Genomic DNA, 144179 nt, shown 5'->3' on the forward strand with positions numbered 1-144179 from the left:
CGAGCGCAGGTGCATCTGGGACCAAATAAGGAGGCGTTCCGTCAGACTGCAGAGATTTCTGGATCTGACACCGCCCTGACGGTTTACATAGGACACCACAGACATGTTGTCCGAGCGGACAAGAACATGTTGGCCCTGTATGAACGGGAGGAAGCACTTCAGCGCGTTCTCGACCGCTATCATTTCCAGACAGTTTATGCGAAAACACTTCTCTTGGTCCGACCACTGGCCGAAGACCGGTCTGCCCTCGAACAGCGCGCCCCAACCCGAGTTGAACGCGTCTGTCGAAATGACTTTCCGATAAGAGATGGTTCCCATCATCACTCCCTGCTGGTACCAGTCGGCTACTAACCAAGGCTGCAGAGCCGCTATGCAGGTCTGATTCACTCTGATTTTCTGTGTGTGCGCTTGTGCGCGGGCACGAGACTTACATATGAATGTGACGCCCTGATCGCTTTGGATGGGGAGCGTTTTATGATCGCCTTGAGACGCGAACGTGGCGCTTTGGGGAGAGTGTTTATTAGTAAGCGTGAGCGCTTCTAAACGGGCACAGGACTTACAATTATAAGTGACGCCCCGATTATTTGGGATGGGCGGTGTTTTATAGTCACTCTTAGATGCGTGGGCAGCGCTCGGGGTGAGGTATGTGTTAGAAAGCGTGAACGCTCGTGGGCGGCACGTGACTTACATTCATAACCTGACTGATATGAGTCTTTAATGGCCGTGTGAGCGTTGCCAGTAAGCGTGCGCGCTCGTGAGTGGGCACGTGACTTACATTCACAGCCCGACCAGTTATGAGCACTCAAATACGGCGGCTCGCTGACAGCCGAGCGGGTTGCATTACCGGCTTGTTGGCTGCCAAATACACCGCTGCAGTAGCCTTATCTAAGGGGACTGGCAGGGCGAGATATTTCGACGGCGGTGCGCAAGCTGTCCGGGTCATGCAGGGAGCTCGAGAGGGCTCTGCATGACGCGCAAACGGGGACGCGAGGGCTGGGTAGCTCTCTTGTAATGTAAAGAGAGCTAGCCGCGTGCTCGTTGGTCGAGCAGGACTGGGAACAGTGTTTGTATGAGGGCGCGCGCACAAGTAGTGGGCACGGGACCTACATGTGACACAGATGATTCCCGTCCGGGCGAGCTCTTACCACGCATCCAGTACGTTGCGTATATTGATGCCCGTCCGGGTCATGCAGAGAGCTCGAGAGGGCTCTGCATGACGCGCGAACGGCGACGCGAGGGCGGGGTAGCTCTCTTGAAACGTAAAGAGAGCTAGCCGCGTGCTCGTTGGTCGAGCAGAACTGGGAACAGTGTTTGTATGAGGGCGTGCGCACTGGTAGTGGGCACGGGACCTACATGTGACACAGATGATGCCCGTCCGGGTCATGCAGAGAGCTCGAGAGGGCTCTGCATGACGCGCGAAACGGGGGCGCGAGGGCTGGAAAACTCTCTTGTAACATAAGGAGAGCTAGCCGCGCGGCGCTGTGGTTAAAGACTTCGATTCGAGCCCGCAGGGTCGACATCGGAAGTTCCTCGCAGTGCTCGCATCCTCCATCGAGAGGGCGAGGCTGCGTGTTCCTGGCCCCGGCAGAGAGCGCAGATGGGCGGCCTCCAACGCTGAGCGGCTCTGCACGAGCCATAGGAAGTGCGAGACATCTTGAAAAAGACGTCTCGCTGCTCTTTTAGGGAGTGTAGAACACAGAATACAGAGATAAAAGGATAAATAAAAGGAGATAAAAGTGCGATTCAGCTCGCACGGATGGCTGAAGGTGGCGAAGACAGCCGGCTTCCTCAGCGCTGTCCTAAGCTGGCTGTTTCGCTTGTTCGACGGCGGCTTCTCTCAGATCCAGCGATGCGAAGAGCTCGCTGAAGAGACGAAAAATCAGGGATGTCAGCCTACAGCCCCTATTTAATACGCTAAGCCACGCCCATTCTGGCGGGCTGTGATGCTATGAAGGCGCGGGCGCCCTTCATTGGGCGTGACGTGACGCCGGGCTCACTGGTAGGCTGCAGCAGTTGCCCACAGGGCAGCCAATGAGCAAGCAATAGCCAATGAGCACTGCTCTAGGTCTGCTAGCTGCTGCACTGCGTTGACGATGAATACAAAATTAAGGATAATTTTTTGACTTCAATATCTCGAGAAGATGAATCTTTCCCGTAGCGTAAGCTAAACTTACACAATACGAGAGAACCTCTCGTAAGAGAACAGTCATTTCCAGATTATGAAAGCTTTTAATTACGCTTTTAATTAAGCTTCATCTGTCAACAAAAGTTTCTTTGTGAACTCCCTGTGCCTCTTGTACAAAACTATCTGTAGTCAAATGCTCTGAACAAACATATAATCCCCCAACGCGATTCAGGACACCATTAAGATAAACCATCCACTTGTTCCCGACGCTGGGATCCTTCTGAAGTCTGTACAGAGACTAAAGGATCATTCACTGTCAAATCAACCAAATTTCAGCAGCTCACGCATTTTTCTATTATTATTGACATCTCAATATCTCTGGGATGGATATAGGGCCTTAAAAATTAAGATTCCAAAAGAAAAGTTTATGAAGAATTAGAATCTAGAAGGATGTAAAGATATATTTAATACTGTTAGAGTTGCACACAAACTTTGGAAAAATAATATGTATTGCAGGCACTCAGACAGGTCAATTGTGTTGATAGAAAAAAACGAGATACATTGCTAGTTTAAACATAATTTGTTGTTCAGATATTCCTCAGATATTAAAAAAAATGATCAGCTGTATGCAAAGTGACCCACATTTGGTTTTCAACCACTAAACATGTATACAATTGACCAATTTATTCATGGAACCGCATTAAGATCTACATATCTCTGGGATTGAAACATATAGGGCCTTTAAAACATGAAACTAAAAGGATATTAAGATATCTTTAATACTTCTTGAGCATGTAAACCGGAAGAGCTTTTTGCCATTTTTTAACTGTCGCATATAATAGAACAAAGATTGCCAATCTCTGTGTAAAAATAAAATAATGTCATCTTTCTAAAGTCATTTTTACCACTCTGTAATTTGAACAAATCTCTGGTGAAAATAGTCATTTTGACCTCCTGGACAAAACAGTGAATTACTCAGTAAATTCATGACATTTAATACTTTCTTCTTTATTTATGTATTTCTTTCACACACAAAAAAAAGAAAAGAAAAAAAGAAAAGATTTTTAGCCATGGACCTCAGGTTGAGTCGACACAGAATAACGCTAGATTTTTGATCAGGCCGCACAAACAGCTGAGCTTTGGGGTCTAGAGGAGGTGTGAGTTTCTGTAGACACTGGGAGAGCTGAGAAAGGCAGCGTGCGATCTTGCCCACCTCTGTGGCGTAAAGAGAGCATGCATCATGTACATAACTTCTGAGAAAGAGGAAGTGCCTGGCTGTTGACACAGCAGCTGATGTGTGAGAACCATGGCTTGTTACCTGGAACTTGCATTTCAGCACAGCAATCGTGTTGCTTAATTCTTTAATTGAGAAAGCAACAAGAAATGACATCAAACTGCTCATCTTCTGCTGATTGGGAAACATTGTTAAACCCAGCATCTGATTTACAGGTAATTTACATGCAACAATTTCTTTCGTAAATTCTTTTTGTTGTTGTTGATGTTATTTTATTACAAATGTATTAATGACTTTAATTTGGATTATTTATTCTTCTATTTGTGCAAATGTGCAAACCCAGAATATGTTGCCCGTCCCGCCCTCTGCTGTGACACAATATCTTCACATGCAATGCAAGCCAGCGTCTTACCCATTTTTTTAATATTGGCCAACGTTCAGAGTATTCCACTGTTACGAGAGAACATCTTGGCACAATGCCTTTACTGTGCTGTGTGAGTCTTTCCGGCAGTGTGACAAATCTTTTTTAAGAACACAGTGTTTATGTGTAAACCAACTGGCATCCTCCACTGTTTTGTGACGTAATGGTCCAATGACAGGCTGAAGAGGTGCTTCACCGCTGGCAAAATGGGCTTTAAATAAAACTCGGTTGATTATACAGTAGAAAACGGGCTAACCGATTAGAGAAAACAGAGGAAAAAAGGCTGTTGTCTTCCCTTTTGCCAAATAGCCATGGGCTCTGGCTTTTAAACACCATTTTCCTGGTGAGCAAGTTCAACTGATGGGGCCTGTTACATTTTTTTTTTTTTTTTTGCATATGGGCTGTCTTGTTAAACGCCACAGCGTTTAACAGAGTCAAATATCGCCTTACTTTAGTAGGAAATACTTCTTAGTAAACTTTTAGTCATAATGGTGTTGACTTGTATTGTTCCCGTTTCAAGAATTCCAAGAGTAAACGTTTAGCGGTGGTGAGTTACTTTGGGTTTCCAGTGTAAGATCCTGTGCATTGTAATGGATGCAAATAATTGTAAATATACGGAGAGAACGGCACAACGGAAGATCTGAAACTTGATTTCAAATGATCATGGAGAGTCAAACGGCCAAACGGAGGGGGAAAACGGAAAGAAACGACGATTCTGTCAGTTCCCACCAAAATAGATCTTGGAAATGACTTGGAATATGTAACACATGTTATATGGGCTATTTTGTCAAATGTGGTACTATAAACTATTGTGATTTGGAAAGATTGGGGTTTGTGACGACTTGAGGGCGAGTAAATAATCCCGTGCTTTGTCCGTGTCATGTCAGGGACTTCAGGTTGAGTTTCAACTGGCATGGCTTTTGAACACAATTTCTTTGGAAACGTATTTCTTTAAAGTTTCCTCTTTTCTATGTGGGCTCTATGGCAACAGCAACGGTACAATAATATCATATTTATTTCAGGTGGGCAGCTTGTTTCCATGGATGCACCAAGGGCTGTGTTTGTGCTGGGCTTTGTGCTGCGAGGTTTCCATTGACGTCAGAGTCTCTGGCTGTAATCTGGAGTGGTCACCATGGTTGCAGTGGTTCTCTCTCTCTCTCTCTCTCTCTCTCTCTCTCTCTCTCTCTCTCTCTCTCTCTCTCTCTCTCTCTCTCTCTCTCTCTCTCTCTCTCTCTCTCTCTGGGAGTAGTTCCAAGCAACCGCTTGTCTTTTCCAGTTGAAACGAGCATGCACATTGCTGTCTCTCTCTTTCTCTCGCCCTTTTTTTTGTGTGATCAGTGATATAATTACTGTAGGTACTTGTTTAGAGAAAACTTGAACAAGAAAAGTAAAAAATACTTTGATTTAGGCTTTGGCACTGGAGACAATCTTGAATGCAAATATGAATGTATCTCCTCTTTTGTTTTATTGTGTACCAGCAAACCATGCCGTAGGAAAAACAGAGCAGAGCGGTGAATGGCGGAGATCCGGTGTGATTCATGCTGTGACCTGTTATAATAAGTGTCACTGAAGATCACGGAGAGACGGCGTTCTCCATCACTGTCTGGGAGCTTAATCTTAGACAGACCTTTTTCTCACACTGCAAAAAGGCAGGAGGCATTATAATGTTGTCATTTCTTCAGTGTTTGGACTGTGCTGAGAGATTGGTTATGTTTCATCAGATTTATTATGGAAAAAAGTTTTTGGTTCCACTTGATTTCGATAGTCCACTTTAGACATTTTACTAACTGTAAGTAACTTTGCAACTAAACGTCAATTAACTCTCATTAGAGTATTAGTAGAGTGTAGTAGACTGTTAGGTTATGGTTAGGTGTTAGGGGTTTGGGTTAGGAGAAGAGGTTGACTTGTAGTTGCCAAGTTACTTATAGTCAGTAGAATATCTGTTGGGGGACCAACAAAATAAAGTGTTAGCAGATATTAAGAAGACAGTCTACTAATAATCTAATGACAGTTAGTTGACATGTAGTTGCAAAGTTACTTATAACTTATAACAGTAAAATCGAGGAAGCCATATAAACTTCCCTCGTCCACTTAAGTGGAACGCACTTCAAAATGGCGGCAGGGATTCCCCCGAGGGGAAGTGCTTAGGGAAGTTCGCAAGTGCGTGTCTAAAAGCGGACTGGAGCGCAGCGCTGCTCGCCACAGTGGACTATCGAAATAAAGTGTTACCAAGTTTTTACACTTTGGGAAAATGTTGGTTATTTTTTAAATGTCTGTATATTGCATATGATTACAACATTCTTATAATATTTGAATAAAGGGAGAAGATAGATTAACATTTGGGTACTAGAGGGGAATTGCACAAAGAAGTTATTTTGTGTGAAAGTCACAAGACTGCTATACTCTTTTTATATGTCTTTACATGTTCAGCTGTTTTGTTTTACTTTATTAAGGTCGGATTTGAAGCACAACCTTACCGTGGTGCCAAATCAAATATTAATGCTTATTTCGAGGAAAAGCTAAAAGGCTGTTTAATTATTCCATGTTTTTAATGAGCTGTGTTGATAGAGTCACCAGAAATGACATAATAGTTATCATACTATACATCCTTTACATGAGAAACATCACCGCTGAATTATCATACAAAGGAAGGATATTCAATAAAGCTTTAATCTTTGAGAATCCCTATGAATTACCTTTTTACTCTTTCTCTTCTTCCCTTTTCACTTTCTACTTCATCCTATTTGCTTTGCCTTAAGCACTTTTACAGTAATAAGAAACTGTCCAGCCTGACTGTGTTGAAAATGAAACAAAGGACATGAAATATTTTGACCTTTTCTTTGTTTCGTTTGGTTTTGGCATTCATTGTGGAGTCACATGCACACATGTTTTCTGTGTAACTACAGGGCATGGAAACTCCATTCAAACTAAATCATCTATTTATTCATAGTGACATTTCTAATTGGTTCCCTTTCTACTAAATGAAACTCATAACTAATCATATGACAATACATGTTATGCCAACAGAGATGTAGGAGGACCAAAGGGCATTTGGAAAAATGAAAAATGTCATCGTTGTAAATGCCAAAATAATGAAGCAACTGGTATTTTAAAGAAATATAGTACAATCACACACATTTCAAGCAAACATTTCAAAGATCACTAGGTTAGAAATACAAAAAAAAAAAAAATAAGTGAAGAAAGTATTGAGACAGCACTTTATTTCAATAGTCACTTTAGACATTCTACTAACTATAAGTAACTTTACAACTACACGTCAACTTATCCTATTAACCCCAACCTGACAGTCTAGTCTACTAACAGTCTACTAAGTTTTCAACTAAAAACGTTTTGGTGGCCTAAAAACGGGTTTCAAAGTGCACAACATGACATCATGACTTTGCGTAAACATACACGCCACTTTCAATTCAAGTGGCGTGTTATCTATACGCATTTTGAAATATCCGCGTGTATGTCCACGCCGAAATCTTTTGCGTGTATGTCTACGCCATTAAATGTCCGAGTGATTCCGCGTGTATGTCTACGCCGTTAAATGTCCGAGCGAAACGAAGCAAAATCTATATCTACATCTGTGGAGCGATATTTCTTTTCCTAGGATGGTAGGAGAAGACTCATAAATGGTATTAACCCCAGTGACGGGTAGGTTTAGGGACGGGGTTGGGGTAGGTCATATATTTATATATGCATAATACAGTAATATAACGTTAAGTCAAAGGCGTTGATAAACACGCTGAAAAGCGATTATGCGTGTTGATAGCACGCCAAAAATGGAAATACGAATTGGCGTGTCATACATACGCCATTTCATGAGATCAGTCTGAAGTGCAAGTTTTTGAAAACGACACCTTTATTATCTCCATCTAAACTACAAAAACGTGAATTTGTAAAAAAAAAAAATTGTGATGTCATGCGCACACGTGTTACGTGTTCAGTCTATAGGCACGTAGTGTTTCTTTACAAAGTGGCATCGCCACCTACTGGCCTGGCAACAGAATACAGAGTTTTTGTGGCCTTGAGACATTTGTGGTTGTGTAAGTTAGTGAATCATGTTGATAGTTTTTATTCTCTACATCTGTGGTTATTCACCTGTGTGAACTTGAAGAGAACAGACTTCAAACATCCACTAAATTCACCAAAACGTCAGCTGATTAAACAGCACTGATGATAACGGTCACGGTGAAGGCAGTGAAGAGGTGAGTAGGATATAATAAGAGCCATTTTACTTTATTAGTAAACAAAAAAAGTAATCCAAACATGAGTCAAAAATATCACCATATCAACTTCACAAACAAAAAGACAATTCTGGACATGCGAGTAGAGCTAAACCGAGGGTTTATACACACAGGAGATAAACTGAACAAGAAACAGGTGCACAAAGCAATCAGTAACCATGACAACAAACTACGGCATAATCGGTAACCTCTAGGAAACAGAAAGGAAGCACAAGAGCCGAACGGAAGCAGAAAAGCAAATACACAGTCCACAGGACAGAATGTAAAACTGACCATAACACAGTCACTACGTTTACATGGACAGCAGTAATCTAATTTATTGACCGCATTCTGAATAAGAAAATATTCTGATCAAGGTGTTTATATGAGTTACTGTTCCTGTTTTACATGTATAGAACATTGATCGATTATGGCACATGCAATTAAAGGTACAATATGTAGGATTTTTGCAGTAAAATATCCAAAAACCACTGGGCCAATGTTATATATTTTGTTTAGTTGATTACTTACAATATCCCAAATGTTTCCAACTATTTGTAAATCGTGAGAAAATGCCGATTTTAACCAAGGAAACGGGACGTGTGAGCAGGGGTGAGGAGTCACCAGTCAATGGCGTCATATCCGCGTTACCCTCGGTTCCCGCTCGCACTGCCATAGTAACCATGGCGACAGACGTGGACAACTGGGTTATGCTTAGCAGGACGCTCACGCTGTTGTCGTTTTGTTCAAACATTATGGACCATGGCAAGCAGACTTTGAGACAAAAAGAGGACTAAAACAAAGATCAACATCTTTGGAGATGCCGAGAGCTCCACGTCCGCGACTAACTTCGACTTGACACGCGAGTGTTGCATGTACATTATTAGACAGGTGAGCAAATGTACATAAAACTAATCAATGTTATATAGCTTTACATGATGAAATGTTGGATGATGAATATGATCTGTATGTTTTTCTAATGTTGATCCAGCTCACTGCTAGTCTCATACAGCCAACAAACAACCTAACTAACAACATTCAACACATTCAAATGCCGTTTAGTGTGATAGTGTAACTGTTAGAGCGACCAACAGCGCTGCGTTACCTCAAGTTTAATTCGTCTAATAAACTGACCTGTGTGAGTATTATTCAGCACTTGCATGTAGTTCGGTAAAATGAAATCTCCTTATTCTTTAATATCTGCGGGACTCGCGTTGTGTGTGGCGCTGGTATACGTCTCTCATTAGCAATCGCACCCTTCTATACCACAGTCATGTTAAAAACATCAAAGTATTCACTCATCCATAAAAGATCCATCAGCTTGACGACAAGATCCATAATTCCGCTTAATGCTTTGCGTCATCGATATACGTCTTTGTTATTGTAAGAGGTTAGCGACCCCTGGTGGTGAAAAATCCTACATATTGTACCTTTAAGTCACCATGCCACGCCGTCAGACGTTCCTTCCTTATCAACATACAGTTCTTCGTTATGGTACCATATGCAGTTTTGGGTGTTTCATTTTAAATTTTACAAAAGCTTCAAGTGCAGTAAATTATTTGTTATGCTATACGTGCAAACAGACGAGGGCGGATACAAATTCTGAACCCATGTTCTCTTGTTTGCTGTCAAACAAAACAGTTGACCACAGCTGTGTGTGTATAGCCCTTTTCACACAGCGTGTTGATCCCGAGAACGCCTTCTGTGTCAACGCAAACACGACCCGGGATTGATGCCGGGATCGATGCCGGGTTGGGGACCTAGTAACATTGCCGTGTTCAGTCCCGGAACGCGCGCTGTGTGAACAAAATGCCGGCGTAATCAATGCCATGTCGTAATGATGACGCTGAAGCCGAGATCGTTCGTCAGCTAGTGAAACGGTACGTAATGCGCTAGTTTATGATCGAATCAGAGAAAAAAATGCACAAGCGTGGTTTGTAAGAGAGAAACAAGCGTAGAGAGAGAAATCGCAGCTTAGAAGCAAACTTAAGTCGCTGCTGAGACATTTTGTCACATCGATGTCACGTGTATTTTTCGGGATTTTTACGGGTTGTGTGTGAACGCACTCTCCGATTCCGGAAAATCACAAGCAGTGTGAATGAACCAAAATCAAACGAACCCGGGTCAAATCCCAGGTCTCTTTATCCGTGTATTTTCCGTAATATCTGTGTGAAAGGGGCTTATGTGTCCTGTCACAAAACGCGGCGAAAACTCCAACACGACATTAGTGTGATTAAGGTGTGTACATGTTTTACACGTCTTAATTCAATTTGTGTTTACTTCGAGTATGACTTCAGCCGGATTAAGATAATCGGAAATCACTGTTTACATAGTAGTTTCTTAATCAGAGTATTGTTTTAATCGGCTTTATATCGGAATATTGTTGTCCATGTAAACATACTGACTGTTTTATCGCTGAATCCGGAAACGCATACTAGCATACTTACTATTTCTGTCATGGAAAGACATTGTAAACATAGTAAGAGTCAGCCCGTTCTCATCTTTGGCGTCATACATGTGACGCTTTGGACATTTCGTTGAAATCTTACGCACATGGCATCCTTTAGCATCAATATGAGACGCAGAACCCAAGGCATCATAACCGTAACCCTACCCCAGACCTAAACCTATAACAGTGCGTGTTATATTGACGCTAAAGGATGCCATGTGCGTAAGATTTCGACGAAATGTCATATGGCGTCACCTATATGACGCCAAAGGATGAGAATGCGTTGTAAGAGTAGTTATACTACTATGCGGTTCCCAATTCAGCAACAGTTTATATTTTCATCTTTCAAACAGCTCAATTAAACATTGTGTTGTCTTAAATGACATAACAATGTGAAATTACGATATAATTACCAAAATGTGTTGTGTAATTAGATAATACATTTGTTTTCATGGTTAAAACTCAAATGCCGTGTAAATGCTCAGCTCAGCAGTCGTGAGGTGTGGTCCACTCATTACGTAATAGCAACGCATGACTTACTTCTAATAAGACACTGCATGTCCTCACTGCTAATTCTGTATTTCTCTGAAACACCGATCCAAACCAGCTGATGCGGTTGTCTGCCCGAAGCTATCATTACCGTTTCTGGTATTTAAAATAGAAATATTCATGAGTAAGAAATCTATTGTCACAGTTCCACTGGAGTGGCGGGGATTCCTGCGAGCTCTTTATCTCTGTTTCAAATCAAAACAGCAGAACTCCAAAGAAGAACTAAATCACCTAAGGGCTTCTGACTGGTCTGTCTGGTATTTTTACCCTCGTTCCCCCTGAATTCGTCTGAATCAGGGAACACTTTGCTGGGCCTTTAGAGCGAAAACACCTTTTAAATGTTTTAGATACAAAGTGGTAACATTTGCCGTTTTAAGCGTACAAAGTCTCAAACCAAAATTGCATCCAAAGTTGTATGGAAACTTGAAACACGTCCCACCTATAGAAATGTAACATGCTTATCTACTTGTTCTGAAGTGTTTTTCCATAGTTTTACAAGTTATGCAAATTGTTCCTCATTTAGGATGACGTCGTCCGCGTTTCGCTGTTTCCATGAACTCTGTTGCGCTGCTATTTTAGCATGCTGTTGTGAGCAGGATGTCGCAGTGCTCGTTTTGGCTTTATATTGAGCAATGCTGACAGATATGCACAGGGCTGTAATGCCATTTAAGATGGTTAGTAATCAAGATTAGTAACATCCTGTATGAGAGCATTTCAGCCATTTCAGAGAAGTGCTCTTTGAGAGAGATTAGCTTACTTACTAAAGAATGCAATACTCATGCTTAACTGCTCGTGCTTATAAGGTGAGCGAAAGAAAATCTTTGGCATGTAACTTGTCCCAAATAGTGCTGAGGATTGTGATTCTTACGATTTTGCCCATTGCTTGGAAAATACATTGCTTGGAAAATCTCACAGACTGGAGGAGCGACCCAAGTCATATCTAGAGACATGAAGATCATGGACTCTTTTGAAATGTGACAGTATAAGTCAGAGGTCTTAAACCCTGCTCCTGGAGACCCACTGTCCTGCAAAGTTTATATCCAACCTGCTTCAGCACAAATATAGGGGCCGTATACACCACACAGTTTTCAATTAAAAACTGGAAACTTTTTATGTGTCAACACAACGTTGTCAATACAAGATCTTGACCAATAATGTATGCGCCTCTTGATAGAAATCAGTGTTGATTTCCATCAAGAGGTGCATACATTTTTTGTCAAGATCTTGTATTGTTAATGCAAGAGTCCAGCACTCTGTAAAGTCTCCTCCAGCACATCCCAAAGACTTTCAATGAGTTTAAGATCTGGACTCAGAGGAGCCGAATCATGTGTGAAAATGATTCTTCATGCTCCTCACAACCATTCTTTCACAATCTGAGCCTGATGAATCTTGACATTGTCATCCTGGAATATGATCATGATGTTCTTCCTACATGGTTGTTTAAGAAATGAAACGCTACACGCTCCATCAATTAGGCTTAGAAGAACTGTTTCCAAACATATAACATAGAAACATAATAATCACTACAAAAAGCATCCAGTCATAGACTCTTAAGCATTTGCCTATTTAAATCCAAACAGGGACTTTTTTTTTGTCTGGGAAGTGTGTAAGAATAGGTCACCCAAAAATTAACATTTCCTGATGCTATATGTATATGAATTTGTTTCCTCAGCGGAAGGGAAATTAAGGTTTTGGAGGAAAACCTTCCAGGATTTTTCTCCATCTAATGCAAATTAATGGTGCTCAACGTAGAACATTTTTAACAGTCCAAAATCCAAATTTTGGTATCTTCAAAGGGCTCCACACAACCACAGCTGACATATTATTTTTAGCGAAACGATCAGACACTTTCAGAAAAAAATAGTTATTTTTTTTACTTTTAATCAACAGATGCTCGCCTTTGTCCAGCTCTGCGAATCGCGTTTACAAGACGGTTGGGTTTACGACCTCTCGCGTGACTTTTGCGCCAAGAACGGTTTACAAATGAGGAGAAGGAGTGCTGCCGAAAACAAATATTCATTGCTGGATATAAGTATTTGTTTCAGTTTATGGTCCGTTCGTGTGTGTATCCTGGATGTACAATCCTCTAGTAAACAATGGGATGATTCTTGCTGCCAACGTCATGTGTGACCTTCCCAACCATAGATATATATAAATAGATTAGCAGCTGTTTCTATGGACCGCTATAAGTTAGCCGTCAGCCATATTGGAACAGTCAAAGCTGGTACGTCAACCCTCAAGAGCATCTGCAACCGTAGTTGTGCACATGTATGAACATCTATATTTGCAATAGACTTCAGCAGATGATTTTCACGGGATTTAGTTTATCATGAACACAAAACCAGATGGAGTTAGCTAACAAAATATCAAAAAGTTACCTTAGTTTAAAACCTGCAATATTGAGTTAATACATAATAAAAACACAAACCAACATATTCTCACCTGTGGAAGGTTATCCCACTTCTTCAGGAATTTAAATCTTTACAGTGTTTAAAACCAGCAATGCTGTGGCATCTTGGAAAAAGCATAGCATTTTACTGGGAGTGATGACAGCGTCTGAAATGTTGACTGTTCCAAGATGGCGGACGTGTCTGGAACGATTGAATGCGGCATCTATACGTCACGTGAGAGTTTGTGAACTCAACCGCCTTGAGTCATTTTCTTTATTAAGCAAAGTATATGTTGATTTGAGAATGTTTAGATATGTCCCGCCCTCTTTCAGTGGAAGTTACATCAACACATTGAATAATGCTGCGCTTTTCAAGGCCCTCCAGTGAGCCTTTAAGAATTTGGATGCACCTCTAGTTTTATTATTCTGTACCTTTATTTTAATTAAAAGTTTGAATTGTTTGTTACCCTGTAAACGCATTAAAAAGAAAGTCTTGAGATGTCATTGCGTCACTGAGAGTGTATACCCTGGGTGGGTGTTGTTTAATTCTGCAACATGTCCTCACATGGCTAAAGCAGTCATAGTCCTAGGCCACAATGAGCGTGATTATGTATATGAAGGTGTGTTTACATACTGCACTTGTGTGAGTAGGAGTGAGACGTGGCGTGCCTGACTCACTCGTATCCACTGGCTACGCTGTATCAGAAACATGCCAAACAAGCATTTGTGAGATTTCTTGGATTATGAGTCTGTCTGGAACAGTTTGTTTTAAACTCTACACGTACAGACAGAGCACAAGCCTTTCGAAATATTGACGCCAACCCTCTCACAGCGTGATTACATCATTTCCCTTTCGTCATACGGAAAAGCGCAGCGCCACAGCTGCAAATGAAAAAAAAAAAAAAAAGACAATGAGGTGCTTGTAAGGGGACGTCCCTCTGATCGTAATCGGTGTCTTCTCATTTTACTACAGCCCTTCATGTCGTCAGCATCGCTTATCACAGGTGTCCATAAAGGTGCCGCTTTATTTTCATAGAGTTCTGAGATAAGTTTTCTGGGAAGTTGTAAAGCTGGGTTGGAAGTTGATAACAAAAAAATAATAATTCATGTGAATATGAAAAGAGGGTTACACTTTATTTCACTTATACTCAAATAAGCACTGAGTAATATTAATGCACTACATGTACTTACTATAGAGTTACAGTCAGAGTTTGGTTTAGGGATAGTTACTTATTATAGTTATTATTACAGTAACTGCATGTAAAAATAAAAATAACCTTAAAAGGAAGTGTTACCGAAAGTGCTGCACTACTACAACAACAAGCCGCTATTTCTTTTCAGTAGTTTTTGGTAAATTCCTTACTATTTGACTTCAGTGTTGTCGATGAATCATTTTAGCCTCATACTTCCACTTAGCTGGGGAGAATTCAACTCTGATATTTTAGTCTTACTTACATTTGATTTAGTGACATATATACTTCCTTGAATGGGTTCTCTTTAAATCCACAACTTCCTAATTCTTAAGAAAAGAGCCCTGTCAAGGTAGCATACGTTGAGCTCAGGAAAGACAATAGCAGGGTGGCACACGGCTTGTGAAAGAGAAAAAAAAGGAAAAAGCAAGAGACGTCGTGAAGGGTTTACGACAGCTCGCTGTGTTGTGTAATTACAAAATAAGTTCTGTGGAATCACATGATCACTCGACCGGGCTACTAGAGAATTTCACATTTGATTACGGGTACACTGGAAAAGTCTGGCAGCTGGCACAGAACTGAAAAATAACAACCTCATGAAAGGATCTTTTGTGTTTTTTTATCACAGCAACTGAAAATAAAACAGTTTGTAGTACTTGCTATCTGGTTAGATTTGAACACACCCTTGATCCTCGGTGTTAAACTTCTGTTCCAAACTCATTTTGCTCTTTTAGAGAGAGGCGTGCTCTAATTTTCCTAAGTGGACAGTAAAATGGGCAAAATTATATTATAGACTTCCACTGAAAGAGGGAACTGATCCACATCTAGAGACGAGAATATCATAGAGACCGACCTAGCAACTCAATGAGAACATCGTAGCAACATTTTGCCAAATTAGTGATTTTAGAGACTATTCACACCCCGTAAGAGACTTTTTATAATAATAAAAAAAAGCAACTAGTGACAAATCTAGTGAGTAGTGCTGGTCATTATTTCATACTCGTTCGGTTGTCTGACAGAAAATATGTAAATGAGAGCAGCTGTATTGGCTATATATTGTATTAAAATACAGTATATGAGCACGGAATAAGAGAGAAAACAGATGTAAAGATCCAAAAGGTGGCGCATTACTTCATCTAGCGACATTTAGGCCCCATTTACACTGCAGGTCTTGATGCCCAATTCCAATTTGTTGACCATATCCGATTATATTTTTGTGTACAATCCAGCTTACATCTTCGGTAACGCTTTAGATTACAGCCCGGAAAGTACTGCGTAATTAGAGCAATTTTACAGCGTAACCTTCGGTAATTATAGTGTACCTATATTGTACTTACAATATAAGTATAAGAGAACAATATTTTAAGTTTGGGGAATAAAGGGGTAACAACCAGGAGAATTAAAAAATTGTTTATACTGTAAGTATTAAGGGTAACTTATTCTATTATTATGATATAACAATCTTACATTTGGGATCAATTTAGCAAGAACATATACTGCGTACCTTTTTGAAATAATGGTGAACCAGTACATACTGTATACTTTATAAATGCATAGATGTACCCTGTAATTTTTAAAATGTAATCTTTTTAACAAAAGTGCACTGAAAACGAAAACTATTGCAACTTTTGCTTAAATATTGTGGAAAGATACTCTTGTTTCATGTAGCTTGTTACCCTCTTGTTCCATGTAGTTACAGGGTAACAATAAAAATGTATACACACAATCTTATATCACTGACTCGGAAACCTTTATTTATTATACAAGCACCGCTTACCCTGTAACCACATGAAACAAGATATATTTCCCAGTATTTAAAAAAATTGCAATAGTCTTAGCTTTTCTTGCCTTGAAACATGTTAGCCCAACTTAAACATCTGCACTTTTACTATCATAAAATAAATAAATAAAAGTATAAATGCATAGATATGTACCCTGTAATTTAAAAAAAGCCTATACAGTATGTATTGGTATACAATTATTACAAAAAGGTAAGCAATGTGTATTTTCTCGCTAAATTGCTCCCAAATGTAAGATTGTTGTATCATAATAGTAGAATAAGTTCCCCTTAGTTCTATAATACTTACAGTATAAATATTTTTTTTATTCTCCTGGTTGTTACCCCTTTATTCCCCAAACTTTACATATTGTTCCCTTATACTTACATGCAAGTACTTTATAGGTACACTATAATTACTGAAAGTTACTCTGTAAATTCCTCTTAATTACACAGTACTTTCCGGGCTGTAATCTAAAGCGTTACCACATCTTCTTTTAAAATTGACCCATATCCCATATCTGCATTAACACTGTGCACTTGCCCAAACAACCCAAGGTAGACGTACTGACCCGGAAAAGCTTAGGCCAAAAAGGAAGTAAAAACAGCGTATGGTAATTTGTATTGGACGCAGACGAAGTGAGCTTTTGCTTCCCTAAAATTTAGAGATTAAGGTCAGCAAAACATTGGTGTCTTAAGGTGGAGAAAAAACAGGTGAGCCCTTGCTGCCGCCTGGGCATTGAAAAGAGTCATGTGATCGCGGTTGGTGTTGACGTCATTCGCCACCTTCGCTTTTTCAATGACGAACGACTCGCATTGACATGGGAATATCCGATCTGTCCGCTTACATGGCAGGTGCAAATGCACGTATCTGATTCATATCAGATTTATTTCCACGAATGAATGAGGCCTTAAACTGATCTGAGAATATCGCGCATACCATACCATGTGCTTTTTTTCTGCTTACAAGTTCATGGGTCCGATCTGTGCCACATGGGAGGAAAACAATCAAAATTGGGTCACTTGAACCATGTATTGTAAATGCAGCCTTAGAGACTTTCTGAGCAGGCTTTAGCTACTTTCCATTGAAAATAACTGCTTAGAAACCGCATAGCTGTTCCCTGGAAACCACCCATAACCCCTTGACATCAGTTGTGCAAGTACTTGCAACGCTTTCTTCAAATAACGTAAAACTTTCAGTTTCAAATCTGAAATCAGAGGTCAATGGGAGGATGGACTATGACTTGGCAAGTACACATTCAGATGAATTTTGTAGTTTGTGTTCATTCTTGTCTTTCATGGTATTTCTTTTCTATTTTATTATCAATGAGGGTGCAGTAAACACACTGTCGACAGCACATATAAACAGTGTTGGGAGTAACACATTACAAGTAACGCGAGTTACGTAATCAGATTACTTTTTTCAAGTAACTGGTAAAGTAACGCATTACTTTTAAACAGAGCTGGGTAGATTACTTACAAACTGTAATCGGTTACAAATTACATGACAAATATTGTAGTTAGTAACGTAATCCATTACAATACACATTTAAGGTAATATAATCTGACTACTTTTGGATTACTTTTAGATTACTTTTGACCTAATTTGTTTATTACATTGATTTGAGTATAATAATCTTTTACCATATTGATATAAAAATACAAAGAGAAAGAAAATATATTCCATTCTTTGTCATCAACAATTTGAAGTGCATTCAATATTAAATTACGTCAAGGTTTCCAGACCGGGGTTCGTGATGCACTGCAGGGGGCTTGTGAGTTTAATGAAAAGCTATCAAGTAATTAAATAATATTTTTTTTTATTAAAATAAATAATTTAAAAATTAAAACAATAAAAATAAAACAAATCAAAAAAATATAATTTTCTTTATTTGTTTGGCTGCATGTCATGTGACCATTAAATGACAACTTAATTTTATTATTCATGATGTTATTTTTATTAACTGAATATTATGATTGACCTAACTTACAAATTAAAATCTCAGAGGGTATTTCAAGTAAATATATGACGACAAAGAAATTTCAGCTGACAAAAAAAGTTGGGGAATCCCTGCATTGCATGTAAATATGAAATGACGTAAATTTGTACATTTTAATATGTGTAGCCTTCCAAAGACATTAATGCATGCTTAAATATCTCACTGAAACTGAGTGATAATTCAAATAATAATGAATGTGTGAATCAGGAGTTGATAAGATATGCAATGTTGAGAAAACACTTGTTAAAAGTGAAATTATTTCTTTAAATTCATTGTTCAATTGCTGCGTAGTTCTCAGTTTTCAGCGATGGGCTGAATATTTGCGATTCCACAAACCCGGGAGACCTTCTGAACGTATACAAGCAGTGGGTGCTTTTAGAAAGGAACATTTAAAAGATAAAAGATAAGTAGCAGAATGAATCAATGAATTATGAATATTTGACTGCTATTGTGAGAATAACATGTAATCGAGCCCGTTCTCATCCCAAGGCGTCATGTACTGACGCTTTTGCCAAAGCGTCTACATCCAACGCACATGGCACCCTTTAGCGTCAATTTAACATGCTTCGTTTATGGGTAGGTTTAGGGCTGGGGTAGGGTTAGACCACTAGGAGGCGCCTTCTGGCCCATATATATCTGCGTCTCATATTGACGCTAAGGCCGTGTGTCCACCAAAGCGTTTTTAGCCAGCTGAAAACGCTAGACGCTCTGCTGAAGACGCCTAGCTGTGGGCGTGTGAGAGCGTTTTGGCAGAGCAGCGTTTTTGCCGTTGAGACGTTTCGTTGCTATGATACAGAATATCCGCACCACAGTTGTAACTGATTTCGCAGATAATTTGTTTCATACTAAAAAATAATTTTTCATCCATTTTGTTCGGTTAGCTCTGCTGGTTGATGTTGTTGTACAGAAAGAATGTTGTGACAGTTGGTCGGTGTGGTATTAGTCCCGCCCCTCCTCCACTGTGATTGGACGGCTGGGTAAAAAGTGACAGTGATGAGCGCTGCGTGAAAAAACCGCTCAGCGCCTCGTTACGCTCATGGCGTTAAAAAAACGCGGCGCTCCCATTGAAAACAATTGAAAACATACGCCAGGCGCGTGGAAAAACGCTTTGGTGGACACACGGCCTAAAGGGTGCCATGTGCGTTGGATGTAGACGCTTTGGCAAAAGCGTCAGTATATGACGCCTTGGGATGAGAATGCGTTGTGTAATCATCTAATCAATAAAAAAGTAAGTGTATTCCGATTATTTTAAAATGTAATATAATCTATTTACAGTTACTTAATTTTTGGAATCTGATTACGTAATCCAGACTACATGTAATCAGTTGCTACCCAGCTCTGCTTTAAAGTTACTTTTTCAAATGAATAACGCAAGTTAAGAAATAGAACTTTTAATCGTGTTATTAAAAATCAAACAAAGACGCCCAAGCAAGGTGAGAAAAAGTAACGCAAAAGTAATCTATCACATTACATTCTATAAGAAGTAACAGAATTAGTTACTTTTTAAGGGAGTATAAGTTACTTTTTAAAAGTAACTTTCCCCAACACTGCAGCTGAGAGAATGTGCACACAAACAGCTGGCTATCAGTGAGTTCTGGTAAAGGTCTGATCTGCACATGCGTGTCTGGTTCTGGTTGCATGCCTTTGTGTGGCTGCTATGAAACTGTTTCCTGGGTACAGCTCTCATGTGTTGTGAAGACAGGCGTGCATTTTTCTCGTTTTACTGTAAACGTCAGTATAGCAGGAAGAAGAAAAAGGCAAAGGGTACTGAGTACAAAATGTACGAAACTGTTTGTCAGAAGCACCTCACTCCTCTGTGGTGAAATGTTTTTTTCTCTCTGAACCAATACTCAAGATTTAAAATTGTGTCTGATAATTCCATGGTCGTGACCTTAAAGCATTTGGTTTGTGTTTTACTGCAAAACTCTGTAATAGTTCTGGAAAGGGATAATTTTGCACAGCATGAAACCAAAACACAAGTTTGTGTTTGAACATGAATGAATCACCGTAGTGCAGTTTTCAATGAAAAGGTGTGTACCGTAAAACGCTTCATCAAGGTCTGAACTCTTTTTTTCCTCATTATGACATATTTATTCTGCTAATGTATTGATTGTCACATGCGCATTGTCTTACTTACACAAATACAATGAGTCTCTATCACACTCTATATGCACATGGCGTGACTTTACAAATCTGACTGGTTTCCCAGCAGACTTCAAGTTCAAAAGACTTCGAAACAGTCACACCTCTTCCCTTTCGTCACAATCTGTACCGAGTAAAGCTAGACTCAGAGATAAAGAGATCAGCTGTTACTACACACACACACACACACACACACACACACACACTAGTCAAAGATGTGGACACTTGACTGAATTAATGATTCTTATTATAAAAGTTTTGATCTAAAGGCTTCTGCTTAATTAAATGCTTGAAATGAGTTTTCTAGACAAATATAAATGGGCTGTAAGCTAGATTTTAATTCAAGTTTTATTCACTACATAATTCAATTTGTGTTATTTCATAGTTGATGACTTACTTTTGCTATAGAATAGTAACAATAAAGGAACGAGTAGGTGTGTTCAAGCTATTGACTGTTCAATGTTTTGTAACCTTTTTGGGCTTAAAATGTGGATAGAATCTGATTATGTACTTTATACAAAAAGAAAATAAGGTTGAATAAGTTGACATAGTTGCAAAGTTACTTATAGTCAGTAGAATGTCTGAAGTGGACAATCGAACTTAAGTGTAACTCGAAAATAAAATGGGTAACACTTTAATTTTAGTATCTTTGTTACATGTACTTACTATAGTAATAACTTTAAATTAAGCATAATTGCATGCAACTGTCACTAAACCAAACCAAACCCTAACCATATACTATGTAGTTGCTTAATATTACTCAGTACTTAAATGTTTGGTTCCAGTGTAACAAAGGTACCTTAAAATAAAGTGTAACCATAAAATGTTATCATTTGTAATTACATTTTAATGGCAACATAACCGCTTATCTCTCCTCACATATTATATCTATGAGTTGTCCAAGGTTGTTCCTTTAAATACTGAGTAAAGCATTGACTGTAATCCCGAGCTTCCTCATATCAGTCAAAGTTTTACTGGAACGGCCTTGTTGGAGAGAGCGAGGGGAGGATCATTCCCGCTTGCTTAAGTGAATATCTCTGAATCAACTTTAACCCTTCCAGGAGAAGAGCTGCGGGAATCTGAATCATAGGCGCCGGCAGCTCTGATTCACCAACTATTTTAAGCGTTTGAGAAATGAAAAACCCAAGACATGGAATTCATTTGTACAAAAATAGTGCTTTTTAATAAATTATTGAAATGTTCTTTTTTATATATATAAATATAAATACGTAACATCATAAGATGTCTTTACAAAAGATAACCGATCTTCATATATGTAAACAGTGTCTTGTATGACAAGGTGAAACATGGGCGATCTTTAAGACACAGACCACTCATGTAATGTTAATACATTCAATAACAAGCAGTGTGGTTTAAACTGCTCCCGACACAGACACAAGCCACACACGTCGACTCTACAAAACACACAGACATTTTGTTTCAAAGTCTCGCTCTTTCAAGTACAAGTCATGTTTTTATACATTGTTCAGTCCTGGTGTGTTTTATCCGAACGGCTTTGACTCTTTTGTTCCCGGCCTCAACAGCTTGTGCCTCAGTAGTCTGCTGTTACTCACTTCTTCCCTTTTCCCCTTGAAATGCACAAATATTTACTTGGAAGAAGGCGGTGGCGGCTGGTTTGGGTTAAATGGCTTGCTGTCTCCCTGCAGATTCGGGGCAGTGCAGAGGCAGTGATTGGTGCCCACAGATACTGGCACTTGTACAAGCGAAGGGACAGTACAAATGTCCATTCACTGGCAAGAACGAGGCTTGGAGATTAGTCACGTGAGAATCCATCAGTGATAGTACCCGCCAACTCCATGTACTCATGGACAGTTCAATACTTCTTTGGCCCATCAAGCCTCCGAGGACCTTTGGGGCCTTGACTAGCTTCATCGCTCCCCGTTTCTTCCTTCGACGTAGCTCACAGATCAGTGCATCTCCATTGGCTAGCAGTTGTTTAAATGGGAGCATCGTACTCTTGTAGGAAGTCTTTGAGCTGTTGCGGCAGCTGCTCTTTCTTGTCAGAAACGTCTATATGTCCATTCACAGTCTTCCTGCATAGGTGTTGCAGGGAGGACATTATGCAAGGTAGGGGTCTTAAAAGCTCCAGAGGGATTTTCTCGCCCCCGGTGTAGATGTAGTACGCGCTTCTTGAGTTCCCAATGGACAGGGCGCTTCTGGGCGAGGGCATGTAGTGATGGACGAGCTTCAGCACGCAGTCGAAGCGTGGCACGGACTGCGTGCTCTTGGAGTCCGTCTGCAGGAAAAAGGACTTGCTGTCGCACTGAACCCGCAAGTTCTTGGTGCCCGACTCGGTCTTTACGCTAAGCGTGAAGAAGTGCCGGTTGTCCGAACTGTCCCTGACCAGAAAGGTCCCGCTAGTCTCCGAGTTCAACAGGTGGTTGGCCTCTTTTCCGCTGATGGACCCCCAGTAGAAGCCGCTCTCCTGGAGCATTCGGATGGCGTGTTGCACCATCTGGTATTGCAGCCTGGAGCTGAAGGTTTTGTAACGGTGAGTCGGCAGCCGCATGCTTGCGTCAAAAAGGCTGCTGCTCATTGCGTTGTCAAACTTGCTGTGGGTTACCATGGCCTCTCGAAGCTGGTAGCAGGAGCCTGTGGAGAAAGACTTCGATGAGTACCACAGGAAACACGCGTTCAATGAGTCAATGCGCTAGGGGTTTGAAGCCAGTTTTCAAACCAAGACATTTTAACTGTTCTATCATTGCAGATTGAAGTACATGTAGTAAAGATACCCAACTTATTCAAGTACAAAAATTATTTGATTTTGCTATAATTATTATTGGTTGACAACATTTTAAAATAATGATCTAATAGGCTAATAGCTCTTACTCCTTATATTGGCTGAACATAAGTGTCGGTAACACTTTATTAAACAGTGTACTTGTTACACATGTAGAACTAGTAGTAACTATAAATTATGTATAATTACGTGCAACTAACTCTAAACCTAACCCTATAGTAAGTACATGCAGTTAATTATTATTACTCATGTATTTTACACTGTATCACGAACACCTTAAAATAAAGGGTTGCACTTTATTTTAAGGTGTCTTTGTTAACACTGTAACAAAGTAATATTAACAAACTACATGTAGCCTACTTACTATAGGGTTAGGATTAGGGTTTGGTTTAGTTGAATGTAATAATGCACAATTTATAGTTATTACAACTAATGTTACATGCAACATAACAATGACATGATAAAATGAAGTGTTACCAATAAAGTGTAATTGTGTATATTATGTAGGAGTAAGAATTATTAAGTTAAGCCAATACAAATATGTCAGAGCTGGCACTCTGATTAGTTTAACGTTACCACGAATATATTCTGAAAACCTCTCTTACCTTTGAGTCTCTTTAGATAGATGAGAACTGTTTGTAATATCCACAGTAGTAAATGTCTCCTCAACTCGTGTCTCGTTAAGAGAAGTTAGTGTTTCTCTTCGCTGGCCGTGCTGAACTTCTGTGTTATTTGTAGTGCCTCCCCGTCGTCATGTTCTAGTTTGGCTCCGCCCAGGGTTCTTCCAGTAAGGGTAGGTTGTCAGTAATACTATTCCTGGTACTTCACATGCTCTTCCCCTCCCCCTCTCCCTCTCTCTCTCTCTCTACTCTTCCAGATCTGCCGTCTTACTGTAAACGTATTCCCTGACACAACACCTCCCCATTGTTGATGAACAGATACCGTTTCCTAGTAACAGTGATATTTGGAATTTCGAATTCTACACGAGTCTACGGGCACAAATTCCCGCCATGTGTGCATTCGCGCGTGTTAAAGCTCTGTTTAGATGATATACTAGTGTACAAAGTGTATGGCATTTAACATATTTGAGGCTAACAACATACTAACACGACTAGTGAGCTCTCTCTCTGACACACGAACACGATAATCTGAATGAACACGGATATCTATCCACAAGAGGACGCTAATGTTGTCGGCTTAATTTACTATTAGCCTATAAAATACTGTATAGCACAAAGCACACGTTTTATTTTAGCTAGAAACGTTAATTACTTATAATGAGAATTGCGCAAAGCATGTATTTTAAACAATGCAGGCATAGCCTAATAGGCTAATCATGTTTATGTCGCATACATATAAACATGTATTTACATGATATGCATCTATATCATATATAGGCTATCTGAAAGACTATAAAATACATTTTAAAAATACAATAAATATATAACCCTAATAGGTAATGACACAAAATGCTATTAAAAAAATCAGGAAATTCCAGTTTCTGAGGGGAAAAATTCATTGTAGCCTACTTTTCATTCAAATTTATGGCAACACTTTAAAATAAGGTTCATTAGTTAACATTAATTAATGTGTTAACTAACATGAACTAACAATGGGCAGTACATTTGTTACTGTATTTATTAATATTTGTTAATGTTAGTTAATACAAATAAAGCAGTTCATTGTTTGTTCATATTGGTTCATTAACTAATGTTAACAAATACAACCTTTGATTTTACTAATGTATAAGTAAATGTTGAAATTAATATTAACTAAGGTTAATAGACGCTTTAGAAGTATAATTCATTCCTAGTTAATGTTAACTAAGGTAGTTAACTAATGTTAAATAACGAACCATCCTAAGTTACCAAATCTATTTGAACACTTTCCAAACATGCCATTCACCTATAAAAGATTATCATAAGTACTCATTATAAAAAATAAAAATAAAAATCATCAAATAAGTCACCTTGACTAATCCGGTTTCACATAAACAAAACAGTCAACAGCATGCAAGCTCATTTACTGAAAACGCTGAACCTCCTCAGGCAGAAACATAAGCTAAAATTACCATGAAAATATGGGCAGTCAGGGCCGAGAAAAAGGAACAGAAACACACGCGTCTCGTTAGAAACTGGACAAAATATAGCATAGTGTATAAGAGTGTGTGTACTGGTCGGTTTTCCATTCGTCCTCACAGGGAAAACGGCACTGGACTTTCCAGAGCGTTTTCAAGTAGAGTTTTGCATAAAAAGGAATTAAAACACAACTGATGTCACAGTTCTTATTTAAAGAGAATACAACAGAAGAACAGTATCGTTATCGTTATCATCTTCAGCCATCAAGAAGATTTCCTGGTGTCAGTTTTCCTGCTAACCCAGATACACACACAGAACGGTCTGTGTACACCAACACAGAACAAGGCTTATGCGGGAACAGTACGGTAATAACAAGTCAGTGCACTTGCCAGATAGCATTTGCTCAGAGCAAATATGTAATGTTGATAATTGGTATATGAGATCCAGGAAGGGTTTTATTATATTTAAACAAAGCTAGTTTACCAGAGGACCGATGAGCGGCCGCTTATCAAGCTCATCTCGTAAAAGCACTCATTGCAGAGTAAAGGAGGGATATGGGTCAGGGATGATAAGAGTTGAGTAAAAGCTTGGAACAGAATGGATTTTTGCCGGATTGGATAAGATGACGTTACTGTAATACATTTCGCAGTTTTAGTGAAGATATGAGTTGGTAATTTGAAGGAGTTTCGCGTGAATGCAGAAATGTCCTCTCTCTGGAAACCTTTATCTGTTCTGCTTTCAGCTCTCGTTCTCTCTGACACTACACTAATAAAGGGAAGGTGATATCTGATATTACACATGCTGGGCAATCTGTAATCTATCCACTGATACTACACTACACTAATAAAAATAGCACATGTTCAGCCATTTTCCAAGAAACACATACAGTAAGTGCATATATACAGGAAGAAGAAAGTGATTTAAGGAAGTATTTATATCACACTTTCATAAATATGCTCTGGTGAAGCTTTATTCTTTTTATGTATTTATAAGTAGTATTTCCAGTTGTATTTGTTGTTTTGATTTAAATGCTTATATGTTTCAGTTGGTTATGGCAAAACAAATATTTTGAACACGTACATTTGATTACCACAATCATTTACTTCCAAATAACAAGAGAAAACAATTATAACCGTAAAAAAGTGCAAATTGATTATTTTATCCAATATATTAAAAAAATTATGCTGGACAGTGATCTACATACTGTACCATATTATTGTCCAAAGTGCACTTATGACTGAATTTGTGTTTCATTAAAACATTTTAGCTAACGTCTCCATCTTAAGTCACACTGTACCTTTAAGAAAATCATAGGCAACTAACATTTTATTATTTATTCACAGTGTGCAGGAAAACTTCAGCATTTTACTGCGATTTCCGGGAATATGGAAGGATTCCTGTTTTATCAGATCCATAATTATATTACAGCGTTCACAGTTTGTAATAGTATGTAATTTGAATAAAATTAAGTCGCTTATTTCCTTGTTTTAGTGTAGAATTGCTCTCTGCATGCAAAGAAAAATCCCCAGCAATCGTTGTTTCCTTAAGTATTGGGAACGCTGTTCAATCGATCATATTAGTACTTATTGAGCCTTATAATCCAGATAGGTCAAATATTTTGCAAGCCAACTTGATAATGTTGGCTTGTGTGTGTGATACGATCTGAGGTTTCCTGTGCCATCTGTGTTTCATCATGATTCATGTGTGGGGAAAACCTTGTCTTCAGACTGGCGGTGAGATTGTGAGCCGCTTATTAAAAGAAACCAGTCGGATTCACTGAAGCCATGTGATGTCTGATGTACTACAATGCTTTCAGACATATTGTTGTATTAAAAAAAGAAAAACATAAAAAAAAAGCTTGTGGCAGAAGCCCATTGGCATAATGGGATGGAAAAGAAAACACACCTACATGATGAGCTCCTAATTGTCCACACACTTCGTGTGAATTATGTGTACATGATAATGCTTGTCTTTACTGTAAGGAAGTGTCCTGACAGCATGTTGGGAACTCTTATCAGTTTTCCTCATTTCCTTTTGGAAATAGAAAACCGTTTAAAGTTAAAGCAAGAACCGTAAGAAGAAGATATTTGTTTAGCAAATTATAAAAAAAAAAAAAAAAAAAAACAGAAAAAAGGAAAGAAAATATATCAGCGATATAACATTAATAATTTACGATCGGTGGAATGTCAACATTGTATTGCTATCAAGTTGAAATCACCCTTGTTGATGATCTTTGTGACACTGACAGTGAGCAGGACGTGTCATATCACCACAGAATCATTGTTTTCTAGTTTTACTTTTATACTGTTACTTTTAGTTTTATATTTTAGGTTATATTTATTATAAATTATGACATTAAAACTATTGTGCATGGTATAATGGCATTAACCTGATGTAATGTGTGTGTGTGTGTGTGTGTGTGTGTGTGTGTGTGTGTGTGTGTGTGTGTGTGTGTGTGTGTGTGTGTGTGTGTGTGTGTGTGTGTGTGTGTGTGTGTGTGTGTGTGTGTGTGTGTGAGAGAGAGAGAGAGAGAGAGAGAGAGAGAGGGAGAGAGAGAGGGAGAGAGAGAGGGAGAGAAAGAGAGAGAGATATAATGTGTGTGTGTGTGTGTGTGTGTGTGAGAGAGAGATAGAGAGAAAGAGAGAGAGAGAGATAATGTGTGTGTGTGTGTGTGTGTGTGTGAGAGAGAGAGAGAGAGAGAGAGAGAGAGAGAGAGAGAGAGAGAGAGAGAGAGAGAGAGAGAGAGAGAGAGAGAGAGAGAATGTGTGTGTGTGTGTGTGTGTGAGAGAGAGAGAGAGAGAGAGAGAGGGAGAGAGAGAGGGAGAGAAAGAGAGAGATATATAATGTGTGTGTGTGTGTGTGTGTGAGAGAGAGAGAGAGAGATAGAGAGAAAGAGAGAGAGAGATAATGTGTGTGTGTAAGAGAGAGAGAGAGAGAGAGAAAGAGAGAGAGAGATAATGTGTGTGTGTGTGTGTGTGTGTGTGTATGTGTGTGTGTGTGTGAGAGAGAGAGAGAGATAGAGAGAAAGACGACACCAAACAACTCGTGCAGAGCTGAATTAGGACAATACCCCTTATTGATCACTATCCAAAAAAGAGCTATAAAGTTCTTCCAGCACCTGAAGCGCAGTGACCCGAGCTCATACCAGGCCGAAGCCCTGCGGTGTCAGGAGCAGAACCGGCCCCGGAGCGCACTCTCACAGCTGATGCTCAAACAGCCAGACCAGCACAGCACTCTCTGGCCAAACCAAATTATACAATTACAAAAACTAAATTACATTAACTATTGGAAAGATGCTACTAAATTACAAAAGAAGATGGAACTCTATTTAAACCTGAAAAGAGAGTATAAACCAGCAGAATACCTGAGCTGTGTGAAAGAGCATAAAGTGAGAAAGACCCTAACCAGATACAGGCTGAGTGACCACAGTCTGGCTGTAGAGAGAGGCCGGCACCGGCAGAGATGGCAGCCGAGAGAGCAGAGACTGTGTTCTCTGTGCTCTCAGGGAGAGGTGGAGACAGAAGAACACTTCCTCATACACTGCGATCACTATCACAGCATTAGATCGGACTATTTCACTAGATTTCAACAGCTAGAACCAAATTTTATGGCATTGCCAAATTCTGAAAAATTAATTCATATTTTGGGAGAAAACTCTTGCTCAATCACAACAGCAGCAAAGTATGTAACAGCCTGCCACAAACTACGAGAGTCAGCCAGTGGACAAAACTAAAGTCTGAATGTTGGTTCAAAACTGTGTGTTGTTGTTGTTGTTGTTTTTTTTTGTGTGTGTTTATTTTCATTTTGATATATTTCATTTTGATTCATTATGATATAAATGTAATATATTCATGCATTTGTTTACATTATTAATTTATCGATTATTTGTTCATTGCCTATGTAATGGCCAATGCTTTGGCAATACTGTATAAGTCATGCCAATAAAGCTCATTTGAATCATTTGAAAGAGAGAGAGATAATGTGTGTGTGTAAGAGAGAGAGAGAGAGAGAGAGAAAGAGAGAGAGAGAGATAATGTGTGTGTGTGTGTGTGTGTGTGTGTGTGTGTGTGTGTGTGTGTGTGAGAGAGAGATAGAGAGAAAGAGAGAGAGAGATAATGTGTGTGTGTAAGAGAGAGAGAGAGAAAGAGAGAGAGAGAGAATGTGTGTGTGTGAGAGAGAGAGAGAGAGAGAGAGAGAGAGAGAGAGAGAGAGAGAGAGAGAGAGAGAGAGAGAGAGAGAGAGAATGTGTGTGTGTGTGTGTGTTTTGTTTGTGTGTGTATGTCTGTGTGTGTGTGGGAGAGAGAGAAAGAGAGAGATAATGTGTGTGTGTGTGTGTGTGTGTGTGTGTGTGTGTGTGTGTGTGAGAGCGTTATAGAGAAAGAGAGAGAGAGAGAGATAATGTGTGTGTGTGTGTGTGTGAGAGAGAGAGAGAGAATGTGTGTGTGTGTGTGTGTGTGTGTGTGTGTGTGTGTGTGTGTGTGTGTGTGTTTCTGCTAAACCCTACATTGTGTGAACAAAAGGTCCCTATAATAACAGCAGCTGTTTTATTTTGTGTGTGGATCTTTTGCTCCCGTGAGGACAGTTTTCTGTGAGGGAAAATAAATCCTGTTTGTTTACATGAACTGAGCGAACAAAATAATGAAGTAATTTTCCAACCTGTAAGACAGGCTCAATCCCGCCTGGCACGCTTCGCTCTCACAGAGTCTGAGGTTTTCCACTAATGTGCTCCTCTAACCCGAAGCCTTGATGAGTCCTGACCTGCAGCGCTGTGGGCGAGTGTCTTCACCCCTCTGGAGAGTTCAGCTCCACTCCTGAACCAGCAGATCCAGCTCTTCAGGACCAGCTGAAGGCACAAGCTCAAGTCGAGGCACCTTCACTTATACAGCTCGTTTCAAAGCGGCTTTACAGTGAGAACAGGAGATTACAGTAACAGAGATTGTGTGGCTTCACAGCAGCTCTAGAATAAAGTTATTGTCCAGATAAAGTTAGTTTTGATGGATTCACTTCCGTTGTAAAGATCATTAGTTATTAACTTAATGGGTTGCTTACACGACACCGCTCTAACTGAACACAGAAAACTTTTAATGCGTTTTTGAAGCAGGTTGGAAAGTTTGCAGGATAGCGGGTCTCATTCAGAAAATGGCGAATTGAAACCGTCCTACTTTTGATCTTACCATCATTTCTCCAATGTGTAATTCAGAGAATGGGAACGTACACACACACAAAAAACATGCTTACGCCTGTCTTAAAGATGTGAAATGTATGAATCGCGAACACCCCATAATTAATGTCAGTAACAGTCGACGTCCGACTGCTTTACTTGAGAACGACGAGAATTGCTTGGATTTCCAAATACCTGCAGTTCTCGGGAAAAGTGTGTAGGTTTGCTCACACACTAACACTGTTGAGCTCTTTTCCACATCAAAGACCGGTGTTATAAAATGAACATTGGTGTGGAGTTTAGCATTGTAAACTCTATGTAATCTCTAGCGTTGTAAACTCTATGTTGTAAACTCTGTAATCTCTAGCGTTGTAAACTCTCATGTTGTAAACTCTATGTAATCTCTAGCGTTGTAAACTCTGTGTTGTAAACTCTATGTAATCTCTAGCGTTGTAAACTCTGTGTTGTAAACTCTGTAATCTCTAGCGTTGTAAACTCTATGTTGTAAACTCTATGTAATCTCTAGCGTTGTAAACTCTATGTTGTAAACTCTGTAATCTCTAGCGTTGTAAACTCTATGTTGTAAACTCTGTAATCTCTAGCGTTGTAAACTCTGTGTTGTAAACTCTGTAATCTCTAGCGTTGTAAACTCTATGTTGTAAACTCTGTAATCTCTAGCGTTGTAAACTCTATGTTGTAAACTCTGTAATCTCTAGCGTTGTAAACTCTGTGTTGTAAACTCTGTAATCTCTAGCGTTGTAAACTCTATGTTGTAAACTCTATGTAATCTCTAGCGTTGTAAACTCTATGTTGTAAACTCTGTAATCTCTAGCGTTGTAAACTCTATGTTGTAAACTCTGCAATCTCTAGCGTTGTAAACTCTATGTAATCTCTAGCGTTGTAAACTCTATGTTGTAAACTCTGTAATCTCTAGCGTTGTAAACTCTATGTTGTAAACTCTGTAATCTCTAGCGTTGTAAACTCTGTGTTGTAAACTCTGTAATCTCTAGCGTTGTAAACTCTATGTTGTAAACTCTATGTAATCTCTAGCGTTGTAAACTCTATGTTGTAAACTCTGTAATCTCTAGCGTTGTAAACTCTATGTTGTAAACTCTGTAATCTCTAGCGTTGTAAACTCTATGTTGTAAACTCTGTAATCTCTAGCGTTGTAAACTCTGTGTTGTAAACTCTGTAATCTCTAGCGTTGTAAACTCTATGTTGTAAACTCTATGTAATCTCTAGCGTTGTAAACTCTATGTTGTAAACTCTGTAATCTCTAGCGTTGTAAACTCTATGTTGTAAACTCTATGTAATCTCTAGCGTTGTAAACTCTATGTTGTAAACTCTGTAATCTCTAGCGTTGTAAACTCTATGTTGTAAACTCTGTAATCTCTAGCGTTGTAAACTCTATGTAATCTCTAGCGTTGTAAACTCTATGTTGTAAACTCTGTAATCTCAAGCGTTGTAAACTCTATGTTGTAAACTCTATGTAATCTCTAGCGTTGTAAACTCTATGTTGTAAACTCTGTAATCTCTAGCGTTGTAAACTCTATGTTGTAAACTCTGTAATCTCTAGCGTTGTAAACTCTATGTTGTAAACTCTGTAATCTCTAGCGTTGTAAACTCTATGTTGTAAACTCTGTAATCTCTAGCGTTGTAAACTCTATGTTGTAAACTCTATGTTGTAAACTCTATGTAATCTCTAGCGTTGTAAACTCTATGTTGTAAACTCTATGTAATCTCTAGCGTTGTAAACTCTATGTTGTAAACTCTGTAATCTCTAGCGTTGTAAACTCTATGTTGTAAACTCTATGTAATCTTTAGCGTTGTAAACTCTATGTTGTAAACTAATCTCTAGTGTTGTAAACTCTATGTTGTAAACTTTGTAATCTCTAGCGTTGTAAACTCTATGTTGTAAACTCTATGTAATCTCTAGCGTTGTAAACTCTATGTTGTAAACTCTGTAATCTCTAGCGTTGTAAACTCTATGTTGTAAACTCTATGTTGTAAACTCTATGTAATCTCTAGCGTTGTAAACTCTATGTTGTAAACTCTGTAATCTCTAGCGTTGTAAACTCTATGTTGTAAACTCTATGTTGTAAACTCTATGTAATCTCTAGCGTTGTAAACTCTATGTTGTAAACTCTGTAATCTCTAGCGTTGTAAACTCTATGTTGTAAACTCTATGTAATCTCTAGCGTTGTAAACTCTATGTTGTAAACTCTATGTAATCTCTAGCGTTGTAAACTCTATGTTGTAAACTCTGTAATCTCTAGCGTTGTAAACTCTATGTTGTAAACTCTGTAATCTCTAGCGTTGTAATCTCTAGCGTTGTAAACTCTATGTAATCTCTAGCGTTGTAAACTCTATGTTGTAAACTCTATGTAATCTCTAGCGTTGTAAACTCTATGTTGTAAACTCTGTAATCTCTAGCGTTGTAAACTCTATGTAATCTCTAGCGTTGTAAACTCTATGTTGTAAACTCTATGTAATCTCTAGCGTTGTAAACTCTATGTTGTAAACTCTGTAATCTCTAGCGTTGTAAACTCTATGTAATCTCTAGCGTTGTAAACTCTATGTTGTAAACTCTATGTATTCTCTAGCGTTTGGTCGTTGTAAACTCTATGCAATCTTCGCATGTTAAAACGTGCTTAATGAGGCCTCTATAGGGTCTAGTGAACTTCACAGATGTGTGAAAGTCAAGTCACCTGTGTGTATTTACACAGCGCTTTATACAATAGAGACAGTTTCAAAGCAGCTTTACAGAGATAATGCATCCAGGTGTTGTTAAGCGTGAAGTCGGTTCTGTGTTGATTCAGACTTTCTGTTGTAAAGATGAAGGAAGAAGAAAGCGAAGGCCATACTTTTGGAAGTTCACTTCATGTGTGATTTAGGATAGAGCACGTCACCTGGAAAGAATCTGTAGTGTTTAAACATCTGAAAAACGAAGACGTATTTCGGATTTCCTCTTAAGAAAACACTGTAGATTCCTGTAAACATGTTTGCACAATACACTGTGATAGAGACAGATGGAGAGACAGATGGAGAGACAGATATATAAATAAAGCGCAGAAGAAACTACGAGCATTCAACGTCATAGTTCTGTCGTTAATTAAGTCGTGAAATAACCAAAAAGGCGATTAAAGCTGATGAAAAACTGCGCATGCGTATATTTGTTATACATGTAAGAATGTCTCTCTCTATGGACTAAAATATTACACTATGTGAGATCACAATATAAGGGACAAGCTGTAAATAAATGTGAGCACTGTGCATTTGTACTAGAATATAAGCGCTAATTAGCGCTAATACAAACAAAAATGGATTATATTTAAATGCACAAAATAACAAATTTTACATTGACTTCTGCCCCTATTCACATTCTTGCACATGGGGATTCAAAAGAAAACACATTTTTTCCCTCATGTTACGATAAAGTTCGCTGTGGCTTCATATATTAATTAAAAACATTTTTTTTTTTAAATCTTTGTTCTTCATTTTCTAGAACTAAAGTTTAAGATTGTTTTGTGTAATTAATTAAGAGAAATTACACGGCCATCTTACTCGCAATGAAAGTGACTTGAACGCGCCGCCGTAAACACGACTTCCCACCTCGTAAGTACGAACTTCCCAGGATGACCTGAACGCACCAAATCACGCAGATGAGATTTGCTATATAGTTAGCTTAGCAACATGCTAATGCTAAACAATCAATTGTGAGACTTAAGGCCCATTCACACCGAGTCCGAAATTTTCGTATGCGTTTTTTCGTATTCGTGATTCGGTGGCTCTGAAGTGTCAAAACACCATTCAAACTGCTCGCTACGGATGCGAAAAACGCAGAAAATCGAACCCGATCCGATTTTTTTTATGACAGACGGAAGTTTCGGAGGCAGTGTGCAAGCGTGATTGACATAATGTGAGGTCGTATTTATTTTTTAACGTGCGAAAATTTCGGACGCGAATCAAGGGTTTACACGACAACGATATGCTTAAAACGGATAAGTGTTTCCTTTGAGTTTTCCGCGTACAGACGACACCATTCACACGGATCCGAGAAAACAACTAAAAGCGCTGTATTCTGCTCCAGGCCAGTAGATGGCGATGAAACACTATAGACCGAACACGTAATGCGCATGTGCATGACGTCATCGTCTTCAGAGGTTCGCGTTTTTGTTGTTTACACGGAGACTGCTTTCAAAATCTTGCACTTTGAAACCCCTTTTCAAAACTTTGCGTTTTCAGGCGCCCAAAACGCCGTTGTCGTGTAAACGAACAGCCAAAACGCATAAAAAGTTTTACGTTTTTATTTGGAAACGGTGTGGTGTAAACAGCCCCTTGGGGAGCAGTATTTGTTTGGCACAGAGCAGGTTTCGGCAGGAGGTCTGAGACTCTCAGAGGTGCGACTGTTCCCTGCTGGACTCTGAACTTCTTCTCATCCCATGGTTTCTGTTTGCACTTCCTCCAGCATGCTTCTCTCCTCAGCCAGTGAGAGTTAACAGTACAGCAGTGTTCAACAAGAAGGAATCTGACAGTTACCCAGTTCACTCTTATTGCCCTGCCTGGCTTGCATGTGCAACTCTTTCATTTTTCTGAACATCTTTTGAGCTCAAATACCAGAGAACTGAAGCAGGCTGAGGCCTGCTATCTCGGGACACTTCCCTGTTCCCCCTTCACATGAAAGAGTGTTTCCGGCTCAGGCGAAACTCCTCTGGAAACACACCAAGTCTCTCAGTTGTGAAACACAGAACAATCTGTTCCAGCGATAACAACTCTGCTTGGCCTTTTCTACTCTTGGTCACCTTTGGTGGAGTTGAGAGAAAAAGCATTTGTTTACTTTTACAGTCCTAAAAGAAGCATTTAAATATCATTTTTCCTTTTCCTTTTTTTTTTTTTCTTTTTTGGCTAAATAAAGGGGACTTGACTTAATTATAACTTAAAGGTAAACACTTTTTAATTTTTTTTTTTTTTTTTTTTTTTTTTACAATATTAACAAAACCTCATAGCTTATATAGAGACAGCTAAGTAAGCATTGTGTTAATTGTCCCTCAATATAATAGAGGAATTTAACTTGTGTTTCAGGCAGGTCTGTGATACAACTGCCTATGTGTATCCGTGCAAAGATACAGTAAACTGTGTCCCTGTATCTCTCCATAAACATTTGTTTACATATTTTTACCAGGTTTACAGGATTTAAAGTTTAATGATTCAAGATATATCGATATCAAATCGGATTCAAGATATATCGATATCAAATATCAGTAAACCTGGAAAAGTTGTGCATGATGCAACTAAAACAATTTTATCTACAACTTGTAAATGCTTAAACAAAAACAAATTAAACTGTATGTTTCTGCTTTTAATCTTTCTGCACCATTACTATAAATTGTATTTAATCCACAACATATTCACATATTTTTTTTACTGCTGAATGATCTCAACTGTTTCAACATATTTTATTGATTTTTATTGGATTTCTAAAGTTGTTAGACATATGGCTTAGATGTTCAAAGTCACATAATGATATATATTTTGGATTTATTGGGTTTTAATGGCTCCACGTTAACTTCCGATCATATGGTTTATAGGTTATTGGTCAAAACAGAGCAATAATTCTTGCCATGAAGTCATTTCTCATTATAAACATGAAGTACATGTGCATTTATAGTAAACCTAAAAGGCTGCAATAAGGAAGATTTCATGAACTTTTACATTTAACTCCAAAAAGCATTGTTGATGCCATTAAAAATACATATTTTGATGAAATACACACACAAATACATACATTTCAAATACTTTATTGCATTGGATTAGATGTTTTTCAAGTTATGTGACTTATTTTAAAACAATTGTATCCAGTGGTGAGCAAATGAGCATACAGCAACTGCCATTGAGGTGAATGTTAATGCTAACGGCTAGCGGTTAGCTCTCGCTAGGTAGGCTATCATAGACCTCCTCACTGTGAAATTTTTATGTCCTGGGTTTCCAAGAAACTCTAGCTGCATCTTTATTGTTATTCCCACAATGCATCCAGTGTAGAATGAAACACTGTCTTTCTTGTGAGTTCAGCCTAATATCTCTACAGCAGTCTCTCTCTCTCTCTGGTATGATCGGCTGTTGCTGAATCAGGGAGGTGTGTGTGTGTGTGTGTGAGCGCGAGGCAGGGAGGAGCTCTCTCTTCTGGGAAACGGGCTGTTTAACTGGCAGACTGTGAGTTTACACATGGATCTGTTTAGGAGAGGGGACGAGGAATCCCGCAAGCTCAGAGTTATCTGTCTTCACTCCAGCATGAGACACAAACTCACGCTAGTGTAAGTGAGCATCGACTGGACTGCTCGGTGTTTCCAGTATGCTGGCACACGTGTACAGTAATAATGTGTGCTGGCTGCAGCCCAGTTTCCCATCCAGGACAAGGAAACCCTCACACTGAGTTCGGGCACTGATGATGCATATTTAAGTGAGCTGGATACCGCATGTAGGCTAAACACCACCCTCCATTAGTGCTGCTTGTTCAATCAAGCTTATCGTAACTTTACTGTAAAGTCTCATTTCTTAATTAATGCATTATATAAATATAAGGCTATACCCATATGTGTGTGTGTGTGTATCCATTTTAAAACCTGTCAATTTTTGTTGATATAGACATAAACAAAAATTGTATGTATGTTAAAAAAATAATGATATATGCAAAGTTTTTTCTTTTTCTGTGTTGTTTTCGTAAACATGCATGGTCGGTACATATATTAAAAAAAAAATCATATTAACTTGGTTTAGTATACAAATGTTGGTAGCACTTTATTTCACAGTCCTGTTCCCGATGTACTGTACATGTACTAGTAATTACACTAATTGGGTAATAACCAGTTACTGAACCTACCCCTAAAACTATTAACCCGTTTAGTTACCGTATCTTACCCTGTACTTTCTAAGTAGTACACTGTAAGTGCATGTACTGTAAAATAAAGTGCAACCCATGTGCATTTTAGTTGTTATATGCACATATCTTCATAATATTACCAGATAAGACATACAGCAGTCATTATGGAATATATTATGTTTCTGAATGGGATTAGTCATTACATCCTCATTGTCTGCAAGTAGATGATGGCAGCTTGAATTTATTTCTTAAGCTTTTAATCCATGAAATTCATGCGATAAATGTTTCAAGTCATTTCAATTTGGAAGTGACCATAAGTGATTGTCAGTGGGTCAGATGTTTATTTATGCTAGTCTGACCTGTCAGGTTGTTGCAAACCTGATCATAGACGGCCATTATACAGTAGGCTACCACTGACAGAGTGATCATCCAATCACAGCCCAGTGAAGGCCCTGTAACCTATCATGTGACTCTTTACCTGAGGCTCAGGTTCACACCACAATCATTAGCTCAGTGAGAACACAATGTTCTGAAGGGAAGCAAGAGAGACACTTGCTGAATTAGGAAACACATTCTAGCATACTATACATGATTTGTTTTCCTCAGAGTATAGTATAGTATAGTATAGTATAGTATGTGGTTTCAAATTCAGCTTATGATCTCATGGGAAGCAAAAGAACAACACTACTCTTAACTATTTCTGTCATAGAAAGATATGGCATAAGAGTAGTATGCTAGTATGTGTTTCTGAATTCAGCACCTACCTTCCTCTGAAACTTAAAACAAGTATTGTACACATTATTAGAACTCACATTTCGTACGATTTGTGTTTTCCTTTTTTTTTTTTTAAGAATGCACTCTTTTGCCTTAACATACATAATATGAGATGATGTCCAATACTGAATGGCAGATCTAGTTTCACAACAGAAAAATGTCCCAGCACATCTATTGTTCACTTGTCCGGTTTGTTAAAAGGCCCTTGGCTGAAGACACTGTGTTCTCACGTGTTCTCGCTTCCCAAAACTAGGCGTAAAATTACCAAAACAAATAGCATTCCTTCTGGTTTCGTTTCAATCCCATGTTATGCTCTCTATCTCTCTCTTTCTCTCGTTTCTGGAAAATGTCAGATTTCACAAAAGCACATCAAACACCCCTCTGTTCCTCGAGAGTGTGTTATCAGGAGAGCTGACAGAGTGTGTGTGTGTGTGTGTTTACTATAAGAGTGTGTCATGAGGAAATATCTCAGCTGGCTGACTGACCGTTGGGAGTATTGATAAGAAGAAGTCCATAAAAGTCTTTAAATATATATGACAGTTTTCTGTAAACTGTGTCGCAACTGTTTTGAGCCCAGGAAAGACAAGGAAACGTATAGCTCTTCCCAAACAACATTTCCCGTCATAACAGTAAATCTTTCATAATGTTATGCAACTAACAACATGTCCTTACAATAAGGTTAGGAATAGGGTTTGGTTTATGGTTAATTAACATTACTCAGTACTTGTATAACTGTAATAAATGTATAATTACACACTGCACCAACGATGAAGGGTTACACTATTTTAAGGTTTAATTGTTACAGTGTAATTATATATTTAAGTACTGAGTAATATTAATCAACTACATGTACTTACCATAGGATTAGGATTTGGTTGAGGGTTAGTTGCATGCAATTATGCATTATTTTCTGTACAAAGTACATGTAACATAATAACAAGGACACTGTGTTACCAAATAAAGTGTAGCCGAAACTCACTGAATCCCCTAATCTCTCCTTCTGAGCAGGATCAGTTGCACAGATGTCATGATGCCGCCCCCTGCTGGTATTCATCATACACTGCGTATGAATTGTGTTCATGTTTTTATTGAGCAACTGCAATCTTTCCAGGAGAGAGAAACAGCTGATCTCAGAGCGTGTGTGACTGAACCAGATGAAGACAGAAAGCAAAACACAACCACATCTGCTATAATATCTTTATTTCAGCATGATCTGGCTACCACTACAATGGTATCGACCTCCAGAAAATCAAAAAAAAAGAAAAAAAAAGAAAGAAAAATAGCACTCAACTACTACAATACTGCTACACACAGTACACACATTTATAAAATGGAAACCAATATTCTCTATACACTAAAGTATGTACATCTTTGATAAATTAAACCAATACTGCTTAGATTGAATATTTAGCGTGTAGAATAACTGCTAGACTGATGAAGAAGGGGTGACTGGAGAAACGCGAGCAGGCACTGGAGCATCCCGAGGACTTTCAGCTGTTGTTAGGCACATTTACTCACTTTATGATAAGCGTTTTATTGGGAGGTCTGGGTTAAAAGACCTCGTGGAAAATACAAACATTCCCATCTGTTAATTACCGTCCGGTCTGTCTGAGAGGTAGTACCAATGCATGACATCCTTGTAATGACGATATCCCAGAATCCTTAGCTGGCCAGCATTCATCCGTTCTGCTTATGTCTGTGAACGCTGCCAATATACAAAGCAGCTTCACACAACACACACTATACGCATGTGGCATCTCAAGAGACGCCAAGAAAACGAACACACGCCTGTGGAGCCGTTTACCGCATCTGGGGGGATTTCACCACCCTTTCCTTTTCTGTTCTGCAAATAATAGACGTTTCTTTTAAAACATCAACAACTTTGTTTTTTTTACAATTAAATACACAAATAAACCTCTGAGGACTAAGCCGCTTTTGTGCACGATACAAAATGTAAAAATACACTTATTGCCTGTACATTTCATAGCACACAGGAAATCTTCCTTTTTCTGACGCACGTAGGAACTTTCGTTTGGTTTTCCACATTCTGTCAGACCTGCTGATTTCAGATAATGCAAGTGCGCGCGTGTGCAAGAGAGACGAGAGGGATAGAGAGAGGATAGAGAGAGAGAGAGACAGAAAGAGCGTATTTTGGTTAAGCATGAGGAAAAATGTTCTCTTTGGGGGTTTCAAGGAAGCATTAGAGAGTTAAAAATCCCACTGACTTCCTTCTACACACACACACACACACACACACACACACACACACACACACACACACACACACACACACACACACACACACACACACACACACACACACACGCTTGAGCTGAGCAAGAAGACGTTTAAAAAGAGTGGAGCAGGTCTTGGTGAAGTTGGGGGTTGTGTTCGACTCTTCACAGCTCAACTGTCTCCAGTAGTCCTGAATGTGTAACACCTGAGCATCTCTAGTGTCTCTTCACAGAGGACACCTTCTTCTTCCTCGCTGCCAGCATCTCGTAGAAAGGGTCTCTGCTGATGGCCGCTCTGGAGAGGAAGAGGAAGAATAATATGAAAAACTGCTCCATTATGCTTTTTTCAGATGTTACCTTCCATGCAGTGTGTAATATCACAACAGACTGAGCCATCTGACCAATCAGAGCAGAGTAGACCCAAATTAAATGGCTGCATGTACAGCAGAATCTCACTGTGCGGACGAGCAACACTCACTTGATGCTGTTCATCCACTCGTCTTTCTCCTCGGTGGTGGGAGCAGAGATGCGGTAGAACGTGTGATTGCCCTCCACCACGCGTCCGTCCGCCTCCGTCTTGCACGCCTTGATCACCTGGTCCTTATTATCGGGGATGAAGAGCTCGAAGCAGTTCTGAGAAGCAAACACAAGCGGGCCGTCACACATCTGACCACTAGGAGGAGAAGTCAAGTGTAGAAGAGCGGGTAACACTTTACTTGAAGGGGTGTGCGTAAGACTGACATGACACCTTCATAATCATGACATGCATGTCATGAATATGAAGGAGGTTTTATGCATGTTTATGGCAACTGTCATTAAGTGTCATTCGCTCAATCATGACATTTTTAATGCAAATATGACATTGTTTGAGATGTCTTTGTCATGACACCTTGACATAAACCAATGCATCATAACCTGTCAGTGTCTTTATGACAACTTGACATTACTAAGACAACACAACCTGTCATAAATATGTCATATACATGACATAGCAGATTAATTATCAGACTTAGGAAAGCACTTAGCTTTATGGGTTAACATTACATTAAACTGTCATGTGGTTGGTTTTGACATTGGCTGTCATGAAGCCATTATAACTGTGTCATGAGGCATTATAACTGTGTCATGAGGCATTATAACTGTGCATTATAACTGTGTCATGAGCCATTATAACTGTGTCATGAGGCATTATAACTGTCATGAGGCATTATAACTGTGTCATGAGGCATTATAACTGTGTCATGAGCCATTATAACTGTGTCATGAGCCATTATAACTGTGTCATGAGGCATTATAACTGTGTCATGAGGCATTATAACTGTGTCATGAGGCATTATAACTGTCATGAGGCATTATAACTGTCATGAGGCATTATAACTGTGTCATGAGGCATTATAACTGTCATGAGGCATTATAACTGTCTCATGAGGCATTATAACTGTGTCATGAGGCATTATAACTGTGTCATGAGCCATTATAACTGTGTCATGAGCCATTATAACTGTGTCATGAGGCATTATAACTGTGTCATGAGGCATTATAACTGTGTCATGAGGCATTTTAACTGTGTCATGAGGCATTATAACGGTCATGAGGCATTATAACGGTCATGAGGCATTATAACTGTGTCATGAGGCATTATAACTGTGTCATGAGCCATTATAACTGTGTCATGAGGCATTATAACTGTGTCATGAGGCATTATAACGGTGTCATGAGGCATTATAACTGTGTCATGAGGCATTTTTCTTGACCTCAACTACAGTGGTACACATTGAATATGTCATTAAAATGTTATAATGGCCTCATGACAGCCAATGTCAAAACCAACCACATGACAGTTTAATGTAATGTTAACCCATAAAGCTAAGTGCTTTAAGTCTGATAATTATTCTGCTATGTCATGTTTATGACATATTTATGACAGGTTGTGTTGTCTCAGTAATGTCAAGTTGTCAAAGACACTGACAGGTTATGATGTATTGGTTTATGTCAAGGTGTCATAAAGACATCTCAAACTATGTCATATTTGCATAAAAAATTTCATAATTGAGCGAATGACACTTAATGACAGTTGTCATAAAACATGCATAAACCCTCCTTCATATTCATGATGTGTGTCATGTCATGATTATGAAGGTGTCGTGTCAGTCTTATGCACTCAAGTAAAGAGTTACCGAAGAGGGTTAGAATCAAGCGAAATTCATTACTTTTTATAGCGCGTCTCAGTGTCCGGACACCTTTGGGACCCTATTCCCAATATAATATGATTTGGGACGCACTACTCCTAGCACACTATAGTATTGGGATGCAGCCAAAGTGTTGAATTCCCTCAAGGTAACGGAGCATTATGCAAACATAGCAAATGTTTCCTCCACACACCGGATCAGAGGAAACATGAACTGTCTCCAGATAATCAGGAAAAGATTCGGAGTTTACCGGTTTCTTGTCCTCCACTTCACGGATGCTGAGGTTTTCCAGAGGGATGATGCCTCTTGGTTCCTTATCCTACATGAAAAGAGACACTTTAGTTTATGTTTAGCATAATTTCTTAATATATATATATATATATTAGTGTACATATTAGACCAGCATGTTTCTGGATACATTTAGAAGCATGATCATTTTTGTTTCAAACACAGATCACGATTCTCCCTCATTCTGAATAGACAACTGAACAAAATAACATGTCGTTTTCTAGAGGTTCTGATAAAATGTTAATTGCTGCAATCAATTTAAAAACAATTAATTGATTTGATTAAAAGATTATTCAATGACTCGTCACTTGTTCAAAAAACGTCACTTGTTTAATGACTGGATGAATCGCAGTTTTAAAACAAATCTCTTGAATGAATGAATGATTCAATGGCAAACACATTGTGTTAACAATCACTTGTCCCCACCAACCTGTGTAACATTATAATCGATATTTAATGCGTCATGTTACTTTCAAAATGTGATTTGATCTATTTTGATCACTACCGTAGACATCAGGGTTTATAACCGAACTATAACTTTTATCCTTCTGTGATAATATTAATATTTGAGGGACAGAAGTACTGATACTGTGTGGTATTAAAGAGTGTTTGTGAAGCGGTTTCATATCTATAGTGTACATGAACTGTGATTCTGTCAAATGTTTAATAGACAGGAGAATCGTTGTCTTTAAAGTCCCACTCCGATCATATTTTGAGCTATTTTTAAACATTCCCAGTGGTCTTTAAATTATGATTATGCCATTTTTAGCCCAAATCACAAAATCTGTGCCGTTTTCTGGGACTTCGCTTCAGCAGAGCGGCAGTAGCTCATTAGCAATTCGCCTCTGCGTTGTGGGCGGAGCCGTTGGCACGGAGACGACCCTCCCCCTGCCCGTTGCTGAGAGCTCTGTCTCTCCCGCTAGCTTACACCCCCAATACCGGTGGGGCAACAGTATTATATACACGTTAATTATTATTATCCGAAGTTAATCAAAGTTATCACAGATCACTGATCATTATGTCACTCCAAGACGTCGCGTGTGGAGACGCCCAGTGGAGTTACTACGTCACAACTCCAGTCTATTTTAGCCGGCATTTTAGCGTCTGCTACTGATTCACAGCCATTCGAATGTAGAAATACTCAGAAATACAACTTTGAGCTTATTTTTCTCAAGATATGTCCACTAACATCAGAAAAATGCCACAAGAACATGTTAACACCTAGAAAAACATTATTTTCATCGGAGTGGGTCTTTAAGGAATAAGATAACGTGGGTGTTTGAATTTGAATCAAGATCGCGATCTTTTAACAATTAATCATGCAGCTCTAATATATACACTCACCTAAAGGATTATTAGGAACACCATACTAATACTGTGTTTGACCCCCTTTCGCCTTCAGAACTGCCTTAATTCTACGTGGCATTGATTCAACAAGGTGCTGAAAGCATTCTTTAGAAATGTTGGCCCATATTGATAGGATAGCATCTTGCAGTTGATGGAGATTTGTGGGATGCACATCCAGGACACGAAGCTCCCGTTCCACCACATCCCAAAGATGCTCTATTGGGTTGAGATCTGGTGACTGTGGGGGCCATTTTAGTACAGTGAACTCATTGTCATGTTCAAGAAACCAATTTGAAATGATTCGAGCTTTGTGACATGCTGCATTATCCTGCTGGAAGTAGCCATCAGAGGATGGGTACATGGTGGCCATAAAGGGATGGACATGGTCAGAAACAATGCTCAGGTAGGCCGTGGCATTTAAACGATGCCCAATTGGCACTAAGAGGCCTAAAGTGTGCCAGGAAAACATCCCCCACACCATTACACCACCACCACCACCAGCCTGCACAGTGGTAACAAGGCATGATGGTTCCATGTTCTCATTCTGTTTACGCCAAATTCTGACTCTACCATCTGAATGTCTCAACAGAAATCGAGACTCATCAGACCAGGCAACATCTTTCCAGTCTTCAACTGTCCAATTTTGGTGAGCTCTTGCAAATTGTAGCCTCTTTTTCCTATTTGTAGTGGAGATGAGTGGTACCTGGTGGGGTCTTCTGCTGTTGTAGCCCATAAGAGGAGCAGTGTCCGCAGACTCAATGCTTGTAAAATGGGAAATAACCCTTCTGATCGGTCGGTGTATTTTTGCTTTATACATTTTAGGCTTATTCTCAAATTCAGATTGTGTTAGGGGGGTGGGATTATTAGGCCATTTTAATCGGACAATTTGACCGGAGAGATTTAATTTTTTCTGACATTTCATTTTTTTCCTGGCTAATTACCGGACAACGGAAACCCTGATATATATATATATATATATATATATAAATGACGTACTGCAGCATGCCATGTGTTGTCAGTACTTACAGTAGTGTACTCAAAGTAGTAAAGGCAGTTATCAGTGAGGATGAACCAACGCCTCTTCCAGGTTTTGACACGTCCTCCTGAGGAGCAACAGAGGAGCGTTAGTCTCCCGCACACGAGCCGTCAGACGAGCAGCTGAAGAGTTGAGCGGCAGAGGAGCAGACAGACAGACGGACAGACAGATGGACAGACATGAGCTCTTCTACAGCCACTCCACGTCCAGTAAGCATTCCTTACCAGCAGCACACCATGCTCAAACCAGTCCAGCAGTGACCCTCCACAGCGATCACACACACCTGACAGCTGTCCCACTGAAAGACCCCTGAACCTCCTAACGCCCCGACGAGGGACCAGGGGGGACCCGTGTGATGCGCACCTATACATCACTTCAGCGCTCGATGTGTGAGCCTGGACCACAAAACCAGTCACATGGGTCACAATTATGTGATTGAGACTCATACATCACCTGAACGCTGAATAAATAAGCTTCCCATTGACGCATTGGTTTGTTAGTTTGTTAGGATAGGACAATATTTGTCCGAGATTTGGAAATCTGGAATCTGAGGGTGCAAAAAAATCGAAACATTGAGAAAATCTTCTTTAAAGTTGTGCGTGTTCGTGATTGTGCTGCATTCACTCACACAAATACGTGTTTTATATTTTTACGGTAGGAAATTTACAAAATATCTTCATGAAATGTGATCTTTACTTAATATCCTAATGATTTTTGGCATAAAAGAAAACTTGATAATTTTACCCATACAATGGGTTGTTGGCTATTGCCACAAATACACCCGTGCGACTCGTGACTGATTTTGTGGTCCAGCAGGGTCACATATGGTGATTATCACACTGTGTTAGTAATCTGCTATCAGGCTGAGCTCATTTCCCACGTCCCTCTCTATAGAGGCAAACAGTGACCAGAGGATGACCTCTGACCTCTGCTGGGAGACCTGATCGCACTGGCAAAGGAGACGCCTGTACAACTAATAGACACTATAGTGCAACCAAAACACTTTTATCTAAGTGTGTGTGTCAGGGTAGTTGATGCATAACATGCCCATAGGCATTTGTTTCATATTTTATTAATCATAACTAAATAAAAAAGGGGGGAAAGAAGAATATTATACAGGGGAAGGTATATTCCCATCTATTCAGCGTTTCGTCTTCACATTATAATGCAGCTGATTCTGCAGTAAAAGTACTGTACAAATATCATATGAAGTCTCTCATAAAATCTGCATTCATAATGACTATAACATAATTAGCAGAACGCCGTTTAGGCCTGTCGCGATTATTGATCAATTGTCTGATTGCGGTTATTCGATCTTATTGCAAATATTTGAGGTAATTGTGCAGCTTAAACTTCAGTCACATTTTGCACAATTAAATTTTAGCAAAAATATTCAAAATGTTATTATGAAGGATCATGTGACCGGCCTGCTGAAAATTCAGGAATTAACTACATTTTAAAATATGTTAAAATAGAAAATACTTATTTTAAATTATAATAATATTTGATTATTTTACTGCATTTTTGATTAAATAAATACAGCCTTCTTTCAAAAACATTAAAAAAAGTTGATTATTTTAAAAGTTTGACCTTTATTACATTATATTATAGTTATAGAAGTTATATTATATTTTGAGAAATATTTAAACTTTCAAAACATTATTTTCACAGCAGTAAAGAAAGATTGTGTTTCCAAGAGAAATATTTGATCAGCTCAAAATTGATGACGTGACAGGCCTAATGTTATTAAAGTAGTTTCCCATGACATCTGGCATGTCCAGCCCCCTAAAGCTGTCCTGATCCCCATCCCGGTCCTCCTGCGCTGTATCCCAGTCCTGGCAGGAGCGGCGGACACACGGACACGCATCAGAGTCTCCGAGCAAGCTGATTGGCTGAGTTATGAATGACTCCGGTCGGGAAGCGTCTCTCAAAGGGAGAAGGGAGTGAGGACTGGCCTTCAGTCATCTCTCACCACACAACAGGAAATCACATCTTTGGATGTTTTATTTTTTTTTATATTATAATCACACTTTACATTAGGGTGCAATTCTAACTATTAACTATGACTTTTGCCTCAATAACTCATACTTACTGCTTATTAACAGTTAGTAAGGTAGTTGTTAAGTTCAGGTATTGGGTTGGAATAAGGTCATGCAGAATAAAAGGCATTAATATTTGCTTTAGAAGTACTAATACACAGCCAATATTCTAGTAAATATGCATGATGATAAGCCACTTGTTAATAGGGGGAATTGGACCCTAAACTAAAGTGCTACTGAATTTATTACATGAATGCTGATGTAAATGAAATTGAACACTTTAGATTTGGTTTTATTTTGGTGTCAGCCTTCGTGATGTCAGTCTGATCCATCAAATGAAACCCACCTTCACCCAGCATCATAGTGGTGAGTCCGATCTGACCACACACACACACACACACACACACACACACACACACACACACACACACACACACACACACACACACACACACACACACACACACACACACACACACACACACACTTTCCTCAGCGCTGCAGTCCAGCATCTCACACACACACACACACACACACTTTCCTCAGCGCTGCAGTCCAGCATCACACATATATACACACACACACACACACACTTTACGTAGAGCATGACGAGTAGCAGTCTTTGGTCCAGGTGCAGTTTTCTGACTCAGTCTAAACGGATCAAACACATCATGTTCACTCGTCCAGCCATTCAACCAATAGCAGTGAAGCGACTGAACGTCATTTTTAAAGGAAGAGTTCACAGAGAAATGAAAAACCTGTCATCATTTTTCCCAAACGGGTATGAGTCCCTTCTTCCTTAAACACAAAAGAGGACGTTTTGAAGAAAGTCCGAGCTGCTCTTTTCCATACAAATGGGGATGGGCGATATGAGCAAAAACCTGTGTTACGATATCAGTCATTTTATTTCACTATAACAATATAAATCAAGATACAGTTATTTTGCCTGAAATAAGGTTGTGTCATCAAAACCTTAGACACAATTGAAATTTCATAATTATCGACAATTAATACTAAACCTAGTCTAATGTGAGTAGAGTAAACAAGTAAAGAACAGTCAGTAAGAGAATATGAACAAAGAAGCTATTTATGAAAAACTGAAAAAATAAATACAACAGGAAAAAAAGATACAAATGAAATAAATAGTGCTTGAAGTTTTTCAGGTCTACAAATCAAATGTAAAAAAAGAAAAGAAAAGTATTTTCTGTATGAATTAAAGCTATAAAAGTCATTCAGTCAAGAACAGTGTGTGATTTTCTCTTTGTATTATTATTTTGTGTGTGTAATTAACACAGACAGGCATCAGGTTTATTAGGCGGCTGTCACTTTAAGACCGAATGCACAGATCTAATGAATTGACACAGTATATGTCTATGTTTATTCAAGAAATAACTGACTGCGTTTACAAGGACACTCACCAACACGGGCATTTTGACATAAGTGTGTGTGTGTGTGTCTGCCCGTTCAAAAACGATAAGACGCACACGAGCTGACGAGAGCCAAAACCGAGGCTTAAAACCTTTATGACGGCACATTAACCTGAATAAGGCCAGACGCTGTTCCTCGGGAGAAAGTCATATGAGTTTGGTGAGGAAACAATGACAGATTTTTCATTTTTGAGTGAACTATCCTTTAATCGTACATGTTTCATTTTCTTTGTTGCTGTTTTCATTGGTGTTTGTAGGGCTCCGTTCAGACTGAGAGGAAGCAGAAAACACTGCAGCTCCCAAAGTGGAAATGACACAGAGAGAGAGAGAGAGAGAGAGAGAGAGAGAGAGAGAGAGAGAGAGAGAGAGAGAGAGAGAGAGAGAGAGAGAGAGAGAGAGAGAGAGAGACACCACAGCAAACAGAGAGAGGTGCTGTTCAATACACTGGCCACAAAATCAAACCCCAAGCACCCGCCACCATACAGAGACAGGGCGGCACGTGGACGAGTCGCTGATTCGATGGATAAAAGGAGCCGTCAGACAGACAAATGAAGGAACATGTAAAAACTAGAGTAAACTCATGGAAAGACGGACCCCATGGGAAATGATGACCCTACAGTGGCTAACAACAGAAACAGGGGACAGGAAGCAAGGCTGGATCACCAAAAGCACCTGCGAGCGGAGAGATGAGCGATTGCTTGGGAAGAACAGGTGTACATACCTCCTGAGGGAAAGACAACAGCCAAAATCATGGGAACAAACAAACAAATGAGGAAGAAAAGGAAACAAAAATAATTAAATTAAATAGGAAATCATACTCCCCACACGCGCTGCCTCTCTGATCAAAGAAAGTACTGTGAGTCACAGAGGAACGCTCCAAAAATAAAACAGGGAATCAAAGTACAAGTGGAATCAGCAGACATTCAATTCACAATTACTTTCCCTGTCCGTGTATGCGGAAGAGGACGACGTGTCCTCTCAGGAGCGTTTAGGCCCGGGCTATAATAATAATAATAATAAGCATGTAGTAGTATACATAATCTACTCAGTTATGATTCTTAATTCAGATCCTTATTCAGTAAATATTGCTGTGGGCCTTGGATTTTAAAAAGTTGAGAACTCGCCTATATCGCATTCATAAGACAACTTATCCTTATGAACAATCTTAATGAAAGTTATTACAGCGATAAGGCTTCACTCGGGTTAACAATCAGTGTAGCAGATGCTAATCTTCAAGCAATTGTTACACGAACGAATCAGAATCATTCAAATAACTAGTGTGTTTACAGTTGCTAAGCAACGCGCCAACTTGGCACATAAACATAGAAAGATGTGCGTTTATGAGTATAATTCATCATAATTCAAGACGTTATAATGTAATATTATACTCATTAGCGGCGTAGCCGTGAACATTAAGTATTATACAGAAACTCCTGAAACCTGTTTATGACAATATTGCAGATTACAAAGGGGAGCTAGAGTAAGTTTATGAGTAGACTTATAATACTTTATTTCTAGTGTCTCATCTGCAGCTTGAGATATTGATTCCCAGCATCCAGCTCTGATTAAACTCGTGCTTCACTATGATCATCAAGTGTTATTACCTTCATATGATGTGAGAAGAGACACTGTATAGTGTGTGAGGATCGTCAGACGAGCTTATAGAAGTGAGTGTGTGACGGCCTTACATCTCACTCGTGTGTTTGTACCGGACACTTCTTACTCAAACGTAGGTGTCGTCACCTTTACTCATGTAGTCCCACTCACCCAGTTTGAGCAGCCAGCCCTCTCTGTCCGGGTTGAAGAAAGTGTGTGTCAAGTCGTTGCCGTCATCCTCTGGGATTTTGAAGGGCTCGTTCTTGATGCTGTCATACAGGTTCTGTAGGAGTCAAAGCAAGACTATGAAGCTCAAAAGATGAACGAACACACACACTCCACCTACAGAACGGCCTCAAATATCCTTACAAGGAGAGACAGATGACACTATAGAGTGCCTGCAAAAAAGTTATTCATTGTTGGATAATATCATCTAGTCTAGAAAGTGGGACCATTCACTGTTTCCCACTTCCTGCCCATATATATATATACACACACAGTCAAACTAATATGTTAACATATTCAGTGATTACATTTCTATAATTTCAAATGTGACTATAGAAACATTCATCAATCACACAATCCACACATCGCTACTGGACTATTCCTGTAAACACAGTGATCAACGCTCTATTCTGAACATGTTTTCTTTCATTTCCTGCTATTCTGTTCTGCTCATTCATTCACCATTTATTACTCTGCATTTTAGTCATTTAATCATGTAATGTATTTTCATTTACGTCCTCAATTATACCCGACGGGCGAACAAAGACAGATGAGAGAAAGACGAATTAGAAAATGTAGACCAACAATCCCTTTGAATGTCAAGCTGTTATTTCTCAACTCAGCTTTCAGACCAGACAATTATGCAAAAATGAAAAATGTAGTTTTTGGTTACATTATTAATGGAAATTTGCCTTTTTGGCCCTTTTTTCCAATTTTACTTTTGCTAAATTGAGAGTTCAGAAACAAACATTTGAATAAATTAAATCTAAACGATTTTCTATTAGCGCCGTGGGCGGTACCATTAGCACGGGGTGTGGACTAACTTTACTATCATTTCATTGATGTAACTGCTTTATTTACACTGCACGCGTGTTGAGGAGAAGTTTAAACCACTGAACACTAGGGCTGGGTAAAAAAATATCGATTTCTCGATATTAATCGATTCTCATTTTTACGAACCGATATCGATTCTTAAATCTCAACAATCGATTAGTCATCCTGTTTTCATTTGATGAATGAATGGAACATTGTAGCACTCATCCCATCCAATAAATCGCAATAATCTTTGTGCTTTGTTACTATTGATACTAAATAAAGTCTCAAATTACGTCCATTTTCTTACGAAATTCAAAAACATAAATAGCGTTTTGGCGCTGTGGCGTGAGATCGCTCTGGCTGAGCTCAAGAGAAGCACATGATCTCCTCTTCTGCCTTAACAATACCAGTTACAGCGCGAAGTAAACATGAATGAGCGTCTGAAAGTGTGTTAAAAGATAGAGTACAACTTATCGAAATCCGTATCATCTCACATGGAATCGCTCAATCTGTGTTTCACCCGTGGAAAGACGTCAGTAAAACAACTTGTAAACAATGTCATGTAACGTCACATTTACCTCAGAAAAACCATATGTGACCATAAACTCGTTAGTCAGCTAGAAAAATTAACTCTAAAGAGGAGCATTTTGCTAAATATATGCACCATATTACATATTCATTATAATTTTGAATGTTCTTCGATATTTAATGCATGTTTGAATAAATCTGGGAAGTTTTTATGACAGCCACCATTTAAATGTTTATATTTCATATAACTTTATTATTATAAAAATAAATAAAAGTGTAATTTAAGTGTTTGTATAGCTACAAATCAGTTCATTTTTACCTTCAATATTATAGTAGGCTAATGAAGCCTAAGTAGGCTACAACTGACTCCCATAGTTTACAGCATTAGTTAAGAGATTTGTTTTCCTTGAGAACATTTGCCATGTATTGTACCTGATATCCAAAATAATCAATGTTGAATCGGAATCGAATCGAATTGCAAGCTTGTGAATCGAAATCACATCGAATTGTGAAATTTGTGTCAATACCCAGCCCTACTGAACACAGAGGACGACCTTTTTCACCCAAAGTGCCATAATTTTATTATTAACAGTCTAACTGTGCTAAATTATAAGGCCGTCTCGGACTGGCCATCGGGAGCAGCCAGGAAAAGTGAAATCCCGGTGGCCTGGGGACTGAGTTGGCACATCGCCCTTGTTTGTATTTTCCCTACTTATTTGTTCTTACTTTACTTTATTAATAGACCTTATACTGTTGTTCATTTTGCACGGTACAGTACAACCACAAGATCACACGAGATGTTTGTTTCTCAAGTCACAATTTAGAAAAAAGTATCTATTGATTTTGTTTTTTTGCATTTTGCATTGTACGGTGTGCAAACTATATTGTGAAGCGTTACACGGACCGTGCGGCGAGTGTTTTCTAAGAAGCGCTGGGGAAAGTGAATCGGGATAAGGGACAAAGAGGGCATACAGCGCTACCACAATAACACAAACACAAGAATATAACAGCATCTACAGGCGTAAGAGGAGACCAACCCTGAGCAGGTCCTCCGGCAGGTCTCCGCCCTCATTGATGCCTCTGTTCATGGAGATGAAGCGCTCCACTGGGGGCTTGTCCTTCACGTTTGGGTTGTGAAGGCTGGTGTTCAACATGATGATGGCGAACGACAAAATGTAGCACGTGTCTGCACACAAACAAGCAGCTCGTTACAACCATCCACACTGACATTGCTTCTGATTCAGCATTTTCACAGGCACACTGGCTCCTTAAAAATGTCACGCTCATAACTCGAGTGAATGCTAATGAGGACGACTGTGGAGTTACAGAGATCATGACAAGAACGTCCTGGACGGAAGAGAGTCTAATACATCTACAGCAAAAAAATGTGTGTGGGATTTTTACACACTGCTAGCATTACACAATACAAGTTGTTGCCATTTGCCAGGAAACTTTCATTTAACTATATTTACATGTGTTTTAAATCTCGGCTACTTCGATATTTCCAGCTCTCAATTCATGAGTATTTACTAGGGAAAGCTAGCCTGGCTAAAACCAGACCATTCTCAGTTGTAACTGAGTTATGGTCTGGCAAAGCGTCATAGACAAATCATTTCCAGAGGGGCGTCACCAACGGACGTCGCGGAGAGACCTAAACCCAATCAGAGCGATGAAGGAGATGGCGTATGCAGAGCGGCGGAGACACATCTCCCAGTGTTGTTCTTTGCTCGGTTTTTAACAAAAAGGAAACGTTCAAATCGCTTAAAACAGACGCGATAGCTGATTCGAACGAGTGATGTTCGACGGCGGCATCCATCTTTGTAATGTAGGCGACAAAATCTGCTTCAAAATCCCAGCGCTGTCGTCATCGTGTAAAGCCCGCCCCAACGCTTCTGATTGGTGCCTCGATTTCGACGGATTGGAAATGGGCTTGAATGAGCTCTTTGCCAGACTAACTCTCAGAGCAAATCTAAATTTGCCGGAAGTTGTCTGGGTTTTCCCAGGCTAAGGGAAAGCAGAATTGGTGAAACACTGCTCATGTTTCTTGGATATGTTATTAATGCAGGTTTAAAGGTGCAGTCTGTAAGAATGACAACTAGTGGTCGAAATAGGTACTGCAGCCGGATAAAAATATCGGAGATCGCCTTTTCTCCCGCCTCCTGCTCCTCAGACGGGACGGCGCTCACACGGGTCGCCAGTTTGAGCACACGCAACGGGAACGAGCGCAACGGACAATGAAAATTGGCAGCGTTCAGTATCACAGACCAAGAAAATAACAAACATCCCAGCCTGGAAACACACATTTCACAGTAAAATAACCGGTGTTTTTTCAGAGAATCTAGTATGTGAACTTAGCATGTTTCCTCAATTTATGTAAACATATTAAGATATTTTTATGCTTTAGTAGAGTGATAAAGTCATATACCGAACACAGACTACAGTGTAAAGTAGACCCACCTGTGGACTGAAAGACTCCCGGGTTGCATTGGCAGTAGCGCTGGGCAAACGCCTCCATCATTCGGTCAATCTTCTGTGCCTCGCCAGGAAGCCTGAAACTCCAGAGGAACTGCCTGTGCAGAGACCAACATCAAGGATATTAGTACGAAGGATATATCAAATCACAGCTGATATCACACATTACACTGGATTGAAGGATATTGTACCCAATGTGGTTTGTGTTGGCAAATGTATTAAACCTTTCGCAAATTTCAAACATGCACAGTATACATATTATTTACAGCTATAAACACAACTTTTACCTGAGAGCCTGAACCAGGTTCAAATCAGTGAACTCATGCAGCTCCACAAAAGCATGAAGGACCTGGAGATTCAATTCATCCCTGTTGAACAATGTGGAAATGAGAGCAAGTGGTAAGTATTATTCAGCAGACACTTTCATCCAAAGCATCTTAATGCCCGTTCACACCGAGAATGATGACTATAAAGATAACTATAATGGCATTCACACCAATGGAAGATAACGTTCTGTTTATTATAAGCGCAAGCTGCAGTTTTGGCGACTGTCGCTTTAAATGCTCGAGCTCTTTAAAGCAGGACGGATTCTGATTGGCTGTCAATGCTGGGGGGGAAATCAATCTAAAGTGATTCCAATGATATAGTTTCTCTGTCCCATTATGTGGTGTGGAATATGATCTATAGATAATTTATCTGTATCATTATCGCTAATGCTATGAATGGGCCTTTATTGGAGTAACAGAAGTTTAAAGGGATAGTTCACTCAAAAAATGCTGCCATCAAATACTCAAGTCGTTCCAAACCCACAAGACTTTAGTTCATCATTTATTTACCATATACTGATGTGCTCTATATATGTGTGTGTTGACGAATGTTTATGTGAATAAAAGCCTACATTTAATCTGTTCGTCATAAATATAGATCATGTCTCTTCAACAGTTTTGCATTAAACCACTCGATTCATATGGATTGCTTTTTCAAAGTCTTCATGAACATTTTGAAACTTGAAAGTTTTGGTAGAATTAACAGAAAGCTCATATATTTCATAAAAAATATCTTCATTTGGGTTTTGAAGATAGGTTTAGAACGACATAATTGATGACCATTTAAATTTTGTAGTAAACTGTCCCTTTAAGGAATAATTCACCAACAAATAAATATTCTGTCATTTTTTTTTAACCACACTCATGTCATTGTATGGCTTTCTCTCGTCCATGGAACACAAAAGGAGACATTTTACATAATTACTGCCCTTTTACATGCATTAAGGATAAGTAAATGTGTCACTCATGTGGTCTCTTGTCTATAGGTGCGTCCCAATTCGCATACTTATGCACTATTCTATGATGTTTTTAAGTATAAATAGTGTGAGTAGTGCGTTTAATGAAAATTAGGTGCACTTTAAATACCCGGATGATGCATTAAATTAACGGAAAAAGCGAAGTGTGGAATATTGGACACTTCATGCACTCGACCGCCACATCTTTAAGTACGTAGTGGACGGGGCGGGGCATCAGACTCCAATGTTGAGTGACAAAATAACCTTATAAAATGAACACTACACAGATGAGTACATAGTGCATAAGTGTGTCATTTGGGACGCAGCTTAAGACTCGAGACGAAGTGGATGTGAGATCATTCAGGACTGCATTATTTTTCGAAAGCATGACATTTACTCTCTGCAAGCGGAGGATGTGATATCCCACATGGGGAATGAGGGCGATCTCGTCCTCTCTACACCCTTTCCCGGTGATCTGGTGACGGTCCACAGCCCTGCAGACCCCCTCCCTAACAGAGACAATCTGATCTGCTGTCATAGAAAGCTCTGCTCTGTCTCCTGAGCGTTTCAGCAGCCACACCCAGACCGAGGAGGAACAGAAAACAAGGAGGCGGACGCAACGAAACCCAGCATGAGATCGAGAGAGAGAGAGAAAAGAAGGAATTCTTGTGCAGACGCAACCATGTCACTAGGTGTTGCCCAGTGAACTAGAATAACATGTCTGAATTTCAGTCCTGTTTGAGTCAGCATTCCTTAAATATGAAGAGTCTAATGAGCTTAGAGTCCGGATAAAAGGGCAATCAGGGATTCACAGAACAATCCACATTATCCCGTCTCTCAGCAAATTACAGTGGGAAGATGACACTGGTTTCCAGGAATTAACCAGAAGGGCCAGTTGATAGATATTAGGTGGATTTAAAGTTGTAGAAATGCTGCTTCCATCCTCTGACGTCGCATTTTAACATGATATGCATTTTGGTGATTCCAACATAAATGGCCAATTTATAATATTTTATTGATTCAGATTTTAATTATATAGCATTTAAATAGCAATGCAAATATACCACACCAAAGCAATGGACTGACATATAAACTTGGGTTCTAAAAGTGCGGTTACACTAACCAACGCTCAGCAAAACGTATGAAAATCCAGTCATTTCAATAGAAATCTTTGCAATTTGGACTTTCCCATAATGGCATTTCTCCACATATTTCACATCCTGTTGGTGTTTTTCATGCAAACTCGTCGCGTTGACCAACAGAAAGGTGCTTGGTTTGAAAGTGACTTTTGTGTAAGTAGTGCTTTGTTCATCACTCCTCTATTGATAGACTTTTTACCTGTGATATTGACTGAAATTTCACTAATGTGACCACGCCTAAAAGAACCAAAAGCTACAAAGCACTTCGATATCCCTAAAACCTGAAACAATGTGCATGAATTGATCAAATTATGAAATATTGCACTTCAACAATCACTATTTCAACTGGTTTCTGTCCGTTCATTTTGTCTTTTAAAGGCCTGTGACCCCATCACCGACAGTGTCGCCACCAAATCCCCAAATGTTTAGAACGGCCCTTTATCTGGCCCAGCGGATGTGCACTAATAACCACACACACCTCTCTCCGAGGTAGTCTCCTATTGCAGTCTTGTTAAGACCTTCACCCTTGTAGAGGAACCGTGCGATGTCTTCACTGGTGTTCTTCAGAAGGTCGTTTTCAATGAGGAACTGGATCCCCTGCAAACACACACGTTCAAGGTGTTTAGCCTCCAAGACAAATGACACGCATAGAAATCATTCAGTGAATATGCTTTAATAGACCGCTTAATCACCTTTTTGGGGTCCATGTTGAATTTCTTACGGCCCATTGCCACTTGTTTGTTCCTTTGCATGTTTTTCCTGCGGGGACAATGGTCAGTAGATTATAAACTGAACTCGTGACGTCACAAACCAAAGATGTCACAAGGTTTATTTCATATACTTCATAATCTCTGGCTGATGGACCCAAAACTGAAACTACTACTGCATTGAGCAAAGAGGTCTTGTGGAAACCACCTGGGATTGGGAATCACAATTTGGTTCTCATTTTGAACAACACTTATAAAAAGCACTGACAGTGTTTCCTCAGCAAGATCTCTGAAACTTCCCTACTGTCACTTACATTTACTTGAATAGTTGAACAGATTCCACTAAAATAGGATGAGTTGACATTCAAGAAGATGGTGTAGCTAAAATGCTAGGCAGATTTGACCTCACGCATGACTCACAAAGTGTAAATGAAGTGTGTATGAGTAAGTGTGTGACGCGACGTCCACTCACCTCTCCTCGGTGGAGCCCAGGTTCTCAATCTCACTGGTCACTTCGGCGATCTCATCCTTCAGACGCTGTGGTAACAGGACATGAGAGGGTTCAAATAATAACGCCACACCATAGTGGTCAATACAGATGAGAAATGAAACAACAACACACACACACACACGTGTCTGGAGTTGTGTTGTGAGTGAAACAGTAACCCAAACAAGAAACACGGTGTCCTAAAATGGAATTTTCCAGCAGCAAGTACTTTTCATACAATCTGTAAATAGAGAAAAGTAGATCCGGCGACTTTTACGCGTGCGGGAGTGGCAATAAGCGAGAATGGTTGACATGGAGCTACTTAATCTCGAACCTTCGGGAATCACCCGTTTAAAAAGAAAAGACGCTGAACAGAGGAGAGTCTGCTGGTAAAAAGAGATCGCGACAGAGCTTGTAATAAAACAAGAACCAACATAAGCTTGGCTTTTCAGAGATGGCGAGAGTTAGGCTTGCTACGGTAGTCGGTGTAACACCGGTTTCATCACTTGTCCACCGCGACACCAAAAAAAAAAAAAAAAAAAGGAATATAGGCATATATTTATATATTTAACGCGCGACCCACAGAAAAGATGCGCGTCAGTATAGGGTTCTCTTTCGGCCTTGAACAAACCATAACACACACAAATTATGCCAAAATGTCAGTTTTGTCGAGTGTCCTCATAAGAGCAGTCTTAAATGATTTAAATAAAGTCTTAAATTAACGTAGAGATTTGTGAGAAAATGGGACGCGTGTCGATCGCGTCTCTGTCAGCAGCTGGTCTTAAAGTGTCATTAAAGTTAATCAAAGAACAAAGGTCATAGAGTAAATGACTCACTCAGACCCGGAGCCAGGAGGATTATTACACCGGTAGCCTAATGATCATGAATGCACTGCTATCTTTAACACATCTCCGGCGAACGGCTTCTTCACGCAAAAGAAAAACTCTTCATGAAGCGCAGTGAAATTCAGCGACCTATGGCGTTTCCTGATGGATCGAGGTTGTTCGTTAACTTAATTTTATACGTGCAACTCACGTAGCCTATAAGGACACTGTACGTGCTGACAGACAGGACCGAGCAGGTAATATTTAATATGAAACAAAGTCTCAACTTTCAAATTTGGTCAGTCAAAGAAAATTAAACAATAGGCCTACCGTTTTGTGGCTCCATTGTGTCGTGAGAGATAGCCTCAGTTAAAGACAAGTTCAAATCCACCGACGTTAATCTACTAATCTAGACTACTAAACTACTACTCTCCTGACTGCTTTGTCGGACAAAAATGATGGATTTTGATTTGTCAGATCACATCAAACTCCCTGCGAAGGATGAATTGACGCTAATGTATAAGTGAAAGTGAAGTGCACACTGCTGCACAAGTTTTTTATAAGCGATGTAAAAAAAAGTAGTTTCGTTTTCAAATGAGCGGCAATTCAGCGCACAATAACAAAACAGTGTTGCTCCGCACGACCACCAATATGCATGCCCGTGCAAACGCGCGCATTTTACATGTGCCTTTAAATTAGCGATTTAAAAGCCCCCGCCGGTGATACCGGTATTACCGGTGTTGTAACACGTCGATTAACCGGTGTGAAAAAATCCTCACCGTCACATCCCTAGCGAGAGTACGGCGGACGTAAGGAAGTGCAATGTCTATTAAAGGGTTTAGCTACAGTAAATCTTCAGCTAGTCAGTTTGAGATCCTTTCCATCTAAACTGGTTATATCTTTTAAACCTAGTAGTGGATGGCAGTGAGAAAGAAGCAAGAGAGAGTATGTTGGCCCTCTCTGCATGCGTCCTGTCCCACCCCACGAGGCCTGACATTAACGGCTCAAATCTAATTCCAGCGGATGAATCGTTTGCTCTAGACTGCTCTGTTTGATACATGACATTAGAGGAGGACAACTGGAGAACGGCCCCAAGTAAAGACTACAGACATCGAAATTGGATTATTTGACCATGTCTTTGGAGAGATTAATGGTTTTATGACACAGGCCTGTCTCTTCTGCCAAGAGTTTAGTGACGGTCTGGAGCCGGGCTGGTCCTGAGGTCACCCAATGAAGAGTTTTTCATTTTCAGCTGTATGGTGGTGAAATCCACTCTCAAGTGTTTGTCAAGCTCAAGTTATTTCTCCTGTTTCTAATTCACTAGCAAAGGAAAGCCTGTTTTTGTTTTCCCAAAACCAGAGAAACCCCACATTCCTCAGACGTTTGTCCTCCCAAAGGAAAACTGCCTCGAGAACAGAACCACTTTTGTCAGAAGACCTCAAGATGTAGAAATTCGGTTTGCAAAGGGGGAGGGAAATTGTCTTAGTTTGGTTAACAATATAAACGGAGTGTGCTAGGAAATTATACAGTCCCATGGAAAACGAAAGGAATTTTAAGTAAGTATATAGTATTCTGGAGGTCAGCGTACTGACAGATCAAGTCCATTCGACAGTGTTATAATAGTAGAGCTGAAAGTGATCAGTGTTTGGCTCATGTGTGAGAGTCCTTTTCTAAACAATTCCACCCTGTTCCTGTCAGCTTGAGTCATTTCCTTTTTGGACTAACTGTGTTCATACTTGGTGAATTACAAGTCAAATTCTTATTCCACAAATACTTTTAGATTCCTAAAGTTACTATTCACCCTAAACAATGATGGGTTGTTTTAACCCAAATTTGGGTCAAATATGGACAAACTCAAATGTTGGGTTAAAAATGTAATTTACATTTTTAACCCAACTTTAACTTTCAACTGTACATTTTTGAATGGCATTTTTAACCCAACATTTGGGTTTGTCCATATTTGACCCAAATTTGAGTTGAAACAACCCAGCATTTTTTAGAGTGTTATTTCAGAATAAAACAGTTTCTCATCTTAAATAGCAGCTGTGGGATAAGATTAAGTAATAATATAAACTAATTTTTTTTTTTTTCTCTGTTACTGTATATTTTTTATCTACAATGTGCTTCACACAAAGTGATTAAATACACAGATCCAAATATAGACTTAATACCTGTTTGTTTATTTGACAGTAAAGCACTTAAAATGAACTATCATTATTAACAACAGTAAATATTCCACTCTTATTAAATGTGCCATTGTTCTTTTATAGTATCACACCGAACTGACCGACAGCTTCAGCGATTATAAAATGAATGTAAAATTAGTAAATAAGTCACAAATTGAAGAAATTTTTTTGTTTTTCTTGCGACTTTTTTCCTTCTAACAGGAAGTGGAAATGGTGTTCCTCTGCCGCCATCTACTGGTTATAGTGGTAATTTCATGTTTTTCTTTTTTTAAATAAAAGTGTTTCCTTGCCATAAAGTTTGAAGATGTAGGAAACTAAAACTTCAAGTTTTATAAATCATCACACTACAAAATAATATTAAAATTGGATCATATTTTGAGCTTTGAAGTGCTGGGAAAAAAGGGTAAAGCACTTGAAAGCCCATAAAGTGCTTACATTTCACTCTTAAAAGGTTGTACGAACTAGGGATGTGCATGAATATTCGAATTTTCGAATATTCGATCTGTAATTATTATTCGAAAAATAAAATACTATTCGAATTTTATCGAATTTATGAAGCCGTAGCCTAAATGCTTTGCTGGGCGTAAATGCAGTGAATCCCTGATAAATCCCAAGCACTAACTCGCAGTTATAACTAAATCCTCTGGGTGGCGCTGTGGCGCGTGTTTAACAAGTTGTTTGTATTTGATCACATAATGTCGTCGTCGGCTACCTCGCGAAGTTTGGAATTAGACTACTAGTTGAAAATTATGTTACTAAATGATCTTACAGAAGGGAATTACTTTTGATCAAATGAATTAATTAATCTGAGTTATAATATCATCAACACAATGAGAAATCACATGAAATCCAAACAGCAGGCGACTGAGGAAAGACAGCTGTCCATCACTACGACTGCAGGTAAGCGCAGCTGTAGCGCGCGTGATCCGAGAGATGATAACTTATCTAATAGCAAAATTATTTTTTAGACATATACTTCCCTTAAGTTTCATTGAGAGAGACAGGTTTAAGAACAGAAAACAAAAATTGCTGTTAGAAACTTATAACACCGTGACCGTTTGTGTCTCTGAATCGTCTGTCAGTGCAGCGCGTTTTCTCACTCGAGCATAAATTGCTGGCGGCGTCCCTGCATGTGGACATTATTGTTTTTCTCAACATAAACGTGAAACAATATACACGATAATCATGCTGACTCGAGTGTGTGTGTACGTTCTGTTTGGTATCTGGCGGAGTCTGCTTTATTAGGCGTTTTTCCTTCCGCTCGCGCTGCTTGAGCTTAAATCCTTTTGTTATTTATATTTTGTTTACACATAGGCCAACTGTTTAATGTTTTCAACTAAAAGAAAACTTTAACATATATTGTAAGCTTGTTGTGTATTGCCTAATCGTAAGCTTGTTAAGAAATGGTGACAAAAACTTTTTGAAAAATGTACTTAAAAAATAACGTCTTTTTCGTTAAATGTCATTTAAATAGGCTAAACGAATATTCGAATATTCGATTTCTATGATCCCGAATATTCGAATGCATTATTTTTGAAAAATGCCCATCCCTAGTACGAACCCTGAGATGATGTAAAAAAAAAAAACATTCTGCCACAATACCATGGTTACAGTTAGCATCGCTACATTGCTGCATGGTGAATGTTTATGATTTGTGGATTGAAAAGCCTTTCAATCAGTGCTGTTTCATCGGATATCTATGGTTTATAACATAACTCAGTGCCGAATTTAAATGCTTCCCACTAGATCTCGATGTTATTTATTCTTCGGTGAATTCAAACGATGAGTAGTTACGGTGTCGCGTGATCGGCCTGCGAGTAAACCTGTTCTGAGCTCGTGCTACTCTCTAATATTGATCCGAGCTGATAAACTGTCAGCGCTGCGCATCTCAAACGAGAAGGTTTCCACATCCATATGCAACATAAACATATTTGGCCAACGTGCTGGTGGCACCAATGCGACCTCTAACAAAATTTAGTCGCACCGGTGGGAAAAAAAGGTAGCAAAATGCTCAATTTGGTCGAAATCTGGAGCCCTGAACTGTAGATTATTAAATGAATAAGCCAGTCAAATCCATGCGTGATATTGTGATAATATTCAGAAGTCAGTCACGCCTTATATTAGAAGTTAGAGTTGAATAAAGTCTTCATTACCTGAATGTCGTCCAGCAGCTCCTGCTTTCGGCGGCGGATGTTTTCCAGTTCCTTTTGCTCCTCAGGCGTGAGGTCGTCAGGCACTGAGAATGAGATGAAAAAAAAAAGTTTTTTTTGTCAAAGCCAGTGACCTAGGCTTACTTTGAACCGAAGAAATATTAAACATTGGTCTGATAATATTTTAGTGATGATATAAGAGGTGAAATGAAGACAGATTAGTGAACGAAAAGACTGTAAACAGAATCGATAGGACACCATATTACCCAGTAGCATCTTTACAAGCACACACGCATCAATAACCAACAAATGACTGAAAAGAAACAATAACCAGGCCTGATTTCCTTGTCACAAATATTGTGATGCACTGTGATATCGGATGATCATGAGGAAAACTACTCCAAATGTGCAAGAGACACCAAGCACAGTGGCACAAGGAAATAAAGAGATCCGTAAATACTTGCAGATGTCCTCAAACTGATCCAAAAGATAAAGCACAAATCAATCAAGTCGCAGTAGCCCGACAAACCAGCCGGAACGACGCCTCCAGCATCACAGAAATGGGCTTTAGTGCTCTCTGGCCAGCCGCCTCAATCACAGGCACAAACTTTTATTCACCATGTGACTGTGAGATCTCACTCACAGCATCCTCCTGTAACCATGGCAACCCATCACTGTTTCAAACCCCATCTGTGAGGGTGCCGGGAACAAACGCTCATCACCTCACAGCACAAAATCCCTATGAAATACGTACACATGCACGTGAAATAAGAGTGAAATTGAATTTTCCTACTGTAACATTCAAAACTCAGTTTCATTAAGTCCCCAGTCCAACCAAAATCATTAAACTTTAACACTTTATCACCACTTATTGAGTCCATTCAGCAGCTTACCCTCCTGGACACATTACAGTGTGTGAACGATGCCAATATGTGGAGGTTAGGGACTCATAACAGGTATTTAGGCCTACATACATTTCTCTAAACAGTAGTTCTCAACCCTGGTCCTGGTTGAGATCACATTATATAACACAAGTGGATTTTAGGGAAAAACTTAATGTTACAAATATATAGTCAATTACAAACTAGATTTTCTACATTAATGACTGAAACAGAGACAAAACACCCAGATTTATGGGAACCAAATATTTCCATGAGAAAAAGTTGTACTCTAAAAAAAACACACATTGGAATTATGTCTATTTTCTCAACATCAGAAGGGAAGTTTATGACCTAAAAAGCAATTTAGTCACCAACGTAATACTGCACAAAATGAATAAAAGCTAATTTGAAAAGAAACTCTTTATTTAACGCTGTAAAAACCCTCGTAAGTTCTGAGAGTCCGAGGGAAAGATCTGGTGAACCACCTGACGTATGCTGGAGTTGGATGATGGAAAACCCCTCGAACACACAGTTCTGCCTCCTCCAGCAGTGAACAATGAAGCGAGGTGGAGAGAGAGAGAGCTCAGTGTTCGCTTTTCTCGAGAAACCCACATGAAGAAAATGAATTCACTGCAATGCCAGAGTAGGATGGACTCCCCACACAGGTTCTTTCCCGGCGCTGCCTAAACATCTTATGAAGTTCTTTCCTTGCCAAAAGTTGCTCAGACTTGCTCTTATGCCGCATTCAGACTACACAATATTTTTGTCTGCTTCGAAAGTCACTGTGTCAGATTATGACTCCTAAATTATAGTGATTTGTGGACATAAGACTGTAAAAAAAGATGTACGAAACACCTTCCATTTTAGAAAAGTGAAGCCGCCAATGTCCCAACATGGCGCTGGCATCTTGCCTATTTAATACTAATTCCAGTACTTTCTGGTTTGCTTAAAGGGATAGTTCACCCAAAAATGAAAACTCTGTCAGTAATTACTCACCCTCATGTTGTTCCAACCCCGTAAGACTTTCGTTCATCTTCGGAACACAAATTAAGATATTTTTGATTAAATCTGAGAGCTGGATCACTCCTCCATAGGCTTCTTAAGGGATTGAAACTTGCCGGCCCAGAAAAGTTATGAAAGACATCGTTAAAATAGTCCGAGTGACTACAGTGGCTCAATCTTAAGTTTATCAAGCGACGAGAATACTTTTTGTGCGCAACAAACAAACAAAAATAACGACATTATTCAACTAATCATTTCCTTCTCTGTATGGCCGTGATATTTCACGTAGTGATATTGCGCAAAGCTTCTTGCATGTCACTCACACGTAGGCTCACTATTGGCCGACGCTGGTCATGTGTGTGATGCGTGACGTACAACCTAGAAGCTTTGCGTAGTTTCACTACGTGAAATCTCAAGGCCAACAGAGAAGGAAATGATTAGTTGTATAAAGTCGTTATTTTTATTTGTTTTTTTGCGCACAAAAAGTATTCTCGTCGCTTGATAAACTTAAGGTTGAGCCACTGTAGTCACTCGGACTATTTTAACGATGTCTTTCATAACTTTTGGGCCGGCCAGTTTCGATCCCTTAAGAAGCCTATGGAGGAGTGATCCAGCTCTCAGATTTAATCAAAAATATCTTAATTTGTGTTCCGAAGATGAACGAAAGTCTTACGGGGTTGGAACAACATGAGGGTGAGTAAATACTGACAGAGCTTTCATTTTTGGGTGAACTAACGCTTTAAGCGTCTCTGCTATCGTTCTCCAGTATTTATTTCGTGGTCGTCCCTCGAGGAAACACATCAAATGCAGGAGTATTGCTTCCATTGCATAATTCCACCCAGCAGGACCAATACCATCATCTCTCTTTGGTTTCGCCATGTTTGAAAGCTGTGTATGGAGGAGCTTCTGTGCTCCTATTGGTCAACGTCATAGATGAGGATTGAAATAAATGAAACATGCTAGTATATCTGTCATGACGTCGTGAGCTTCACCGTCGGTTGTTGTCCACTATGCCACACTATACAAGCTTTTTAAACTATTGATCCCGGCATCCCAATGCCATTGTTCAATTACGAATCATTAATGCATGCCTAGTTAGACAATATAAAAAGCACTATGTTTTCAAATCACTTGACTTGAATTAAGACACAAGTAGCACAACCTATCAACAGCTAGCCTATCTGCTGCAGCTCAAAACTGATAAATGAGTCAATCTCAAAATTTGTTGGCTGCATGATCAGATCAGGTCTGAAATTGAGTAATGTCAGTGCAACAGTCAGTCAGTGGGCTGCTAATCAGAATCACCCACACATGCTAATGCTACAACATCCCACACATGAACCCACACACACAGCTAGAGAGACCAGTCACAAACAAAACCCTTCTTTCTGTCCCCGTCCACCTTATTTTGCAACCTGGAAGTAAGCCGTCTTCTGTGAACGTGCAAGACTTCTGAATATCCGCTTAAGGTGAATCACTAGAAGAATAACAAAGTGCAGTAAACCGTAAAACTCTTTGTGCTACAAACCAGTATGTCTATGATTGTGATAAATTAAAATTCTCAGGTATGCACTAGGCCTATATCAAGCAGCATAGAGGACTGTTTTGTCAAATATCTAGAAGCAGAAGACACTGGAAGCATTACAGTCATGCATTTCCGAGTGTTGAAGATTAACCGATTAACCGACAAAGGGCCATTATACTAATGTCTTGTGGCACTCTATCTAAGTGGCATTGGGAAGTTTTTCTTTATAATGAAGTAGTCTGTATTTAGCAGATAAAAGAGTCATTATCACTTCCACACAGGTATAGAAATTCTACATTGATTGAAAAAACGTTGATTATGTACGAAAAACGAAACGTAATTTTTGGTATTGGGATGAAAACATGAAAGGTTCATATTCCAAGAAAACCAACATGTCTCTGACTGATAACAGAAACTAGAGATTCAAAGAGCCAAAACCTGCATCTCTCGACTTGCGTCTTGCACACCCATGTTCTGGATTTGTAAAACACAGCTTAGCTGGTTTGATCAGGGTATTATCCAGAACAAGCTTATTCATTGACCTCGTTTATCATGTGCTTTTTTTGCTGACATATTTAGTGTGCGTGCTCACATCTCTCCACTTACAGCAGCAGGAGTTCTTCCTGACCTGTTTCTGTGGGACTATTTAAGCCGTGAAGAGTGAAGAGTGTTTTGCTCTGATCAGTCACAAAAGCAGCTCTATAATCGCTCGGATTGAATGGTAGGGTGAAGGCCTTCCTAATGGCAGAGGCACCACAACCCACAATTACAGAGAGCCTCTTGAGTAAACCCTTGAAGACCTAGCCCAAGCTCCATGTTGTCAGGATTGGCACACTCTTATTTTCCGTCCAGAACCTTTGGACAACTCTCCTCGCAAAGTCAGGACATTAATACTTGAGGATCTCCTCCTTCAGATTTAACCCAGTTTAACATGTGCCTACGGGAGCCAGGGAGCAAAAAATATGCCCACACCATCACTTCTATCAAGAGCTCAAGAGCTTTAATATACAACGACTGAGCTGCAGAGAAATGCATCAGCTGAGCTCTGATTTCATTCCTGATTATTGTAGGAATATAAATGACCATCAGTAACGGTAACAAAATTACATTGCTAAGGCAACAGACAACTGGAGCTGCTGGATATGGAAAGTACATGCTAACAGACATTCATCTCAGGGACTGGAGCAAGGGAAAGTGTCCTGCAGTGTCACCATAAAACACCACTATGGGCATGTTACAGATAGGGGTGTGCACCAATATTCGAATATTACGATCTGTAATTTTTATTCGAAAAATAAAATACTATTCGAATTTTACTACGTTGCTTTGCTGGCTGTAAATGCAGTGAATCCATGATAAATCCCAAGCACTAACTCGCAGTTATAATTAAATGCACTGGGTGGCGCTGTGGAGCGTGTTAACAAGTTGTGTGTATTTGATCACATGATGTTTTGGAGTGCCTCGCGAAGTTTGCAATTACTTGAAAATTGTGAAAATGATCTTACTACATGATCTTACAAAATGGAATTACTTTTGATCAAATTAATTAATTAATCTGAGTTATAATATCATCACCACAATGAGAAATCACATGAAATCCAAACAGCAGTGAATGAGGAAAGGCTGGTGTCCATCACTGCATTCACGACTGCAGGTAAGCGTGATCCGAGATGATAACTTATCTAATAGCAAAATGATTTTGAGATATAATCTTCCTTTAAGTTTCGTTGAGGGAGACCGGTTTAAGAACAGAAAACGCGAAGTGCTGTTAGAAACATAGAACACCTTTATCTTTGTGTCTCTGAAACGTCTGTCAGCGCAGCGCCTTTTCTTACTCGAGCATAAATTGCTGGCGGCGCCCCTGCATGTGGATATTATTGTTTTTCTCAACATAAACGTGAAAAAATATAAACATGGTAATCATATGCTGACTCTAGTGTATGTGTACGTTCTGTACGATATCTGGCGGAGTCTGCTTTATTAGGCGTTTTTTCCATTTTAGCTTAAATGCTTTTGTTCTTTATATTTTTTTTGTTTACACATAGGCCTACTGTTTAACGATTTCCACTAAAAGAAAACTGTAACATATATTGTAAGCTTGTTTTGTATATTGCCTAATCATAAGCTTGTTGAAAAATGGTGAAAAACGTAACTTTAAAAAAATGACGTCTTTCTCGTTAAACGTCATTTAAATAAACAAATATTTGAATATTCGATTTTTATGAGCCCGAATATTCGAATGCAATATTTTTGAAAATTGCCCATCCCTAGTTACAGACAATCCCACTGGATCCAACCTGGGTGTGCCATGGTGACTATAGCCCAGGTCCAAAAAAAGAAGAAGGTTCCAGAAGGCTCCAAAGAACAGGACACAAGCTGTCGGACCCTCAACCCTTAACTCTACAGGTAGACTCTGCCCCTACAGGTAAATAACCCAGGTTCGATCCCCGGCTGAACGTGAAGTTGGCATGTTTCGCGAGTTTCCTTCAGGCACTCGGACTTTCCCAACAATCCAAAGACGTTAGCCCTGTGATGGACTGGACATTCATCCAAGCTGATCCCCGCAATCCTACAAGAGTTTGAATGGATGCAATGTGGTAAATGGCAACTTACTTGCTGGCTAGGCTAATCGGATTGTTCAAATAGTGGCTCATGGCTCACTTTTTGTGGGGAGCAGAAACCCACCAGTGCTGAACCTTAACCACTACACCTCAACTTGCTCCTTTGTTGTTCCACTGTCTCTGCTTTTTTCCACCTTTATGTCCTTCTCTCGAGACAATCTTATCTTTCAAATACAGCTGATTCACCTCAGTAGGATTTGCAAACCACAAAGTCTCTGTAAAGGAGCCACATCTGTCCTGCCAGCCTGACAGTAAACATTTACTCAATGAAACAAGTCTGGTTACAGTCAAAGGCACTTCTCTTAGGCGGTCTGACCATGTGTGCTTTAGCCGAATCGTAGTTCCACCTCAATCTAGGGCAGGACGATTCATCGAAAAGTAATCAAAACCGAAATTCAGAACCTCTAAGCGACGTCATTTTCCCATCTCGGTTATTTCAGGGGCTTTTAACGCCGTTCCAAACTAATGTGCTTATTGTAACGCACACAGACAGTAACTTTAAACTGTGAAACACTTGCATCATCAATGCGAGTACCACTGTGAGCACTAGTGGCAGCTGTTTACTATAGTAAGAATGACACACCTCAGGATTTATGTGGCAAATACTTTGTATCTTCTTTGGATATTTACTTCTAAAATGTAACGCATTGCACATTCCTTACCTCTGGAAGGTTGACCCCACGACAGAAATACTGAGAAACTGCATTCACTTGGATGTATTGTGCCATTGTTCAAAGTACTTGACACACTTTAATGTACTGGGCACCAGGTCTGACCTGCTGAAAAAGACAGCAGCATTTCCAAGGTCAGCGTGGGACTTCTTGGCGAATGAACACTGATATGATAGTGGGCAGATAATTGATGACTGAACTCCATAAATCAATCCAACTATGCTGTAGATAAAATGAGACAATGCCTTTCTTCATGGGGCTTTTCTGCCTGAGTTTGGCTACAACTAAATATTGCTTCAGAAATCCCTTGAAAAACTTAATAAACATTCCTGTAGTGCCTGGAATCAAGTACAGCTTGTCAGCGTATCACAGAATCATTCTAGGCTCAAGCCAACCACCTATTTTCTGTCCATCTGAACACGAACCAGTCAAATTAAAGCTCCTCCTATACATGTAATATCTCTTAAGCTGATGGTCAGCCAGTGACTGCTAGATGCAGCAGAAAAGGAAAACATGACTGCGTGAAGGAAGGCAGAAGCCATGTGCCACTAACCTCACATGTCCTGTGAACACTCAACACTTGCAGAGAGTTTTATCGAGTCCACAAATAATCTATCAGTTTGCAATCAAAGTCAAACCACTCAACATGTAAGAGAGTTCACATTACAGGCACTTCAATTCATTCCACAGCAAAGAAAATGTAACTTGGCGCACTAACGTGGAAACATCACAAAAGTGTCAACACCCTGCCAAGTAGCCATTTCAGTATTAAAGCGAACTGACCTGATTCCCGCAATCTTTATTGAAATGTATATGTCGTCCTGATATCAGTCCACTTCTGCTCACTCATCAAAACTCTCTCATTCATTATCCAAAGGTAAACTCAAACCAAACACCTCATCCAGGTGAGAATTGGCAGTCGAGTATGACAAAGACAGATGTTTGCTACATCAGACCGAGAAAGAGGAAGACACATTTCACACACTGCTGAAGTCCATGTGCAGACGGTCCTTTCCATCCCACACTCCGTCTCTCTCTCCTCCCTTCTCTCTCAGACCTAATGTCATCATAAACAAGGATTGCCCCATCTAGTGGTCATTCTCTGCTCTTTCTTGCAGACATCTACTTCTAATTTCTTCACATTTGCTCATGGATCAAGGAGATACACTGGCCACAAGAGGGATCTTGTTACTTGGCCCAAGTTGCAGTACCAACCAACAGGACAATGAGGTTTTTTGTCTCTTTACAGTTGCAAATTTAGTCTCATATAGCCAGAATCTTTACCATCAGCAATAAATCTGGTCCACAATGCACATTTCATATTATTCTGTAAAAAAAACTCTCAGGAAGAGACCACCCACTGACATACAAACTAACCTGGGACAGTAAACCCAAACAATTTAAATTCTGTCATCACCTGTTTGACTCTTTCTTCTGTGGAACATAAAATAAGGTATTTTGAGACTATGGAAGTCAATGGTCACCAAAACTGTTTAATTCCCAACATTCTTCAAAATATTGTCCTTTGTCTTCCCCAGAAGAATGAAATTCAAACAGGTTTGGAGTGACATGAGTGTGAGTAGCCTAAATGATGACATAATTGTAATTTTATTTTTGTGAACTAGGCTATCCTTTCGGTCTCAATCGTAACTCGTATCCACATTACCATAGAGCCACATTATACTGGTTTATGAAGTGTTGTGTTCATATGACGAAGGAGAGCAGGGGAGGAAATGTCTCACTCAGTCTCACTCAGGCCAATGAGTCACAGTGTCATCACTATTTCAGTAGTATAACGGGAATATAACATTGACGTAGCACTGCAATGGTCATTTTTGATCCCACTGTATAAAGCTCATCTAATCCGATAGACTTGTAATAGCATAGTGATCAAGGCCTGAGATCATCATTGAAATGCTTTTCCTGGAATCGGTGTGTCCTGAGAGGCTCTTAAATCAGATCTCTGAGGTGGTGGCACAGTTCTGTGTCACGCACATGCTTTCAATATCACACGACTCACGGGTCTGAGTGAAAGCCAGGGGATCGAGGCAGCCGGCATCCGCCAGAAATAACACAGGCAACAATAAGAGCTTGTTTCAAGGCCTGTGTGTGGAATGCGGACCGGTTTATTTTCATCCTCAGCCCAGCTAAAGCATCATGAGGCACCGGAGGATTTCTCTGCAGATCTGATGTGCGAGCTGTGAGGGGAAGGCCCGAGCTCACGGCCGATGTGCTGAGCAAACATCCTGAGGCTCTGCAGAGTAAACATCCTGCCGCTCATGTGCGCAAACCAAAGCGTACAGGAGAAATCTGATGAGTAAACACCACATATGACTGCAAATCCTGATTGAGGCCGATTCACGCCACATGTACATGTAAATAGTAACGTAACGTTAGCAGTGCTCGACACGACATTAAGCCTTTTTTCTTCCCCCTCTTTTTTAATCTTCCCTTAAAACTTACTTTTTTAGGGTGGCTTTTATGTGATTCGTGTGATTAATGTGTTTGTTATTATATTGGCTTTTTATTTGTATTGCTTGTTTAGTTTTTACTGCCTAGACTGTTATGTGTATCCTTCTAATTTCATTATTTTTATGTAAAGTGCTTTGAGATGCTACTTTTAAAGGCACTATATAAAATAAAGTTTATTATTATTATTATTATTTTCATGTGCTTGTCCTTTGGACATTTACTGGTCGGAGTAAAAAATTAGCTTGTCCATGAAAAAATAGGATTTAATTTAATTTAATTTTTTTATTTATTCTGAAGAAGTATTTTCATCAGTGTTCAGTCAGCTTTGATATTTTAAATCTGCATATTTATGATATTTTAACCTTTATAAAGGGTATTGTTTTAATACTTCAACTTTATGAAAATCACAAGACTCATGTAAAAGCTTCAGAGACTAAAAATATAAAATACATAAAAAAGTAATAATATCCAACTTTGTTGTTGTTTTTGGTCATGGCTATGTAGGGACTATTTGCACAATAAGGTGCAAATTATTTGTACTTAGTGCAAGTAGTATTTATTGCATTAAGTGAAAATAACCTGTCATGTTGTTATGTCTGGTTTGATCACTTAAAATTGGTTTTACACTTCTATTCAATTCTGCAACAGTCTTATTGAGGTACGGAAAATACAAATCCGTTCACTTTGAAACTCAGATGAAGAAACCCAGGAGTGAACAGGTGAATTCTCCATGGATTATTCAGAAGACAGGTCTTCGTTTTCAAGTAAAACGTTGAGCTTTAAATTCCATGTATTTCTCATGTGTTCTCGTGTATTTCACGTCTTTAATTTGATTGATTTTTGGCAAACTGCATGAAAATCAATGGGTGTCTATTTGACCCCAACGCATTCGATGTAACCAACATTTGTTTCCATAACATGATGTGACGTCAGCTTATAAAAACAAGCTAATTGTGTAGTAATGCACTTACAATGGAAGTCTATGGGGCATAAAACTTGTAGATTTGTTAAAGGGACTCTAAAGTCAATGAAATCATCAAGTGGATGAACCTCTAATCCTGCATTACAGGTGTAATTCCTGTGGGTGTACTTTGCTCAATGCACAGTTTAACAGATGTTTAATTCTGATGCAATGTCTTGCCCGCAGACCTCTACTGTAATTGTAAACAACTTTTACTTGATTATATAAACCGAGGGATGAAGGGTTGAAATTATGTTTTGTGATCGTAAACAGCATGTCACAGATGTATTAGAAAAAAACATCAGTGTACTCTATCTCTCCATCATCTACTGACACACGGTCAACATCCCACATGCCCTTCTTCACCTGATAAACACAAGACAGGAAGTCACGTGACCACGGCGGCCACATATAACCAACAGACAGGAAGCTGAGCAGAGCTGAGAGAGAGAGAAATAAATCAATAACATCCTATTTAACACAGCAGCTCAACTCAACAGTCAGGTCACAGACACGTTAATGATATTAAACTGCACTGCGTTTCCCAAGATCCTCAGCTGTAACGAATGCTTCTTCAGGGTTCAATGTAAGGTGACAAGTCTCTTTAGAGGGCCGTTATACGGTCCACACCCTTACTATGGGAAAGAGCAACCCAGGCATACTTTTCAACCGTTCAAATATGTAATCAAACATGAAATAGCCTATTTGTGTTAACCAAATTGTGGAATTTGAACAAATCTGATGATCTGTTAACCTAATCATTGCATTTCAAACAGATTAATATAAACACCAATCAATCAGTTTTTCATTTGGATACTTATTTATAATACATTTGGGTATTTATTTAGAAAGTAGACGTTATAACTGGGATAAGTGCTGATTTGAAGTTTGCAATGCTCAAGCTTCTTGTCACATCTTTAAATTATATTGTGTTGGATAATAATACAGTGTTGGAGAGTTGGAGATAGATAGAAAAGGGTGTTGCTATGTGGTTGCTAGTGTAAATTTAATTTTTAAACCCAACGGTTGGGTTTGTTCATAATTGACCCAAATGTATTGAAATTCCCCCAGTATTTTTTTGAGTGCAAGAAATGCTCAAGCGCAAATGTAGGCTATATTGTGCTTCGTTTCGTGTTCGGTGTCCAAAATGGATTCTGTTCAAGTTGGTTTCTTTTGTAGGTGCATGGCTCTTGGCCAAAATAAGTTGTCGTACACTTATTGTATGGTTAAAAAAGTCTGTCACATTGAGATCTTAGCATTCCCACAGAAAACATCCCAACCCCCTCACCGAACCCAGACAGCTGAACCACATTCCTCAGCAACAGACAACAAGTGTTACAAACACACACACACGACTACAGCATGTTACTGCTAAATGTCCAGGAAACTTCAGAAACTCTGTTCACTGTATGTGCAGTACGTCATGGATTCTTGCTCTGAAATTAAGAGTTGGTTCAGACAAGTCGAAGCCTGTTTGAGTCACACTAGGAAGAGGACGAATTAAAGAGGCAAACATGCAGAAAAGTGAGGACAAAGCCAGTTGTCAGACACTGAACTGCAAAAACACACAGGGATTTCTTCGCAGCTCAAATATCAGAAAGCCTATTAACTGAGATGTTTGCACATAAGAGGATCATGGAACAATAAAACACATTCATCTCTCGTCAAAACCAGATGCCTTTCATTCGCCATGATGATGAATAATTCAAAACTGCATACACTACAAAGAAGAAGAGATGATGGACAGCTCACATGAGGGAGTATTGTTGTTGTCAGCATTATATCACACTCAGCCTACAAATACCTGATTATCCTCAGAGTAAGGTACATGTAGAAACAAGACAATAGTTTATTTATGTATATAAAGCTAGTTTGTGTCACTAAATCTAAATAAATACACCGTTAAAAAATTAGAAGTTATACGGGAAAAACACATTGATATCAACTTCTATCGGAGTCAAGCGCTGAATGGTGAATGCCAATATCATTTTTAATGTATCTCAGATATCACACACACACTATAATAGATAAACAAGCGCTTGTTGTTTATTTAGAATAAGTTAGGTAAAAGTAACATCTGTCGATGATCGTCACTCACCGACTCCGTCTTCAGATTTCAACACCATCGCGCGCTCTTTAGTCGCTTGATACCGTAAAATAAATCAAAGGCAAGTTCAAAACAGCTCGATTTACAACTACAACTCAACTTTAGAGTCAACTTTCGAGAACAGAGTCGGGTATTTCACATAACACTCGAGACCGGAAGGCTTGCGGTTGAGGAAGGGTGCTCGTCCGTGATCGGGGGAGTGTCTCTAACCGTAACGGGCCAATCCCGAGACCGAGAGCACTATGATTCTCAACGCTGAAGGATTCTAGCCCGCTTCTGACACGGGCCGTGTCTCAAAGCTCAGCTCACACACTCACTCGATCACTTGATCACTTCCTACTGTTGACGGCCGAGTGAATAATAAAGCGCGCTACCACACAGGGCGCAATTGTATTACATAACCAAAATCTGAGCAACCCGTTTTATGGACACAGATTCTGAAATAATTGTGAAGCTTTTATTTTTATATGACACATTTTTGGTATCTTTTAAACAGCTAAATTTGGCATAATAGGGCTTATTTGTATACCAACAGCCTGTGTGATCCAAGAAATGTCCCAGAAACAAAAGTATAATTGAATATGGCTCTCTAGAAACTTCAGGGAAGGAAAATAACTTAAAATAGTTTGACATTAATTAAGTTATATAAAACATATTAGCCTATAAAACGTTAAATCACATAACAGTGACCTCATATTCTGGTGAAAAATAATCAACATGAACTGAATAAGTTCATATAGAATAAGTTCATATAGCTCTGACAACTTTTTGTAACATCATAAATTATTATTTTTCTTTTAAGTCCCATCATATACACTTAAAGTTTGATTAAAAAACATTTGATCTCATTACAGGAGGACTTATCATGCATCACATGCGAAACTCTCAAAATTTGAATATCCTGCAAAAGTTGTAATTTTGATGATTATCAGCCTATGAAAAGCCCAAATTCAAAATCTCAGAAAATTTGAATATTACACACACACACAAAAAAAGGATTTTATATGCAGAAATGTCGGCCCTCTGAAAAGTAGCCTATAATCATGCATATGTATATAGTGTTATAGCCTAGGCTACTAAATATATTAGTTTCACCTTTTAATTTGAATTACTGAAATACATGAACTTTTGCACGATATTCTAATTTTTCTAGTTTCACCTGTATCCGTCCCTCTTACATCTCTTCTCTTCTCTGATGATGTGTTTACTGGTGCGAGGGCGGAGCAACCTGTCACTCACATGTGATCGACCAATAGCAAACCTCAACCATCCAACCAACCAATCAAATCCCGATGGACAAAATCAAGCCCCTTATTGCTCTCGTTCCAGAAGCCGTTTCACTCATGTCATAACAGGGAAGAAAAGACTAACTAGACAGCAACATAGTGTCGGCCCACATCCGGTACATGTGTATTAAACGCGGCCCAGTTGTGGGCCGGATCCGGGCCGACACTATGTTGCTGTCTTACGTTTCATGCTGACTTTGACAGCCATCCGTCAAACTCATAAACTCTCTCTGACGGACAACTTTTTACTAATGTATATAAGCTTATGGCTTATGATTCTGACTCAACTAACAATGTCTGCCTGTAATGAGCACAAACATCTTTGAAGGGATTTAAAATGGCCAGTATATGATCACATTGGGATCATGTATGCAGTGCCCTATTGAGGTAGGAAGCTCAATACGGTTTGAGACAAAGCCGCAGTATTGAGTTTCACCATCCACACCCTGTGCTGTGAGAGTGAGTGTGTGTGTGTGTGTGTGTGTCGGTGGGGGCAGGGAGAGCGAATGACGAACACAGACAGAGAACGTGTGTGAGTATGTGTGCGTGTGTGTGTGTGTGAGTGTGTGTGGCCCTGAGCCGATATAAGAGAGACATAAGAGAGATAACAGCCATTAAAACAAGTGTACGAGGTTATCTCTCTCTCATGTAGTGTAACAGACTTGCCCATACAATTGTACATTTATACTTAGGCTACATAAGCTAAATACAATAAAGATATCATTAATATGAGTCATGCCAATTAAAGAAGGGTGTTGAAACAAGAATGTTCAGTTTAGAAGTTTTTTATTGATCAAATATTTCAGTCACAGACACCAAACAATGTTGTGAGTCAACACACCACACCTGTTGTGTTATTTGTTTTTAGGTTACATATTATTAATTTGAGTCCTAAATAGTTATATAAGTACATACTAAATAATCATGGCGGTATGAGCCATTTGAGATCAAATCTAAAGTCTTCTTTGTCGACACACTCATGCATGAAGAGATGAGAGAAGGATTGCGTTTCTAAATAAACAAAGCCGAAGCGGAGTGATGAAGGGGAACTCTTAATCCCTGTAAAGTGCTTTCAGGACTTTGAGTTGGTTTGCCTCTGTCATTGTGCATTGTTTGAGTTGTTATCCTGTTAGTTAATCTGAGTAGTTTCACTGTTTCCAGATCAGTTTCCCTGGCCTGTGTTCATTAGTTACCATGGTTTTTGATTTTCCTTGTGTGTCACGCTTGTGTTTAACTCATTTCTTGCCTAGTGTTTTCCCATGTAGGACGGGTGCCTGAAAAGGCAAACTTTTGTAAAAGGGGTTTCAAAGTGCAAGTTTTTGAAAACGGTCCTCTATGTAAACATCAAAAACGCTAGTATCTGAAGATGACGACGTCATGCACATGCGTATTACGTGTTCAGTCTATAGGGTTTCATCGCCATCTACTGGCCTGGAGCAGACTACAGCGCTTTTAGTCTTTTTAAAAATGATTGCACAACCACCAAAATAGGTGGCGATATTCACCAAGCATGTAAATCACCATTAAACAACGTGGATTCCAAGCGTACCAGATCTGGGCCGACACTATGTTGCTGTCTGGGAAAAGAAGAACAAATAAGTAGTATGGCGCGCTTTTTCTTAGCGACTGTTTCCAAGGTGACTCGTGGATTCGTCGCTTTGTTGAGAATGTCTGGTGTGTTAACCATGAACATACTCTCGAGTTGAATGAACTTACCCCAGACATCAACATAGTGTCGGCCCAGATGTGGGCCGGATCTGGGCCGACTCTATGATGCTCTCTGGGACTCCACCTCCATTCGCATTTCCACGAAAATGATTAAAAACGCTGTATTATTCATGCCAGGCCAGTAGGTGGCGATGTCACCTCGTAAAGAAACACTTTGTGCCTATAGACTGAACCCGTAATACGCATGTGCATTCACATTTTTGTAGTTTACTGAATCGTATCATTTTCAAAAACTAGTTTCACCCTGTTTTCAAAAGTTTGCGTTTTCAGGCCCCCAAAATAGTGACGTTTTTTGAATGTGAGGTACAGTACAAGTGCACATTTAAGCACATTTCTTTTTCACAAGGGCTAGAGCGCATTCCTGGCTAGTTTGACAGATCTCAGCACTGTGTCCTAGTCGAACAATGCGTCCTCTGTTGAGCTGCATACGCGACTGCGCCAGCTGACCTGCATACGTCAGTTACACTGAGACAAGAAATCCTTGTTTTTGGACGGCAGGTCAGGCTTACAATCAGCGAACTTTCAGACTATAATGCAGTAAAGAGTTATGCAATCCATCATGCGACATGCAGATTATATGCTTGGATGTGTGGGCTGGAAATCTGATGTTTATGTAAATATTATGTAAATGTCAATGTGACATGATTTGTTGCAAAGTGCCAATTGCCATGGGTAAAAGGCATGTACTGTACAGTAAATATTTCTGACTGTGTAAAATTCCAGGTTATGCTAGATATATTTTACAAGAAAATGCTTGATTGTCCAAATCTTGCTGCCACAATAGGTGGTTTGTAGGGTTTTCTGTGTAATACTAAGTGGCTCATCCCATAAAGCCACATTTAAAGGGTAGTTATAGAACTCAGGTATATGAAACTATAGCCACCAGGACAGTTCTCTGGGAACTACATTTTCCCTTAAGGTCATTTTCCTGGTTGCATTCGCACTGTGAGTATAGGAACCGTCATTTAAAGGGGTGGTTCAGGATTTTGGACATCGGGCCTCATTTCCAAGTTAGCCTGGGTGTTATTTATCAGTGGAGACAGTTTTAAAAAAAAATTCATCCAGTCGTTCCAGTTGCATAATTCGCCGGTGCTAGGCTAGCGCGAGTCAACGGTAACTGCTAGCCTGCCATTAGAAACAGTTTTACCCACTCCACAGAACACCAAACGCAAATAAATTACAACACCAGACTATCGATGTAAATGTCTGTTGAGAGAATAATGTTAGAAATCAAACTACTCTTGCATCTCAATGATCGCAATACATTTACAGGAACTAGTTTCTCAGCAGCGGCGGGATTTTACTTTGCTTCGGTTAGTAGTCCTGCGCCGAAACACAGAACAGAAGCGCACTACAGTCGGGACTACCTCTCTCTCTCTCTCTCTCTCTCTACCTCTCTCTCTCTCTCTCTCTCTCTCTCTCTACCTCTCTCTCTCGGTTGCCTAGGTAACTACATATCACTCCGCCGCTGCTGTAGACTGTGCTAATAAATACAGGGAACAAAGTATAATTATTGCAATGCAATGAAAGAGTAGTTTGATTTCTAACATTATTCTCTCAACAGACATTTACATCGATAGTCTGGCGTTATAATGTATTTGCTTTTGGTGAACTGTGGAGTGGGTAAAACTGTTTTTAATGGCAGGCTAGCAGTTACCGTTGACTCGCGCTAGCCTAGCACAGGCGAACTATGCAACTGGAACGACTGGATGAAATGTTTTGAAAACTGTCTCCACTGTTGTGTCGCGGGATTTGTGATAACGGAGATGCAATGTAGCAGTTATTCGTTTGAAGAAGCAAAAAGAAAAGCCAAGAGACAAAATCTCCTACGACATCTTGCAGTGCTACATTACACTTAGGCTGAGTAAAGGACACAACGCAAGGAAAGTTACTTTTAAACTTAGCCATTACAATAGAGTATTACGTTACTCCCTAAAAAGTAACTATTTGCGTTACTTAGTTACTTTTTCTCATCTGGCTTGTTGTTTTTTGAATACCAAAAAAAGTAATTACATTTTTGGTAAATGTACACGTCAAACCGACATTTATTCAGACACCATCAACATTTCTCACATTATCACAGTTTATCCGCTATAGTTTAGAAAATGGTAAGAACAAGAACTTGACAAGAACTCAGAGTTAAACTGTGTCAGAACAAACTCATCTTGATAATGTCAGGTAACTTTCATAGAAAGATATGTAATGGATTACAATCAATCAAAAATTATTCAGACAACTGTTACTATGACAATATTTACACAACTGTCAATACTTTGTTGGGCCACCCTTAGCCTCAGTGACTAGGGCTGTCACTTTTGTGGAAAAATCCTGATCGATTTTTGAGACATAAGTGTTCATTGAATCGATTGTAAAATCGATTTTCCATGTCTAAAGACGTTTCCATTTTCAACACCAAATACAGGCAAATCCACGGACACCTAACAGGCATTAGGACGAGCGAAAAGAGGTTGAGACGCGCACAAGTCGCAATATTTCTGATGATTTATTGGCGTGAAGTTTCGTGCACAATGATAAACAGGAGTGCAAACTTCAGGGATTTAAATTAACACCCACCGACCCGCCAAACGCGGGTTAAAATGAACTTTGGCGGGAAACGCTGTCAAATCACGAGCCAATCTGGCGTGTTTCTGTGTTAACTCACTTTGCTGGGGAAGTTCGTGTAAGACAAATCTGCGCGGATTTAGCGCAAATACGCAACTCGTGAGTCCTCATGATATATTAAATACAGCGTATTGCACAGAATCTACTCATTTCTGGCTTACTTGAACACACACACACACATCACTAAGCAACAAATAATAACGGCGCGCTTGTTCACTTGCATTGAAGTAATAGCTAATTTGGTTAACATAAAAAAACATTGTTATTTTCCAGCATCCTACATGTTCTGATACTGTATTGATCTGTCCACCTAAAACACATTTTTTGTAAAAAAAAAAAAAAAAAAAAGGCCGTTAAAATCGATTCCCTATTTTTGTTTTCGAAACTTGTGTTGGTTGGTCCGATCGATTTGCAATCGATTTTCGAACGTAAAGTGACAGCCCTATCAGTGACAGGCTGTAGTCTCCTGGACATGCGCTCAACCAGGTTCATGCAAACCTGAACTTCAGCATTTCCCCTGGTTCTTCAGTTCCTGTTGGTTTTTTGGCACTTCATCCAGACGGAGACGTTCCCTCACCTCCCAGAGACGCTCAATCGGGTTTAGATTTGGACTTTGCGGTGGCCAGTTTAAGCCTCTTCTGCTTAAAGAAAGCAATAAACTTCTTTGCAGTGTGTTTTTTGGAGCGTTATCATGCTGAAAAAATGATGTAACGACGGCCCTGGCTGATGGCAGCATCTGACTCTGGAGGATTTCCACATACATTTCCGAGTTCATACTTCCATCAATATAATGTAGTTTACCTAGTCCACTAGCTGCCATACACCCCACACCATAACCTTGCTTCAGGAGTCAGACACTTCAAGGTTTCTCCTTCGGTTCTCCACACTTTAGTTTAGCCATCGCTGCCAAACATGTTAAGTTTCCTCTCACCACTTCCAAAGGATTGATTTCCCAAATCCTGCAGACTTGTTGATATGTTCTTCAGCAAACTGGAGGCGTTGTATTTGATTTCTCCTGCTGTTCAAGGGTTTCTTCCGGGGAACGCAGCCCGGTGTCGTTCTTCAGTCTGTTGCGAATGGTTTGAGCACACAGCTCTGTGTCAGTGGCCTTTTTGACTTCAGCAGCAATTTCTTTAGCAGAAAATTTTCTGTTTTGCATCGCTAACTGTCTTATAAGTCTATCTGTTCTGGGTGTTGTCTTTTTCTTTCTCCCACGACCAGGCAAATTCTTCACATCACCAGTCTCTCTAAATTTCTTCACAATGGAAAACACTGTCCCTCGAGGCATGTCTAATCTTTTTGCTATATTCCTGATTGAAATGCCCTCCTTGTAGAATTTGACTAGCTTTCCTCTCAAATCAGTGGATATTTCACTGGTTTTGGCCATCCTTCTGTTAAACTGTCTCACAGATGAGTTATGTTGAATAGCTGTCGTCGTCTTCTTCTTCTTCTTCTTCATTGGGTTTTTATTGCAGTTGGCATCCACAAAGTTGCACTACTGCCACCTGGTGTCTGTTAGCTTGTCACTACATACTTATATTCATCTTTCCAGTCCAGTCCTGCTTAATAACAAAACAAATATTCCTCCCTTGTTCACCATTTCCGCATTCTAATATACTTTTTACATTGTACTGTCCTATAGCAATTTCTTGTAAATTATGCTTCTTGAATATCTGTCAGCTGATAAATTAATTAGATAATACCAGTTTAGCTCAACCGATTATCAAGCAATGCTTAATGTTGTTCAGGCTGTGTGTAAAAAGAGCTTTAGCAATTAAAGAAAAAACACTTCAGCAAAACATGGTCAGGTCAAAGTGTTGGAATAATTATTGCTCCCAATGTTTTTAAATCAATGTTACTGGTAGTCACTGTTTGAAGAGTTATTGGGTATAATGTGTCACAGTTTACTTTATTTTGCTCTCCTCACTTACATAAATGATCTATAGTGTCCGGCGCCCACTAGTAAAAAAAAAAATTCAAAAATTGTATCTGGTGTCTGAATAATTTTTGGTTTGACTGTAAAGGCTCTTTCACACCAAAAGTGAAATGAATAAGGCTCAGGCTGAGGGAAATGTAAATTCACTCCTGTACAGTAGAGGGCGCCGCTCAATCAAACCTTTCAGCTGTTCTGAACCACAGAAGAAAAGGACACAGGACAAGAAAATACAACACTCTTACTTCAGCAAAACAAAAAATGAAACAAATGTGATGTTTATCTAAAGTCATTTTTGTTTATTAGTATGGTTGAATTGGATAGTCAAAGGTCAACAGCAAAGACATTGGCTGATATAGTGAGATTAAATACATAAGTATATTTGTCTAATGTAACATTTTTAGGTATTGCAGGTTTGCGTAATATATTAGCATTTCACTGTTTTTATTCGTTTGGAGGAATAGTGAATCTGTTGCAAGTGAGATGAGTAAATGCATGTTCATCTCGATCTACAGTAACCGTCATGTTCACACACAACGCCTCTGCACTTACTCACGATTCCTCTCATCATGGAGACTGAAGAAGTGTCACTCAATACATGGAAAAACAAAGTAACTTACGTTAGTTATTTGAAAAAGTAACTCCCAACTCTGGGAGTTGGAGTACATTAGCTTTCTGTTTGTTTATGTGCCATTAATATTTGCTTTCTGTCTAGTTCGTAGAGTAAGTATATGTGAACTGTGTGTTAACACAGCTTTTTAAAAATGTCAGGTGCTGGTGTTTCGTATAGCATGAGTTCAGTCAATCAACGTACACTTACGTAACACTGCTATAGGTGACAAAAAGCCCCTCAAGTCTCTGATATTCTAGTCTCTAGTCAGTGAGATGTTTTCATTGGTTTTATCTCTCACAATGTGAATATAGTGCATTTGAAATCACCATGAATATATATATATATTAATTAATGTGCCTCTTAATCTTTAATCATAATAACTTCCCCTCCCTCTTGCAGCTCATCTCTTCTCTGACGATGAGGGCGGAGCAACCTGTCTCTCACATGAGATCCACCAATAGCAAACCACAACCATCCAATTAATTCCACAAGCCCCGCCCACATTTGTTCTTGTTCCAGAATCCGCTTCCCTCTGATATACGTCACAATCGGGAATATATCATTCAAACTGTGCACAGGATGTGCTACGCATCAAAGTAATACTTGAGGTTAAAGGTTTGTTCAAATCCTGCACTTGCAAACACAAATAAGAAGAACAAAATGTTACGAAGGCTGCAGGATTCCTCTAATCCTCGACCAAATGCATGCTCTCAAACTGCCTTGTGAATGTGATTGTTGCCTTGTTATCATAGCGGTTATTTGTGGAATGTTGTTTTTCCTTGTATTGTTTCTCAAGGCAGTGCCGGGAACACTGGAATGTGGGAACCAGGACACGCTCTGTCATGAACGCCCTCACACACACCAAATCCAGTATCTACCGCATCTGCCACACAGCTCAACATTACAAACCACACAGATAAACAGATGAAGCTAAGGTTAACCTGGTGTGTCAGGAATGGCTTACGAAAGGGTTTAAAGTTTGTGCCACAGCAAATAGATCTGTTCTGGGCTGTACTACTATACTGTTGTTCACACCATTCACTTCTCTTAAGATATTCGATTTTATAGTATTATATTATAAAAGAGTTAGGGTACGTTTACCTAACAACAATGTACTTAAAATCTGAAAAGTTTTTCCGTGTTGGCGATGTTAGAATTTGGCGTATGTAAATAATGCGTCTCCGCTGGTTTTAGTAAATCTACACTTAGCAGGAAAAGCGTAAATAAACTCAGTATCTTTAGCAGCAAAAAGTCCGCCATTGTAGTTTTGGTTGTCAAGTACTTGCACATGAAATGCGCATGACGTCACCGTTTTCACAAGTTCATGTTTTTGTAGTTTACACAGATACAGTAATGGTTTTGTTTTCAAAAAACTTGAAACCCATTTTCAAAAGTTTTTATTTTCAGGCCCCCAAAACGCAGTTGTTGTGTAAATTAATGTCCAAAACGCATGAAAAGTTTTACGTTTTAAGTTGGAAATGGTGTTTCCCTAACTCTTGTCCTGCAGAGTTCAGCTCCAACCTCAGTCAAACACACCTGAACCAACTCATCAAGGTGATCAGGGCTACTTGAAGATCACAGGTGTGCTGGAACTGAAGTCTACGGGATGGTAGTTTCCAGGAACAGATACTTAATAATGTTATCTATAGGACTGCTCAGTAATGCTTTAAAGAAAAAAAAACATTCAATAACATACCAGAATGGAGCCGTGTGATTGGAGTGGAGTGGTTGAGCAGAAGAGGTAAGTCATTTAATATGTGAATCAAGAAAGTTTAAGAAAACATTTTTTCTGGAACTGATGAATCTTGCTCACTGAAACCAGGAACACATATTGAGGCAAGACACCACAGCTGATCTAACAGATATAACATATACTTCACCAGTTGATTCATCACAGTACACTAAGACATTTGTTGTGTATTACAAGTTTTCTGAAAAAAAAAAAAAAAACATTTTTTAAATACACATTAGTTTGCATTTCTTGAACGGAAATCTGAACATTGGTTAAAGCCAGGTTCTAAATGGTTTTATGGTGTTGACATATTGCATTTAAAAGGTTCTTATAAATCAGAAAATACTGTCAACAGGACTGTTTTTAGGATAAAATGTTATCAGAGTGGATGAAAATGAACAAACCCCTTGGTAAAAACATTTAGAGTATTGATAGGAATACAATTGTAAAGGTGCATGTAAAGTCAGTGCTGGAGATTTAAAAAACAAAAACTAATTTTGAGAACATAATCTTCATAATCTGCATTGTAATTGAACTCTACAGATTCGGATAAAGTATATTAAGATAAACACTTAAGTGTGCATTTGGGATATTTTCTTTTAAACAGTCTGAAAAAAAAGATGTTATGAATTGTATGGTGTCAAAATAGCCAAAAATCTTTAAAAAACAAACAAAAACAAAAAACCCTTGGTTTGCCATATTCTCTTGCCTTGGTGCTCAATTTGATTTCATGCTGCTTTTCAGTACTTCATTGAACACCATTACACATTAAAGCTTGCAAAGGCACATGATCACAGTTGAAAGTCTACTGGAAGAGAAATGCAGTGAGTGACCTCTGCTGGCTCCGACTGAGAATAACAGAAGCTTGACAGACGGGTCATTATGAGCTGGTTTACTGGGAAGTATACGAGCTACAAGATAACTTTGTATAAAAATGTCCTTTTGACTAAAAAAAAATAATTGTGTGTGAGTATCATAGAAAAATTACAGGTTTGAAAAGGAAATGATGACAGAAATATATCCTCTGTGTTACCATCGTTTTGCTTTGTGGTAGTTCATTTAATATTGTGCATTTGTATGGGACATAATTGAATTATATGGGCCAATGTTACGTACACTATACGGAGGTGTGTGTGTGTGTGTGTGTGTGTGTGTGTGTGTGTCAGATCCCATTAGACCCACATCCAAGATAAACTAAGTTTTATCATAGGCCCAGTTTACAGCTGGTATTAAGAAGCGTTTTGGTTGATCGGATGACAAGTGGACGAGGCTAAAAACAGGTGTAAACAGTAGAGTAAAAGTTTTTTTTTTTTTGCTTGTCCACTTTTGACCACTTCCAGAGGTAGTTAAAAACACATTTAACCAGATTTCTTTCGTAGTGTAAATGCTCATGTGTTAAAAACCAATGCAAAAGACTGACCTCATGCGTAAACATTATGGGAAGAGCTCTAGCCATGGGGTTTAAACTTTGTCAGCTGGAGACCCAAGTTTGGTTTGAAGACGAAAAACGTACCAAGCATAATGTTCTTTCACCATTCCTGATTTCTAACACGCACTCATTTCGTCCATTAGATCGAAATATCTAAAAAAAAAACATACTTTTACCCACCCATAGACACTCCCCTCGAAGAAATCAGGACAGAAGTGTTTGAAAGTGGACAGAAGACACTCTCCCTCGTCTACTTGTGATCCGATCCACCAAAACTCATCTTAATACCAGGTGTAAACAGGGCCTTGATTACAGGGCCTCAAAAGAGACCTGTATTGTTATTTTCGTCACTACCTCTCCGTGTCCAAAGAAAGAAACTTTAAATATGCAGACGCAAGACAAAACCAACTAACCAAATTACAAGAGAACGAGTAACATAGACAATAACAGTTAGCATAAAGTCAATTTCATATCTCATGTTCGAGGCCCATTGGGAATCAGTTGGAATCAGGGTTATTCTGTGGCCATAAGAGCCTGAGTAATCCACTAAGTCCTGGATTTGGCTCTCCAGCTGCTTCTACCACGTTTCTGACCTTGCTGGAAAGATTAAAGCAGTGGACATTTCCTGGCAAACGCCTCAGAGCAGAGAGACACAATAATCCACTATTAGGACAAAGAGCCCCACACACACTGTCAAAGAGTTTCCTGCATGTCTGACCTGCTCGGATAAATCATTCAGGACACATTCTTGCACTGCTTTCTTTTTTTAATTGTTAGTCTTTGTTTGCAGACATGTAGCATCTTGTAAAACACCTTCCCAGAAGTGCTATTAGCAAAAGGGAGAGGTTAATGCTATTTCTCCCACAAATGTTTGAAATGAATCAGTCAGTGAGACAGAAGAGGCTCTGATGTTAATTGTTGTTGATGGGGTTTGGATCACTGCTCCAGTTCATCTCAAAGGTGTTCAGTGGGGCAGATGGCCAACATGGCTGATCTTCAAGAGCTGTATATCACTGCACTCCGTAACATGAGGAAACTAAAGGGAACAGGCTCATGACTTCAAGCCAAGTTACTTTAAGAGTGCCTATTTGTAATTTATCCAAGTGAAAATGAAGTGTGCTTGTATTGAATGTGCACTTGTAGTGGAGCAGAGTTGTTGTAAATTCACCATGGCTTCATGGGGCTTATTGCTTTTATAAAATGGTTAGTCAATACAAATAAATATTATTTTAATATTTATTGCAGTGGCACAATACAATTTATTGAAGAGTAACTAACAACCGCTTTGAACACGCCTCTAGGAACAGAGCTATTCGTATTTGCAGATAATGTAATTTTAATCAAATAAAATGCCACATTTAAGTGTACTTAAAGAGTCACTTTCATGACTAGTACACTTTTATAAAGTGAACCATGTAATGATGTCAAATTAAAAGTTTGGTAACACTTTATTTTAGTGTCCTTGTTACACATGATACATGTAGTTACTGTAGTAATATAACTATAAATTATGCATAACTAACCTACACCAAACCCATAAATGCTTGTCAGAACATTCAGCAGTTCACTTTAACCATATTTCAAAGAAAATAAAAGTAATTATATGAAATTACATGTAAAGATGTACTTAGAATCCTACTTAAGTGGGTTAAATGTAATAATACACTAATTTAATATAGTTACATATTATTTTAATATTTCATTGAATTGAGTTTAAACTATAATACACTTTTATTTATAAAAAACATGCAATAAAACGTCTAAAAACATTACATTTACTATGGACTTACATATATTCTTTTAAAGTATATTATTTTCGTAACAAATGCTCTTTTTAAAAGTATGCTAAAGTGTACTTGTTTTCACAAGGGTATATACATTTATCAGATTTTATTATATTTTATGATATTCTCTCCCCCAACACTGTAAGGCCACAGCCAGAGACTCGCTCATCCAACCACCAGAGGGAGCCCTCTCCCAAATACTGACATCACTACACTCCTTGTACAAATACTTCCTGTTTATAGGTTTTAAGGTGTCATGACAGGAGAAATCGAATTTCATCTTTTGACATATAAGTTCTTTATACCATTAAAACATTCTGCAAGTTTCAGAGCGTAAAACGTCGTCATTACAAACTGAACATTTATTTAATCAAGATTCAAATTTTTTTTTTTTTGGATATTGCGGGCTTTGTGACGCCACACGAAGCAAATACATTTAGATATGACAGCCTATAGAGCTTATGTAGCCCCGCCCCTTTTCAGCGCTGCGCTCGTTGTCTTTTGTCTTCCGGTCTGTATTTTCACAGCGATCTTGCGTATTTATGAATGAATGGCTCGTTTTAAAATCTTCCCGGTCTACTGACATTTGTTAAGACATCTGCTTTAAACATTACAATCCTCATGATAACTTTCGTTAACTTTACATTAAGTAAATCCACTTCACCAGCTAATTACTCCTGGACAGCGATGCCATAGAGATACACAGAGTGACCGCAAAAGCGGAAGTTCAAAGACAATATTCTAAAGATGGCGGTGCCCTCGTTTCTCTGGTACATAAGGTCTATAGAGCAAGACATCAGTGAATACATCATCACACCATAGGCCCCGCCCACTAGCATTTAGTCGCTTAACGGCTGACATTTGTCAAAAGCAAATAGAAGCCATTATAATCACTGACGCTGTCTACACTGATACAGTATACAGTTTCTGACATACTCAACGCACTTGAGTCTGTCGACAACAGGACAAATGGAAGAATGAAAGAGCGTTCACTTTGACGGGTCCAGTTTAAACAGCTGGTTTGCATCTCTGCACAGACTTCAGAAGTGGATGGTTTATTTTAATGGCATCCCGAATCATGTCGGAAGATTATATGTTTGTTCAGAGCATTTGACTGAAGATAGTTTTGTCCTAGAGGCACAGGGAGACTGTATTAGATTTGACAGCAGCTGATTCAAAAAAGTAAGTAAAAGCTTTCATAATGCTTTGTCTGTAAATACGATTTTCCACATACATATTTGTAAAACTTTATTAACATTATAAGTGAACCTCAAGGAACATACCCCCCCCCCCAAAAGCCATGTGATTCCATTGTGAAGTGTTGCCCGTTCACCTGCCTCACTGAGCGTTTCCCCATGGTATCATTGTCTTCCCTTATGTTATGATCTTCTGCTTGTTTATTGGATTGACATTTCTGGATAATCATTTCTGCCTTGATTGCCCGTTGGTTACCCGTTACTGACCCTGTTTGTACCCATTGTTTACATCATGAAACTCTTCTGCAAAATACACTGACTCAACCTTGAGTCTGAGTTTATCAGAGTTCACAAACATGCTGAGTCTCTCATGTGTCAACTTGTGTGTTAAAACGCGTTAAAACGCGTTGTGTGTTAAAAAGTGTACCCAAATTTAGTGAGAACAGACAAAACGTGAAGCAAATACAGCAATGAAGTATTGAATCTCGTGTCTTAAATGTCCGCCTCTTGTGATTTTCCAGGGATCAGAGTAATGAACCCTTGTCTTGATCTGTTCCCCGTCGCCGCCTCCAGCTGTAGCCAAACCAAAGTCAAATAGGGAACAATTTCCATGTCACACAGTGGACGGCAGCTATAATTTCAAAGCACCTGCTCTGAACTGACATACACAGGGAGTTAGTCCAGACTCCTAATTATCATCAAGAGCATTTAAAGCAACATTATCTTGGGATTTGTTACACATTTCCATTGTGCTTATTAGCTGAAGATTATCATGTTTTTTGGGGGACACATTCAAGGAATACCATTGGACTGGGCGAGAGGTGAAATTAGGACCCTGCCAATGGCTATGCCATAAAAGTTGAAGATAAAAACTTTTAAACTGATTAGTGTGTTCGGTTTGGCCATGATAAGGAAGAAGCACTTTATATCAAACAGTTAAATCGACAGTTTAGCTATGACTGAGTGTATGAAATTGGGAGCCTTTAGATGAGTCATGCAAGACTCTCCGACGGCATTCATGCATTAGTTCAAACTCATGCAGGCTTTTTGTTGGGAGTGAGAAGAAACTGAAGGAGGCACTGAGTTCAGCAACATGAACTCAAATGAACTCTAACAACATTGCATGACGGCATTTATGAACAAAGCTCCATTGCCCAACACAACAGGAGCAAATTCCCTATTGTCCTCTGCATCACACCAACTTAATCTACAAACCGGAATATTCAGGTTCAGAAATTCCTGTCCCCATAAGCACCCTCTCTCAACATGCTGATTCAACATGGTGACAAATTCCTAGAACACTTCCTCAATCTGGCAGTCCAGTGAATGTGCTAACTGAAAGCGATAGGGCAATGCCTGCCCAGCCTAATACATCTTGCATGAAATACATTTGCACGTTTTGAAGAACACCGTTTTCTTTACCACTCTTGAGTCCATATGTGAAAAAACACCACATTTATAGTGAAATGCAGCACAATCCTGAAGTGACCGAACCAATCTGAGACGTGGGAACCGCAAGGCTTGCTAGCTCACGTGTGTAAATCTTATTTAGCTACCTGCCTAATCTTGTAGCAGAAAAGCCAATATTGGTGTTTGCCAATAATAAAGTCTTTAAAGGTACAATATGTAGGATTTTTGCAGTAAAATATCCAAAAACCACTAGGCCAATGTTATATATTTTGTTTAGTTGATTACTTACAATATCCCAAATGTTTCCAACTATGTCAATCGTGAGAAAATTGCAATTTTTTACCAAGGAAACAGGGCGTGTGAGCAGGGGTGAGGAGTCGCCGGTCAATGGCGTCATATCCGCGTAACCCCCCAATTTTCGCTCGCACTGCCATAGTAACCATGGCGACAGACGTGGACAACTGGGTTATGCCGGTTATGCCCGTTATGCCTAGCAGGACGCTCACGCTGTTGTTGTTTTGTTCAAACATTATGGACCATGGCAAGCAGACTTTGAGACAAAAAGAGGACTAAAACGAAGATCAACATCTTTCGAGATGCCGAGAGCTCCACGTCCGCGACTAACTTCGACTTGACAGAGACGCGAGTGTTGCATGTACTTTATTAGACAGGTGAGCAAATGTACATACAACTAATCAATGTTATGTAGTTCAACATGATGAAAAGTTAGAATATGATCTATATGTTATCTAGCTTAGTCTAGCTTAGTCTCATACAGCCAACACACAACCTAACTAACAACATTCAACACACAAATGCCGTTTAGTGTGATAGTGTAACTGTTAGAGCAAGTGAAACAGCGCTGCGTTACCTCAAGTTTAATTCGTCTAATAAACTGACCTGTGAGTATTAATTCAGCACTTGCGTGTACACTCAAAAAAATGATATGTTGGCTTTACTTAACTTTTTTTTGTAAACAGGTTCCACCGGTTCCACATAACTATGTTTCGTTAAACAAACATAATATGTTCATGTAACTTCAACATCATGGAATTTGGTCATTTTAAGCGACCCAATTAAACTCTGAGCTAATGAGATAATTAAGTGAATAATTGAGTGATGATTGAGCATTATTGAAGACACCTGATGTTAACAAGCAGAATCTCTGAATGAGAAAACCGGAATGTTTAAGTCACCATTATGGAGATAAGTATTTGTTTTAGTTGGGCTCTTGACCATTAACTTATTAACTTTAGATTTTGTTTGGTTGCTGTACATGAGTTATAACAGCCGGATGAACAATAAACAAAGGTCATCTGATGGTATTGGTTGTGTTTTAACATAATCATTATTTCATAATCATTTGACCTGAGTCACTGAACTTATATTAAACTGAATTTCTGAGTTAAGTTTACCTTATGGATAATAACAGCACTGTCATTGTAGAGCATCCTATTTTATTGACTTTTCAATGAAATTCAAATGATCAAATCAATAAATAAAAAAGAAACTTCCTAAAAATCACTTCAGTAGACACACACAGACATCAAGAATCAGCCTGTAAATCTCACCAATGGTGACAATTATAAAGCATATTGCAGTGCATTCTGGGTGCCACCAATCAAAACTCATTCATGGCTCCCATCATGCATTGCTGCATGAATAAATAATGAGCTTATGATCTGTTTGTCACCATTGCTGAGATTCATATGCTGATTCTTGATGTCTGTGTGTGCCTACTCTAAATATTTTTTAGGAAGTTTCTTTTTTATTTCTTGATTTGGTCATTTGAATTTCATTGAAAAATCTAAAAATAGTATTCTCTACAATGACAGTGCTGTTATTATCCATAAGGTAAACTTAACTCAGAAATTCGGTTTAATATAAGTTCAGTGATTGAGGTCAAATGATTGTGAAATAATTATTATGTTAAAACACAACAAATACCATCAGATGACCTTTGTTTATTGTTCATCCGGCTGTTATAACTCACAGCAACCAAACAAAATCTAAAGTTAATAAGTTAATGGTCAAGAGCCCAACTAAAACGAATACTTATCTCCATAATGGTGACTTAAACATTCCGGTTTTCTCCTTCAGAGATTCTGCTTGTTAACATCAGGTGTCTTCAATAATGCTCAATCATCACTCAATTATTCACTTAATTAACTCATTAGCTCAGAGTTTAATTGGGTCGCTTAAAATGACCAAATTCCATGATGTTGAAGTTACATGAACATATTATGTTTGTTTAACGAAACATAGTTATGTGGAACCGGTGGAACCTGTTTACAAAAAAAAGTTAAGTAAAGCCAACATATCATTTTTTTGAGTGTAGTTCGGTAGAATGAAATGTCCTTATTCCTTTATATCCGCGGGACTCGCGTTGTGTGTGGCGCTGGTATACGTCTAGCAATCGCGCCCTGCTTCACCACAGTCATATTAAAATCATCAAAGTATTCACTCATCCATAAAAGATCCATCAGCTTGACGACAAGATCCATAATTATGCTTAATGCGGAATATACGTCATTAATATACGCCTTTGTTATTGTAAGAGGTTAGCGACCCCTGGTGGTGAAAAATCCTGCATATTGTACCTTAAGTCTTTTCAAGCACACACTTACATATTTGTCATTATATGCTTTGTAATGCTGTGATTTATCTTGGAGCTGATTGATTGTTTTGATTCATGGCTTTCAACTGTTTTCTAAATATTTCCTATTTGAAGAAAATGAGTAGAAAACTATATTTTCTGAATCAAGACAACCTATAAAGTGGGCTAAAAAAAAGAAGTTAAAAGCACACTGACCTGTGGATTCTACAGGAGAATAAAGCATTGCTTATTATTTTTTAAGCTTGTGGTGTGTCTATCTTGTTGACAGAGCCGGACAGTAACGGAGTACATTTACTTGAGTACAGTACTTAAGTAGCCTGACTTCGTCATACTCATATTCTAGTCAGAATGTGAGTCTGATACTGCTCCATAGGGCTTTGATTATGAGGCGTGTCTTAACCGAACCAGGAAAAAAAAAACTCTGCACTCAATTGGATAGACCTACAACCAATGAGAGCAACGCAGTAAGTCCACTACTTTGCATAGCACAGTTGTCAACAGAACTCAAATGCACGCACGCTGGAAGTAGTAAAATAACGAGTGTTGCTTCTTTTACTTGGTCCTCTATGAGTGCGACCAAAGGAGAAACCACAACGACCACAGGGCTTTCATTGCGTCCCATCTTCTTAGTGACCATCGGAGCCAGCTGATAAATTAAACTTTTGCCGAATCCCATAGGAAGGACGGCAAACACATCTTTCCGATCGACAAATGCCTTGATTGCAGTTCTCTGTTCGTCTTTTAAAATGAATGCGCTGTCGATTTCTTTTACAACGGACGCGATAGCGGGATCTATACATCTCAGTTCTCCAGCTGCAGTCATCTGTGAGGGAAACCAGCGCTCTTTGATAACGTGAGGATTACGTCCCTGCAGATCATCTGTCCATCCTCGTATAAAGCCCGCCCTGGCAATTTGATTGGCCCGAACATTTTTTGACCGATCATAATTACTCCTCAATGGATCGAGTCCAGACCGAACTTCCCGACCAAAAAATGTTGTGGGCGGGGTTCGGGCTGGCATCCAGGCTAGTACTTAAGTACAATTTTGAGGGATCTGTACTTTACTCGAGTATCATTTTTGGGGATTACTCATGACTTTACTCAAGTACATTTGAGAGGCAAATATTGTACTCTTTACTCCACTACATTTCTATCCATAACCGTGAGTACCCGTTACTTCTAAAAAAATAAAATAAAATAAAAAGAGGAAACCCTCAATTTGTTGTTTCCCTCTCAAACGTGATTGGATTGTGCAGGCGCCACTGATTGGGACAGCCTATCAGCAATCACCTTCAGCTTTCCGCCAAAGTCAACTCATGGTCAACAACATGGTCAGATTTAGATAAGAGACAAAACAGATTCAAATGTGGGTGCAAAAAATCCATTAAAACTCTAGCAGAGGTTTGTCAGAGCGTTGCCATTGTGCATTGCCTTGTGGGCAAGTGAGAAATGTTAAATAAAGCAACATGGTAAAAAGATGAAAATGACTTGAATTAACTTTCAATTCCTTTTAGATTATCAAAGGTATTAACATTAAAATTTTTCATAACTCCATGTAGGACGTTTCTGTACATAAATGTAAGCACGGTTCGCGTACCTACCCCGAAGTGATAAAATAAAATTCTGAATCAAATTTATAGGCAAGACAAGTAGTTTGTTTAGGCATGTTTTGTAGGGAATTACAAACCTGCACACATATATTCGAACACACATAACTATAGAATCAGTTCTTAATGCACATGTGAACGCCATCAGCGTGTATCACAGGTTCAGTTTAAAGTCTGTTTAGAGAGAACGCCGTCGTCTTAGTGGCCCCTAATTTAATAACAAATGATCATTTTGATGGAAGAGAATCAATCAAAACTAACTTTAGCTGGAAATAACATTATTCAAGAATCGCTATAAAGCCAAAACAATTTCTGTTACCGTAAATTATGTTTATCTCTGTAAAGCTGCTTTGAAACAATCTACATTGTTAAGATGACTTGACTTGACACTGTGGCAGTAGTAATGCAATATTTAGAAAATTTACTCTTGTACTCTTGATACTCAAGTACTTTTAAAAACAAGTACTTCAGTACCTTTACTTAAGTAGACATCTGACTGTAGTACTTTTACTTGTACTTGAGTAAAATTTAGCAAGGGGTATCTGTACTTTTACTCAAGTAACGAAGCTGTGTACTCTGTCCGCCTCTGCTTGTTGACTAGCATTAGCATTGGTATTGGTGAGCTTGAGACCGCTGAAGAGCAGAACCGGCGCAAACGCAATGCAGAATTCAGACCGAATGCAATGATAGGATGTTCTGCCTGTCAGTGTATGTATTTCCATCCCTCCGTACTGCTTGTGCAGACATCACTCTTAAAATTTCCTTGGTAGTCCGAAATCAGCTTATTGAATCTTAACTCCGAAAACCACTCGTTTCGGATTTTGTCACATTATGGCTTAATAGTGTGACGAAAAACCGCCTCTGTTGTCTTATCATCGCCTACTTCTACATTATTGCATCTTTGGCCCTGCCCACTGGTGCGTTAGTGAGATGAGAAGAGAGATAAAGATAACATTACCTTCCAAATGGTCCTAATGCTAGAAAAGTGCTTATTTATTTCAACTATGTGAATATTTCAGTCGAGCAGTATTAGTTTGACTTTTAATGTAAGATATGGACCTGACAGTAATCCCACAACATTTAAGTAACCGTACAAATGACTAATCTGTGATCATTAATTTCTGATATGATTCATGTACATTTACTGACTTCACAGTGTTTCTTTTAGTAGCATAAAAATAATCTATTATTTTTATTGTGATTAAATTTTATACAGAAAATGATCAAAAACGCTCCCTTTATAATCGCTGGAGCTGTCAATCAAACAGCACGAGTTTATCAGTGACTGAGTTCTGGACTCTCGCCAAAACTCCCATTTATAATCAATGACGCTGTCTACACTGCACAATGAATCTCTTATTTACTTTGTGTTGCACTGTTATTTATGATGAAAGCATTCGCGAGTGTACAGAAATCAACTCAATAACAAGATCACTGTATTCACGCGCTCAACATGAAATTGTGAAATCATGTTGCGGACATTACACAGTTCATGACCCCTTTAAAAAGAAAAGCAAAAGCACCATACACATCACAAAGGCATCATAGCAGTAGTCCATATGACTTCTAAGTCTTCTAAAGTCAGTCAATAGCTTTGTGTGGAATTAAAGCAATTATTCTTTTAAATATTTCCTTTTGTGTTCGGTTTTTGGGTGAATTATTCCTGGAAATTGTGAGATCCAGACAAGGATGCCAAGTAAGGAGACCTAAACAGAGGCCACTTTTAGGAGGTCTTGTAAAGACCAACTTTGGAAAAGATGCTCGAAAAATCATTGGGTGTGAGGGATTACGTCTGCCTATATAGCCCTTAATGGCATTACCTGATCTCTTCCCTCGGCTCCTGCCTGAGAGACTAAAGATCCTTTAAGCTGACCATACAAGCTACAGGTTCATTAGACCGAAACAAACTCCCTCTAATTCAGTCCTTCAGTTTGCTTTTCCATCACATGTTGATTATAGTGCATTCCCTACCATCGCACTCCGCAGGAAGACTGCTGTTACCATCTCAAAGTGATAGAAACTAGTGGACTTGTGATTGACCATGCAAAACATACCACCACAATGCTGCTTATAGGCTCAAGATCCCACCAAGTCTGTATGATATTCTGGTGTAATGTCCTCTTTATCATCTGTCAGTCATAAAATGGTAAGTCTGGTTGCTTAGCATTATGTTGAACATTACAATAATGATAGTGATGGTTGCATTAACCAGAGGAACAGTAGAAAACGTATTGGCTATGATAACAATGAAAGATTAGATAGCTCTTACCTGGAGGGGTCTTTGGTATCGTTGGACACATGAGAGCTTGAAAACTGGACACGCACAATTCACTAACACTCCCCATGGCCTCAGATTGAATGTTTGTCTGGTCTTTCGTTGCTGCTTTTCTCCCTTCAGTGCTCGGGTCATGCAACACATGCCAAAACCAGCGTGCCTGTCATGTCTCAGTATCTCACAGCGTTTGCTTGTGAGTGTGTTGTGCCTTGCTTGATAATCCCAACGTCTCTGTGACATGCACTCTCGGTACCTCACAATTTCATTCGTGTGTTTGTTTCCTCTTTCTTAACCTGGCACAAGAAACTGCAACACTTCCCCTCTCGCTGCTAATAATGTCTCGCTCCACTTCTACTCTCCTAATCTGCCTCTTTCTCTCTCACACACACACTTACTATGAGATATTCTGAAGTCAGCATACACAACAGCAAACAGATTAAACAGCAAAGAAAATTTTGTCTGTTATTCTAAAAGGACATCATTTTTTCAAATCAACATGAATTTGACCCATATTCCAGTCTTCCTAAGTGAACAACATATTAATGGACACTATCCCGAATAAACAAAGGCAAGATTGTACTTCATAATGTTTTATCAAAATGTAATAACTTGTTTCTCCTCTGAAATGACTTTCTCAGATCATGTGGGCCATTGCATAAACATAACCCAACAGCAAAAAGCCATTTGTTTCAGCAGTTCTGGTTCCATTCTGGTTGGCCCACTTTTTGCCATTCAATAGTGTTTCGCTGTTTTTCCTTACTATTGGCATAGTGCAGGTTAATCTCTGTAACATGATCTGATGATCTATTGTTATTTTTCTTTCTCCCATTTTATTGGCTTAAAGAAAGGAATATTTCACATATGTGTAAAAATCTTAAACAAATGTTTGATTTTCCATGTTGTAAAAGTTGTTATAAGATTCAACGGATGCTTTTTTACAATGCAATTAAATGTATGATGAAGTTCCCAATGAAGTTAGGAACCGTTCTGACTCCGCCCACTTTTGCCATCCAATCGTTTCTCAGTATAAAAGTAAGGCCCGTCCAACATTCTTATTCATTTTGAATATCCTAGAAATACATCATATTATCAAAGTAAAATGAGATAAGATGTATTGTTTTGACTTTTTAATTTTTTACATAATTTATTTTTTATTTTTTTATTTTTCTTACATAAAATCAACCTATGCCAAAGAATGTCAGAGCGTAATAAAAGGTCAGATCATGTAGAAATAGCACCTTTATTCTACAGATATGTTCAATTCCTTTCTGTAAAAACTTATTAAATTGTACATATTTTGTTGTCAGTTCCATATCATGTCTGAGGTTGGCATTGTGATCTAATATTATGTTATAATAAGAACACATTATAAAGATTGGGTAACATTATATTTTGCAGAGTGCTTGTTTCACATATTACAATAGTAATAAGTTTAACAGTAAATTATGCATAATAACATGCAACTAAACCAAACCAAATCCTACACTAAGAACATACACTGTAAAAAAAAATATGCCTCTCCAACATAAACGTTTCTAGTGAACCGTTGCACCTAAAATTTTTAGTTGGCCCAATTGAAGTTACGGAAACCAACTTTTTTGTGTTGTGCTGACTACACGTGCATGTAGACTGAACTTGAAAAAGAATGTTGTGTCAATTAAATATTTTCTGTTGACTAAACATAGCTTGTTGGGTTCGGCCAACTAAAGTTAAGTTTTCTAAACTACATCCAATAAGTTCAGCCAACTAAAGAAAATCGAATTTTAAGTCACCATTATGGTGATCAGTGTTTGCTTTAGTTGGGCTCTTGACCCTTAAACTGTTAACATTAAATTTTGTTTAGCAGTTGTATCTGAGTTATAACTGCCAGATGATCAAAGAGAAAAGATGATTCCGATGGTGTTGGTTATATTTTGACATAATCATCACTTGAGAGTTTTTTTAGTGATTCTATAGCAAACGATTTTCAGCATTTTCAGTATAGTCCAAAATATTTCTTAAAAGTTTTTCTGATCAAAACACTCAGATTTTTTTTTTTTTTTTTTTTTTAGACACTGACATCAATAATCAGCCTGTGAATCTCAACAATGGTGACAATAATAAAGCATGTTGCAGTGCATTTTGGGTGCCACCAATCAAAACTCATTCATGGCTCCCATCATGCATTGCGGTATGAATAAATTATGATCTGAAATGTCTTAGTAATATCCTTTTCCTAATTGAATATTCTGTTTGTCACCATTGTTGAGATTAATACACTGATTCTTTGTCTGTTTATAAGAACAACTTTTAAGAAATCCTTTGGATTGTTTAGAAATTTCTAAATTTTGTACTGTAGAATCACTGTGATGTTGTAATCAACATTATACATTTAAAATCAGAGATTAGGCTCTAAATGAGTTTTGTGATGCAAGTCAAGTGATGATTATGTCAGAACATTGCCAACACCGTCAGATCACCTTTTCTCTTTGATCATCTGGCAATTATAACTCAGATACAACTGCTAAACAAAATTTAATGTTAACAGTTTAAGGGTCACGAGCCCAACTAAAGCAAACCCTGATCACCATAATGGTGGCTTAAAAATTTGATTTTTAAAACACCACTTTAGTTGGCTGAACTTATTGGTTGTAATTTAGAAAACTTAACTTTAGTTGGCCGAACCCCAACAAGCTATGTTTAGTCAACAGAAAATATTTAATTGACACAACATTCTATTTCAAGTTCAGTCTACATGCAGGTGTAGTCAGCACAACACAAAAAAGTTGGTTTCCGCAACTTCAATTGAGCCAACTAAAAATTTTAGGTGCAACGGGTCACTAGAAATGTTTATGTTGGAGAGGCCTATTTTTTTTTTTACAGTGTAGTTAATTATTATCACTCAGTACTTAAATATATAATTACACTGTAACAATGACACCTTAAAATAAAGTGTGCCCAAAGATTGCTTTATGAAATGAAAGGGGAAGAATAGTTCAAGTTGTGAAAATAAAATGTATTATTTTCACAACTTGTCTACCACAACTGTTCTTCCCCTTTCATTAAAGCAATATCCTGCATATGAACATGCACTGAAATGCAGTGTGCAACTCTGTAACAGTGGGATCACTCATAGAGACACTGTTGATGTCTTTCTTTAATGTCTTTCCCTTCAATGACTGCCATCAACTGTGCCTGCATTACTGTGAATCACCCAGCAGTCGCATAACTAACACGTTACACGCCTCAGCCAATTACCGTTCAGACTGTCTTTCTGTCAATCACAGTCAAGAGAGTGAAAAATCACGAGTGCAGCGAGCAAAAGAAAGAGGCTGAGGGACAAAAGTGTCATGCGTGAGCTGCAGAGTCAGGGAACTGAAATGCTGCAGCCGCACGTCAAACCCGACACAGGACAGCAGACTGTCTGTCAACTCAGCAGCTCTGCTCACATCTGACCTTCACCTCCCTCTGAGCCGACATTCACTCGCAAGCACACGGGCAACAGTGGCACCTTCTGAAAGACGAGAGCAGTGATGTACACACATCTGAGCAATCAATTTACATGACAACAGTCCTTTGAGATTATTATGATTATATTTATACGCCATCTTGGAATTATATGGTTCTATCTGCATTCAGAGCAGTTTTGAGATATTGAGTTCCAAAGTGTTTGCCTTCCATTCGACTATGTAGATAGCACCTTTTTGTTTTCTAAATGAAAAGTCCCAAAACGTACACAACATAAAAAAAAACATCACATAATGTAAATAAGTTGTCACAGAATAAGAATATGTGAATAGCTCAATTTTGACAAAAATGTCAGATAGAACCTTATAATTGATGACCCATTGTTATTTTCCTTTCTCCCATTTTGGTGGCTTAAAGCAAGAAATTTTTCCCATGTGTGTAAAAATATTACTCAAAAAGTTGGATTTTCCATGTCTTAAAAGTAGTTATAAGATACAACAGATGTTTTCTTTACAATTCAATTCAAACTATGATGAAGTTACCAATACAGTGACAAAAAACAAAAAATCTTGCATTTGCAAAATCATTTCACAATTCCAGCTGAGCATAACTATAGGGGAAAAAACTGTATTAACTTTAGAAATGTTCATGGCTTTTCTAGATATGTTAAAGCTTTTATTCCATTCCATGCAAATCACAATTTATGATTCCAAGTTAGTCAAGAGTGTGGGAACTTTGGATATACTTTGTATATTTTGTCTATCCCAGGTCATCTCAAATTTGTTGCTAAATCACAAAATGTATTTTATTTGTTTATTTATTATTTATATATTATTCCTTTCTTTTTTTTCAGTATTCTGAAAATGCTGATGAAATGCATCAGAAGACACTTAAATTATGCTACAACGCTGCCCCTCAGAGGCCATCAAGTGTCAAAACTACTGCTGAGAGTCATTCAATTGTTAGGGAATTTTCTTTGGTAATCTCCTCAGCTCAATTTCACACTGAAGCCTTTCCTTGGAGATCCAAAGCTGATACAGCAGAACTGTGATTTTAGTAACTTATTTAACCCAGGGGTCTTCATGATCTCGGAGACTCGCTGTCCTGAAGAGTTTATCATCAAAAAGTGGAAGTGACATGTGAAGGGCAAGTATGGTAACCCATACTCGGAAATTGTCCTCCGCATTTAACCCATCCAACCGTGTGTGTGTGTGTGTGTGTGTGTGTGTGTGTGTGTGTGTGTGTAAAGAACAGTAAAGGAAATTTGTTTTGATGAAAACAACCATACAAAACATTTAGAGCTGCTCTCTCATCAACCTCTGTCAAACTGTGTTTTTGGTGACATTCATTGGCCCCTTAAATAATTTGTATCCCAAATACTATCCTTCTAGTCTTTTATCTCACAAAATATGTGATAATTTCAGGTATACTCATTAGCCACAGTGCTGTGAAAAAAATGGATAATTATAAAAAAAAAGACACCTAATAAAGTTATTTCTGTCAAAGAAAGCAATTCCGGGTACTGAACACAATATTGTTCCCTTTGTGTCACTCACTTGGGAGCCCCAAACATCTGACATTTTTGTAAAAGCCCATTGGAATTGGCGTGTGGAGTTTGCATGCCTGGCCACGCACCTGGACATACGGGTATATAAGGCGGCCACCGTGCATCAGACACTTCATCTTTGTTCTTCGGAGCCTATGCACAGTATCTCTTCATGAGAAGCTATTTCCATTCACATTGAAACTGCTGCTGGAACCAGAGCACACATCAGCAGTCTCTTTCAGCATTGGCACAGATAAGTGCAGGGAGTTCCCCTGTGTGCATCAGTGGCATTCTGAAAGAGACAAATTTCCTCAGAGGAGCGAATTCCTCTAAAAGAGCCTCACGGCGGATACGTCTTTTTAAAGACCATGTCCTTTTGAATGTCCTTCTTTCTCCCTCAGCAATTGCTCTGTCTTCAGTGTATGGGCCGCACTCATGATGAAACAGCGTTTGTGGGTGTATCATGCTCTCGCTGCGAGAGCATACCCATGGGAACATTGTGGTCGCGAGTAACAAGGGATTCGCCATGAGTAACAAGGGATGCAAAGGCTCCCGACATGGCTCCCTGCCACAAACTGCCCACTTCGGGTACACCGGGGATCATTCCGTCGGTGCAACTAGTACAGAGTCTGGACAAGCGCTTCCCAGTCCTTCATGCTGGCTCATCAGAAGTATCCAGTTTGGCAATGCGATTTCAGTTTTTCAGACGCCTGCCCAGGTCCAACAGAGTGCCTTCTACCTCATTACGAGCCGAGAAGCGAGAACAGAGCAGTTCTCTGGTCGGAGATCGCTGTCCCTCCTAGTGAAGGGCGTGATGGAGCCTGTCCCTCCGCCTGAGATGAAGAAAGGGTTTTACTGCCATTTTTCTTTTTACAGAGGTGGGTTGAGACCAAATCATAGATCTGCAAGTTCTGAATCTGGCCCTTTACAGACTCCCTTTCAAGATGCTCACACAGAGACACATCCTCTCATGTGTTCAACACCGAAATTGATTCGCGGCAATAGACCTAAAGTATGCATAATTCCATGTTTCGATCCTTCCTTGGCACAGACCGCTTCTATAGTTTACCTTTTGAAGGATGAGCATATCAGTACAAGGTCCTTCCTTTTGGTTTGTCCCTTTCTCATCACATCTTCACAAAGGTCGCAGAGGCTGCCCTTAACCCACTAAGGGAGGTGGGCATTCGCATACTCAACTACCTTGACTAATCCTAACCCACTCATGAGATTTGTTAAGTGCACAAAGGGACCTGGTCCTCGATTGGGACCTCGGGTCAAGTGCAAAGCATAGCTTTTCTCGGTGTGGAGTTGGACTCGATCACCATGAAAGCATGTCTTTCATAAGACTGTGCATAGTCAGTGCTGAACTGCTTGAGACTGTTTAAGAACGTACCACTCAAATACCACGGTCACAAAGCTAGGGTTGATGCATATGAGACCTCTTAAACATTGGCTTCTGGCTTCAGGCTTGATTCCTGAGATAGGCATGGTGCAGCGGCACACATCATTGTGGCCATCACACCGGTTTGTCACCATTTATTCAGCCCTTTGTCGGACCTTGTGTTTCTACGGGCCTACGGGCTAAGTGCCCCAAGAACAAGTGTCCAGTCGTGTTGTTGTCACAACAGATGCCTAAATGACAGGGTGGGGTGCTGCATGCATACCCTCTTGGGATCTTTCTCTGGTCTCACAGGCTTTACAGAAAGATACATTTAAACCCTTACAATCAGTTGAGCTTAGTGGCCTCTCTTCGAAGACTGTCCTCCTGATTGCATTCACCTCTGTCAAGAGGGTGGGGGACCTACAAGCCAAGTCACCTTTATTTATATAGCACTTTATACAATACAGTTCATTTCAAAGCAGCTTTACAATGATAACAGGAAAATTATGCATTTTGGCTGTGTTGATTTAGTTCCACTGTAAAGATCAATTAATAAATTAGTTTATTTAATCTATTAAGCACTTCTGCAAAACAAATGATTTAATTATCCAGTTCAGTTCTCTTCTCATACAACAGCATCAGTACCATCAGATCAATAGTATTGTTGAATATTAAGCGAGAGGGCACAAGCCTTCTCCACTAGTAAATCTTGCCTGTAATTTAGCCAGCATACTCTCATGTTGTCCTGAGACCCTGGGCTGGATATGTGTCTTAAGTTCTCACTACTCCCTACAGTGGTGAACTTGCAAACAATCCCTCCTGATGAGGGATGTCCCTGTTGTGTCCGCTGCATGCCTTACGCATGTACCTGGACCCAAGGGCGTAGGTTTAGGGGGGGACGCTAGGTACTAGTCCCAATCAATATTTTGAGATGACAAATTTGTCCCCACCAATATTTAGCAAGCTCTTTTGAACTGCTATTTTGATATTTGCGCTGCATTGGATCTTTGCGCTGCTATTTGGATCGATTCCAACGGCCAGGACGACTATACAGTACAAAACGCCGTAATTTGATTGGCGGCGGGGTATCTGACAGGCTACACGCGCGGGCCGGGACTACTTTTTGTGCTTGCACTCACTGGCAGCTAGCGGGTGGTGTGTGTGTGTGCGCGCGTGACGACACCGACGGTAAGTTACCTGAGCTGTCTGTCTCTCTGACTGCCATATACAAAGGCCAGAGTAAAACATTTTAATATTCCGTTTTTTTGCCCCTTTTTGTACTTTGTAGATCATGTCACCTAAGAAGAAGAAAGGGGACATACGAAGCTTTTTCATAAAGCAGAGTGTAAGTAGGCAAAATAACTAGCCACACAAATAACTAACTTAGCAGTAGTAGTGACTGACCAGGCTTTTTCAAATGCAGATTCTACTGTGGAAAATAGTATTAACTGGTGATCCTGGTTACCCAGGATATTGTTACAGTTAAACCTAGCTTCTGCAATCTTTCACGGTTAGGAGCATTAATTAGGGGTGTGCAGCACAGACTCATAGAAGTCGCGCTATCATGATAGAATGCTACGTTAGCAAGTCACTGAATGTTAATTAGCCTACCTTAACTTAGAATCTTGCAGTCAATCAACATAAACAATGGATCATCTGAGACATTTTTCGTTTCTACATTCTGCTTATGTAATGTATTTGTGAGTGCAGCCTACTTGCTAGACACATGTGCTGGAAAAACATGTTGGCAATGTTAAAAAGGCAAAAGTTACCACTGTTGGTTATTCAAATATAATGAATCATTATTTGATTGATAATATCCATTCCAAATAACAATATCTGGTAGGAGTTTAAACTTGCTAGCCATAGGATAGACTGCAAAATTAATTAACCATTTTGTATGCAGGAAAGACAGCATCAAACCACAACAGATTTACATTTATTCATTTAGCAGACACTTTTTATCCAAAGCGACTTACAATTGAGAACAATAGAAGCAGTAAACCTAGGATAACAATATGCAAGTTTTATGACCCTTCCCAGTTTAATCTAATGCACTTTTTTTTAAGAATAGAATATATCAATAGAATTTGATATAGAATAGAAGATACAATTTTAGTATTAATAGAATACTGTAATAATGGATAATAATAATAATGGATTTGTTAATCCACAAAACCATGTCCCCTTCATATTTAAATTGCTTTGAAATATAAACATGATGTGTTGAATGCATACTATGATATGTGTGTATTTTATTCATAAGTTTATTTAATTACATATAGGAAACTCTGACATCTTGTGAAGGTGTCATAGAGCATGTTGAGGAAGAAGTAGCTGGACCTTCAGGGCTTCAGGTGGGGTCTTTATGAACTATGAATTATTATTGAGTAAAGGAAATCATGCATGTTAAAAGTTTTGAAAATCATGTCCCCTTCATATTTAAATTGCTCTGAAATATAAACATGATGCGTTGAATGCATGTTGTGTGTGTGTATTTTATTCATTAGTTCACTTCATTATGTAATTACATATAGGAAACTCTGACATCTTGTAAAGGTGTCATAGAGCATGTTGAGGAAGAAGTAGCTGGACCTTCAGGGCTTCAGGTGAGGTCTTTATGAACTATGAATTATTATTGAGTAAAGGAAATCATGCATGTTAAAAGTTTTAAAAACCATGTCCCCTTCATATTTAAATTGCTCTGAAATATAAACATCAAGTAGCTGGACCTTCAGGGCTTCAGGTGAGGTCTTAAAGTGATAGATCATCTTAAAGTAAAGGTCTTAAAGTGATTATGTGATGAGATATACTACTATTGATTAATAGCAAATTATTAAATATAAATATAGTCTACCTGTTTTATTATGTGAAAGTGAAGTGAATTGGTACTAGTATAAAAGGATATCAGTGTGGATAAAAACCAGGGTGTGTTTTGTTTGCTCTTCAGGAGACAGTCAGTGAGAGCAACAGCGATCCTCAAGCAAGTCAGTGTAGCAGTGTCCTGGACTTGGGAAGCAAGCCATACCAGCCTGATCCAAAATTCATAAAAGTACAGAAACTTAGAAACAAGAAGTTAAGGTTTCAGGCAAAGTGGTTTAGTCAATATCCATGGCTGCATTATAGTCCTACATTGCAGAAAGTTCTTTGTTTTGAGTGTGTCAAAGCATACACCATCAAAAAGACCACTCTAGAGAAAAGAAATGACCCTGCCTTTTGCTCTAATGGGTTTAACAATTGGAAACATGCCGTAGAATGCTTTAATCGTCACAAGAGAAGCAAAGCCCACCATCATGCCATTACTGTCAATGCACTGGAGCAAACTCCAGTGCAGACACAAATATCCAGTTCAATGGCTAGATTACAGGAGGAGGCGAGGTACTGTCTCGAGCAAATCATGGGCTCTTTGAGATATCTAGCAAGGCAGGGAGTTGCCTTTCGAGGACATGAGGTTAATGAGGGTAATTTTTACCATCTTGTGAAATTCCTTGCAACCAAGGACCCTATTTTATCCTCTTGGTTCAAACGTTGCCATGATTATATCAGTCCACAGTGCCAAAATGAGTACTTAGCTTTATTTGCCAACACAATTGTGAGGGAAATTGCCTCAACAATCAGGTCCTTGTCTGTGCTACAGTTTTCAATCATAATGGATGGTACTCAGGATATACAGGGGAAAGAGCAGGTTTCCATATGTCTCAGATATGTGGATCAAGACCTTGTGCCTCAGGAAGTATTTGTGGGATTGTATGAGGTGCTAGGGACAACAGGTGAGCAGATGGCTAAGCTAGCTATTGATGTGCTCCTGAGATTGAATATTCCAATCTCTGGCTTGCGAGGTCAGACTTACGATGGAGCAGCCAATATGTCAGGGAAATTCTCAGGCGCACAGGCAGTGTTGAAGAGAGAACAGCCATTGGCTTTGTATGTGCATTGTGGTGCACATTGTGTGAATCTTATAACACAGAGTGCTTGCTGTGCCTCTACCTTACTACGTGACACATTGCAGTGGGTCCATGAGCTTGGAACTCTGAGCAACCAATCAGGGAAATTCAAAGGGGTATTGGCTAGCCATCTAACATCTGAGGGGCCTACCAAAACAGTTAAACCTCTGTGTCCAACTATGTGGACAGTGCGTGGTCAAGCTGTTGATACAGTTCTTAGCCAGTATGAGGCTGTGTTGTGTAGTTTGGAGGAAATGGCCTCTGTTGGTTCTCCAAATGGCACTAGAGCCAATGGTCTCCTAGATCGCTTCCAGAAGGGTAAGACTGTTCTTGGACTGCTGGTAGCATCAGAGGTGTTGGGAGAGCTTGAGTGCTTAAACAAATCTTTGCAAAAACAGTCCCAAACAGTTAAAGGCATGCAAGCTGCTGTTGACTATGTTAGTTCAACTCTTCAAGAAAAAAGGAGTGAGGAAAAGTTTGCAGAAGTGTTTGAGAAGGCAGTGTCAATGGTAGACTCCATGGGAATTGAACCTATTCAACTCCCTCATCAAAGAAATCCCCCCAAAAGATTCACTGGCGGGGCTAGTCAGCATAAGCCAAAAACACCAGAGGAATACTATAGAATAGAATTTTTCAAGGTGTTGGACAGTTTGGGCACTGAGTTCAAGGAACGGTTTAACCAACCAGACTTACAGAAACTGAAACAGATCGAGAATGTTCTCCTCACTGGGCAGATGGATGATGTGATTGTACAGTATCCAGAAATAAACAGGGATATTTTGAAGGTTCAGCTACCAATGTTTCTTTCAAAGCATTCAATCACATCAAGTGATGAAGCTGCGTGCATTCTGAAAGCAATGCCAAGTGAGGTGAGAGGCTTATTTGATGAGGTTGAAAAGCTTGTTAGGTTGTTGTTGGTCGTCCCTGTGGCCTCAGCTGAAGCTGAACGAAGCTTCAGTGCACTGACGAGACTGAAAACTTGGTTACGATCTACCATGTCTCAGCAGCGCCTTAATAATGTAACTGTATGTCATGTACATCAAGAGGCCCTTGACAAAGTGGACCTCAACGATGTAGGCCAACAGTTTGTATCTGTAAATGACAGACGTAGGCATCTGTTTGGAAAGTTTAGATAAAAGGAAGGAATCAAGAAAATGCAGTAAAATGTGGAAAGTAGCCATAATGTAGTTATACTTTTGGGTGCCAAATAGTAGAATAAAGATGTTTTTTTTTTTGCTTTGTTTTTTTGGTTTATTATTATGCTCCAAAAGTTCTCAAAGTCTACCTCTTGCAACAGTGTTTTTGTGTAAGTATAAATAGGCTACTAACGTACATAGTAAATTATGTTTGTTTGTACATAATAATTTATGTTAAATAAAATGTTTGGTTGTTCAGCATTACACAGTCTCAGGTTTTTATTTTTTGAGAGTGCATTTTTGAGATTATACAGTTATACTAGCTCTTTATTGACAGTATACAGGATGGTGTATCGGGGTCAGGATACAATATAATGAGATGAAGTAGATTCACTTCTGTATTGTGATATTCTGTATTGCCAGCAGTCTGAAATGATAAAGGAAATCGCCATTAAAGCACTGTTACTTATCACTGTTACTTATGGGGTGGGGGGTGGGGGGGGATGTCCCCACCAAAGCTGAGACCAAACCTACGCCCTTGCCTGGACCATATGCAGAGCTTCAGGAATTCTGAGTAGCTCTCTGACTGCTTCAGAGGTCAGCAGAAGGCGAAGGCTGACTCCAAATAGAGACTGGCCCACTCGATCGTGGACACCATTCCCTGGGCTTATCACACCCACCAAGGTGAACTGTGCCCATTGGGAGTGAGAGCTCACTCCACTAGGGGTATCGCAGCCATGTCGTCTATCTCTGTCACCAGTTGCTGTGAAGCCGCTTATGCATATGAGACTGCTTCAGCATTGCCATCAGGCTTGTTAGGTGGAGCCCACCACAGAGACTCTTCCCAATGTAGTACTCCCTACCGGTGAGTCCATAGGATGTATGTTCCACATAATAACTTCCCTCTTGGGGTAGGATGTGGTCTCCGTAGTGTTCCTTTCTCAATGAGAAGGAGAACGCTTCTCAACATTAACAACAAGGTGTACTCGGTTGTAAAATAAAAACTCAGAAGAGGTCATATGGCCTGAGTGACCTCTCCCTGGAGATGAGGAGGTCCCCTTGTTAGGGAGACCTGAGGTCATTAACCCTGGGTGTCGGAAGGTTGCGAGTTGGTATTGCTGCACTTGCTGTTAGCACGAGGAGGCTTGCCCACATCTGCACCGTGACACAGTTCAATACTAGTGACATTTAGGATATAGACCCCGTCCTCTAGTGTTTGTCATTCGACACAACCTCAAAGTGAGCAACAGAAAGTTACTGGTATGATATGAAAGTTATCTCAGTTACTGGTGTAACTTCCATTCCCTGATGGAGGGAATGAGACATTGTGTCTCTCCTGCCACAACTTGAAATGTCGCTGAGGGGTTGTGATGCCATCTCGGCTACTCAGAACAAACCTGAAGTGTGTGATGCACACTGGCCACCTTATATACCCATGTGTCCGGGGGCGTGGTCAGGCAGGCAAATTCCACACACCAATTTCAATGGCATTTTCTGATCAGAGGTGTTTGGGGTTCCCAAGTGTGCCCCCTAGTGTCTCTCATTCGACACAATGTCTCTTTCCCTTCATCAGGGAACGGAGGTTAGACCACTAACCGAGACGCTTTCCATTTCCTTGATATTTTTGATGAATAAAAATATTTAAGTCAAATTTAAATTAAAAAAAAAATATTTGAACACCCATCATACTGAAATAAAGCTCCAGTGTTAAGAATGCAAACAAGTATCATGGGGTGCACTTATTGTTTCATAGCACTGTACATAAATCAAAAAACAATTTTAAATGATTAAATGTTAGATCAATCGGACAAGCAGCCGTTTACAAAAACGCTGTAGTGGTTGTTGTTGCTCATTTGTAATTGGGGTTGACTTTATTAAAATAAATATTGATAAAGTATGAAAATTATAGCATTCTGGTAAATTGTATTCTACCATTATGGTCTATAAAATGAAAGTTAATCTCTAATCTTGATTATTAATATAATGTAGTGGTGCTGTAAATAATCATAAATATGTTATCAAACAACATATTGGCTAATTCATATCAAAATAAATTAAATAAGCCATTAAATCTATACTTAGAGCAGTCTCAGTTTTCTATTTTACATTGAAATTCTGATTCTGTTTTCTACCCGTTTTCAAATTCAGGAACTGTATTGTTTTTTTGAAGGCATTCTGAATTTATGGCACATAAACCTGGTAGGAAAAGAATCAGCTCGAATCTTTTTGTCAAAGGCAGAGATGTGATATGCAGCGCTAAAGCACCTCCTACGCCTCCTGTCCTCCTCAACGCAGATCTGTGAACACAGAGAGAGCAGCGGAAAACTGCACACAAGCTGACATTCTGGCATGCCTGTAGAAAATTATAGCCTACTTATAGAATTGTATTGAACTTTCATATTTTCATAAATAAGCAGTAAGTTTGTGTATATATCTGTTTGTCTGATCTCTGACCTGGCGCATCATGTGAGTTCAGAAACGTCACTGTAGAGGCACAAAATTAGAGCAACGTGATGGTGAGTAAATAATAACAGAATGTTAATTGTTCATACATGGCAAGTGTGAGAATAATGTTAATTTATTTTATGGAAATGTTAGTTTCAGTTGGTATTTCACACATCTGAAGATTCTGACAGGATTAAACTATAAATAAAGGCTGCGAAATGTGCCGTGGACTCGTTCTGCATGTGTTTGTGAGTTTATCGGGTGTCATGTTGATGTCACGGTGTGGGTTTTGTGTTTTGTTCCTTGTTCTTGTCTGTCATGTGATTCCCTGTTTGTCATGTTATCCTGCCATGTGTCTTGTCTTTTGTCATGTTGTTGCTCAGTGTCCACAGGTGTTCCTCGTCTATGTCTATTAGTCTCCCCAGGTGTCTCTTATTAACCACGCCCCCTTGTTATCTTGTTTAGCTTGTTTGTCTGTGTATTTAAACCCCTGTGTTTCAGTTATTGGCTGTCGGTTGTTGTTTAATGTTACTTGTAGTGTGTCCTGAGTTATTTGTTCCTAGTTCTGAGTTTACCTGTTTGTTGGATTATTAAAGTGCTTGCGTTTGGATTCCCTCTCTGCTTCATTCCTGCTACTTCGTAACAGTTGAACTGTTTGTGTGGGAGGAAGAGAGCTCTCGGGTGGCCAGAGCTTCACGCTTTCGGCCCACAACAGTTCAAATACCTACAAAAGCAGCTCATAAAGTCTCACTGATGCTGGTTTAGATGTAACATCTGGATCTGAAGCTCCAACATCTTCCAATAGGCTAGGTGTGCTGGTCATCAGGTTTTGATGGCCTGAGTATTTATGAAATGCCACACATTCTGAATAACTTTTGTATGGCAAAAGAAGTAAATAAACATTAATGGAAAAATCTAAATCTCTTTCTTCACTTGCAGGTCACAAAAAAGACTCAAATTTAAAAAAAAAAAAATAAACTTAACACGCAACATTTGGCATTAAGTGCACTATTTAGCTCTAGTGAGGTTCAGCTCATAGAAAGCATGATACCATTGAAGGTACTGGACAAAGTGGTTATTAACGGAAAAAATCTCACAATCAGATTTAATTTACAGACATTTATACATTTTCTGAAGAGGACTGAACAGACAGGCAAAGGTTGTCGTAGCAGTATGTGTGTGGGTGTCAGGATGTTGATGTGGTTGCCAATCATTCTGGGTGGTTACTTGGGGTTTTCTTATTGGTCTCCTTCAACATAAGTCTATAGGAGTTTTTGCTATTGTTTCATCAGCAAGATTCTCTCAGTTCACTATCAATCAAGCTAACTGCAATAAACCATGTGATTTCCTTTACAGCAAATCATATCCTGTAACGGGCACTTGCCACACTTTTCTATTCTGGGATGAATTCTGCTCTCAGCAAACTGAACAATGAATAATTGAGAAGAGAAAGTCTTTCCATCTCACTAAACATAAAACAGCACACACTATCCCGTTTCATCATTATCAAAACATTCCACAAATCTGCAGTGTCAATGTCTTTTTCGTTGATTTGTGTAAATGTTTTTCAGAAGTTATAAAACTACAATAGAGTAAATTGTATGATTTTTACTCAAAGTTTCACTGTGAGTTAAAAGTCAATTAAAAATGAACTTATACCTGTATGATATAACGCTGCACCCACATTGGACCAGCGGTTTGGAAAATGGATGGATGGATGATTCCGCTTCAGACGCCATCATCTGGCAAGACGCGGGAATTCATTTGGCCCGTGACTCTCACAGTGCATTATGGGTATTCTTCAGCCATTGAACGTACATTGGTTGTAAACTCGTTATTACGTTGCATTATGGGATTGAAAGAGTCCACTAGATAACGTGCTTTGGGTGCCCCCCCCCAAAAGTTTCAAAAGTAATTAAAAGAGCCCCTGTTTCAATATTTACCAACAACAATATTGTGGTCAAAAAATGCATTTGAATTATAATTAATATGAGAATGTGTACAAAACAGTAACGCATATTAATACCTGGAAACGAAAATAGGATCATCCCCCTGTTTATGAATGCTGTTAGACAGTCTTGCACATCATTGGCCTAACGACGTGACGACGTCTAACGTTGCCATAAAGCGTTAGTGTTGATATTGCCGTAGCGTACGGTCTGAAAGCTCGGAAACTTTTGCGTGATTCGTTACTGTTTTGTACAGTTAAGTATAACGAGTTTTATAACGCCAGTGCTTCTTGCTTCCGACTTTTTTTTTGCATGCTCACCATCGGCAGATTTTTTAAATGATTCGAGAGGGCATGTGTTGGTAAGTAACCCACTCAACAAAGTTGTTAGTTACATTTCAAGACACGAGTTTGCACGCAAGCTCGAACTTTGTTATAACTGTAGTAATGCCAAGATGCCAAACAAAGAGACAATAATATGACATGTAAATAATCCAGCGCCAGCACCTGGTTGACATCCTAAAGTGCAATAGGTGGCGGTATTGCATCTTAACGCTGCCATTTGTCATCGTTAGACAGCACAGAACGCAGGACTTGCCGAACAAAAGTAAGCTTTTTGTCAAAAAGTGTGCTCATTTGGATAAAAACTTGTTGTTTACTTCAAATATATTTAGAGAGGAATATTTTTGTTGCTTTTATCCAAAATAGGGCAATGTGAGCATTATGGAATGCTAAACTCTCACACGTAACTTGTTAAAATAAAGGCCTTCTGAAGCGAAGCTATGCGTTTATGTAAAAACAATATCCATATTTATAACTTTCTAAACTGCAATCACTAGCTTCCGGTAACGTTCGTCCGCATGACGTAGGATGTAGGAGTAGCGTAAGCTAGGTGAGAGTACTCGCCTCACCAAACATATAGGGCTGCAAACTCAAACTCCTCCCACATTTCTCTTTAAAAATTCTCATTTCTAATTTGTGAACGGTGTTTTGTTTTCCTCTATCCTCTGCGCTTCCACGTTCCTCAATACATCATGCGTCGAGCAGGGTTCACTCTTTGGCTGGAACTTCGGAAGCCAGTGATTTTAGTTTATAAAGTTATAAATATGGATATGTTTTATTAATTCATCTTTATTAATCCCACTGAAGTTGTATGGATTACTTTTATGATGGATGGATGCGCTTTTTGGGCTTTACTTTTCTCTCCCATTATAAAGCTGGGTAGAGCCAGGCTGTTTTTTTAATATAACTCCAAATGTGTTTGGCTGAAAGAAGAAAGTCATATACACCTAGGATGGCACTAGGGTTGAGTACATTATGGGATATTCTTCATTTTTGGGTGAACTAACCTCTTTTAAATATAAAACTGAGGCACGTCGCTCTATACCCTGCTGTTTACATTGAATATTACGCTTCACATTATTATGGTAAGGAACGCAAGCTGATGCAGAATGATCTGACGGCTGCGCTCTGTAAGTCTAAAGGACCTGTTTGAGACATGCCCAAAACTCATAACATCCGAATCCTCCCAAGATGTCAGTGTTTACCACGCAACCAATGCATGTGGACTCAACATCACAAGACTGCGATTCAAGAAATGTTTCAAGAAACACTCAACATGTAGGCTACAGTATTTCCTCCATGATGTAAATCACAGCCTTGCACGTGCAATGCCATTTTTTATCACTTTAGGCATGATGAAGCAGATATTCAAGCGTGTGTCCTACCGTAGCTCTCCTCATCCATCTTCAGCTGACAGACACTGACGCAGGAACAGTAAAGGAGCGTCAACAATGATGTGGAGGGATCCAGCTACTCTCTTCTGTCTAGCCCATGCGGTCTCTCTCTCTCTCTCTCTCTCTCTCTCTCTCTCTCTCTCTCTCTCTCTCTCTCTCTCTCTCTCTCTCTCTCTCTCTCTCTCTCTGCTGCAGCTCTGCTGCTGTTCAGCCTCAGACCGACTCCTCCTCAACAGATGAGATGACGTCACTCACAGCATGTGCGCGGGAGCATGGCTATCAGACAGTCATACATGTTGAATATCTCCAGTGGTGCTGGAATAAATATTAAGACACCAAAATTAGGTGCAAACCAAAGCTTCAGCTCTGGGACTGGGAATATTCTTGCTGTGTGGAAACACTGAGCTGATGTGAACATAATGAGCTCTAAAATATTAGGCTACTTTTAAAACAACTTTAAAATATTAATAATATATTTACATTATGCCCATTCATGAATGAATGTGAGTTGTGTTAAGCAAGTTGTCGGGCTGGTTGGCTGTTCAAAGGTTTTTGTTAGTTTATAGCGTAAGAGGACAAACAGAAAATGTGTATATATATATATATATACACACACATATATATATACACACACATATATATATATATATATATATATATATATATATATATATATATATATATACACACACATATATATATTTATATATATATATATATATATATTGTATAACATATATTACATATATAACATATTTAAAACACTTTTACGGCAAATTTTGCCTTAATGACTTTAGAGGTTATTTCAACCTGATATTTCATGAGCTGAACTGTGGAATGTTCAGCTCATGAAAAATGGGGGCAAAAACAAAAGTGTTGCATTTATAATTTTGTTCCGTGTATATACTGTCCCTGATAATCAGCATATTTAATTCCCACTATCTCCGTTTCTATAAATCAATTATGATGAATGAATGACTCTCTCACCCGTTGCTTTGGCCTTCGTCAACAGCCGCTTGCACATCCTGCTGGTGAGCCGACTAACAGCAGATGGAGGTCATGCATCAGTAATCTACTGCTATTCCTGCAGTTGCCAGATGTGCAATGTTGAATTTTCTTATGAATTTGAACCACTGAATTTGTGGAAGCGAATATTCAGGCAGAATGGACTCCAAGAAGTTTTGCCAATATGCTCCCAGACACTTTATCCTTCTTTTTATCACTCCTAATTTTATAAAGACTTATAGATGTTCTAATAGGACTCTTTTTATCCATTGGGATTTAATGTACATATTGTAATTACTCAGTTATCAGAATATTGACAGGTATTTTATCCAGGGTTTGGTCTCTTGTTGACTTTCCTCCTTAATAATACACTGTAATTAAAAAAAAAGAAAAAGAAAATATATACATTTTTTAAAATATATATTAGGGATGGGACGGTATGAAAATTTAATATCACAATAACAGTGACCAAAATATTTATTATCAATATTATCACGGTTTTGTTAAAACGAGATGAAAGTGTTCAAAAATAATAAAGTTTTATATTTGAAAATCAACAAACAACAAATAAAACAAGCAGCTCTATGCACTTAAATTTTTTTCCTATAGCCTTGGAAGACTGCAGGTGAGTTGGACAGGCCATAGGGTATAACTTTGTATTCATAGTGACCTGAAGGAGTGACAAAAGCAGTCTTCCACTCATCACCTCGGCATATATGAATGAGGGTGTAAGCGCTCCTCAGGTCCAGGTTGGAAAATATGCGAGCTCCACGGAGTTGCTCCAGAGCTGCCGGGACCAGAGGAAGTGGATAGCTGTACTTAACTGTCTGAGAGTTGAGGTGTCGGTAATCGATGCATGGCCTCAAGCCTCCGTCCTTCTTGGCAAAAAAGAAGAAGCTGGAAGCGGCAGGGGATGTAGACAGTCGGATGAACTATTGCTGAATTCTTCCTGGATATACTCCTCCATGGCCTTCTGCTCCGGGATGGACACTCTACCCTTGGGTAGAGTGGCCCCAGGTAGCAGGTCGATAGCACAGTCCCGTGGCCAGTGTGGTGGAAGTTGGGTTGCCAACTGCTTACTGAAGACATCCTGGAACGCCCGGTATTCTCCACCTTATGGTCCACCTCAGGACTCTCAACGGTGGTGGAGTTAATGGAGAGTGTGAGAGGGATGGATGGAACACGGCGAGACTTTTTGGATAGAAGAAAGACAGGATTGGAAACAAGCATCACTCCATTGTAATGCCTCCCCGGTATACCAGTTGACGTGCAGTTGGTGTTGTGTCATCCACGGGGGTCCCAGGATGAGGTCAGTGGTGGATCCTTCCAGCCCCATGAACGTTATCTCTTCGGAATGCAGGGATCCGATGCGGAGTGTCAGTGTGGGAGAGAAGTGTCAGATTCTACCACGCCACAGCGGTTTTCCTTGGATGGTGTGGACTTTTAGATCCTGAGAACAGCGTTTCTTGTGGACATTCAATTTCTGGTTATTTGAGGTGGAAGTTAAATAGTAGTCACCGCGGGGCGTGGTGGTCGAACAGGACAGGCGGTGATGACATGACCTTCTCTCCCACAATATAAACACAGTTGATTTTGGAATCTTCGCTGACTCTCCGCATGTGTGAGATGATATGAATCCACCTGCCTATATATTGCAATTTTTACCCATTTAGTATAAGTGCCAACAATGTTCTATGCTCAATTACTTTGGTAGCCGATTAAAATGTCTTCCCCAAAGGTACGAGTGGATTTGGAGAAGCAGGCTGGGGAATTTCATTTTTTGTTGTTGTCTGTAACTATTTGGAAGACGTGACATACAAACAAGGTCTCGCAAAGACTGCAATACAATATTTGTTCCTCCAACACGTCTCGGTACAGTGAATGCATGCTGAAATTATTGTTGCATGGCTACATAAAAGTTTAAGCATATGTGATGCATTGCCGCAATTGATCTGACTGGCGCGTGAGAGAGACGAGGGTGCGTGCGTGCGTGTGAAGGGATTCACACACTAAACGCAAATGTAATTATTTGCGCGAGTAGATTACATACAAAGTCAATGCAAAGACGCGAATAGACGCATCATTCGCGCCGGGCGTCGCGAATGACGCGAATTGGGAGACGCGTTTGCCGCGAACGTCTTCCGCGCAAGTTGAAAAATTTGAACTCGAGCATCTAACTAGACACGATAGACGCGTATTTGACGCTCTATTCGCGTTTGTGTGAACACACCATTAGGTTACCTTGTTTCAGCGACGCTTGGTGAGACAGCATGGAGTGGATGTTTTCGGTTCAGATGCTGAATCATTGAAGTCGTACTGTTGTGGTATGCCAGGTCTACTTTGCAGTAGACACATTGCACCTTTTTCTCTTCCTTTTTAAGTATGTAATGATCCCAAACTTTAGACATTCTCTGCCGTTTATGGACATCTTTACTCTCCGCCATCGCGCCAACTAATTTCAAAATGTATCACGCGCTATAGTATAGATCCCTATACTATATAGATATAGTATAGTGGAGTGCAGGAGAGATTGGCATGCGGCGTGAAGGACATTGGTGGGAATGGTAGGTGGGTTTTCAGACAAGGTGGGCAGAAGGGAAAGGCGAACTGCATGAACCAATTCTGCGAAACGGATCAATGGGTCGATCCGCTGCAGTCTCCGTGGAGACTGACACTCTGCATGTGGTTTGGTCTTCTGTCATGGTACAGAGAGAGGCAGACAAGTAAATAGAGAAAAAGATGTTTATTGAACAGAGGCACGGAGTGGAACAGCAGATGATACTGGTGAACAGGGTGATGAACTTAGCTGTCTGTTTGCAGATGGCGGGACATGATATGGCAGACTGATGACTGGAGACAGAAGACGGATGACGGATGACGGATGATCGGAGATTCGAGGGTGAAGTTCAGGTAAGTGGTCTACAGGTGAGTAGAGGAGTCTGTACGTTACGTAAGGACGAGACCAGACAATGAAGTGAAGGGGAAGTGTCTTTATATAGTGTGTGTTGATGATGAAGTGCAGGTGTGGTGAATCAGAACTCTGGGCAGAGTGAACGAGTGGGCAGAGTGTGCAGATCTGGTTACTCCGTGACACCAGTAGATTACCGTAAAATCAAGGAAAAACAGTAATATACTGTAAAACGTTCAGTCATTGTGAGTTCTTGGTTTTGTTTAGGGCTGATGTTGGTTGTTCTGTTCCCGAGTCCTGTTCCCTAATTTGTGTTGGTAAAGTCTGGAGTCTATTGAATAAAGTGTGCTGCATTTGGATCTTACTTTCTCCTTGTCTCAACCGCAGCGTAACAGAAGAACTCACCAAAATATGGATCTAGCAGCTGCAAGTAATGGAGCTCTAATAAGATTGCTTTCTTCAATGTTTCAGGATGGTCAGCCTATTGAAAGGTATGTGAGGGACTTTTTGGCTTGCTGTCATTTAGCGCCATTAGATGACACCTAGCACATGGACCTGTTTTGGAGCGGGCTGGATGAGGACATCGCTCAAATGATCCCGGATGACTATACCGGCTGGACCCTAGAAGGGTATATCGACCTGGCCCCTTTCTTGAGCGGTTCGGCATTTACTGTGGGCTTGGCTGATGAAGAACCCCGCAAGCTCACAGTACCCCCTGAGCCTGAGTCAGTTCACGTCCCGCCCGTCCAGCCTGAGAATCGTGGCCTCGTCACGCCAACCATCAAGCCAGCCACCAGATCGGTCTATTGCCGTCCAGAATGGGTTTCCAGCGTGCACTTGTTGCCAAGAGGGCCATCGTGCCTGAGTCTCGTCCCGCCGAGACTGTCCTACCTGAGTCTCATCCCGCCGAGACTGTCCTGCCTGAGTATCTTCCAGCCGAGCCTGCACTTCATGTCAGTCCAGCCCGAGCCTGCACTTCACTGCCAGTCCAGCCGAACCAGCGCATCTTGTCATGCACAGCTTGTCATACACAGCTATCCAGAGACTATTCATGTCATGTCTGCCGATCCAGAGACTGTTCCCGTCACGTCTGCCGATCCAGAGACTGTTCACGCCGATCCAGCGACTGGTCACGTCACGTCTGCCGATCCAGAGACTGGTCACGTCTAGTCTGCAGTAGGTCCCGCGATGGGACAATGGAGGCCTCGCCGCTCCTGGTCTCCTGAACTGCCGACTCCATCAGTTTTCCAAATGATATGAGTTACCTTCCATGGTATATTTATGGTTACATACTGTAAAAAAGGAGAGCTGTAAAATAACAGTAAAGGGCTGTAAATTAACAGTACATTGCTGGCAACAACAGCTCCCAGTAGATTACCATTATTTTACAGCACAATTTTTTTACAGCTTTATGTATGTATATATCGGTACGGTAAATAGAGCCTCGATATTGTACTTCCAGACTACCTGTCATTTCCATGCCATTGTTTATCCTTTTCTGTTGTTGTTCTATGTCTTTTATTTAAAATAGATTTTAAAAAGAAGGAGAAAGTGTCTGGGAGCATATTGGCAAAATTTCTTTGAGTCCAGGCAGAATATTCAGAATATCATAGGTTGTGTTTTTAAACAGACAGAATATTTTGGAATTGAAATCTAAAAAGTGAACTTGGATTGTTCAAATTTGATGACTAAAATATGTTTGAAATGTTTTTACCCAAAGCTAAAAATGCAAGCCCTAAAAGAAAAATTGATTAAATTCAAGCATGGTTAAAGCAATGCATATTTTATTAAGCTTATTAGTTTATTAAGCTCCTCCAGATCTAATTAAAAATAAACTAACATGGAAAACATAAACAATGAGCTTTTTTATTATTCTGATTTAAAAGACAAATTTTAATTGTAATATATTTTTTTATTTAAAGATCTGCACTCTCACATATATAGGTGTTTAAGGACAATATGTACTTTTTATTGTTTCTTAAACCACATTACAGCTTTTAAACTTGTTGAAAATAGGATCAAAGTTTTTTTTGTTAAACCATATGAAACAAACACGAATACTGTGTATATTTCTAAAATGTTTTATTTAAAAAAAAAAAAAATTTTTACAGGGTTTATTTTTTTTCACTTCGACTTTGATTGTTTGTCACAGACTCATTTACTTTCCTGTTCAACAGTTCTTCTGTATTAGATTCAATCTAAACTCTCTTTTGGTGAAGATTCATAAAGTGATTCAGTCAAAACTGGTAATTAAAAACCAAACGTGTAAAAATAGTGAAACTCAGTTTGACAAACGTTTATCATGAATGAAAATAACAGTCAAAGATCAACAACTGAAGAAACATGTTCAGACTGAAACAGGAAGAAGCGTTTATTGACCACAATAACATGATTAAACTTGAATAAAACATGTCATGAATTAACAGTGAAATTCTGGCAGCAGAGGTGACAGTAGTTTAATAATCAATTTACAGTTATATCTATGATTATACATATGTCATGTTATTAATTTCACATTGATTATGATAATGCTTTGATTCTACAGCATGAGATCCAGCAGTGTTTTTATCAGATAATCTCAAGGTTTTCAAAAACACATTGTGCACAAGAAAGAAAAAGAGACACACACACAGCAAAATCTCCAGTGTTAAATTAACACTGAAAAGTGTGAATTATATAAACTCTGAGCAGAGTGTTAAATGAACACTGAAGAGTGTTAAAGTTAATGAGATAATTAAGTGAATAATTGAGTGATGATTGAGCATTATTGAAGACACCTGATGTTAACAAGCAGAATCACTGAAGGAGAAAACCGGAATTTTTAGTGCACCATTATGGAGATCAGTGTTTGCTTTAGTTGGGCTCTTGATCTGAATATATGTATTTTTAGGGGAATTTAGCAGTTTTATTGTTAGCATTTTTCAGCAAATCATTGTTAGAGTTTACTGCATTTTCTCTGTAAAAATACATTTATTTCCCAATTCTGAGAAAAATAACTTTCTTTATATTAATTTTATGGACATCTCAGGTTAACATTAATGTGTGTTTGTCTGTCCTTTAGTCAGTTTGTGTGTGTTGTTTAATGTGACACAAAGACACTGAATAATAAACACTAAATCCAGCATAAAGTGGTTCAGTGAATGTCGTGTTGAATGTGTGTAAGTGTGTGAGTGTGTGTGTGTCAGAGACGCTGTAGAAGGACACAGTGCCGGCCGACACGTCCACAAACACTCCTACTCTCTTACTACCTAAACCAGCAGAAACAGCAGTGTCTTGCATATTGTGATAGACAGTGAATCTCTGATCAGTGCAGATCATACACCAGGATATCTTATTGTGTCCAAACAAACAGTCATGCCCTCCTTTCCTCTGGATTGCTTTATATGTCACTGATACATCACAATGAAATCCACTCCATTCAGCCTCCCAGTAACAGCGTCCAGTCAGACTCTCTCTAGACAGAACCTGAGGAGGATGCTCAAATCTCTCTGGATGATCAGGATACGACTGACTCTCTTCCACACGCGTCATCTTTCTGTTCTCTTCAGACAGAACGAGACGAGTGTTTGCTGTGTTTGGATCCGGTGTGAGATCAACAGCATCTAAACACAAGAACACACATTACAACAGCAACATTTACAACAACAAAACAACAAACACTAAAACTGTGTATTTGGGTAATTACATTTGTGTAGTCTTGATGCCATCCTGAACTCTCCTCCATGATCCACACTAGAAAACACACACACACACACACAAATTGTTTTGTTTTTCATGTTTTATGGGGACTTTCCATAGACATCATGATTTTTATACTGTACCTGTCACAGATCAGCCTAATCACCATCCTCTGCACTACATTTCCCATCACTCTCCTCGGTTCCTACCTGCACGTCATTTACCAATCCCTCACACCTGCACCTCATCATCACTGCCACTATTTAAGCACACACTTCAACACAGCTCACTGTCTGGTCTCGTTGATGCCAAGTGGACTGTTCACTGTCTCTAGCTCTTTCATTCATCTGTGTCTCACTCCAAATCTCCCTTTGAACTCTCACTGACACTCTCACCTCTTCACTGCTCCTTTATTGTTCAATAAACTCACTGTTCACCTTCCATCTTCCTTTCAGTGTCTGCATTATGTAACAGAAGACCGGACCAACACAGAAAATGGATCCAGCTGTGCTCTTACTTTGCCTGGACCAAGACCAGCATTCTCTCGAGGCCCACAACCTGGTGGGACTTTCCTCCTTCCCCAACCAATCATTTAGTGTTTTTTTTACCATACAAGCCTCAATGCGGAGAAGAAGGCATGCGTGCCCGGTGTGGGACCTCGGAAGAATTTTGAGGCTTTTGTAGAGTGGGTATTATCCCACTGTGGTTCACAGTTCACCATCGGCCTTTCCAACAGCAGTGAACTTGAGACCATTCCAGAGTCCCGTACCATCATGGCCGCCATTCCATTTACCCTTACTGCCGCCTCCGACCCTGGCCGCCTGAACCAGCACCGCCCTGGGGCTGACGAGGGCATAGCCTATTCGGAGCAGGAAGCCTCCTGCCTTCTGTTCAATATACCGTTTCACTTGGAAATACGTCACAACACTGGAGAAAAGTCGTTTGCAACTTCCGGTTCACGGGGACTTTAAACGTGCATATCACGTTTGGTTTTGGGTTTTGTATACACATTCATGTTTTCATATATTTTATTTTGTAATTCTCAAAGTCTTAGTTCCTGGTCATGTGATTCCCTTGTCCTCATGTGATCTTGTCAAGTGCTTCCCTTGGTTCATGTGTAAGTAGGTGTTGTAGATGGGACGAGCTGAAAACCGAGACGTGAAATCAGACACTTTCTGCTTCTCATAATGACGCTCGCAGTGCGTTTGCACTCTTTATCACAGCTGAAGTGAAATAAATGTAAAATTTGCCAAATACAAAGACGTTTCAGAGAACTTTTCATTCAATACTTTATGTACTGCTTACACAGCAAAAACTCCAGTGTTAAATTAACACTCCTGGGAGTGTATATGAGTCCACACTCATAACGTAAAGTGTTAAAATTTGAGTATTAAATTAACACTCATCTTTGTCTTCAGGTCATGTTGCAAGAACATTTAAATCTATCCATTTCAAATCTACCATTTATGTCTAAAATATTAGAAAAAGTTGTGTCTGCTCAACTGGGCTCTTTCTTGCAAGAAAATGACATCTATAAAAAGTTTCAGTCTGGATTCAGGCCGCACCATAGCACTGAAACTGTGCTTGTTAGAATCGCAAATGATTTACTTTTAGCTTGTGACCAAGGCTGTATCTCAGTACTAGTTTTACTTGATCTTAGTGCTGCGTTCGATACTATAGATCACACAATACTCTTAGTTCGACTACAAAATTATACTGGTGTTCAAGGACAAGCATTAAACTGGTTTAAATCATACCTATCTGACCGCTACCATTTTGTCTATTTAAACTGAGAAAAATCGATCATAACTTTAGTAAACTATGGAGTGCTGCAGGGATCTGTGTTGGGCCCTCTATTATTCTCAATATTTATGATGCCACTTGGAAATATTATAAGTAGTGCTGGGCAAGTTAACGCGTTATTATCGCGTTAACGCATTTATTAATTAATGCCGACAATTTTTTTATCGCGCGTTAACGCAGTTTTTTTTATTATCATTATTTTGAAAGTCCGTTGCTCACTGGCTCTGAATACACATAGGCCTACAGTCAAACCATGATCACAGGAGGGGTGGGATGTTGGTCAGCCAGCAAATAACCCACCCAAACAAGCAGTGGAGAGGCTTTGGCAGGTTCTCTCAGGTGAAAAGAAAGGGAGACAGCGCTCCGCGAGTGAATGACAGGCGCTCCATGGATAGTAACCATGGCAACGGCTTCTGTGCGCTACGCAGCTGTAGCCTTTTTAACTTAAATTAAAATTATACATAACTTTACCTGATAGGCCTGCGTTTAGTTTAGCTGGGATGCTCTGCCATGTGAATTCCCTCCTGTTGATGTCCTGATAACTATTTAGATTCTGGAAACTCACAAACAGCGAGCCGAGGATCAGCCTCTCTTCCAATGATTTGCGCTGCGCGTCGTGTACAAAAAGTTAGACAATTCAACCTCGGCAACGCGCGGGCGCGTGCGTGATGCGAGCATGACCGCAACAATTTCACAGGAACGCAACCGCTTGTCGCTGCACCTGTGCTCGACCACTTCACCTCACTCTAGGCTGATTTATACTTCTGCGTCGGACCTACGCCGGAGCCTCTACGCGTTGGTTTTCATATATCTGCGTCGTTGTCCGCGTTGCCGCGCAATTACACATGCAGAGGGAGAGTGTGAAACCCGGGGAGCGGTTCTATCAATCACAGCGCTTGCGGTACGCGTAGAATTGACATTACATTTTTGGAGAGATGCACGTCAGGGTATGCGCGCTACACAGCTACGGCGTGAGCTCGACGCAGAAGTATAAATTGGGCTTTACCTCTGTTTAATGTAATCTTTTGTGGGAAAACATGGCATGCCATGACCTAAACCTAAGCTGCTATCAGAGAAGTAACGTTGGTCGACTTATAGTAGTGATCATGACCCTTTGACTACATAGACTTTTTCTGCTGCTCCCTGATACAAGATACCTGTTAAGAAAAAAAACAAGAAAACTGGACTCGTTTTAACAAGCTAGATAAAAGGTAAAGCCCTGGCAGTGGCAAATAGCTTTGTTTAAATATTTGATTTGATTACATTAATGTTTAAGTTGAGATTTACAAGAAATATTTTATTGATACTGTGTAAAGGGAATACTGCTGGTATAAAAGCACCTTATTTGTTTAAAGTTTTTGCAAACCACATGTTATTGCACTTTTGTAGCAGTACATTTAAATCAAAAGTGCGCAATACACTACTTTAGAATTCATTATTCAATTTTGCGCGTAACAATGCGATTAATCGCGATTAATCGCAAGAAAATCATGCGATTAATCGCGATTAATTTTTTTACTCGTTGCCCAGCACTAATTATAAGGAAACATGGAATTAGTTTCCATTGCTATGCTGATGACACTCAAATATATATTTCATCCCGGCCGGATGAAAACGCTAAATTATCCAAATTGACAGAGTGTGTTAAAGATATAAAAGATTGGATGACGTGTAATTTTCTTTTATTAAATCCAGACAAGACAGAGGTAATACTTATCGGTTCAAAAAACTGCCAACAAAACCTCTCACAACACAACTTTAACATAGTAGGATGTCCTGTTACTTTATCCTCCGCAGTTAAAAACCTGGGTGTTATACTAGATTGCAACCTGTCTTTTGAAAAGCATATTTCATATGTTACAAAAACAGCCTTTTTCCACCTTAGAAACATTGCTAAGCTACGTAATATGCTATCAGCTTCTGATGCAGAAAAGTTAGTTCATGCATTCATGACCTCGAGACTAGATTACTGTATTTATTGTTCTCCATTAGGTCACCTGATATAGTTTTAGGTCATCATTAGGTCACTTGGAGTTTTTCGGTTCCTTGCCACTGTTGCCTTTGGCTTGTTCAGTTGGGGATATTTTGGGGATATGTAATTTAATTTTATCAATCAATAAATTCCACTAGAAACAAACCTTGTTGTATTATTTTAATTTAATACTGTGAAGCTGCTTTGATACAATCTGTATTGTGAAAAGCGCTATACAAATAAACTTGACTTGACTAAAGAGTGTTAAAGTTAATGAGATAATTAAGTGATTAATTGAGTGATGATTGATCATTATTGACGACACCTGATGTTAACAAGCAGAATCACTGAAAGAGAAAATCTCAAATTGTAAGTCGCCTTTATGGTGATCCGTGTTTGCTTTAGTTGGCCTCTTGACCCTTATATGTTTACTTTAGATTTTGTTTGGCTGTTGTATCTGAGTCATAACTAACAGATGAACAAAGAAAAAAAGTGATCTGATGGTGTTGGTTATATTATGACAATCATCATTTGAACTTGATCACTGAACTCATTAAGATCCTTATTTCTGACTTAGATTTATGTTGTTGATTACAGCATAACTGTGATTCTGCAAAAATATCCAGAATTTTAATTATAATAAAGGATTATAATAAAGGAAGTTGTTTTGAACCAAACAAAAAAAAAATCTTTCTTTTAGGCACACACGGACGTCAAGATTCAGTCAATGCATCTCAACAATGGTGATGAGCAGAATTTTCAATTAGGAAAAGTAAATTACATAGACAATTCAGATCATAATTTATTCATACCGCAATGCATGTTGGGTGCCATTAATGAGTTGTGATTGGTGGCAGCCACTGCAACATGCATTATTATTGTCACCATTGTTGAGATTCACAGGCTGATTATTGATGTATGTGTTTCTAAATAAATTAATTTGAAAGTCTTTTGATCAGAACAATGTTTATTAAATATTTTGAATTATATGAAAAATACTGATTATCATATGCTGTAGAATCACAGAGCTGCTGTAATTAACAAGTTAAATCAAACTATCTCAATAAGTTTCATTTTTTAGATCACAACATGATTATGTCAAAACATAACCAACACCATCAGATCACATTGTCCCTTTGTTCATCTGTTATAAATTAATAACAGCAGACAAGCAAAATTTTAAGAAATTGTGTTTGCTGTTATTGATTTATAACATCAAATGAACAAAGAAAAGTGTGATCTGATAGTGTTGGTTATGTTTTGGCATAATCATGCTTTGATCTGAAAAATGAAACTTAATGAGATGATTCGGTTTAACATGTTAGCAACAGCTTTGTGATTCTACAGCATATGATAATCAGTATTTTTTTCTTATAATCCAAAATATTTTATAAAAATCGTTCTGATCAAAACACTTCCAAATTAATTTTTTTAAGAAACACAGACATCAATAATCAGCCTGTGAATCTCAACAATGGTGACAATAATAATGCATGTTGCAGTGGCTGTCACCAATCACAACTCATTAATGGCTCCCATCATGCATTGCGGTATGAATATATTATGATCTGAATTTACTTTTCCTAATTGAATATTCTGCTCGTCACCATTGTTGAGATGCATTGACTGAATCTTGAGGTCTGTGTGTGCCTAAAAGAAGAATCTTTTTTTTTTTAAAGAACTTTTAAGAACTCCTTTATATTATATCTACAAATTATGGATATTTATGCAGAATCACAGTTATGCTGTAACCAACAGCATAAATCACATACATAAAGTTCAAATGATTATTGTCATAATACATCCAACACCATTAGATACTTTTGTTCTTTGTTCGTCTGGCAGTTCTAACTCAGATACAACAGCCAAACAAAATCTAAAGTTAATAGTTATATAAGGGTCAAGAGCCCAACTAAAGCAAACAATGATCGCCATAACGGTGGATTAAAATTTTAGATTTTCTCCTTCAGTGATTCTGCTTTAGGTGTCTTCAATACTGCTCAATCATTAGGCTACTCAATTAATCACTTAATTATCTTATTAACTTCAACACTCTTGAGTGTGGACTCATACACTCCCAGGAGTGTTAATTTAACACTGGAGTTTTGCTGTGTACAAAGAGCCGTAGTTAACTGACAAGCTGAGCCATATCACATCAATTATCGCTGGCGATACGTCCGCGATATTAATGCGATATGGCTCAGCTTGTCAGTGAACTATGGCTCTTTGTAGTAAATGCTGCTCCATCTGAAAGCAGGTGAAGGCGATTTACTACTAATCAAGGAAACGGTTTTATTGACGAGATGCGCATAACAATGTGATGCGATATATCGCCCAGCCCTACTTCAACGGCACAGCATAATGCTCTCATAGACCCCCAGTAAAGCACAATGTTTGGCCGGAACCTGACAGTGATGTTTAGAGCCTCTTGTCCAATGACCATGGAACTTTACTCCATTAAAATCAATGGAAAGGTAATCTGACAAAGACTCCTATGGGCTGTTTGTCCAGTTTTTCTTAAAATCCACAAAAACAACTACAACAGAGAGGTTCATTCTTATGGGTCAACATACTTGAGTTTGTCCAGATGTTTGAGTGTATCAGAGAGCAGCTTCAGTCCTGATTCTCCTGGATGATTGTAGCTCAGGTCCAGCTCTCTCAGGTGTGAAGGGTTTGAACTCAGAGCAGAAGCCAGAGCAGCACAACCTTCTTCTGTCAACATACAGCCAGATAATCTGCGACAACAGCAAGTGTTCATGTTAGTGTACTTCAATTGTAGAGATGGGAATTGAAAATCAAATAATTGAGATTAACATTTTGATTCCTCTTATTGATTTCTTTTGTGTGCATTTCAATGACTTTAAACCATTAAAGCGACTGTGCTGAACACACACCCAAAGCAAGCTCAGAGAAAAAGTGATTTAATGGGATTTTAAACCATTAACGTGCAAGAAGACTTGCGCGCTGTATTAAGACCTACAATTAATTTGCCTTGCCTAATTTCATAATGGGAATTTCACATAACCACACTTGCGACACGGACATGCACGGACTCCACAATGAAAATGTTGTTTAAAACAGACTACAAAACTAGGTGATCTATTCTCAAATTGTCAAGACTGCTTGTTATAAATCTTTTTTCATCATTCTGATAAGTATAGTTGTTGTTTGATCCACGGCGAAAACTACATCTTTTGTTTACGTTGGATATTAACAAAACATTATTGATATTATTGTTGTTATTATTATTACAACAATATAGGTATAATAACATTCTTTAGGTCAGAACACAGCATTATCAGTCATAGACGAAAATCAAAACCAGCTTCATACAAAGACTTTAAAAAAAACTTTTAGCAAGAAATATTGATTCTTCTAACTTTTTCATTATCATTAATGTATGGTCCACAAGAGAAACATTAAGCCAAGAAATTAAGATAATTGACATACTATTATAAGTATATGTTGAGGTAGATTCAGCAATCATCTGAAAGAATTGGTGTGCCGTGCAGCGTCAGATTTCAGTTCAGCCAAAATTATGCCAGATATTCAAAAAAATTTTGTTCACTTTTGGCGAATAATTGATAATATTACACTATTATTATTATTAACACTAATGCAACACTAATACTGCGAGTTATCCAAAGATCTAACTTTAAACTTTCATTCCAAATACAAACTCTATTTTTATCCAACAAATTTGTCCACAAATGCCCTGTTAACAAATAGAACATTTCTATCCAATATAAGCGTGATGGTGTGCGTAGCAAAAATACGTCATTGCAGTGTGGGAGGTCATGCATGTTGAGTGCACTGGCCCCCATTTCGCGTAGCAGTATGCACGGCATTTTTTGTAACTCCGAAGATGCACAACTTCGAACCGACTCTGGCTCAGCAGGTACATCAGTGGCACCCATTTTGCAATTGTCAAAATTGCTTACATTTACAAAAATGGGCCTACAATAGCAGAAATTTGTCTTTTAATGAAAATATAGGTCCATGTTCATTCAAAATGTTAATGTAATTAACTGAAAATGTTTAATGAAATTAGAAAATATTTTTAATTAGAAATCATAAATATTTTAGATTTTATTTGTTGTTTAATATAGTTTAATACTTAAGTTTTCATATCCACATGTTTGGCTCTAATATCACAAGTATTCATTTTAAGGTTTACTGGGTTTTACACAATTCTCTGATTCTTTTGTAGTGTAGGTTTGGTGAAGTATACTAAAAACAAACATCGTCATGTGTGTACCTTACTTCTCACCGCTGCTTCCTGATGGTTTAGCAGACAAAAACTCAGTCACCCCCTGTCAAGTATAAATGCCTAGTCTGTTTGGGGAGGGGTGCGCACAGTCAGCAGAGGCTCGCGGTACTGAACAAGGCGAAAGCTTAAACAACACAGCAAAATCCCCAGTGTTAAATTAACACTTAAAAGTGTGAATTATATAAACTCTGAGCAGAGTGCTGAATCAACACTGAAGCAGTGTTAAAGTTAATGATATAATTAAGTGAATAATTGAGTGATGATTGAGCATTAATGAAGACACCTGATGTTAACAAGCAGAATCACTGAAGGAGAAAACCGGAATTTTTAAGTCACCATTATGGTGATTCGTGTTTGTTTTAGTTGGGCTCTTGACCCTTAATTCATTAACTCTAGATTTTGTTTGGCTGCTGTACATGAGTTATAACAGCCGGATGAACAAACAGAAAAGGTGATCTGATGGTGATGGTTGTGTTTTAACATAATCTTTATTTCACAATCATTTGACCTGAATCACTGAACTCATATAGAGCCTAATTTCTGAGTTAGGTTTACTTAATTATAGCAGTGACCTTGTACAGCATAATATTTTTAATGTTTACAATGTATTCAAAATAATTTCTTAAAAGTTTCTCTTACACAAATTTTTACAATTTTTTTAAAGATACACAGACATCAATGATTAGCCTGTGAATCTCAACAATGGTGACAATTATAAAGCATGCAGTGCAATCTGGGTGCTACCAATCAAAACTCATTCATGGCTCCCATCATGCATTGCTGCATGAATAAATAATGAGCTTATGTTCAGAGGTGATCTGTTTGTCACCATTGCTGAGATTTATACGCTAATTCTTGATGTCTGTGTGTGCCCACGTAAAATATTTTTTCGATTTTTATTTTTTTATTTGATCGTTTGGATTTCATTGAAAAGACTAAAAATGGTATGTTCTAAAGTGACCGTGCTGCTAAAATCCATAAGGTAAATTTAACTCAGAATTTATGCTCTTGATGAGTTCAGCGATTCAGGTCAATTAATGATTATGTTAAAACACAACCAACACCATCAGATCACCTTTTCTATTTGTTCATCTGGCTGTTATAACGAGTAGTATGAAGCTGCAGACTCGGAGACCTGCATCTACAGTCCCCCTGCACCCAGAGTCCCGCATTCTCAGACCCCTCGTTTTTCGAGACAGCGCCTCCTATCAAATTGTATCGGATAAACATGTGAAGAACATGTGAAGAACTTAAGCCAAAACGTGAGTAGGCTATCTTCAATTTTATTTAGCGAATCGTAGTAGCCTACTCGTTTGATTTATTTTTTAATAAAACTAATTTAGCTCATCGATACAACATATGAATAGTCCATTTAATATTTGTAAAGATAGTTTGTAACAAGATTTGAGCCGTTAATGTATGTTTTTTCGCCCTCTTCCCCCCGAAAATATTTTGATAGCTAACGTTAGCCTTTAACCTTGGACTTTTTGTAGATATGTCATAAATGCTGCAGTGATTTTCACTGCCCATTTTGTGCCTCCATATATTTCAAACCCACAAAGTTGTCCAAAGTTCAAAAACATATCAAGGGACACTTCAACAGAGCAGTGCAACATGAAGGTAACATTTGCAAACATCTTTTTTCTTTTTTTTTCTTTCTTTTTGAAACATCATAAGACATGTGCTATCGGGCCTATACTGTTGTAGGCTATTCCAGGGTACACCATACATCGATGGAGTCGACCCTGCCAAACCCAGCAACATTAATTTTATGATTATGCAAAGCGACTTATAAATTATTTTTTTTAATGCAATTGAAGACGAAAAGTAAAGTCACGAACACAGTTTTTTCTTCCTTTTTTCTTTACAGCAAGATGATGTTTAGGTGATCATTAAATAAAGTACAGAATTGTTTATTATTGGTGTTTTGTCTATTCTGATTTGTTTTGCTTCGCATTCAAAATATCAAAAAACTGATTTTGTAATGTTAGCATGGTAATGTTAATTAGACCATTATAGGTTGAACTGAAAGAAAATTTGGAATTTGAATAAAAAAAAAATATTAAAAAAACATTGTAGCAATATAATATCACATACTATTTTTCAGAAGATAGTTCAATCTGTAATTGTATCCCTTCCATCGCAATGAGTTTTTTTTGGCACATGCATTAAGCAGGGAACGCAAATATTTATTGGATCATTTATTTGGAGACCGTAATATTGCATCCTATTTCTTTTAATTGCATTTGGATAAGCGTGCGCTATACTCTGTGTGCGGGTGTTATACGATCTTTCGAACAGCAGGAGGTGCTGTGTTCGAAAAACGAGGGGTCTGAGAATGCGGGACTCTCGGTGGGGGACTGTAGATGCAGGCTCCGAGTCTGCAGCTTCATAATATTGGTTATAACTCACATACAGCAGCCAAACAAAATCTAAAGTTAATGATTTAAGGGTCAAGAGCCCAACTAAACCAAACACTGATCACCATAGTGGTGACTTAAAAATTACTGTTTGCTCCCTCAGAGATTCTGCTTGTTAACATCAGGTGTCTTCAAAAATACTCAATAATCACTCAATTATTCACTTAATTATCTCATTAACTTTAACACCGCTTCAGTGTGCTTCATTTAACACTCTGCTCAGAGTTTATATAATTCACACTGTCAGTGTTAATTTAACACTCTCAGTGTTAATTTAACACTCTCAGTGTTAATTTAACACTGGGGATTTTGCTGTGAAGGCTTGAGGGACAGACACGTCAGTGGAGATCTATATACTGAAGTAAATGGGAGTGGGAATTTCCCGCATTATGAACATGTCACTTGCCGGAGTTATTAACATTGTAAGCAATACCCACAACCTTGCACAAAATTACAGGATCATTTAGTAAGCAGAAATCCGAAATTCACCTTAACATGTTTCTTCAAATTAGAGGAAGATGCTGATATTTCGATTAAATTGATGCTTGAAGAATGCACTTCTACAGCAGCCATGATTAAAAGCATTTGGCACCATCTACTGCTATGGATAATGTTTTCTATGCAAGATTTTATTTGACGGAAAATTACATAAACAAAATTTAAACAAGCATGTAATGACCACAAATGGAGGGAAAATAGCAGAGTAAAAGTACAGATACATCACTTAAAATGTATTCAAGTAAAAGTACTACTTAACCCTCTGGGGTCTAAGGTGTTTTTTGGGTCCTTGAGATGTTCTGACATGCCCTGACATTTGTGCTTTTTTCAGTTGCTAATAAACATATCAATGGCAAAGGTGTAATTACACTATTTAGCACAAACAGGTCTGCCATTATATGTGAGCAACATGTATGTACATGTTTGTATTTCTGAGAGAATAATGTTTATGCATGGTTATTGAAAAAACTAAAAACTAAAGTTTCTGAAATAAGGCCACAAAACACATACTAAATATGTGTCAATAAGACGTGTGACTAATGGATGTCGTTGCCTATAGTTTTTTCTTCAAAATGATGTGAAAATCATCCTGCCTAATCATTCACATAAAACAATACATTGATTTAAATTTTGTAAAACACTTTTTGTTTGGAAAGGCAATATGCACAGGGGCGTCAACGATCCAACACCATCATTCATATTTAGTGGTTCCCACCTGAGGAGACAATGGGGCCCGCATTCAGGTGTGTCACTGAGCCACAAGAAAGAATGCAAGACCAATATGTATGTATATATATATATATATATACACTCACCGGCCACTTTATTAGGTACACCTGTCCAACTGCTCGTTAACACTTAATTTCTAAGCAGCCAATCACATGGCGGCAACTCAGTGCATTTAGGCATGTAGACATGGTCAAGACAATCTCCTGCAGTTCAAACCGAGCATCAGTATGGGGAAGAAAGGTGATTTGAGTGACTTTGAACGTGGCATGATTGTTGGTGCCAGAAGGGCTGGTCTGAGTATTTCAGAAACTGCTAATCTACTGGGATTTTCACGCACAACCATCTCTAGGGTTTACAGAGAATGGTCCGAAAAAGAAAAAACATCCAGTGAGCGGCAGTTCTGTGGGCGGAAATGCCTTGTTGATGCCAGAGGTCAGAGGAGAATGGCCAGACTGGTTCGAGCTGATAGAAGGGCAACAGTGACTGAAATAACCACTCGTTACAACCGAGGTATGCAGCAAAGCATTTGTGAAGCCACAACACGCACAACCTTGAGGCGGATGGGCTACAACAGCAGAAGACTCCACCGGGTACCACTCATCTCCACTACAAATAGGAAAAAGAGGCTACAATTTGCAAGAGCTCACCAAAATTGAACAGTTGAAGACTGGAAAAATGTTGCCTGGTCTGATGAGTCTCGATTTCTGTTGAGACATTCAGATGTTAGAGTCAGAATTTGGCGTAAACAGAATGAGAACATGGAACCATCATGCCTTGTTACCACTGTGCAGGCTGGTGGTGGTGGTGTAATGGTGTGGGGGATGTTTTCCTGGCACACTTTAGGCCCCTTAGTGCCAATTGGGCATCGTTTAAATGCCACGGCCTACCTGAGCATTGTTTCTGACCATGTCCATCCCTTTATGGCCACCATGTACCCATCCTCTGATGGCTACTTCCACCATGTCACAAAGCTCTAATCATTTCAAATTGGTTTCTTGAACATGACAATGAGTTCACTGTACTAAAATGGCCTCCACAGTCACCAGATCTCAACCCAATAGAGCATCTTTGGGATGTGGTGGAACGGGAGATTCGCATCATGGATGTGCAGCCGACAAATCTGCGGCAACTGTGTGATGCCATCATGTCAATATGGACCAAACTCCCTGAGGAATGCTTCCAGCACCTTGTTGAATCTATGCCACGAAGAATTGAGGCAGTTCTGAAGGCAAAAGGGGGTCCAACCCGTTACTAGCATGGGGTACCTAATAAAGTGGCCGGTGAGTGTATATGTGTGTGTGAATATATGTGAATACTGTAAATATATATATATATATATATATATATATTTGCTATTTTATTAAAAATGTTATACAATTACAACAACAATTAAAATTGTAACAATATTTCCAGTGTAATCTTTCTTTGTAAAAACTAAAATATACATTTTATCATATTTATTAAAAAAGTTAAGGATTCATTAGTTTGAATATAGCCTACATATATGAGCAGAAATTGGCAACATTATAAGCTTATTTGATGTGGCAGTATTTTACAGTAAAAACTTTATAATCTATCCAATTTTTGTAGTCGATTTTTACTCATCTCAGTATAGCAATAGAGTTTGGTAAAAGCTGTTCATTCATTCACACACAAAAATGCGATTCATTTTTAAACAGTATTTTTGCCAGCTGTAGCTACATAACAGCGCGCATCAGTGCGTTCATTCATTCCTACATAGAAATCCGATTCATATTTAAACACTCTTTTTGCATGTACAGACACTTGCGATTAGAACAAAGCAGATATAGAACTGACCTATTCCTCAGCGAGATCCGTTGCTCCTCGAAATGAAACTTCCAGCACTTCTGAGGTAAATTTTCCAGGATTGTTATTAAGATAGTATTATTCCTCACAGCACCGTAAAGTACATGACTCTGTTAACTCGCGGTGTGTGTTATCCAGCTGATGTGGGCGTTCACAGGTTTGCCAGGATCACCTCAGATTAATTGCGTTTGAATAGCGCGCGCTCTCCGTGGGCGGGGTCACATTAAAACATAATGAGCTGAGATGAGAACGACTGACATCTCTCTCTTTTCATACATATTACATAAACTGAGAATATTTGTTTTTTATAAAAAATACTTCATTTTAAAAGAGGATGATTCAAGCTTCATGCCTGTGTGTCTGTATGCCTGATTGACTGAGTATTCGCTGAGTTATGGTTCATTTTCGGACGCGTTTCAGAATGGTATTCACTGACAGGGAGAAAGCAGAACTCGCATCATGTTTTTTTTCTTTACTTGGCAAAAAGCACAACACGTTGTTTTTATTGTGAGTATACACAAAAATAATACACACTTAACAGGATTGATTGATGTATAACACAAGCATGTAAGATCAAAATCAACAGATTATTTTGAATCTCTTTTGCACTGATAAGGGAAAAAACGAGCAGTTCACGCTGGCGTGATTGCCGACCCCAGGGTGTTACACTACTTTAAAAAGTAATTTTTTTAAAAAAGCAGGCTGCTTAGGTCCCGTACCCTTCTGTGGCTGCTGCACCACAAGGATACTGGATATTTTTTATCAACATTTGAATATGGGTAAGTTTCATCAAAAAAGCAACATTTTGAGCAACAGTCTGAGAAAATCACGTTTTTGTCAAAGACTACATCTGGATCAGATTAAGAACGATGATCAGAACATAGATGGAGTAGATTGAGTCCATTAACACCTCTAATAGTTGTACAGTCCAATAGCTCGTCTGGGTCGACATTTCATTTAATAACGTTAGGCAGTTTTGATTTATATGCTGTTTAATGTTGATGATCATGTTATTTTACATATGCATATGACTACATACTGTATATCACTTGTTTTTGCATCTCCTTTGCATTCATTCTAAAAGTCATTAGTCTATTATCAAAATACATACCTCAGGATATTGAGTACACAGTTTGGACTCTTCAGTCCAACACAGAGCAGCTTCACTCCTGAATCCTGTAGGTCATTGCTACTCAGGTCCAGCTCTCTCAGGGAGGAGTTTGATGATTGTAGAGCTGAAGCCACATTTTCACAACACTGATCGGTGAGATTACAGAAGACCAATCTAAACAGGGTAATGAGATACAATCTATTATAGATGCACCATATAGATACAAAACTAATGTTTGAGGGAACTGTATGCACTCATAGTCAGCATAGTATGGAAAGGCTTACATCTCACTGTGATACTCACAGTTATCATGTAATAATGGCAACATCACATATGGATTAAATAATAATTAAGTAAATTGCAGATTAAGGAAAATGTATCCATGTCACTCCTCTCCTCACAAATTTGCACTGGTTGCCAGTTGCTGCTTGCATCAAATTCATGTCACTGACTTTTGATTACAGAACAACCACTGGCTCTGCTCCCTTTTACCTAAACTCATTACTTACGTGCCATCCAGAAACTTTCGCTCTGCAAGTGAACACCGTCTTGTGGTGCCATCTCAAAGAGGCACTAAATCTCTTTCTCTGACCTTTTCCTGGTCTGTTCCATGCTGGTGGAATGATCTGCCGAACTCAACCAGAGTGGCTGAGTCCGTGTCCATTTTCAAGAAACGGCTGAAGACGTATCTTTTTTTGGCAACACTTGATCCATTAATACTAACACTTTATCTTCTATTCTATATCTATTATCTTTAGAAAAATATATAATAATTCAGGTACTGCGTTAGAATAAACTGGGAAAGGTCATAGCACTTGCATATCGTTGTCCTATTGTTAGTTTAACTGCTTCTATTGTTCTCATTTGTAAAAGCATCTGCTAAATGAATAAATATAAATGTAAGGTGATACATATAGATTAGATTTTATATCTCTCACAATATAAAACTGCATGGTTTTCATTGTATAAATTGATAGAATAATGCTTATTAAAGCTAAAGTTATTTATTCAAAAGCTGTAAGTAATTTTCAACAGTCAATTGTCAGCAGGTTTATTAGACTGCTGCCACTTTACGACCGAATGCAGATCTAATACTGCACATCATATTTTCTCCCAACTATTTACGTACATTTAAGACATAATCTGTGTTTAAATGAATACTATATAGCAATAATAAATAGCATGTGTAATTTCTTAATTTCTCTAATACCAACAGCATAACCGGTAACATCTGAGATTATTGTTACTGTACAATGTCTTTCACAATTTAGCCCTTGGACCCGTATACCAGGTCTCGGTACCTATCTCCAGTTAATTTCTCAAAATTACAAGCATATACATACATATACAGCCCACTTGTGGTGTAAATATGCTAAAGCTAAAATTAAAAATCTCCAGGTGGCATTTAATGATGCGCTAACAATTTTGCTTAAGCTCCCAAGGTGGACAAGTGCAAGCCAAATGTTTGTATCTTATAATGTACCCACTTTGAATGCTGTCTTAACCCTCTGGGGTCTAAGGGGTTTTTGGGGTCCTTGAGATGTTCTGACATGCCCTGACATTTTGGCAAAGGTGTAATTACACTCTATTTAGCACAAACAAGACTACCATAATATGTGAGCAACATGTATGTACATGTTTGTATTTTTGAGAGAATAATGTACATGCATGGTTATTGAAAAAACTAAAACTAAAGTTTCTGAAATAAGGCCACAAAACACATACTAAATATGTGTCAATAAGACTTTTGACTAATGGATGTCGTTGCCTAGAGTTTTTTCTTCAAAATGATGCGAAAATCATCCTGCCTAATCATTCACATAAAACAATATATTGATTTAAATTTTGTAAGACACTTTGTTTGGAAAGGCTATATGTGAGTAGGCGTCAACGATTTCAACACCATCATGCATATTTAGTGGTTCACACCTGAGGGGACAATGGGGCCCGCATACTTAATGAGTACTTAACAAGAAAGACTGCAAGAGCAATATGTATGTGTGTGTATACACTCACCGGCCACTTTATTAGGTACACCTGTCCAACTGCTCGTTAACACTTAATTTCTAAGCAGCCAATCACATGGCGGCAACTCAGTGCATTTAGGCATGTAGACATGGTCAAGACAATCTCCTGCAGTTCAAACCGAGCATCAGTATGGGGAAGAAAGTTGATTTGAGTGACTTTGAACGTGGCATGATTGTTGGTGCCAGAAGGGCTGGTCTGAGTATTTCAGAAACTGCTAATCTACTGGGATTTTCACGCACAACCATCTCTAGGGTTTACAGAGAATGGTCCGAAAAAGAAAAAACATCCAGTGAGCGGCAGTTCTGTGGGCGGAAATGCCTTGTTGATGCCAGAGGTCAGAGGAGAATGGCCAGACTGGTTCGAGCTGATAGAAGGGCAACAGTGACTGAAATAACCACTCGTTACAACCGAGGTATGCAGCAAAGCATTTGTGAAGCCACAACACGCACAACCTTGAGGCGGATGGGCTACAACAGCAGAAGACTCCACCGGGTACCACTCATCTCCACTACAAATAGGAAAAAGAGGCTACAATTTGCAAGAGCTCACCAAAATTGAACAGTTGAAGACTGGAAAAATGTTGCCTGGTCTGATGAGTCTCGATTTCTGTTGAGACATTCAGATGTTAGAGTCAGAATTTGGCGTAAACAGAATGAGAACATGGAACCATCATGCCTTGTTACCACTGTGCAGGCTGGTGGTGGTGGTGTAATGGTGTGGGGGATGTTTTCCTGGCACACTTTAGGCCCCTTAGTGCCAATTGGGCATCGTTTAAATGCCACGGCCTACCTGAGCATTGTTTCTGACCATGTCCATCCCTTTATGGCCACCATGTACCCATCCTCTGATGGCTACTTCCACCATGTCACAAAGCTCTAATCATTTCAAATTGGTTTCTTGAACATGACAATGAGTTCACTGTACTAAAATGGCCTCCACAGTCACCAGATCTCAACCCAATAGAGCATCTTTGGGATGTGGTGGAACGGGAGATTCGCATCATGGATGTGCAGCCGACAAATCTGCGGCAACTGTGTGATGCCATCATGTCAATATGGACCAAACTCCCTGAGGAATGCTTCCAGCACCTTGTTGAATCTATGCCACGAAGAATTGAGGCAGTTCTGAAGGCAAAAGGGGGTCCAACCCGTTACTAGCATGGGGTACCTAATAAAGTGGCCGGTGAGTGTATATATATATATATATATTAGTGCTGGGCCGTTATCGGCGTTAACGTGCTGCGTTAACGTGAGACTCTTATCGGGCGATAAAAAAATATCGCCGTTAATCAAAGTTGGGTTGGGATCATAAATAGCTTTTTCGAATATCGTTATATTTTCGCGCAATTCTAATGTGTAGTATGACGCCGCGCCTACTGTCACAGATCGCGCAGTAGGGTATTTTCCTGTCAGGGACACAAGGTGTACTTTTACTTTGTTACGTTGGGCGACGTTCCTCTCGTTACTTTATTTTAATGCAATACGTTGTTAAATGAGGTTATTCCAAGCGCGCTGTGTCCTTTGTATGGGCATGAGCGATGCTCATTTACAAATGAATCACTCTTTTGAGTCGATTCTGTTCAAAGACTTCATCAAACAAGTTGTCAGATGATCTGTCTAAATCGGTTCGCGAATCAGTTGATCTGTTCAGTTCCTCGCGCACTGAATCTTCTGAAGAGCTTTCAATTCACACTCGGAGTCGAAACAGGAAGATTTAAGAGCATCAAGAGCGTTGGATGAAGTGGCCGATCTACAGTCTAGTCTAGTGAATGCAAATCTGCAAATGCATCATATTTTTGCCAGCGATGAAGATCTTTATTAGTTGAAAATCTTCGTAAGCTGTCTGTGAATGAATGATTCCACAGGACGATACATTCGATTTCATTTCATTCAGGTAATAGGCTACATTGTGTGTGTATTGCGCGTGTATTGCGCAGTGGCATAATCACACGAATAGTTTACATTGATTGAAACTAATTTGTTTAAAAATGAGGCTATTGCAGTAACAAGGCAGGTTCACATAAAATTCTTATGACATATGATGACATTATTTTTTGATCTAACGAGCATTGGCGATGCAAAAACGGACTGTCGTGCGTATTGTTTTTTTTCTTCTTCCAATTAGCCTACTATGTTAAAAAAAGGACGAAAACATGTTACTTGTTCAATTAATAAACAGTTTGTTTGATGACAAATCGCTAAAGATGAAATTGGCCTCCCTTTCTGTCATTGCGTTTTTTTTGGTGTTTTTTTTTTAAACGATATTCGACTTTTGCTCCTCGATTGTCGAATGGCATTTTTGGCAGAAATCCACATCCCTACGCGAGGCAAACTATTCTCAAAGACTTACTTTTAGTCATTATTTGGGTAGCACACATATTCTGAATGCCTTCGGGAGAATTCAAATGAGCCATTTTAATCTAGATTAATTTCAATATTAATCTAGATTAATCTAGATTAAAAAAATTAATCTATGCCCACCTCTAATATATATATATATATATATATATATATATTCTACCAAATTGGTTCACAGTTGGCTTATATTTACCTTTTAATAGTTTGTTTACATCTACCTTGTAAATATATTTTTTATTAAAAAGGTTACAATTACAACAACAATTCAAGTGCAATCTTTCTTTGTAAAAACTAAAGTATACATTTTATCATACATATTTCAAAGTTAAGGATTCATTACTTTGAATATAGCCTAGGCAACATTGGAACAAACACATAATAAAATATTATTTGATTACTTTATTTTTGACAAAACATACTATAGGCTATTTAACATATGAGCAAAAATCGGCAAACAAAAGCTTATTTGAGGTGGTAAATATTTTACCATAAAATGTATAATCTATCCAAAACAACATAGGTCTTTCGTTTATATAAGAAATATAAATGTTAGTTTGCAGTTTAATACGTTGCTTATACAAATACATTTTATTTCAACATATTTCAGTCGATTTTTACTCATCTCAGTAAAGCAATAGTTTGCTAAAAGCGGATCATTCATTCACACACAGAAACACATTCAAATTTAAACTGCCGTTTTGCGATTCAAATTTAAACTGCCGTTTTGCGAGCTGTGGTAAACAGCGCATCTCTGCCGTTCATTCATTCACACACAGAAACGCAATTCACTTGAGGATGAAAATAACTTACTAGTATTCCTCAGCACTTCAGCACTATAGTATACCAGCACTTCTGAGGTACATTTTCCATTATTATTACATTTTCCACATCGAGAGGGGTCAGCTGAGGTGGCTCGGGCATCTGTTCCGGATGAACTTCACTGAACTCCTAGAGTTAAGCACTGACCACATTTCTTTATATTTGAGTCCAAGTTCAAACACTATGAAATAGGGGTTGAACCGACTAGTCGATTAGTCGACTAGTCGACCTTGATGCAATGCCGTGACGCTTTAAGCTTGACGTCGACTAGTCGCGTTGATCACGTGACACTATTATTGTGCTAATTTTGATACCAACAACGTGGCCACGTTGCAGACGACAACAGATGAAGAGCCCAGAGGGTCATTGCAGCAAGAAAGCAGCAGTGGTACATCAAGTGTGTGGAAATACGTCACAAACTTAACACTAGATATTGTTGAAAACGAAAGTAAAAGCATGACGCACGCTCATTGTGTTTTACCGGGAAATGAGAGTTCAGTCTCTTTATTAAAATCATTAAAACATTATTTTTTTCACATTTTTATTTAAACATATTACTGATTTATCTCTAATTCACCCACAATTAATTGGAATATTATTTTATATTACTTGGATCTGCGCATCACTAACGCGCAGATGTGAATTTATAGTTTTTTTTTTTTTTTTTATCCAAAATGATGAACATGGGCACTTCATGTGTTTCTGTGAACTGATAGCTATCCGATCGTGAAAAGACCAGGTGTAAATGCCCTCCGAAATGCATTCGAGATGGATTTAAATCCGGTCGCTCAAACCACTTCAGGAGGAGGTCTGGGCCGCCCGCATTCAACTGGACAAGTGTAAATTTACATCTGGTTGTTGAAACCACATATCTAAATTGGACTCCTACCAACACTGCTAAAAATAAACGTGTGAGAACGTGTTATAGGCTATATGTCATGTTATAGTCATTATATGACGAAACCATGGCAACACGCATCACCGCAAATGAGCAGCTGAGCATCTATTCATCAAGCCAACGTGCAAACTATCGCAAATCAAAGTGAAAGTAAGTTGCAGACGCTTAACACACAATCATCTTCGTTAAAAGTAAAGCAACAAAATGATCTTGGGCTGTTGCCACTCTCTCTTATTACTGTCTTTGATTTTGAAATTAACCCTCTGGGGTCGGCGGTCTCGCCGGCGATACCAGCTCACTTTTTTCCTTATCAGTGCAAAAGAGACTCAAATTACTCTGTTGATTTTGATCTTACATATAAGTGTTGTACATCATTCGATCCTGTTAAATTTGTATTTTTTTTTGTGGAACCTCACAATAAAAACAAAGTGTTGTGCTTTTCGCCTAATAAAGAAAAATAAACATCATGCGCGTTCTGCGTTCTGTCTGTCAGTGAAGTCCATTCTGAAACGCGTCCGAAAAATGAACTGTAACTCTGCAAATACTCAGTCAAACAGGTATACAGGCACACAGGCGTGAAGCCTGAATTATCTTCTTTTAAATCAGTGGTTCTCAACCTCTCCTGCAGGGACCCCCTGACACACCATGTTTCTGTTTTAACCCTGAAATG

General features: G+C 39.0%; 2 protein-coding genes across 5 annotated transcripts; both read right to left on the reverse strand.

Moving 5' to 3' along the window:
• Positions 1-22098: 22098 nt before the first annotated feature.
• Positions 22099-23258, reverse strand: socs3a (suppressor of cytokine signaling 3a). The gene has a single exon (XM_056261927.1). It carries the CDS (start codon positions 23093-23095, stop codon positions 22466-22468), a length of 630 nt encoding a protein of 209 aa, XP_056117902.1. The 5' UTR covers positions 23096-23258; the 3' UTR covers positions 22099-22465.
• A 16774-nt stretch (positions 23259-40032) lies between these two features.
• Positions 40033-115292, reverse strand: cyth1a (cytohesin 1a). Of its 4 annotated transcripts, none has more exons than XM_056261930.1 (14): positions 115178-115292; positions 63135-63217; positions 57957-58021; positions 57470-57536; positions 57256-57374; positions 54644-54724; positions 54342-54454; positions 52922-53070; positions 50486-50598; positions 45244-45322; positions 42833-42901; positions 40872-41026; positions 40443-40688; positions 40033-40387 (listed from the first exon to the last, which is right to left on the reverse strand). In XM_056261930.1, the coding sequence occupies exons 1-13, from the start codon at positions 115194-115196 to the stop codon at positions 40610-40612; spliced, it is 1191 nt and encodes a 396-aa protein (XP_056117905.1). In that variant the 5' UTR covers positions 115197-115292; the 3' UTR covers positions 40033-40387; positions 40443-40609. The 4 variants fall into 4 exon arrangements, with proteins under 4 accessions (XP_056117905.1, XP_056117903.1, XP_056117904.1 ...); XM_056261928.1 differs by lacking the exon at positions 115178-115292 and adding an exon at positions 97598-97781 and having other exon boundaries at positions 45244-45320; positions 50487-50598; XM_056261929.1 differs by lacking the exon at positions 115178-115292 and adding an exon at positions 75363-75550.
• Positions 115293-144179: the final 28887 nt, after the last annotated feature.

Source organism: Rhinichthys klamathensis, unplaced genomic scaffold (genome assembly GCF_029890125.1).
Source record: "Rhinichthys klamathensis goyatoka isolate OS25496 unplaced genomic scaffold, OSU_Roscu_1.1 h1tg000189l_1, whole genome shotgun sequence".
Classification (NCBI taxonomy): Eukaryota; Metazoa; Chordata; class Actinopteri; order Cypriniformes; family Leuciscidae; genus Rhinichthys; species Rhinichthys klamathensis.

Excerpts from the sequence above, each read along its gene's own strand:
- socs3a (XM_056261927.1), bottom strand. The coding sequence starts at position 23,095 with ATGGTAACCCACAGCAAGTTTGACAACGCAATGAGCAGCAGCCTTTTT.
- cyth1a (XM_056261928.1), bottom strand. The coding sequence starts at position 97,673 with ATGGGGAGTGTTAGTGAATTGTGCGTGTCCAGTTTTCAAGCTCTCATG. Across the intron at positions 54,455-54,643 it reads AACCTGGTTCAGGCTCTCAG|GCAGTTCCTCTGGAGTTTCA; the intron begins GTAAAAGTTGTG and ends GTCTCTGCACAG. Across the intron at positions 50,599-52,921 it reads TGCCGGAGGACCTGCTCAGG|AACCTGTATGACAGCATCAA; the intron begins GTTGGTCTCCTC and ends TGACTCCTACAG.